This window comes from Momordica charantia (genome assembly GCF_013281855.1).
Source record: "Momordica charantia cultivar OHB3-1 chromosome 1 unlocalized genomic scaffold, Mcharantia_2.0 BLBB01000001.1, whole genome shotgun sequence".
In the NCBI taxonomy this organism is placed as follows: Eukaryota; Viridiplantae; Streptophyta; class Magnoliopsida; order Cucurbitales; family Cucurbitaceae; genus Momordica; species Momordica charantia.
Window position 1 is genome coordinate 15,405,120 of NW_028275157.1, and position 115,860 is coordinate 15,520,979.

At 34.5% G+C, this 115,860-nt stretch overlaps 16 protein-coding genes and 1 long non-coding RNA gene across 28 annotated transcripts; 11 read left to right on the forward strand and 6 right to left on the reverse strand.

The window, feature by feature from the left end:
- The first annotated feature begins 5,644 nt into the window (after nucleotides 1–5,644).
- EIN2 (NRAMP metal ion transporter family protein) lies at nucleotides 5,645–14,203 on the forward strand. 4 transcript variants are annotated; one of them, XM_022288069.2, is made up of 8 exons: nucleotides 5,645–5,786; nucleotides 6,981–7,799; nucleotides 8,330–8,416; nucleotides 8,584–8,694; nucleotides 8,777–8,989; nucleotides 9,723–9,908; nucleotides 10,035–12,695; nucleotides 13,230–14,203. In XM_022288069.2, exons 2-8 carry the CDS (start codon nucleotides 7,551–7,553, stop codon nucleotides 13,611–13,613), a joined length of 3,891 nt encoding a protein of 1,296 aa, XP_022143761.1. In that variant the 5' UTR covers nucleotides 5,645–5,786; nucleotides 6,981–7,550; the 3' UTR covers nucleotides 13,614–14,203. The 4 variants fall into 4 exon arrangements, with proteins under 4 accessions (XP_022143761.1, XP_022143758.1, XP_022143762.1 ...); XM_022288066.2 differs by lacking the exon at nucleotides 5,645–5,786 and adding an exon at nucleotides 5,833–6,250; XM_022288070.2 differs by lacking the exon at nucleotides 5,645–5,786 and adding an exon at nucleotides 5,833–6,250 and having other exon boundaries at nucleotides 9,726–9,908.
- Nucleotides 14,204–16,103: 1,900 nt separating this feature from the next.
- LOC111013593 (uncharacterized) lies at nucleotides 16,104–17,293 on the forward strand. Its single transcript, XR_002601723.2, has 3 exons — nucleotides 16,104–16,202; nucleotides 16,703–17,182; nucleotides 17,279–17,293. It is a non-coding gene; the product is annotated as an uncharacterized LOC111013593 (long non-coding RNA).
- A 3,140-nt stretch (nucleotides 17,294–20,433) lies between these two features.
- Nucleotides 20,434–23,937, forward strand: LOC111013592 (phenylalanine ammonia-lyase). The gene is made up of 2 exons (XM_022288061.2): nucleotides 20,434–20,917; nucleotides 22,048–23,937. Exons 1-2 carry the CDS (start codon nucleotides 20,550–20,552, stop codon nucleotides 23,795–23,797), a joined length of 2,118 nt encoding a protein of 705 aa, XP_022143753.1. The 5' UTR covers nucleotides 20,434–20,549; the 3' UTR covers nucleotides 23,798–23,937.
- A 2,129-nt stretch (nucleotides 23,938–26,066) lies between these two features.
- On the forward strand, nucleotides 26,067–28,599 carry LOC111013676 (phenylalanine ammonia-lyase-like). Its single transcript, XM_022288173.2, has one exon. It carries the CDS (start codon nucleotides 26,171–26,173, stop codon nucleotides 28,322–28,324), a length of 2,154 nt encoding a protein of 717 aa, XP_022143865.1. The 5' UTR covers nucleotides 26,067–26,170; the 3' UTR covers nucleotides 28,325–28,599.
- A 1,667-nt stretch (nucleotides 28,600–30,266) lies between these two features.
- LOC111013639 (phenylalanine ammonia-lyase-like) lies at nucleotides 30,267–32,693 on the forward strand. The gene has a single exon (XM_022288128.2). It carries the CDS (start codon nucleotides 30,385–30,387, stop codon nucleotides 32,527–32,529), a length of 2,145 nt encoding a protein of 714 aa, XP_022143820.1. The 5' UTR covers nucleotides 30,267–30,384; the 3' UTR covers nucleotides 32,530–32,693.
- A 2,292-nt stretch (nucleotides 32,694–34,985) lies between these two features.
- Nucleotides 34,986–37,435, forward strand: LOC111013637 (phenylalanine ammonia-lyase-like). The gene has a single exon (XM_022288126.2). It carries the CDS (start codon nucleotides 35,100–35,102, stop codon nucleotides 37,230–37,232), a length of 2,133 nt encoding a protein of 710 aa, XP_022143818.1. The 5' UTR covers nucleotides 34,986–35,099; the 3' UTR covers nucleotides 37,233–37,435.
- Nucleotides 37,436–38,854: 1,419 nt separating this feature from the next.
- Nucleotides 38,855–41,253, reverse strand: LOC111013649 (phenylalanine ammonia-lyase). The gene has a single exon (XM_022288141.2). The coding sequence runs from the start codon at nucleotides 41,150–41,152 to the stop codon at nucleotides 38,999–39,001; it is 2,154 nt and encodes a 717-aa protein (XP_022143833.1). The 5' UTR covers nucleotides 41,153–41,253; the 3' UTR covers nucleotides 38,855–38,998.
- Nucleotides 41,254–44,388: 3,135 nt separating this feature from the next.
- LOC111013660 (phenylalanine ammonia-lyase) lies at nucleotides 44,389–46,752 on the reverse strand. The gene has a single exon (XM_022288148.2). The coding sequence runs from the start codon at nucleotides 46,672–46,674 to the stop codon at nucleotides 44,557–44,559; it is 2,118 nt and encodes a 705-aa protein (XP_022143840.2). The 5' UTR covers nucleotides 46,675–46,752; the 3' UTR covers nucleotides 44,389–44,556.
- Nucleotides 46,753–48,597: 1,845 nt separating this feature from the next.
- Nucleotides 48,598–52,332, forward strand: IDH-V (isocitrate dehydrogenase V). Its single transcript, XM_022288119.2, has 7 exons — nucleotides 48,598–48,844; nucleotides 49,260–49,580; nucleotides 49,658–49,819; nucleotides 49,915–49,989; nucleotides 50,248–50,357; nucleotides 50,433–50,505; nucleotides 51,721–52,332. The coding sequence occupies exons 1-7, from the start codon at nucleotides 48,659–48,661 to the stop codon at nucleotides 51,910–51,912; spliced, it is 1,119 nt and encodes a 372-aa protein (XP_022143811.1). The 5' UTR covers nucleotides 48,598–48,658; the 3' UTR covers nucleotides 51,913–52,332.
- Nucleotides 52,333–52,913: 581 nt separating this feature from the next.
- On the forward strand, nucleotides 52,914–54,812 carry LOC111013548 (uncharacterized). The gene has a single exon (XM_088120623.1). It carries the CDS (start codon nucleotides 53,141–53,143, stop codon nucleotides 54,536–54,538), a length of 1,398 nt encoding a protein of 465 aa, XP_087976749.1. The 5' UTR covers nucleotides 52,914–53,140; the 3' UTR covers nucleotides 54,539–54,812.
- A 1,475-nt stretch (nucleotides 54,813–56,287) lies between these two features.
- LOC111013697 (uncharacterized) lies at nucleotides 56,288–57,923 on the reverse strand. The gene has a single exon (XM_088120626.1). It carries the CDS (start codon nucleotides 56,873–56,875, stop codon nucleotides 56,447–56,449), a length of 429 nt encoding a protein of 142 aa, XP_087976752.1. The 5' UTR covers nucleotides 56,876–57,923; the 3' UTR covers nucleotides 56,288–56,446.
- Nucleotides 57,924–66,182: 8,259 nt separating this feature from the next.
- TRFL8 (TRF-like 8) lies at nucleotides 66,183–75,220 on the reverse strand. 3 transcript variants are annotated; one of them, XM_022288045.2, is made up of 9 exons: nucleotides 75,037–75,220; nucleotides 73,781–73,888; nucleotides 72,372–72,528; nucleotides 71,978–72,030; nucleotides 68,798–68,870; nucleotides 67,991–68,625; nucleotides 66,837–67,061; nucleotides 66,705–66,764; nucleotides 66,183–66,548 (listed from the first exon to the last, which is right to left on the reverse strand). In XM_022288045.2, exons 2-9 carry the CDS (start codon nucleotides 73,832–73,834, stop codon nucleotides 66,357–66,359), a joined length of 1,449 nt encoding a protein of 482 aa, XP_022143737.1. In that variant the 5' UTR covers nucleotides 73,835–73,888; nucleotides 75,037–75,220; the 3' UTR covers nucleotides 66,183–66,356. The 3 variants fall into 3 exon arrangements, with proteins under 3 accessions (XP_022143737.1, XP_022143738.1, XP_022143739.1); XM_022288046.2 differs by having other exon boundaries at nucleotides 66,705–66,761; nucleotides 75,037–75,214; XM_022288047.2 differs by lacking the exons at nucleotides 71,978–72,030; nucleotides 73,781–73,888 and having other exon boundaries at nucleotides 75,037–75,219.
- Nucleotides 75,221–76,100: 880 nt separating this feature from the next.
- NAP12 (non-intrinsic ABC protein 12) lies at nucleotides 76,101–86,271 on the reverse strand. Of its 3 annotated transcripts, XM_022288083.2 has the most exons (14): nucleotides 85,561–86,270; nucleotides 85,401–85,477; nucleotides 84,252–84,533; nucleotides 83,701–83,764; nucleotides 83,464–83,610; nucleotides 83,217–83,251; nucleotides 82,339–82,412; nucleotides 80,996–81,894; nucleotides 80,194–80,490; nucleotides 79,365–79,820; nucleotides 78,382–78,530; nucleotides 77,792–78,081; nucleotides 77,468–77,601; nucleotides 76,101–76,558 (listed from the first exon to the last, which is right to left on the reverse strand). In XM_022288083.2, the coding sequence occupies exons 1-14, from the start codon at nucleotides 85,791–85,793 to the stop codon at nucleotides 76,402–76,404; spliced, it is 3,294 nt and encodes a 1,097-aa protein (XP_022143775.1). In that variant the 5' UTR covers nucleotides 85,794–86,270; the 3' UTR covers nucleotides 76,101–76,401. The 3 variants fall into 3 exon arrangements, with proteins under 3 accessions (XP_022143775.1, XP_087976422.1, XP_022143776.1); XM_088120296.1 differs by lacking the exons at nucleotides 85,401–85,477; nucleotides 85,561–86,270 and having other exon boundaries at nucleotides 84,248–84,320; XM_022288084.2 differs by lacking the exons at nucleotides 76,101–76,558; nucleotides 77,468–77,601 and having other exon boundaries at nucleotides 77,921–78,098; nucleotides 85,561–86,271.
- Nucleotides 86,272–89,343: 3,072 nt separating this feature from the next.
- On the forward strand, nucleotides 89,344–92,731 carry LOC111013608 (serine/threonine-protein kinase PCRK1). The gene is made up of 5 exons (XM_022288085.2): nucleotides 89,344–89,761; nucleotides 90,286–90,711; nucleotides 91,224–91,484; nucleotides 91,571–91,693; nucleotides 91,856–92,731. Exons 2-5 carry the CDS (start codon nucleotides 90,328–90,330, stop codon nucleotides 92,369–92,371), a joined length of 1,284 nt encoding a protein of 427 aa, XP_022143777.1. The 5' UTR covers nucleotides 89,344–89,761; nucleotides 90,286–90,327; the 3' UTR covers nucleotides 92,372–92,731.
- Nucleotides 92,732–95,948: 3,217 nt separating this feature from the next.
- Nucleotides 95,949–104,069, forward strand: LOC111013756 (OVARIAN TUMOR DOMAIN-containing deubiquitinating enzyme 12). 5 transcript variants are annotated; one of them, XM_088118839.1, is made up of 12 exons: nucleotides 95,949–96,102; nucleotides 96,507–96,926; nucleotides 97,017–97,156; nucleotides 97,732–97,805; nucleotides 97,998–98,052; nucleotides 98,141–98,215; nucleotides 98,321–98,394; nucleotides 98,491–98,539; nucleotides 99,261–99,345; nucleotides 99,904–99,960; nucleotides 100,260–100,342; nucleotides 103,948–104,069. In XM_088118839.1, exons 2-11 carry the CDS (start codon nucleotides 96,605–96,607, stop codon nucleotides 100,325–100,327), a joined length of 999 nt encoding a protein of 332 aa, XP_087974965.1. In that variant the 5' UTR covers nucleotides 95,949–96,102; nucleotides 96,507–96,604; the 3' UTR covers nucleotides 100,328–100,342; nucleotides 103,948–104,069. The 5 variants fall into 5 exon arrangements, with proteins under 5 accessions (XP_087974965.1, XP_087974968.1, XP_087974964.1 ...); XM_088118842.1 differs by lacking the exon at nucleotides 103,948–104,069 and adding an exon at nucleotides 101,113–101,309; XM_088118838.1 differs by lacking the exon at nucleotides 103,948–104,069 and adding an exon at nucleotides 100,639–100,863.
- On the reverse strand, nucleotides 101,447–102,651 carry LOC111013755 (TCP family transcription factor). Its single transcript, XM_022288278.2, has one exon. It carries the CDS (start codon nucleotides 102,227–102,229, stop codon nucleotides 101,615–101,617), a length of 615 nt encoding a protein of 204 aa, XP_022143970.1. The 5' UTR covers nucleotides 102,230–102,651; the 3' UTR covers nucleotides 101,447–101,614.
- On the forward strand, nucleotides 103,099–108,394 carry SIGF (RNApolymerase sigma-subunit F). The gene is made up of 9 exons (XM_088118834.1): nucleotides 103,099–103,429; nucleotides 103,948–104,069; nucleotides 104,499–104,623; nucleotides 104,732–104,950; nucleotides 105,047–105,293; nucleotides 105,378–105,608; nucleotides 106,535–106,675; nucleotides 106,797–106,997; nucleotides 107,812–108,394. The coding sequence occupies exons 1-9, from the start codon at nucleotides 103,336–103,338 to the stop codon at nucleotides 108,097–108,099; spliced, it is 1,668 nt and encodes a 555-aa protein (XP_087974960.1). The 5' UTR covers nucleotides 103,099–103,335; the 3' UTR covers nucleotides 108,100–108,394.
- The last annotated feature ends 7,466 nt before the right edge of the window (nucleotides 108,395–115,860 follow it).

Below are 115,860 nucleotides of genomic sequence, written 5' to 3' on the forward strand. Positions count from 1 at the left end.
TTAAACATTTATTACCTACAATAGAATAAATAGTCCAAACTATTAAAAAAAAGGGAAAAAAAAGGGAAAAAAAAAAAGAAAAGAAAAGAATAGATGGTCCATAGAGTCACATGGTTTGTCATAAAAGTCAAATTATAGAGTTAAAAAAAGTACATTGGAGATGACTAGATTGATTTACAATGATATAAAAACCGATTAATTTCACCCATCGACCTAAAAAAAAGTAAGCTAATGGATTACAATAAATTGGTATCTCAACCCTTCTCTCATGATCGTGGGCTTGAAAATTTGCACAAAATCCAACAAGTAGTAATCGATATTGAATAGATAGGAAATGACATTATAAAAGTTTGAACACATACCTTCTTGCTCTTATACCACATTAAATCATCAATAACTTAAAAATTTAAGTTAATAGGTTACGATAAATTTAATATCTCAACAACATGAATTACGTTACCACCTAGACCTTGCTATGATGCTGTTCTCAAGTTTTGAACCAAAAAGAATTATTTGAACTTAACGATAGTATCGTAGCTCACTAATATAAAATTGAGACGTTATCACAAATTTACAAGGCATGGTCATCTTACCATGTTCTTCGAGTCAATACATCTCAATTTTACCATGAATCGAGCAAAATTTAAAAGGCGTATTGAATTTGTAAAGAGAACACAAACAAAGTTCTATATTGGCTAGGCAAGAGAATGATCCAGATACTTTATCTCCATTGGCACAGGGCCTGAGGGCTATACCTAAAGTGTATCGTTGTCCTTAACAAGACGATGGACTCAAATTCTCCATATAATCGAGAGATGTAACGTGTTTTAAAAAGTGGATTCAACTGCATATGATTAAATGTATCAAAAGGATCCAAATGTTATTTTTTAAATGAAGTAAACTTCCGCAATCAATTCCAATCCAACCACATAGTTTCACATGTTACTTACCTTAACTGCTGCGCATGCAAGTAAAGTCATGGTGGAGTTCATTTTTGGGGTTTGAATATTGCAGCAGATGCGCCAAATTTCCACATTAAATATGAAGAGGAATAACACCAAATTTTCCATGGAACCCACCATTCTGTTTCCAATCCTCTCCAAACAAACCCCCCGCTATTATTTTAATTAATGATAAGAGCCAAGTTTCAGCGCCCATAAACTCACCTACTCGAATTACTTCATTTTATTTTGAACCTCTTTAATATTTCTTTTTGACTTTCTCTTCTCTGTTTGAGAAAATTATCTGCTTCTGATGTTTGACCCATTTGAAACCAAACAAAAACTAGCATTTTGGGTCATCTCCAAGTTGGTCAAGTTGGCTTCTTGACGTGGCCTGCGCTTCTTTCCTCTCTGCCTGCCAAGTGTTTGTAGAAATGCCGCAACCAAAAAAAATGCCCCTGCCCCTGCCAACTCTACGGCTATGGCCCTATTCCCAATTCCCAAGTATAATTCCTGATGCAGCTATCAGCTCGCGGCTCCATATGTAAGTCAGTATTATTATGATTATGAGTCAGGCTTCGTTTCAGAGGGGATCCCCACGGCCATGGCATCTATGTTGGTCTCTACCTCAGCCATAAATATCATCTTTTTTAAGGCCCCATTCTGTGCTTCTGTCTTCTCTTATTTGACATTACATTTTTGCTGCTACAAAGTTAAGATTTATTGGTTTTAGTTCTTGGAAGAGGGTGGGATATGTTGACTGATTCGTATAAGTTTGGAGATAGCCGTATCTATGAACCGATTTTTTTTGGGGTGAGTATATCTTGTTGACTTTAATTAATTTAGGAGCAACATTTTTTTTCTATTTTTCTTTTTTGACATAGAATCCAAGGCTTGGAGAGAAATACTCAAAAGATTCATGGAGGATTATTTTGGTAGAATGATTTTTTTTTTAATACAACATGTGGGATGAGGATCAAACTCACGATCTTTGATCGTGATTTGAGATATATGACAATTACCTTTGAGCTAGGCTCGTTTTGGTATTTTTTAAAAATGAATTGGTTATAAATTGGTTTGAAATAATATGAGATTAATGACCATGTTTTTTTCCAAGGGCGTTTGATATGGTATAACTTAGGTTACAAATTTGGTTCATGGAATTTTGGTATAGTTTAAATTTGGCCCTATAATTTTTTTTTAATTATCCAGGAAAATTTGTTTGTAATGAAATTAATGAAAGATAGATCTATATCATTGGTGAAACATTCAATAATGTTTTAGATGTTTGGTTGATTGTGATCTTATATTCTAAAATTATATTTATAATTATAAACTAATATTTTTTTACAACACTTAGGATTAGGGGTTCGAATTTACTACCTCTATGTCAATTACCACTGAACTATACTTACTTTAACATAATTATAAACTAATATTAATAGACAATATTATTCGTACATAGTATATGAAAAAAATATGAAGTATTTAAAGGTTGGAGGTCTTAGGCGATGACATTTGCTTATACCACATTACAAATGGTCTAATTTGAATAGTGTAAAGACTGTGTCAAACTAGCAAGTAATTAAGACAGCAATAACCTAAGGTGGCAATCGAAATTCTTTGTTTTCAGATTTATGGGAATATATATTTGACATATTTATGTTTTTTAAACTGTTTTTGAGATTCTATGATTTCAAATGCTAAAAATTTTACTTCACTTAAAAATTTTAAAATGCATGATTACATTCAAAAAAGATAACAAAAATGGATAAACAAAATATATTATTTTATTATAAACTCATTTCATTTTTGTTAAAATGAAAACGTGTAAAATAATATTATAAGTTATATAGTATTGTAAAATAATAATCATAATATATATATATATATATATATAAATTTAATTAATAATTCGAAACACATAAAACATGAGATACAACTATATATTTTTGTCAAGTCTTTATATGGCTAATCAAATGCATCATAAAAAATTATCCTTTATTCATCAATTATAAGCTAGATTTGATTGGTCAAGCATCACTACAAATGTAGAGTCAGATTTTTTATTGATATTATGATATATTGAGTCATCAATGATATCGTTTAATTTATATTTGATTAATAGATAAATCTTTGATTCAAATAATTATCCCTTCAATCATCACATGCTTGGTTCCCTCCATTATATGTTAAAATAATTAAACCACCAAGTTTATGAGAAGTTTCCTACCACTTAAACGACTTAAATGAAATTGTTTAAGAGTTGGTTTGTTTTTTGGGAATGCATGTACGATGATTGAAATTTCAAATGTTTGGAATTTCGTATATAAAAAAATGTTCAAAATTTTAATTAGATATCTATTATATTTGATAATCACAATTATTTTTGTTAGAAAATTTATGAAGATATCTGTAGGTAAATATTTGGATAATCATGTTAGTTTAACATGATTTATTTGTGGAAGTATTTTAAATTTATATTGGGTTCCAAAAATACCCTTCATATATGATTTGCATTTATATAATAGATTTAGTTTTATCAAAATTAATATTTTGTTTTTTATATTAATATAATATTTGTTTAAAAATAATTAATATCAAATATAAATTTTATTTTCAACTTTAATATGTTTTAAAAAAAGACAATTATAATTGGTGTTATCTTTAATGAAATTTATTTATTATATTATAACATTATATTTTTTTAAGAGGAGAAGTATCAGATGAACATTGGTCATTAAAAAAATTAGTCATAAATATTATTAATAATAATTCAATCAAAATATTAAAATAAATAAAGACATTGTATAATTTAATTAACTTTTATTTTATATGTAAATATAATATATAAATATATTTAGTTAATTATTACATCAATTTATCAAATTATAAAATCAAAAATAAAATAATTGATAAAAGTAAATATATGAAAAAATGTAAAGAGATGATGGGCATTTTAAGTTACCGGATATCTAGATATGTCTAAATATCTTCTATTATCGCAAAACAAACGTACGAATTCATATACCGTCCAATAAAAATCTTGTTTTTTCATAAAACAAACGCTACTTAGTGAATTTTAATATAATTTTCAATGATTTTAATGTTATTAATCAACTTACATTTTTGCTGACAAAAACATGAACATGATAGAGTCTATCTAGAAAGACTTTAACTTCATATTAACAATAATACATCAATGTCTTACCATGTAGAGAAAAAAAGTATATTTTACGACGAATTAAATTTTGTTTATTTATTGTCAAATGTCATAACATAACTTAAAAAAAATGAAAACGAATATTCAATTTTTGTAATTTGATAAACAAATACTTCTTGACTCAACTTGAGTCAGGCAAGATTAATTAATTAGTAAGGTCTATCTATTATACTTATTGTTTCAATAATCCACAACTTCCACTATTTTCACGTAAGAAATTATTAATATATGTTAAATTTCATCTCTTAAATGACAGGTAAATATTAAGATAATAGTGTAGTCATTCACAAATTTGTTATTTTCAAAAAAATTAACTTCGATCACTTTTATAAATAAATAATCTATCAACAACCTAAAAAAAAAAGAAACAAGTCGATAAGAACTTAGTTCAACAATAAATGACACATGTATATGACTAAGAGATCATGAGTTCGAATCCCTGACCCTCTATTATTGTGCTAAATTAAAAAAAAGTAGGAACCGTTTTAATAATTTATGTTGGAAAACATGTCAATGTCATAGTTGTAATATGTAGTTTGTGTTTTAATTTGAGAAATTGTTGTATTGTGTAGTTATTTGCAGTTAAAAAGATTTCAATGGTTGTAATATAATACTTAATAGTTTAACATATTTTTGAATTATATTTCAAAAAGTAGTCATCCATCGGAATAAATTTAAAAAACACGATAAAGTAAAAAATAATTATTGAACAAAACTATAATTTATAAGAGAGAGGTGAAGATTTGATAGATAGTGATAGAGGATAGGGAGTAGGGGAGTAGATTTTCCCTACAAAGACTAACACTAAACGAGGTGAAAATTTACTATTTAGGAAGATTTGATAGATAATAGATAGGGAGATAGAGAGTAGAGGAGTTGACTTTTTTCCATACAACGAGACGGAAAATTCTTGTTTAGGCTCCTACAGTATTAGAGTGGGAGAATCCTTATCACCTAATTGGAATGGTTTCCTGTTCTCGTCCCATCCAATATTTTATATATATATATGTATATATATATATAATTATATTGGACTAGTATTAAACATTAATTTTTTTTATTAGGTGATTTAACAACTTTTTATTTAGACATAATATTCTTCCCATAGATATAACAAGGTAAACAGGTCTTCATCTTAAAAAATAACAATGAGGGGAGAATAATTAGGCATGGGGGAGGGATAAAAGAGTAAAATAAGTAGTTAATTCTAATATACCGGGTAAATAACAAAATAAAATAATTAGGAGGGAAATCTCGAGATATAATAAAATGAGGTTATCGAGAGGGGAATTTATATTGAATTAGAAAGAAAGAATAAAATTGAAAAAAAATGGTAGAAATAATTTTAATTCTTGTGCCGACACGTCGTTTGGGTTCGAGTTGACCGTACAGTTGGGGATAATACGCATTCCTAAAGTTTGCTGAAACAAGGAAAGGTAACCATCATCCGTGAGCTGTCTTCACTTCACAAATCCAATAGCTAAAAGAAAAAAAAAAGAAAAAAAGAAAAAGGAAAAAAGGAAGAGGAAGAAAATTTCAGATAATTTGAGCTCTGAGAGATAGAAAATGGCAGTGTCGAAGCGAAAGCACTCCATCACTCTCATCAGCTATAAATGAAAAAGGTAAAATTTTTGGTTTCGTTGGAGTTTCTTTCTGCCGTGTTCTCTCTCTCTCTCTCTCTCTCGTCAAGATAGCTTGAAACAAAGCCCACCAGTAACTTTTATCTCAAAATTTCCTTTTCCATCTCTCTCTAGTCTCTCTCATCTCATCTTTTTTCCCCCAAAAAACTCAGCTCTTTCTCTCTCTATATATAAACCTATGCAATTAACTCCCTCGGCGTTTCTGAAGCATCTCTGAGATCTACTGCCCGCACTAAATACATGGATTGAATGAGATTTCCCACCAACAAAGCCCAGAAGGTGAATTACCCAAACCAAGAGAAGCAGAAGAAGAAGAGAATTTTGAAACCCTACCTTTTTCTTTCTTTCTTTTAATTAAAGTTTCAGCAGCGTTATCAATCATATGTCTCGAAATCCGTGCTAATGGAGCTTGGTTTTTACTTCTCTCTCTTCTTCCTCATCTTCAGGTGCATCGGATCCGTGGTTTCGGATTCTGATCTTTCTTTTTACTGCCCAATTTATTATTGGATACTGGGTTTTGTATGAACCAATTTGATTTGTATTTTTTGCAATTTTTTTAAATTCCTTTATAATGTTTGATGAATGCCCCTGCTGCTTCTTGAACCCCTTTTCTGCATTTTGGCCGTCTAGGGTTTGAATTGTAATGGGCCTGATATTAATTGAACTACTATGACTGCATTAGCAGCTATGGTTGTTGACTTTCTATGACAAAAAGAGGGTTAGGGGCTAGGGCATGCATATTTATTTGTAGGATTACTCATGGTAGTGAACATACTTGTAGAATTCTCCTACCTCCGTAAATCGAGCGTTTTAGAGTTTGCCAAACTGCCTTTGTTGAGAATTACTCCTTCTTATAGTTATAGATGTGGTCTTAGCAACTTTTCCAGTTTGTTCAGTCAACATCTTATCTTCATTCCAAAATATTTTACACCATGCATGATTTCGAAATTTTGTTTATTTATAACAAAGTTGAATTGTGGAGTGGGTATGGATTATGAACTTTCAGCGTTTCTTCTTGTCCTCACCCTCCCGTTTTATTTTATTATTATAATTTTGATATCCTATCATCTAATGTTTCTCCAAATGTATTGTGTAAACACTAGAAATATTTTCTTCTGCATTTCGCTTCTCCCTTCATTTTCTTCGATGCTAACGGATGTCATTTTATTGATTTAGGTCATAGTGGGCATTGGAGGAAGTGGCCTGTGTATCGGGGTCTGTTCTGTTGGTGAAACCAGAACATTCTTTCTTGATCAGGAGTCGTATATGTAACAGATCAAAGTTTTGCTTTTCTGGGTTGAGTTCTCTTATCTTTCTTCGGATGGTCACTAAATTATTTGGGTATCAATATCACTCTGGAGTGGCGTTCAAGTGGATTTTGTTGTAAGAATGCAAGGAAAATAACCACAGCTACAGTTCGAAGATTTCTATGCTATTAGGACTGCTGGAATTGATGACAAAAAGGTGCTGGAATGATATTATTGAACCAATCATGGGATGTACATGTTATATTTGCAAAATATGATGGAACGGGGGTGATTTACAATGCATGAAACTTTTTTATAATAGAAGTTGTTACTTTCTAGTAGAAGTGTGGGGAACATTGTAACCGTAGGAAACATGGACGGTTGTGATGTAAATTATTTATCTTGGTACTTATCAGGAAGTCTTTAGTTTCCTGGACTTGTTAACCAAGCTTTAATACTGCTCTGTCAGACCATATTGTGGGAAATCCCAACTTATACTATGGAATCTATGACATTGCATACGAATCATCTGTCGGGTGCTGTTCATCGGTTTATACCTTTTATTGCACCTGCGCTTCTGGTTTCAATTAGTTATGTTGACCCTGGAAAGTGGGCTGCAACTGTTGAAGGAGGTGCTCGATTTGGGTTTGATCTGTTTGTGTTGGTGCTTCTTTTCAATTTTGCTGCTATTTTGTGCCAGTATCTCTCAGCTAGCATTGGTGTGGTCACTGGAAGAGGTCTTGCCCAGGTATAAATTATTTGTCTTTGAGGCTTCTTGTATTCAAATCGGTTTCTTGTATTCAAATCAGTGGTCTGTCATATCTGAGGGATGTAGTGGTCTATCATATCTGAGGGATGTATCTCCCTTACCTTTGTGCATTTGCTACTGTTTCAGGTGTCTACGAGCAGCTCTTATCTGAAAATCAGTAGACTGATGTTGGTTTTTTTTTCCTCCCTGTGTATCAGTTCTGATATTTTATTTAATACGATAGTTTCTTCTGTTGATTTGTATTCTTGCTTCTCAGTTAAATACATGTGTGTAAGCAATGTCAATTTCTGTTACTGTCTCTGTTTTCAGTTTTGGACCTTACTGATTTGTGATGTTTGATAATGTTAGGCTGTATCCTTCACATTATTCCTCTTCCAGTTTGGTCTGTGCCTTGTGGTTGTATATGGTTGATTACTGTTATTTTTATATTACTTGGCTGCTGGCGCCAAACGTTTCTGGAGGTTTGACATTTTTTATTTCATTTTTTTTTTCTGTTGATAATACCAAAGATCTGCAGCGAGGAGTATGACAAGTGTACATGCATCTTCCTGGGAATTCAAGCAGAGGTTTCCGTGATTCTGTTGGACCTTACCATGGTAATTTTACTTTGTTTCTACTAACTTATTTGAGCCAAACCTTTGATTCAATTTTGTCATGAAACATTTCCAGCGAATCATGGTCTAATTCTATCATATTTAACTTCTTAAAAGGTTGAAAACCAATTTTGATGTAAAGCTAACATGTCATTTAAAAAACATACTAGATCCTGGGCATTTCGCATGGACTTAATCTTCTGCTTGGGTGGGACCTCTTCACTTGTGTCCTATTGACGGGTGTCGGTGCTGCCTTATTTCCCCTTTTTTCTGACCTTCTGGTAAGTGTTAAACTGTTATCACAATCATTTTTAATTCTCTCTTTGATGTAATTCATTATCTTAATGGGTTTCCATTTTCTAGGAAGATGGCAGGGCAAAGTTCCTATATATATGCATGGCAGGATGTATATTGCTCTCTTTGGTTCTTGGAGTACTCATCAGTCAACCTGAAATCCCACTTTCCATGAATCTCATGCTGACAAGGTTAAATGGAGAGAGTGCATTTACTCTTATGAGTCTTCTTGGAGCAAGTGTCATGCCTCACAATTTTTATGTGCATTCTTCTATTGTGCAGGTACTTCTCTTTTCTCCTCTAGCTATTACAAATGTTTTGATTTTCCCGGTCAAAGTGTATGTGCAAATAAGGAAAGTCAAAAGAGATGATCCAATATCTTATGATTAGGATGTCATTTAATGCAGTTCATTTATACTGGAACTTCTAGGATTGGATACTCCATGCTAGAGAATGATAAATGTGCATATAGATTTTCTCCTTGTCAAAGTCCTTGATAAATAAGTAAATATTTTTAGAAATTACGTTCTTGTCATTGTGAGATGTTCAAATATTCATATTTTAAGCCTTGGAAAGGCCAAAACTGCAAAATGTTGCTAAATTCGTAATTTCCATGTAAGTTTCTACTTGGTAAAAACCACAGGAGTTTTGAAGTAGTGTATGTGGCTTTTGTGAATAACTCGTACTTCCATCCCTCAGTTCCCAATTTTTAAGCATCTAGATGTCTTTCAAAGTTTGCCGATTTAACTTCATAATGTGTTGAATGTGAATAACTTGTACTCAACATACATCCCCGATCCCCCCAGTTCCTAGTTTCAAGCATCAAGATTTCTCTACTCTGCAAGGTAAAAGAACTTTTTATCAGTGTTATTAAACTTGTATTGTATCGTACAAGTTAAAACGAATCACAAGTCTTGTTCTGTTTCACAAGTTAACAACCTTGCTTTATATTTTAATAATATTAATTTAGATGTCCGTATTTTTTTTGTTATGATTTTCCAATATTTTCTTGCAGCAGCACCAGAGTCCGCCAAACATTTCCAAAGAAGTTTTATGTAATAATCATTTGTTTGCTATCTTCTGCACATTCAGTGGAATTTATGTGGTGAATAATGTTCTCATGAACTCAGCTGCAAATGTATTCTATAGCAGTGGCCTTGCTTTGCACACCTTCCCAGATGCATTGTCTCTAATGGAGCAGGTATTCTTTAGCCCCACTTCCCCCTCTCCCCCAATATATTTTGCTTCGATACTTGCTACGGTAGCTCAGTGTTACTTTATGTGTATTGAAATTGATCTTATTTCCCGTTCACCCCAAATTATGCAGGTATTTAGGAGCCCAGTGGTATATGTTCTCTTCTTACTTGTTCTGTTTCTATCAAATCAAATCACAGCACTCACATGGAGTCTTGGTGGTCAACTGGTCCTGACTAATTTCTTGAAATTAGATATTCCTGGTTGGCTCCATTGTGCTACAATTAGGATTGTTGCCATTATTCCAGCACTCTATTGTGTCTGGAGTTCAGGAGCTGAAGGGATGTATCAACTTCTTATATTTTCTCAGGTTATGGTAGCTCTTTTGCTTCCATCTTCTTTGATTCCCCTCTATCGTGTTGCTTCATCAAGACCAATAATGGGTGCCTTCAAAATATCGCAGCTTGTGGAGTTCATAGCACTTGTTATCTTTATTGGAATATTAGGTTTGAAAATTGTATTTGTTGTAGAGATGATATTTGGTAACAGTGATTGGGTAGTTAATTTGAGCTGGAACATGGGGAGTGGGATGTCAATCCCATATGTGGTTCTCCTTAGTACTGCTTGTTCATCATTCTGTCTGATGCTATGGTTGGCAGCTACCCCATTAAAATCTGCCACTGCTATTGCCCAATTAGATGCTCGAGTATCGAACTGGGATATGCCAGAAACTTTACCTGATTCAGCTGCAGAGAGAGAGGATATTGATTTGGGGAAAAGTTCATACACCACAGAGCCTATAGAAAGTCATTCAGACTTGTCTACTGCAGAATTTGATTTTAATTTGCCAGAAAACATTATGGAGCCTGATCCGGTGCTTGGTTCAGTTGCTCAAGGTGAGGATCGATCTAGTGGTGTAGTTCCTAGCTTCCCGAAGTTAGTTTCAGAGGAACTCATATCCACTGAGGAATTAGTCTCATCCTCAACTGTGGCTCATGATGTTCCTGATTCAACATTGGCAGACAAAAAGATCTTAAAAATTGATTCAGTGGAGCCCATTGAAAAAACTGTTGGACTGGATGCTGACTTGCGATCTGAGAAGGATGATTATGAGATCGATAATTGGGAGGCTGAAGAGTCATTGAAAGAGATTTCTGGGAGTATGCCATCATCAACATCTGAGGGTCCTGGATCTTTTAGAAGTCTTGGTGGAGAAGGTGGGAATGGTACTGGTAGTCTTTCAAGGTTAGCTGGACTCGGACGTGCTGCAAGGCGCCAACTAACTGGAATTCTTGATGACTTTTGGGGACAATTGTATGATTTATTTGGACAGGCGACTCAAGATGCAAAGATTAAGAAACTAGATTTATTGCTGGGAATTGATTCAAAACTTGTAACTTCCTCTCTGAAATTGGATGCTACTGGAAAAGACTTCCCTGGATACATATCTGTTGGAAGCAAAGCATCTGATCAAATTTCTTCAAATAATTTATATGACTCCACCAAGAGTCAGAGGGTACAAGGTTTAGAGTCATCCTACGGAGTACAAAAAGGACATCCATCATTATTGTGGCCTAACCACATGCAGTTTTGGGATGCATGTTATCCTAATTCTAGCCCTAATCCTATTGACTCTGGAGAGAGGCGCTATTCTAGTGTGCGCAGTTTGCCTTCTTCTGAGAGTTGGGATTATCAGCCTGCCACAGTCCATGGTTATCAGATTACATCTTATCTTAGTAGAATGGCCAAGGACAGAAGTTCTGATAACTTGAATAGTCAGTTGGATCCATCAGGCTTTAAATATCCGTCCTTGGGTGGTGGTGGTGCAAGCTTGAGAGACTCACTTGCATTTAAAATGGGGCAAAAGTTTCAAAGTGGCTTGGGTACTTGTCAGGCCCCTTCCCCTGGATTGCATAACTTGCCTGTATCCAGGAGTCCTGCTTCCCAATCTGACAGGCCATATTATGATCTTTCCCCCTCTGGAACTGCTGAGAATTTATTGACTGTATCTAATACAAAGAAATACCATAGCTTGCCTGATATTCATCGGGATCAGCATGTATCAGATAAGAGTTCTCAGTGGGATGGTGTGACTGGTTATGGATCATCTATTGGTAGAACAACAGCTCGTGGACTGTCGTTCTCAAATTCTGGATCAAGAATAGTTGCTCCTTCAGCATTTGATGAGCTTTCTCCATCAAAAGTGTACGGTGGTGCTTTATCACCACAAATGAATTCTCATCTGGATTCTGGATCCCTCTGGTTTAAACAGCCTTCTGAACAATTTGGCTTGGATAAAAATAGCAATCCTGAGAGTAAAGGAATTGGGAGGGTTCATTCAATTAGTCAAGAAGCCTCTTTTGTTGTGAATTCAGAGGCCAGGCTTCTCCAGTCTTTCAGAGACTGCATTGTCAAACTTTTGAAATTAGAAGGATCAGACTGGTTGTTTGGGCAAAGTGATGGTGCTGACGAGGAACTAATTGATTGTGTAGCTGCCAGAGAGAAATTTATTTGTGAAGCTGAAGCGAGGGAGATGAGTCGGGTGGTTCGCATGAAAGAATCTCCTTCATTTTCTCCTGATAATAGGAGATTGGGTTCTGGAATGAAGAATGATACAAACTTTACAAATGTTTCTATATCCTCAGTACCTCATTGTGGGGAAGGCTGTATTTGGAGATCAGATTTGATTGTAAGTTTTGGTGTATGGTGCATTCACAGAATCCTGGATCTCTCACTTATGGAAAGTCGGCCAGAACTATGGGGAAAATACACTTATGTACTCAATCGTCTTCAGGTAAATATTGACTATTTTTTCTCTGTATCAATAACATTTTACCTACTGGCAGGCAGAAAATGTCTCTTGCTGAAAAATACCACTGGTGTAGGGCTTATTTGATAAATCTTACATCTGTTGCAGTAAATGTTGACTGAAATATTTTTGGACAATATGGATTACATGAATTCTGATGGCATCACTTGTTTTATGAGTCCAACCTAGCCATCTCTGTTTAAGCATTTAAGATTATATACATGAATATGTAATACAATGTCTACTTCTCATGACGTAGTAGGTAGTAGGCTGCAAGAATTTCTTTTTGAAATATAAATTCGTTTATATACAGGCATGATTTTCTATTTTATAGTCTAAATACAACATGCAAAAACAACTCGTATTTATGCATGTAGTAGGAATTGTCATCAGAATCTCCAATTATATCGTCATGGCAGATTGCAGAAGAGTGCATTGTTCTGTTTCACTTGCTTTCTTGATTTTGTCACTTTTTTTTTCTTGGATTCTAATTTTGCCGACCCTAATGGTAACTTTCAGGGTATTATTGATCCTGCATTTTCGAAGCCCCGTATACCAATGCCGCCGTGCTTCTGCCTTCAAATTCCTCAAGCATTCCAGCAGAGGTCAAGCCCACAAATTGCAAATGGAATGTTGCCTCCTGCTGCAAAACCAGGCAAGGGAAAATGTACCACTGCCGCAATGCTTCTGGATATGGTCAAGGATGTAGAGATTGCAATCTCCTGCCGAAAGGGCCGAACTGGTACAGCAGCAGGCGATGTAGCTTTCCCAAAGGGGAAGGAGAACTTGGCGTCGGTCCTCAAGCGCTACAAGCGACGGTTATCCAATAAGCCTGTTGCCACTCACGAAGTATCATCTGTTTCACGCAAGCTTCCAGCAACATCCGTTCCTTATAGCTCATAGTATTTACCCAAACATGGTGATCAGATCACCCAGCTGTTTAATTTTGGAAAGCAGCTCATGGTCGGAACGAGATGCCCCCCATCCTGGTCTTTCGCACTTTCTCCCTTTTTCTCTCTCTGAAAACATGTATCAAAGCCCTTGCTGCGAATTTTCTTCCCACATGTTAAAATATGGATAGGATGTGACTCACCGGACTTTTAGTTGCAGCAAAACTCAAGGAAACTGGTGCAAACAAGTCACATGGAAAGTTGATTGTTATAATGGTTGCACCAGTTAGTTACTTGTGTCCAAGTAAATTGCTGGAGAGATCACAAGGTGACTTGAAAAGCTCAAAAAAATGTTAGTATATAGCAGACAGAGCTAATGTTGCTGTATATATTGTCTCTGCAAAACTTTCTGAACATTTCAAAATCTCTTTCCACATAAGGTATTCTAGTCTGGCTGTTTGTTAGATGATGGGGCTACTTTCTTCTATTGCCTGCCCGCCTTGACGGGTCATAAGACAACTAGATCCTCTCGGGTTATCGAGTGTGTTTTTGTCGATTCAGATCATCTGAATTGGTTTATATCTAGATGTTCTTCTGGGTTCATTTCTCTTTCCTTGAGATGCCTTTCTTTTGAACTGAAAAGCATATTTGAACGTTTCTAGGTGCAAAATTCTTTTGGTTTATCATAAAGTCAATGAAGTGAAAACCAAATTATGAAAACATGGCCAATTTGGGGGTTTCCCTGTTGTGGAGATATTGCTTTTAATAATGCAGGTCACCTTCTGGGGCCTAACATTACACAATACACATGGAAGGTTTCTAATTCAGTTTGCTGTTGAGAATTTTTTTTTCTGTTTTTTGGGTACTAAAGTTTTAGTTTAATGTGTGGATGAAATGATTTGTTGGAATAAAATTATCAGTATTTTGACTAATGAGGTTTCTTTTCTGCTTAAAAGTTATCATTATTTTCAGAAAATTTGAACTACTAGTTTCTTCTTTTTGTAATGTATGTGTATGTATTAAAGTAGTAAATATAATGTTTTTTCAATCAGCATTTAAGTTATTCTAATCATGAACTTGGCTGCAAATTTGGAGTAGGGTTAAAATATCTCTACTCCTTTTAACTTTTGTTTGCGGTGTGATTTTAGAAAAAAAATGATATTTAGGATGAGACAATGGTTAAATCTTGTGAAGTAGCTAATAATTTATTAAGAATAACAATGAGGGAAAGTAGTTGAATGAAAAATACATCTATTATCTTTATTATCTATCTTGAGGTCGAATGTTGGTTTTACATTACAATTTTATATTTGTCGAACCAAAAAGAAATAAAAAATAAAAAATAGAGTGAGCAGAAGTATTTCTCAATGTCCCGACTATTCACGGAATGTGAGAAGTAGTGAATAATCATCCACTTTCGGAAGAAATCGAAGAATTTCTCGAGAATCCTACAAGATCCATTCGTTCTTTTTCCTCTAAACCAGATGTAATATATTTTCTCCCATGTATTTAGTGAAATCTAACATAACAATACTTCGGTTTTTATTTTTTACTTTATGTACTTAGAGCTAAGTTAGTTTTAATTTTATAATTATATTTCATTAAATTAAATCTTCAAGTTGTATACATTATGAAATTAAAACCTTCACACAATAAATTTACAGGATTTCTCAAATATGAACCGATTAATTATTTACAAAATTCATTAATAAAAAGGTCCAAAGTTCAAACTCGATAGCAAAACATCCAAATTCAAGAAAAGAAAAGTCCAACTCAGCCACAAAACTAGCTTGGCCCGACTACAAGATCACTTATCCTCGAGTTAAACTACAAATTTGAAAAAAAAAAAGTTATATTAAATATCTGTATGGTAGCATCTCTACTTTCTTATTTCTTATTTTTCGTATTCAATTTGTTGGAGGTTGTTACCGCCCGTCAGTATTTAAGAAGACAAATCTACCTAAAATAACGGTGACTATCCTCAAGTTTCACTAGTTCGGTATATAGCTTTCGAGCCGACCTACTAAGATTTCTGCAGGTGCATAAGCAATGTTCTATTTTCGATAACACGCCGCGTTTCAAAGGCGGTTGAATGATCGTTACGCCTCATGTTTTTATTACTTTTTTAATAAAAATAACAAGAAATAAAATAATTAACAAGCATAATTTTATTTAAAAAAATAATAATAATAAAAAAAGAGAAAAGTTATCAACCACCCTAGTTGTATAGTTCATCCAAAACGTTAAATTCAATTATAAAAATTTAAAATGTAAAGTAAAAAAAAAAAAGGATTCATCTAATTCTAATCACATATTCACAAGGGTAAAATAAAAACGTCTTTTCCAGAAACTAATTCTTATTGGAAAAAAAAATAAAAAGGTCACGTCAAGACCAGCCCTTTGGACTTATATGGAGCCGTGACGTACACATAAACAAGTTTTTAATTTAATAAATAAACAAATAAAAAATATATATATATTATATATATATATATTTCTTTTTGGAAAAAGGCCACAGATCCTTTTTATTTAATCTCTCTCATCTCTCTCTCTCTCTCTCTCTTCTGGCTTTGCTTGGTTTAGGTGAAACACAGCAAAAAAGGTAACCAAAATTAAACCTTTTTTTTTCTTGAATTTCTTCTTCTTCTTCTTCTTCTTCAGTATAAATCTGTTGCTGTTTTCTGATCCTTTGATCATCTCCTTCAGCTGGCTGTTTCATAATTTTTTCCTTTTAGTTTCATATTAATATAATACATCAATTCCTTTCCAATTTTTCTTTTTTCTTTTTTTTTTTTTTTATCTTCATTCATCTCCTTCCCTACCATCAAACACACCATAAATTCATTTTCTTTAATAAAAGATATAATAAGCCAAAATCTTTTAGAAGATCTCATAATTTTTAATATCTAGATTCTACATACATCATCATACTATCACTAAAGTTTCCATCTATACAATTTTCATTTGTTAATAGTTAGTAAATACTAGTTAACAAAATCAATTCAAATAATCAATACATATAAAGTATAAACATTATAATCTTCCAAAGTTTTGAAGAATTATTTCTCACCATTTTTTAAAATAAATATTTTACTCTGGTAGGAAGGCGAAGAAAAGAGAATGGGATACGTGTTGATAATTCCTATGTGGATGCTACTGTTCGTTTTGGTCGTGGGCCTTACCGTTTACCTACTCGTAAGGGCCCGTAATCGAAGGCAAGCAGCCCAAATTCCAGTGTATTATGGGCCTCCTGCTCCCCCGGCCCCATTTCAGGCCCAAGATAAGCCCAACTGATCGCTCCAATACTCCTACTAATATGTTTTGTGTGGATCTGAACTTCTATCTTGGATTGTTACTGCTTGTGTGAAAGTAAATTATAATGAATTTGAAATGGAACTTATTTTACTAGCTATTATTTTAGCTTATTGTTGCCATAGATTCATTTTAATTATTCTTTGACAGTGAGTTAATTTTGAATTCTGTTGGATTATGTATAATGACGTGCCATGTATTCTTAAGGACAATTTAGAGTTCCTGTATGTCTTCTCGGTCCCACCAATCATTAGATCTCTCGATCTTAAGGTAGGTTCGGTCTATATAGCTGATAAAACTGGTTTGTTACGTAGCGGTTCTCAATCATTAAATACTTATATATACCATAGCGTACTCCTTATGCAGGTACGTGAAATCAGTTGCTCCACGTGATACTCAATAGGTTGGATTGTGTGATTGACTTACTTTTTAGAGTGCTCATCTATGTTTTACACCTAAAGGCTTGGCCCCGCCTTGTTTGGAGAATGAGTCTATATCTAGGCATGACTTAGTCAGTTATTCTCGCAATTCAGGTAAGATTCAGACCGTCACTTCTCTAAAAGCACGGTTCTTTCCTCCCTCCTTGGATTGGAGCTCGTCCATTCCTTGGGTGATCCCTTGCTTTCACGTTCGAGTGTTTGCTCGTCGTTTAGGTCGGTGAGTTTTCTTACTTATTCATGATTCTTGAGAATAGTAGGATTTTGATTAAAACGAATTCAATATATCTATAGAGTTTAAAATTACTTAGTAGGATGTAAAAACGTAGGAAATATCGTGAATTATCGATTGTAGTTTCTTTTATCTTTTTTTTTTAGTTCAAGAAAGGGTGTTGACGAAATTCAAAATATCAATCGAAAAGTTATTAATACCTTAATTAACTTATTATAGAGAGGTTACTAAAGTCTTACTTTTTGAACTCAATAGCATGGTGGAGATTCGAACTTCTAATATATTTTGGTCCAAAGTACGATTTAACCAATTAAGTTATTAAAAAAAAACTAATTGAATTATGCTTTTAACTTAAAATTTAATTAATTCAACTATATTTAGATTTCTATTTATATACAGTGTTAATTAAGAATAATGGTTATGTCAAGATTTTAAAATTGAAGATTATCGGTCATCATTTTTCATTTATAGATGATTGGAGCTTTAATTCAATTCATCTAACTAGATTACCATGTATAATTTAATAGATAAAAGTACTTCTTAATATATCTATTAAGATAATTAATAATTAATTAATATATATTTATTACACTTTTTTTATACTTAAATTGTAAAAATAATTAAAAACAATTAGAAACCGATAATTTTTCTCGACAACATCTCTCGGATCTAAGAATGAGATGAATACGGATGACGAGCATTAGCATGTGAGAGAACATCCTCACTCGCACCCACACCATTGTCATCTCTACTATACATAAAATTTAATTCGTGTATAATTAAAATTTTAAAATATTTTAAACATCAATTTAAATTGTTTTTAAACTTTCTTAAAATTGTTTTTAAAATCACAGGTGCTGAATTGAAATTAAACTCGAAAGTACTGGTACGATGGAAGAGAGGGAATCGTGGTTGACGTCAGTTACCAAAAAACGTGGGGCCAGGCCATGATCCTGACCCCAAATAACTTGGTAGGTGAAACGAATGGCCGAGATTCAAAAGCATTTAATTTCTTTAATTCATTTAAAACAAATAAACAAAAAATAATATTTTCCCAAACATAAGAATCGTGGATGTTGAATTGTCAATTTTGGTGCTGTCAGTGATGGCGTGGGTCCACAAAAGTCACCCACCTTTGAAATAACAAATCAAAGGCTTAGATCACCACTTCCAATTCTCATCATTTTTTAAGATATTATTATTAAATCAGACTATAAGTTTATGTAAACTAATTTAGTTGGGTTAACACATAATTTAATTTTCTAAAAGTTAAGAGTAAATAAAAATATAATCCAAATCAAACTCAAAATTCAAATGGGAGTAAATGATCATATTTATAAAATAAATAAATAAAAAATTGTGACATTTTTTAAAATGCATATTCAATTCTAATTTTATCTTTTAACATACATTACACTTCAATAGAGTTATAATAAAATGAATTTTGAAACAACATTCCCTGCAACCTAGACATGTGTTTTATGAGGTCTCTTCTTTTATTGTCTCTCAATTTTTTTTCAACCCCCCTCATTCTCTTTGTTCAATTATGGTTGTGGTCCATCTTATTAATTCCAAAAAAAAAAAAAAAATACTTGACTCATTCAATTGTAAAGAACAAATTTGTCCTGATCACCATTAAATGTTTGACAACTAAAAAAGATAAATGTCAAAAATAGATACATTTTATAAAAATTAATAAGTTGTCAATTTTTATCGGTGGTGTGGCCAAGATTTGGTCCTTACCGTTTATGGATCAATAACATATTTCTTTTTATGAGTGCAATATGGATTTCTCTATGTAGAAAGAGATTTTTTGTTTATAGAAATTAAGAAATAATTAATTATGATAATTAAAAATCTTAATTTTTTAATTTCTCCATGGAATGGATTCAGGAGTTTCACACATCTTCGAGTAACAAGTATTTTTCTTGATTCAATCGATGCTACCGCTTACCTTAACGTAGAGATGGATAGTACTGGATATGACTCTAGCTTTAGGTAGTACTCATCAGACGTAAAAGAAAATAGTAAACTTTTGGTTTGAATCGAGGGAAGTTGGTAAGAAAATAAGGATAAAAAGTGGGGGTTAAGTTCTGACAATGTGGCTAGAAGACATTGAAGACATTGGAGGGAAGGAGACAAACTTTTTCTCCCACGTTTTAAAAACCTAAAAATATTACTGCATGGCAGGTGTTTGGGTGTTAGATTTATACATTAGTAAAAGGTCATAAGAAGTATTTACAAAATGGACAATATCATATGATTATAAAGATATTTGAGAGTACGAGAATACTGTTATCCTTAACAAGTAGTATCATAGCCATGATCTATCTTCGAGTGCCGAAAAAAAAAATGATGAAGAGATTATACCCAAAACATGATATGAAGGATATCGTTGTCCGTAGGAATGCATGAATTTTGAAATAAGGAAACATTGGAATCTACGTAAGCTATCTCAAATTCACTTTTCTTTTAGAGGTAATATGAGAAAATAAAGTTATATGGATTAGATTGTGAAACGGAGGGAAAAAAAAAAAGAAAAGAAAAAGAAAAAAAAATGCATATCTCCACCAACCCACGTCCACTTGCAATCCCACTTGGAAGCCACGCTGCTTAATTCTCAGCCGTTAGATATAACATATCAATTTTGTTTAGATCTTACGGTCGAGATTAAATTTCAACTAATCTCCCTCCTGGAGTTTTTCTTCCACCAACACCATCTAGCTCACCTACCCCCGCAGACACAATTCATTTCATTTAGTTCGTTAATTAGAAAATAAAAAAATACAAAAAATAAAAAAGAAAATTCAAAAATACAAAATTTTCCCGTTCTATTTAAGTGTTCTCATCCTCCCTCCGTAACTCAGGAAATCAAAATCTGAATTAAAAAGATTTAAAGCATTTCCTCCACCAAAACCTTCTTCTCTCTGTTCGAAGAGATTTTGTTCATCTTTTACACATTAATCCGATGGCTGAGCAAAACGGGTTTTGCGTCGTGGGCCGGAGCGACCCGCTAAACTGGGTCGGAGCCGCGGAGTCGCTGAAGGGAAGTCATTTGGATGAGGTGAAGAGGATGGTGGAGGAGTACCGGCGTCCGGTCGTGAAGCTCGGAGGCGAGACGCTCACCATTTCTCAAGTTGCTGCCATCGCGGCTCGAGACTCGGAGGTCACGGTGGAGCTGTCCGAGTCGGCTAGAGCCGGTGTCAAAGCCAGTAGTGATTGGGTGATGGAGAGTATGAACAAAGGAACAGATAGCTATGGTGTTACCACCGGTTTTGGTGCTACTTCGCACCGACGAACCAAACAAGGTGGTGCCCTTCAGAAGGAACTCATACGGTTAGTTATTAATGGTACTATATTACTTAGTTATAAAAAAATTGACAATATATATTCCTAGGACTTTATGAGGTATCGTATTTTTATGATAAGTTATTATTAATAATGGTACTATATTACTTAGTTATAAAAAAATTGATGATATATATTCCTATGACTCTATGATGTACCGTATTTTTTAAGTATGTTTTACATATTATATATTTAAGTATATTTTACGTCATTTGTGTAATTGTCTCTTTTTATTAATATGGTTCTAATTTATTTAATAAATAAGTTGATCACTGAAATTTTAATTTAGACCCAATCAAAAAACAGCACACCACATAATTAAATAGGTAAGAAATTCAATTAATATTTTCTTTAGGAAGTATGTATAGAAGATATAATTATTTTTTTAATTTTATTCGGAAAACTAGTTTAAAAAAATTATTCAATCAAATAATATTTTTTACATGATTTCTTTTTCGATTAAAACATAAATTTGTTTTTAAACTAGATTTCTGAATAGGCTGTTAATATTCTAAGGATCTATGATAAATAATATACTTTTTTCACATATTAAAATAAAAATATTAATTTCAATCTCGTATTATATTTATTAGTTTCTAGAAACTCAAGCCCATTTGTTTCTAAAAGTTATGGGGGAGGTGAAGTTAAACCAGAAATATGAGAGTTAAAAAGCGGTCTATTTCATTTTTAGTTTTCTATTTTTAAAAATCATACTTGCGTACATTTTTTATATAATATTTTTTAGTTTTCTATTTTTAAAAATCATACTTGCGTCCATTTTTTATATAATATCAAGAAAATATATTTGAATTCTTCAAATTTTAAAAACTAAAACTACTCTTGAAAAATTACTTTTTTAGTTTTTTTAAAATTTGGCCTAGATTTTAAAAATGTTTATAAAAACTAAATAACAAAACAAAAGAATACACAGGTGAAAGTAATGTTTGTAAGCTTATTTTTAAAAACAGAAAACTAAAAATGAAAAAGGTTAGCAAAGTGAGGCCCGAGAAATATGGATAAATAAGTATATTAAAATTATATTATCTTATTTAATAAATTTTGAAAATTTAATCCAACTTCAGTGAAACTTTTTTCTAATTTATTTTTTTATTTTGTAGATTTTTGAATGCAGGGATATTTGGAAATGGCACCGAGTCAAGTCACACTTTGCCTCACACAGCAACAAGAGCAGCTATGTTGGTTAGAATCAATACTCTCCTTCAAGGCTACTCAGGGATTAGGTTTGAAATTTTAGAAGCCATAACCAAACTTCTCAACCACAATATTACTCCATGTTTGCCTCTCCGTGGAACAATTACGGCTTCGGGAGATCTCGTTCCTCTTTCTTACATTGCTGGATTACTCACGGGTAGACCAAATTCCAAAGCTGTCGGACCAAGTGGAGAAAGTCTTGATGCGAATGAGGCTTTCCAACAAGCTGGTATTCCTTCTGGGTTCTTCGAGTTGCAGCCTAAAGAAGGGTTGGCTCTTGTAAACGGGACTGCTGTTGGTTCTGGGTTAGCTTCTACTGTTCTTTTTGAAGCAAATATTTTGGCTGTTTTATCTGAGATTTTATCTGCTATTTTTGCTGAAGTTATGCAAGGTAAGCCTGAATTTACTGATCATTTGACCCATAAGTTAAAGCATCATCCTGGTCAAATTGAGGCGGCGGCAATCATGGAACATATTTTGGATGGAAGCTCTTACATGAAAACTGCTAAGAAGCTGCATGAAATTGATCCACTCCAAAAGCCAAAACAAGATCGTTATGCTCTTAGAACTTCACCTCAATGGCTTGGTCCATTGATTGAGGTCATTAGATTTTCTACCAAGTCCATTGAGCGAGAGATTAATTCAGTCAACGATAACCCTTTGATTGATGTTTCAAGGAATAAGGCTTTACATGGAGGTAACTTTCAAGGAACTCCAATTGGAGTCTCTATGGACAACACTCGTTTGGCCATAGCTTCGATTGGAAAGCTCATTTTCGCTCAATTTTCAGAGTTGGTCAATGACTTTTACAACAATGGTTTGCCCTCAAATCTCTCTGCAAGTAGAAACCCAAGTTTGGATTATGGATTCAAAGGTGCGGAAATTGCCATGGCTTCTTATTGCTCCGAGCTTCAATATTTGGCGAACCCAGTTACTACTCATGTCCAAAGTGCAGAACAACATAATCAAGATGTCAACTCTCTTGGTTTAATATCGTCAAGGAAAACAGCTGAGGCAATTGATATTTTGAAGCTCATGTCTTCCACATTTTTAGTTGCACTTTGCCAAGCAATTGACTTGAGGCATTTGGAAGAAAACTTGAAACACACAGTAAAAAACACAGTAAGTCAAGTGGCCAAGAAAGTCCTCACCACAGGTGCCAATGGAGCGCTTCACCCATCAAGATTTTGTGAGAAAGATTTACTCAAAGTTGTTGACAAAGAATATACCTTTGCTTACATTGATGACCCATGCAGTGTCACTTATCCACTAATGCAAAAGTTAAGACAAGTTTTGGTTGAGCATGCACTTTCAAACGGAGAAGATGAGAAGAAGCCAAACAACTCAATCTTTCAAAAGATTGGAGTTTTTGAGGAGGCATTGAAAACTATTTTGCCTAAGGAAGTAGAAAATGCAAGGGTAGCTTATGAAAATGGAAAATCTACCGTTCAAAACCAGATTAAAGAATGCAGATCATATCCATTATATAAGTTTGTGAGATCAGAATTAGGAACTGGGTTGCTCACCGGAGAGAAGGTAATATCTCCTGGAGAAGTATGTGAGAAAGTGTTCACAGCTTTATGTCAAGGAAAGATGATTGATCCAATTTTAGAATGTTTAAAGGAGTGGAACGGTGCTCCGATCCCTATTTGCTGAAGACTCAGGAACACAGGAACCGTGTGCTTTGTTATGTTTTTCGTTTTTTTATCTTCCTACTTGTAATTTATGGTTTTGGTATTTATTTTCTTTCATTTTACAAAGAAACGGTAAATGTATGACAATTTATTTCCTAAAAATTCCACCATGTTAATAATATTTTTGAAAAAATTATGTTAAACACAAATTTAAAAGATTAGAACTGTATTAGACAGAAAGTTCAACTTTTTTTTATAAATTTTTAAGCAAATGCATAATATATTAGAGATACACTAGACACAAAATAAAAATTTCATATACCTATGATATACTTTTAATAAAACTTAAGAATCTATTATGCTCGACATCTGGAATTGGTATGAAATGATTTCAAATTCCAGTATTTTAAACAATGGAAATGGTTTCGAATTTTTTTAAATCAAAATAATTATAAATCATTAAAATTAAAATTTATTGTTGGATATTCATGAGAAATGAAAATAAAGTATAACATTTTACTATTATGTCATTAATATTTAAAATTAATATAATATTTTAATATAAACTAGTAATTTCAATCCTGAAAACATAAATAATTTAATCAAATCAATCTAACAAAAGTTAAAACTTGTCAATGTCACGTTTATTTATGATGATGAAAAAAAAAGTATAGAAGAGTCACTTTATAGTTATTAGAATTGAAAAAAAAAAGCAGGAGAAATCAAAATTTGAAACTAATTTAATTGATGATGATGTCCAATAGAGTTGGAGTGATACGTATTCTTTTTCCACCAAAATAGGGTCCAAATTGGAATTTTTTGAGTTTAAACTTAAAATCCCCACAAATCCAACCGATTTAGAACGAAAAATATTTGAACGAAAAAGTGAATTTCAAATCATTTAGGATTTCAAATTCTTTTTTCTTTATTTATCCAAACACCGATTTTGAAATCCCTCGAAATTGAGGTTCAAAAGTTAATAACAAAATCGAAAAAATTTGAAAATATATAAAATATTTTTAAAATTTAAGAACCAAATAAATACAAAATTGGAAGTTTACGTGATACAACTTCTGCTCACAACAACCATCCAAAGAAAAAAGAAAAAGTTGAACCAACCTCTCCTAAGAACCTCACCAACCCCTCCCTCTCAAATCCTTTTTGGAGGCGCAGTAGATATAAATGTAATAAAATAGTAATTTACGAAATTAACAACTATTACATAATTCAAGGATATACCTGGTGATATATTACTTCTTTTTATGGTATTCTATTTCTCTTATTGAGTTTTCTTGTGTTATTTACGGATTTTAGATGAAATGCATGTATTTTGTAATCTAAATGTCTATCTTCTCTACTCAATTTAAATGTTATATTATTGATATACTTGATATTTTATAATATTTAGGGACTCAATAATACTAATATATGTGATTATGAGTACAATGATATACTTGATTTGATAGACTATTGATATATTTTATTTATATCTTAAAAATTTAAAAGGTAAAGTCAAAATAACTAAAATAAAAAAAACAGAAAATTTGATTTAAAAGATTTTCCCACATTTGCAAAACCTAAAAGCTATTGCTATATTTGCGAATATTGTAAATATTTTAGCTCATCATTATAAATTATCTCATTTATATATATTTATGCAATTATGATGTGACCCCTCATTAATTAACCTCCCTCTCTCATCTATCTACCTAGAAATAAGTATGAAAAATATTTTGGTGTTTGCTATTAAAGTAAGAGACATCTTTTCTATTATTATACTAACCTATCTTTTAATAGTAAAAACATGTTACAGTTCAATTCACATGTGTACTTCCATTAAATACATTCTCTCATGATTCGTTTAATGCTTATAAAGTACATGTTTAATTTGTCAAAACGAACATAGCTCAACGGTAATTAACATTTATCTCCAATCATGAAGTTGTGAGTTCGATCCCCACCTCCACATATTGTACTAAAAAAGAAAAAGAAAGTACATGTTTAATTTCAAAATAGCATCTTCTTTTTCTTTTTTTTTTATATGTTGATATTTCTTGAATAAATGATTTTGAAATTCATACTTGTAAACCTATATATTATAACATCATAAAGTTAGAGCCTTAGAAAATAATAGAGTTAGGTAAAAATTGATAATTTCAACATTGCTTGTAGACCACCCCATGCGTTGTACTCTTCCACGATGCTTCCTTCATTTGCCACTACAACACACAAAGTCACTACAACACTTTCTATTTAAACAACATTGCAATTCCTCTTTCTCCACAGCCTAAACCAACCAAAATCTAGAGATATCAATCTCATTTTTCCTAGAAGTAACCCTTCTTAATACTCTTTTATTTCTTTGAATTTTCTTCTCTTCTTCTCTTATTTTAACATGTCACCCATAGAGGAACATACAAAGAATGCTTTACTTGAGAGCTTCTGCACTAGTACTCATCCTGACCCCCTTAACTGGGGTGTGGCCGCTGAGTCCCTCAAGGGAAGTCATTTCGATGAGGTGAAGCGCATGATGGAGGAGTATCGGATGCCTGTCGTGAAGCTTGGAGGAGAGACTCTCACAATTTCCCAAGTGGCTGCCATTGCTACTCGGGACTCTGATGTCTTGGTGGAGCTGGCTGAGTCTACAAGAGCGGGCGTCAAAGCAAGTAGTGATTGGGTGTTGGAGAGTATAAACAAAGGGATAGATATTTACGGTATCACAACTGGATTTGGTGCCACGTCTCATAGAAGAACCAAACAAGGTGGAGCTCTCCAGAAGGAGTTGATTCGTTTCTTGAATGTTGGGATTCTTGGAAGCGGGGTTGAGTCAAACAACACTTTGCCTCTCTCTGCGACGAGGGCTACTATGTTAGTGAGAATCAACACTCTGCTTCAAGGCTACTCGGGAATTAGATTTGAGATTTTGGAAGCTATTACCAAACTATTGAACCACAACATCACTCCGTGCTTGCCTCTTCGTGGAACACTTACTGCTTCTGGAGATCTGGTTCCTCTTTCTTATATTGCTGGATTACTCACTGGTCGACCAAACTCTAAAGCCGTTGGACCAAATGGAGAAATTCTTGATGCAAAGGATGCTTTCAAACAAGTTGGTATTTCTACTGGCTTTTTTGAGTTCCAGCCCAAGGAGTGTTTTGCTCTTGTCAATAGTACCGCAGTTGGTTCTGGGTTGGCTTCTATTGTTCTCTTTGAGGCAAATATTTTAGTTGTTTTGTCTGAGATCTTGTCTGCCATTTTTGCTGACGTTATGCAAGGTAAGCCTGAATTTACTGATCATTTGACCCATAAGTTGAAGCACCATCCTGGTCAAATTGAGGCAGCAGCAATTATGGAACATATTTTAGATGGAAGCTCTTACATGAACACAGCTAAGAAACTGCATGAAATTGATCCACTCCAAAAGCCAAAGCAAGATCGTTATGCTCTTAGAACTTCACCTCAATGGCTTGGTCCATTAATTGAGGTCATTCGATTTTCTACCAAGTCCATCGAGCGAGAGATTAATTCAGTCAATGATAACCCTTTGATTGATGTTTCAAGGAACAAAGCTTTACATGGAGGTAACTTTCAAGGAACTCCAATTGGAGTCTCTATGGACAACACTCGTTTGGCCATAGCTTCGATTGGTAAGCTCATTTTCGCTCAATTTTCAGAGTTGGTCAATGACTTTTACAACAATGGTTTGCCTTCAAATCTCTCTGCGAGTAGAAACCCAAGTTTGGATTATGGATTCAAAGGTGCGGAAATTGCCATGGCTTCTTATTGCTCCGAGCTTCAATATTTGGCAAACCCAGTTACTACTCATGTCCAAAGTGCAGAACAACATAATCAAGATGTCAACTCTCTTGGTTTAATATCGTCAAGGAAAACAGCTGAGGCAATTGATATTTTGAAGCTCATGTCTTCTACATTTTTAGTTGCACTTTGCCAAGCAATTGACTTGAGGCATTTGGAAGAAAACTTGAAAAACACGGTAAAAAACACAGTAAGTCAAGTGGCCAAGAAAATCCTCGCCTCAAATGCTAATGGAGCGCTTCACTCATCAAAATCTTGTGAGAATTGTGAGAAAGATTTACTCAAAGTTGTTGACAGAGAATATACATTTGCTTACATTGATGATCCATGCAGTGCCACTTATCCGTTAATGCAAAAGTTAAGACAAGCTCTTGTGGAACATGCACTCTCAAATGGAGAAAATGAGAAGAACACAAGTAGTTCAATATTTCAAAAGATTGGAGTTTTCGAGGAGGAATTGAAAACTATTTTGCCTAAGGAAGTAGAAAACACAAGGCTAGCTTATGAAAATGGAAAATCTACGGTTCAAAACCAGATTAAAGAATGCAGATCATATCCATTATACAGGTTTGTAAGATCAGAATTAGGAATTGGGTTGCTTACAGGTGAAAAAGTAATATCTCCCGGAGAAGTATGTGAGAAAGTGTTCACAGCTTTATGCCAAGGAAAGATGATTGAACCAATTTTAGAATGTTTAAAAGAGTGGAATGGTGCTCCGATCCCCATTTGCTGAAGATTTGGAACTCTGAATTCAATTGCCGTACTCTGATATGTTTTTCGTTTTTCGTTTTCCTTATTGTAATTTCAGGTTTTGGTATTTAGTTTCTTTCATATCTTATAGTTTTCTTCCATTTCTTTTTATGTAATTTTACTTGAACGGTATGATGAGCTCATGATGAGTCGGAATGATTTCCTATGTTTTATCCTCTACATATTTAGTCTTCATTTCTAGTAAAAGTTTGTTTTCAAGAATTGAACTTCTTATAAATCAAATGTTCTTTTTTATTATTATTATTATTAATTGAGTCCAACAATGAGGTTGAAGAATTCCAAACTCCGATTTTTTGAGAGGTAAAGTAATTAAAAATTACTTTTTTCGATGATTAAAAATTTCCAAAAAAAATGTCACATCAACATTAAAATCAAATCTAAAAATCACATCAACTTTCAATTGAATTGGTTGGAAAAAAAACTAATCACAAATACCAAAATTCAGCATTTGCCGAACTTCATATATTAAATCCTAAGATTTTGAAATTTATAAAGACTTTTCTCCCAACCTCACATATTAAAAGAGTTAAATTAAAAATTTTAGTCCTAGAGTGTTTAATTGACTTTTTAAACATTTAATTTTGTATTTAATAGATCTTAAAACTTAAAAAAATATTAAGTAATTCTCAAACTCTTATTTAATTTTTTTTTAAATTCACCGATATTCACCTAAACTCCTAATAATTAAATACAAAAATAAAATATTAAAATTTTATAAACACAAAATTAAACTTTGCATCTAATAGATAATCTGAATTTTAAAAAATATAAAATAGGTTAGAGAAACATTAAACACAAAATTAAATTAAAAAACCATCCTCTACTTTTAAAATTTAAGTATATATTAGAATGAGAAAGACTTTAGTACCAAAATTTGTTTACTCCCACCAAACATTAAAAATAAATAAATAAATAACCAACCATTCAATTAATCTCACCAACCCCTCTCTCTCCACCTCAATCCTTTTTGGAGGCGCAGCTGATGGGCCTTTTGGTCATATTCACAAAATTACAAGAGTTTGAAAATTGAAAATATAATATATATTTGCTAACTAGACATCCACTTGAGTTTGAATTTCAACTCACCCCCTCACTCCATTATCTTTCTTTACCAAAAAAAAAAAAAGACATAACAAAATTAATCGATGAAGAATTCAATTATGGCATGCTTTTTTATATACATTTATAATATGACCATTTATTATAATAATTAACCTCCTCTCGTATATCTACTTTTTTTTAGAAATAAGTACTAAAATTTAGGTGATCATTGTACTGTAACCTATCTTTTAATAGTAACAACTAAATATTAGAAATATATGTTAATTATCGTTGAGACATGCTCGTTATTCGTTTTTGAATTTTAAAATAACTTATTTTTTCGTTTTTTTCTTTTCTTCAAGGAATGACACCTGATTCTATATCATTATTATAGGAATTGAAATAATAATCATTCGTATGATTCTGATTCTTGTTGTTTAGATTTTTTATTTCAAAAACATTTTGTGTTTTCAAATCAAATAAATAATTTCATCTACGATTCATTAGAACAAAAAAAAGTCCGACTAGGTGTGTAGGCTCATGTTTGTACAAAAGGAGTACATATACCTCATTGAAATGATATGAAAATCTAGATTATTAAAATATGAATAATAATCTTTTTGAAAAAACTATATTTGTACCTTTTTTTTTTGTTTAAAATTTATTATAAAATGAATGGAGTCATCAAGTTAGACCTTAGAAAATGAGTAGAGTTAGGTAAACGTTGATAATTTCAATTTCAATATTGTTTATTCCAACTACCACCTCTTGTGTTGTTGTGCTTCCACCACGCTTCCTTTCACTTGCCACACACACAAAGCCACCATTTTTGCTCAACACTTTCTATTTAAAGCCCATCTTCCTGCTCCTCTGTCTCCACAGACAAAATCCAGAGAGATCAATCCCATTTGTTCTAACACAAAGTAACCATTCTTATATTCTTTCATTTCTTTGGATCTTCTTCTCTTCTCTTCCTTTAACATGGCACCCGCAGAGCAATGTACAAAGAATGCTTCATTTGAGAGATTCTGCACCACTGCTCATCCAGACCCTCTTAACTGGGGTGTGGCTGCTGAATCCCTCAAGGGAAGTCATCTCGATGAGGTGAAGCGCATGGTAGAGGAGTATCGAAAGCCCGTCGTGAAGCTTGGAGGAGAGACGCTCACCATTTCTCAAGTGGCTGCCATTGCTACACGAGACTCTGATGTCTTGGTGGAGCTGGCTGAGTCGGCAAGAGCGGGCGTCAAAGCCAGTAGTGATTGGGTGATGGAGAGTATGAACAAAGGGACGGATAGCTACGGTGTCACTACGGGATTTGGTGCCACGTCTCATAGAAGAACCAAACAAGGTGGAGCTCTTCAAAAGGAATTGATTCGATTCTTGAATGCTGGGATTTTTGGAAGCGGGGCTGAATCTGACCACATTTTGCCTCACTCGGCAACGAGGGCTGCAATGTTGGTGAGAATCAACACTCTACTTCAAGGCTACTCGGGTATTAGATTCGAGATTTTGGAAGCCATAACCAAGCTTCTCAATAACAACATCACTCCATGCTTGCCTCTTCGTGGAACAATTACTGCTTCTGGAGATTTAGTTCCTCTTTCTTATATTGCTGGATTACTCACTGGTCGACCCAACTCTAAAGCCATGGGACCAAATGGAGAAAATCTTAATGCAAAGGAGGCTTTCAAACAAGCTGGTATTCCTACTAACTTCTTTGAGTTGCAGCCTAAGGAAGGTCTTGCTCTTGTCAATGGTACTGCTGTTGGTTCTGGATTGGCTTCCATTGTTCTCTTTGAGGCGAATATTTTGGCAGTTTTGTCAGAGATTTTGTCTGCTATTTTTGCTGAAGTTATGCAAGGTAAGCCTGAATTTACCGATCATTTGACCCATAAGTTGAAGCACCATCCTGGTCAAATTGAGGCAGCTGCAATTATGGAACACATTTTAGATGGAAGCTCTTACATGAAAACTGCCAAAAAATTGCATGAAATTGATCCTCTCCAGAAGCCTAAACAAGATCGTTATGCTCTTAGAACTTCTCCTCAATGGCTTGGTCCATTGATTGAAGTTATTCGATTTTCAACAAAGTCTATTGAGCGGGAGATCAATTCAGTCAACGACAATCCTTTAATTGATGTTTCAAGAAACAAGGCTTTGCATGGAGGCAACTTCCAAGGAACTCCAATTGGAGTATCAATGGACAATACTCGTTTGGCTATAGCTTCAATTGGAAAGCTCATTTTCGCTCAATTCTCTGAGCTAGTTAATGACTTCTACAACAATGGTTTGCCATCAAATCTTTCTGCAAGTAGAAATCCAAGTTTGGATTATGGATTTAAAGGTGCTGAGATTGCCATGGCTTCCTATTGCTCTGAACTTCAATATCTAGCAAATCCTGTGACTAGTCATGTCCAAAGTGCTGAGCAACATAATCAAGATGTTAACTCTCTTGGTTTAATTTCGTCGAGGAAAACATCTGAAGCCATTGACATTTTGAAGCTCATGTCTTCCACATTTTTGGTTGCACTTTGTCAAGCAATTGACTTGAGGCATTTGGAAGAAAACTTGAAGAATGTAGTGAAGACCACTGTAAGTCAAGTGGCCAAGAAAGTCCTCACCACAGGTGTTAATGGTGCGCTTCACCCATCCAGATTTTGTGTGAAAGATTTATTGAAAGTGGTTGACAGAGAATATACCTTCGCTTACATTGATGACCCATGTAGTGCCACTTACCCATTGATGCAAAAATTGAGACAAGTACTTGTTGAACATGCTTTAGAAAATGGTGAAGATGAAAAGAACACAAGCACCTCAATCTTTCAAAAGATTGAAGCTTTTGAGGAGGAACTCAAAGCAATCTTGCCCAAGGAAGTAGAAAATGCAAGATTGTCCTATGAAAATGGAACCTCAATGGTTCAAAACCAAATTGAAGAATGCAGATCTTATCCATTATACAAGTTTGTGAGGGAAGAGTTGGGAACTGGATTGCTGACCGGAGAGAAAGTGATATCTCCCGGAGAAGAGTGTGAAAAAGTGTTCACAGCTCTTTGCCAAGGAAAAATGATCGACCCAATTTTCGAATGTTTAAAGGAGTGGAACGGTGCTCCAATTCCAATCTGCTAATTATGTTGATGCTGAACCAGAGGATCCAACATTCAACCTGTTGAAACTTAGGAACAGGCACTTTTTATATGTTTGTCTTTTTTCCCCTCTTTTTAATCAAGTATATGTCACTGTGTAATATTTGATTATTTACCCTAATGAATATTCAACATAAATTTCTTAAATTTTTGGTTCTGTAAAAAAAAAAAAAAGAGTGACATGAATTCATTTTTGTGCTTTTGTTAGTTATTTGATGCATAATATCTCTTTTGACAAACGCCTTCATGCATAAATTTGACATATGTTTCAGAGTATATATATATATATATATATAATTTTTTTTGTGAGATTAAGCTATTGTTAGTTATAAAAAAAGTATAATTTTGTAGATGACATTAATCGATACTACAATTCCAAACTTAGACCCAGTTGCAACTGATAATTTTTATGTACAATTTTTTAAAAAAATTAAAATTTGCTTGTTTAAACCTCTCATTTTCTTAAGAAAAATATGGATTATTACCGATGATGTTACTATATATGATCCTAATCACAACTAAAAAATTGACAGTTCCTTATTTTTTTAAAAAAAAATTCCTATTTTGTATTTTCCTTTCTTAATTATCAAATATTGGTTAGAATCATTTATGTCCTCCGCTCTCCCAATTTGGATATGAGAGGAATAAACTGATGATTTTGTATTATTAATAAAACTGTAACCCTTTTTCCATTATTTCCAGTAAATTCATAAACTTGACAACTTTTTTAACAAAACTAATATAATATTTGTTACATATGCTTCAATTTACGCATATATTTAATTATGGATCTAAATATAACTTAATTAACAAAGTACCTATTATCCTTTTTTTTAGAGGATTATATGGTTCAATTTCTCATTCTCAATATGTAATATTGTCAAAAAAAAAAAAAAAAAAAAAACAGCCCTCAAAGCTAAATACCTAATTTGCCCTAAGAAAAAATAGGTAGGGAAATTACATCCTACCATTTGTGAAATCTCCTCCTTAAGTAAGGTTGACTTGTCAACAAAAAGCTGCCCAATTGCCTTAGACACATCTTTTGCACCTTCCTTCCTTGTGATATGTAGTTTCCTCTGCCTTTCAACCAAGCGTTGACCATCACTCTTTTGCTCCTAACTACCCATTTCCTTGGGACCTTTTTTTTCCCCCTTTTAACTAACATTTGCACAACAAAAATATATAATTCCTCATCTGGTTATAATTTAGTCAAAGTAATAGTTAATTACTGTGTGTTCATTTTATAAATCACAAAATTTGTGTTAATAATGAGTAAATAAATATTAAGTACATCAATAATAAAAAAAATAAAAAAAAACACTTACATATGTGATGATGTTTTCCCTTTTACTTATGAAAGCAAGGTCATTTTAATATTTGTGTTTGGTAATTGGAATGACTAACAGAGCAACGGGTTTGGTGAAGAGTTACTAATATAAAGTTTGGTGAGAATAAAAATAATGTTATATTATTTAAATTAGCGTCATGATTTTGGAATACTAATCTTGTTAGGTACAGGTCACCGGCCAGAAAAATTTACGTATTACGCCTAAGTAAGAAAAATTGAAGAATTTTCATATATAAAAAATAAATGTCATTTACATATTTAAAAGGAAAAATCTCAATGTCTAAGATTTTTATTCGGTTAAAATACTATTTTGGTCCATATACTTTCAACCTTTATTTTAGTCTATGTACTTTTAAAATGTTAGTTTTGGTCTATACACCTTTAAAAAGTAAACATTTTGGTCTTATTTTTGAAAAATTTTAGCACAAATTCTATCCATAATGAAAATTCTTTGATATAAAGTCATGGTTGCATTTCAAGAAAAATAATGAGTATACTGTCGTGTCATGTTGGAATTGTGATAGAAAAATAAGATTAGAAATAAAATTAAGGGACCAAAATGGTCACTTTTTAAGTGTACAGTGACTAAAACTAACAATATAGGAACTAGAATGAATCGAAGTTAAAAGCACATCAACTCAAATAAATACTTTGAAAGTACGAGATCGAAATAGTATTTTAACCTACAAATTTTTATAATTACCAATACGACCAACATAACTTATATGGATAAAAAGCACATATCTTATCATGATATTCGACTCTTACATTTGTTGAACAAATTAAGATTTTTTTTTTAATATTTAATCTCATGATATTAAGAGTGAAGTAGTAAATGAAAAAAAAAAAAAGAATGGAGTCTACAATCACCCAAATTTGACTAAGGGAAAGTAATAATAAGAAATATGTTATGGAGTTTCTGCGCACCAACCACCATTTGATGGTGGTGTTTCCTTTCCCATTACTCGCCCACCAGCGCGCGCCAATGACCAGATTGAATATGGCGTTTTGCTGCCACTATTTCTTATTCTTCACCAACCCCACCAATCCCCTCTTCATCTCTCTATTTAACCCCATTCCTCTTTCTCATCTCCACAAGCTCAACCATCTGATCTCAAATTTCTTCACTCTCCAATTCATTTCATTATCCCAACTAATTCCTTATTCTTTCTTCTTCTTTGCAACCTTTCATCATTCTTTCGACAATGGCCGCCCTCCAGAAGATTGATTCGGTTGAGAGCTTGTGCCACAGCCGTAGTGATCCACTCAACTGGGGTTTAGCGGCAGAGTCTCTCAAGGGAAGTCATCTTGATGAGGTGAAGCGTATGGTGGAGGAGTATCGGAGGCCCGTGGTGAAGCTTGGAGGGGAGACGCTCACTATTTCCCAAGTGGCTGCCATTGCTACTCGGGACTCTAATGTCTTAGTGGAGCTGGCCGAGTCCGCGAGAGCGCGGGTCAAAGCTAGTAGTGATTGGGTGATGGAGAGTATGAACAAAGGGACGGATAGTTATGGTGTTACTACTGGATTTGGTGCGACATCCCATAGGAGAACTAAACAAGGTGGAGCTCTCCAGAAGGAGCTTATTCGATTCTTGAATGCTGGGATCTTTGGAAGTGGGGCTGAGTCGAGCCATACTTTGCCTCACTCGGCGACGAGGGCGGCAATGTTGGTGAGAATTAATACTCTCCTTCAAGGCTACTCGGGTATTAGATTTGAGATTTTGGAAGCCATAACCAAGCTTCTCAATAACAATATCACTCCATGCTTGCCACTTCGAGGAACGATTACTGCTTCTGGAGATCTTGTTCCTCTTTCTTACATCGCAGGATTGCTCACTGGCCGACCAAACTCCAAAGCAATTGGACCAAATGGAGAAAGTCTTGATGCAAAGGAGGCTTTCAAACAAGCTGGTATTCCTACTAGCTTCTTTGAATTGCAACCTAAGGAAGGTCTCGCTCTTGTCAATGGTACTGCGGTTGGTTCTGGATTGGCTTCTATTGTTCTCTTTGAGGCAAATATTTTAGCTGTTTTGTCAGAAATTTTGTCTGCCATTTTTGCTGAGGTTATGCAAGGTAAGCCTGAATTTACTGATCACTTGACCCATAAGTTGAAGCACCATCCTGGACAAATTGAGGCTGCTGCAATTATGGAACACATTTTAGATGGAAGCTCTTACATGAAAGCTGCCAAGAAATTGCATGAAATTGATCCTCTCCAGAAGCCAAAACAAGATCGTTATGCTCTTAGAACTTCTCCTCAATGGCTTGGTCCATTGATTGAAGTTATTCGGTTCTCAACGAAGTCTATTGAGCGAGAGATTAATTCGGTCAATGACAACCCTTTGATTGATGTTTCAAGGAACAAGGCTTTGCATGGAGGAAACTTCCAAGGAACTCCAATTGGAGTTTCCATGGATAATACTCGTTTGGCTATCGCTTCAATTGGAAAGCTTATATTTGCTCAATTTTCAGAACTTGTCAACGATTTCTACAACAATGGCTTACCTTCAAATCTCTCGGCAAGTAGAAACCCAAGTTTGGATTATGGATTCAAAGGTGCTGAAATCGCCATGGCTTCTTATTGCTCTGAGCTTCAATATCTTGCAAACCCAGTAACTAGTCATGTCCAAAGTGCTGAACAACATAATCAAGATGTCAACTCTCTTGGTTTAATCTCATCGAGGAAAACAGCTGAGGCGATTGACATTTTGAAGCTCATGTCTTCCACATTTTTGGTTGCTCTTTGCCAAGCAATTGACTTGAGGCACTTGGAAGAGAACTTGAAGAACACAGTAAAAAATACAGTGAGCCAAGTGGCAAAAAAGATCCTCACCACGACCTCTAATGGTGCACTCCATCCTTCAAGATTTTGCGAGAAAGATTTACTTAAAGTAGTTGACAGGGAATACACTTTTGCTTATATTGATGACCCATGCAGTGCTACTTACCCATTGATGCAAAAACTGAGACAAGTTCTTGTCGAGCATGCTTTAAGTAATGGCGAAGATGAAAAAGATGCAATCACTTCAATCTTTCAAAAGATTGGAGCTTTTGAAGAGGAATTGAAGGCCATTTTGCCCAAGGAAGTGGAACGTGTGAGGTTGTCGTATGAAAATGGAGATGCAACAATTGAGAATCAGATTAAAGAATGCAGATCTTATCCATTATACAGGTTCGTGAGAGAAGAGCTGGGAACTAAATTGCTAACTGGGGAGAAGGTTATATCTCCCGGAGAAGAGTGCGAAAAGGTTTTTGCGGTATTGTGTCAAGGAAAGATGATTGATCCAATTTTGGAATGCTTGAAGGAGTGGAACGGTGCCCCAATTCCCATCTGTTGATGGCTACAGGTCCAAGTGGGAATTGAATCAATCAAACATGAGGTCCAACATAAAAATTAAAAACTAATGTTGTATTTGTTAATGTCAACTTTTCTTCATTTCATTTTGTATCAATCAAAAGCAAGTAAAAAGAATTACTTGAAAATTTTCAATTAAATGTATTTTGACCCAATTTATAAATTAGTGAAAAAAAATTACCATGACGTTTGATTCTATATAAAAAATAACTTTAAGAAACTGAAACAAATTAAATCAAGCAGCCAATTTCAACAGAATTATTAACAGAAACAAAAATTCAACAACCAATCTCGCCCAACATACCGACGTCAAACTCAAAATATTTTCTTTCTTGTGGTTTGTTGGTAAGTTTTTTCTTTTTTTCTTTTTTTTTAAAAAATTTATTATTATCTTTTTTATTTTATAATTTATTATTTTAAAAATTTTAATTCTCCCTCATATTTTAACATTTTTCAATTTTGTCTTTCAAGACCAGTGAATCTTAAAATCGACTAATAGTAGACCTGCATTACATATATAATACTCGATGAATTCACGTAAATTTTCTGGAACTTGCAAATCATAATTATTTTAAAAGGTTTTCCATGTTTGGGTTTAGGAAAAAAAATTGAAATCACAACTAATCTGAAATCATCTTTTTGGTCCAAAATTCTCCGGTCCTAAATAGGTTGGATTTGGTAGGATTTGAAATTAATACGTATCTAATTTTAAATTTGCCCAATTTTATAGGAATTTCACATCACTCTACCTTACACTTGCGAGAGTAACTTCTTTTACAAAAATAGCTATTCAAGCATATTACTACGGTTGGTTTTCTCTTTTGCTTCTCTTCTACCGACATATGTTTTTGTGTTGTCTTACTATAGTTTTAGTCAAAAATAATAATAATAATTTTTTGGAATCGGTCATTTGATACATTTAAAATTCTTTTGGATCATTTTTGTGAAAGCAATTTTGTAACTATCTTTGTTTTTATTTTCTTTTTTAAATTTTTATTAATTGAAGTCTTGTTCTGTAATTCTTGATTCTCTTCGGTTTTCGTTGTTGTGTTTTAGTATGACATTGGTTTGCTTTAATTCCATCAGAAGATTTTTGTTTTTTTTTTTCTTTTAATTTTAAGGAGGTAGGAGGTTGTGGAACGACAATAAGAAAATAAAGAAAAGAAATGAGAAAAATGACAAAGGAAGGTTGGTTTGGGGTTTAAGTTATTTGTAGTTATAATAAGTATATAGATTATTTTGGTTTAAATTTGAAATAATTCTATTTAAGTTTCTTTTACCAAAAAGTAGAAAAATGAATTGAAGGGAGACATTTAAAAAAGTATTTGGATGGGCTGCAGCAATTCATGGTCATAGGTGAGGGCTTCAAAGAAGTAGTTGCATTGTAAAACTTGACCATGTAAGTAAAAAATAATAGTACATGTATTCATTCGATAACTTGATAACAGTTTGAATACTTAAAGCTACGTATTAAATATTCAAAAACTTAATTTAATTGTTTTTTATTTTTCTTGAGAAAAGATCATAAGTTTGTTAAGTTGATTCAGACTTCAGTCATTTGATCTAATCTCAATATTATGTACAATCGAACTAAAAAAACCAATATGGTAGAATTTGTGACAGAATGTTATTTATTAATTCATCATTTTGGTAAAATGAAATTAAGATAGGAAAAGGAATGAAAAATAGCCAAAGTACATATTCAGCCCTTAAGTTGAAACTTATAATCCACCTTGGTGAACCGTAGGACTAGCAAATAGGAATTGGAGCACCATCCCACTCTTTCAAGCATTCTAAGATAGAGTCGACCATTTTTCCTTGACATAAGGCTGTAAATACCTTCTCGCACTCTTCTCCAGGAGATGTCACCTTTTCTCCAGTTAGTAATCTTGTTCCCAATTCTTCTCTCACAAATTTGTATAGTGGATAGGATCTGCATTCCTTAATCTGGTTTTCAATCTTAGAGTCTCCATACTCATACGCCAACCTTGCATTTTCGACTTCCTTTGGTAATATTGTCTTTAGTTCCTCCTCAAAAGCAGCAATCTTTTGGAAGATTGAAGTGTTTGTGTTCTTTTCGTCATTACCATTTGCAAGTGCATGCTCAACAAGAACTTGCCTCAACTTCTGCATCAATGGGTAAGTAGCACTGCATGGATCATCGATGTAAGCAAATGTGTATTCTCTGTCAACAACTTTAAGTAGATCTTTCTCACAAAATCTTGATGGGTGAAGTGTGCCATTAGAGGATGTAGTCAACACTTTTTTGGCTACTTGGCTTACGGTACTTTTGACAGTGTCTTTCAAGTTTTCTTCCAAATGCCTTAAGTCGATTGCTTGACAAAGAGCAACCAAAAACGTGGAAGACATGAGTTTCAGAATATCAATGGCTTCAGCTGTTTTCCTTGAAGAAATTAGACCAAGAGAGTTAACATCTTGGTTATGTTGCTCAGCACTCTGGACATGACTTGTCACTGGATTTGCAAGATATTGAAGCTCAGAGCAATATGAAGCCATGGCAATTTCAGTACCTTTAAACCCATAATCCAAGCTTGGGTTTCTACTTGCAGAAAGATTAGAAGGCAAACCGTTGTTGTAGAAATCATTGACAAGTTCTGAGAATTGGGCAAACATGAGCTTTCCAATTGAAGCAATAGCCAAGCGAGTGTTGTCCATAGAAACTCCAATGGGTGTACCTTGGAAGTTGCCTCCATGCAACGCTTTGTTTCTTGAAACATCAATCAAAGGGTTGTCGTTGACTGAATTAATCTCTCGTTCGATAGACTTTGTGGAGAATCGAATCACTTCAATCAAGGGACCAAGCCATTGGGGTGAAGTTCTAAGAGCATAACGGTCTTGCTTGGGCTTTTGAAGAGGATCAATTTCATGCAATTTCTTGGCTGCTTTCATGTAAGAACTTCCATCCAAAATGTGTTCCATGATGGCAGCTGCTTCAATCTGACCAGGGTGATGCTTCAATTTATGAGTCAAATGATCGGTGAACTCAGGCTTTCCTTGCATCACCTCAGCAAAAATGGCAGAAAGAACTTCTGACAAAACAGCCAAAATATTTGCCTCAAAGAGAACAATAGAAGCCAACCCAGAACCAACAGCAGTACCATTAACAAGAGCGAGACCTTCTTTTGGCTGCAACTCAAAGAAACCCGAAGGAATACCAGCTTGTCTAAAAGCAGCCTCTGCATCAAGGGTTTCACCATTGGGACCAATAGCCTTTGAGTTGTGACGACCTGTAAGTAGTCCAGCTATATATGACAAAGGAACTAGATCTCCAGAAGCAGTAATTGTTCCTCGGAGTGGTAAGCATGGGGTGATGTTGTGATTGAGAAGTTTGGTTATAGCTTCCAAAATCTCAAATCTAATGCCCGAGTAGCCTTGAAGTAGAGTATTAATCCTTACTAACATGGCGGCCCTCGTTGCCGTGTGAGGCAAAGTATGACTCGACTCAGCCCCACTTCCAAAGATCCCAGCATTCAAAAATCGAATCAGCTCCTTCTGAAGAGCTCCACCTTGCTTAGTTCTCCGGTGAGACGTGGCACCAAATCCAGTAGTAACACCATAACTATCCGTCCCTTTACTCATACTCTCCATCACCCAATCGCTACTTGCTTTAACACTGGCTCTCGCCGACTCGGCCAACTCCACCATGACATCAGAATCTCGACTGGCAATAGCAGCCACTTGGGAAATGGTGAGGGTCTCTCCTCCCAGCTTCACCACAGGCCTCCGGTATTCCTCTACCATGCGCTTCACCTCATCGAGATGACTTCCCTTGAGGGACTCAGCCGCCACGCCCCAATTGAGCGGGTCATCACAATGGCTCATGCATAAGCTCTCTACTGAACCATTCTGGTGAGTAAGTTGCTGAAATTGAACAGGTGCCATTGTTAGGAGGCAGAGAAATAAATGCAGAGTTAATAAGAGGGAAAGTTGAACTGAGAATCTGTGTTAGGTACTATATTAGATTTGGATTGATTTCTGTTGCTTGGTTGTGGAGAGAGATGGAATTAGTTGTTTAAATAGAGAGCTTTTTGAGTTAGGTAGAGGAAGGAAGAGGAGACGAAGGAGAGACGCGTGAAAATGGTCCAAATAACAATTGGCCTAAATTGTCAATGGTCAGACAATATGGGCCCGGCTGGCATGGTGCAAGACTTTGGTTGTTACGTGTGAATTTCTTGATTTCACTTCTGAAGTGGGAAAAAATAAAGGTTTTAATTTATCCGTTTGGTTGGATAAATTAACTACTCATGATGGTCGGAGTAAAATCTTAGACTTCATTTCTTTCAAGAAAAATAATGGTTGTTTCGTTGATCATCAGATTCAGTTTCTTATTTTCCTGACGTATTTTTAGATTTTGAATTTGAAGCTTTCAGATACAAAATTACATTATAAAAATTTTGATAAATATATTATCTCATGTTATATTTTAAGGACTCCACATTGAACACGTCCGGGTGTTGACGCAGTGGCAAAATGTTTGGGTATTGAACATCCAAGATTCAGGTTCGAGCCCTCCTATATCTAATAGTTAAAAAAAAACGATTCCACGTTGAAAAAAAAACGTGAATGGAGATTGAGATTTATGACAAAGTAATAAAAAAAAGACTAAAAAAATTATTTAAATTAACAAATAATCATTTCACCATTTTTAAATCAATTAAAAATAAATTAATATTATGTCTATATTAGTAAAATTTTGTTGATATTTTTTTATATTTGGTCTACTATTTTGATAATATTATGGAAATGTTGATTTACCCGTCATGTCGACGTCAAATCTATGGATGGATACATGGACATGTCGATATGTCCACGAATATAAAATCAGGCCACACCCTCTCAATTAATTTTTTTTTCTTTTGGGAATATATTACAAACACAACAACTTCTCAAAAAAATGAAAAAATAAAAATATCTTAAACACTAAATTATACTCATATTAGCAAGTAGCAATCAACAATATTACATACCCAGTCCACAGCACACAAGATTTAAAGTTGATAGTGCATAACTTAATTAATAAAAATTTTAAATAGATACCCATTTATTTAATTTATATGCTTTAAAGTAACAAAATTTAAAAAAAAAAATCTTATTTTTGTAAATTCGTCGATTCAATTAGAAGACTAAAGTCAAAATGGGAGGGCCTCCTTTTGTTGAGGGAGTTTGGTGAGAGTCAAATTTGCTGCATTTAGTGTGTTAGTTAATTGTGAAGAATGACTGCAAGCGCCATCTTTGAACACACCGATAATTAATTAGCTTAATTAATTCAACCCATTAATTACACACATTTTAAGTAATTAGTGGATCATGACTTTAATTAAACAATATATAATAATTAAATATGAGAGAAAGAGAGAGATGGGGTTGGTGAACCTAATTGCATGTTAATAATATTATAATGATGATTAGTTTTATTATTACTAAATGGTTATTTTTTTCATATGGTGGGAACATTTATTATATAATATAGTACTCTCCCATCTACTCACTCGCGAGGACCTTTTCACTGCAAGTGGAACAAATATTTTGTTATATTATATATAATGCTTTGTTCATGTGTTTTTCTTAATTATTATTAATTTTTGTTGTTCTTGTTGACGACTATAGTCTAATATAGATTAGGAGTAGGGATGAAGATTATGGATTTATGGGTAATGATAATTTTTTTAATCATTTGATGCCCATTGGGAGAGCAAATTTAAGTTTTGAGTTAAAGTACGCGACATCATATAATTATAATAATTAAAAAATTAGTTTGTTGAATCTTAATATAAGTGGTAAGAATGAGATTGGTTAAGGTAGGAATTTGGTTTCGGAGATTGGAGTCGATATAATTCTGATCCGATGAACACCTACATACAAAGAAAACAGTATATTGATTGTATGGTGCTAATTAAGCCCAGACTCTTCGATGCTTGAGTTAATAAAGAGTTTTGTTGAGAGAAACGAAAAGTCGGGTTATGAAATCATACCTTGTGCTTAGGTATCTCCTCTTATTTATAGAGGAAGTCTCCTTAGGTTGATTCGGGGTATGATCGGCTCAAATCTGATCTGATTGGATGGTCTAACTTGAGTAGTTTGACCTAAGTATCTCGATCCATGTCATTTGTCTAACTTCAATTTATTCGAACTTGGTAGGATAATTTTACCCTAACAAGATTGTAGTTTTCTTTTTCAAACATCAAACTTAGAAGAAAAAATAAAATAAAACCATGTGTTAATTCAGTGATTGACCATACCTTTGACATCTCGATTTTGTGCGAATTTATGATTAGTTTATGGATTTTTTTTTTTATAGTTTGTGAAACAGTGAAATAAGAAAGTTTTATGAATAATTGTGTCTAAGTTTGGATATTTTTTCTATAAATTCCTGAAGAAATGAATTTTGCCCAGCTATTTTTCAAAAATTATTTCTACTTTATATCATTATATATGTATATGGTTTCCAGCTCAATAGTTTGACCATTGAAATTTGATTCATTGAGTTGATTTTTCGTTAAGATTTGGTTGAATATATGAAGATGTCAAATAGTAGAATATGATCTAATAATAGCCAATTTTTTTAACTTAGCTAAATTTTGGGAATTTTTTTAATAAAATTTAGTTAGCAAAAAAAAAAAAGTTTAGATGTTAGCAAAAAAAATAAAATGTTAAGCGTTAATAAATAAGTTATAGTAATGTTGCAAATTCACCCATTAAAAGTTATAAAATTCTCCTTTGCAAAAAAAAAAAAATTATAAAATTCAACCATTTTTCAATTTTGAAATGGTAAACACATCCAATTTTGACATAAAGTACCAAAATAGAACGTAACTTAAATTAAAGAATAAATTGTCAAAGCGAGCATAACTCAAGATTAATTGATATATATCTCCAACAACAAGTTGTACTTGTTCTATAAAATTAAAGAGAAAATTTTTTTTTCCTAAAACATTTTAATTTACGTATTTTCTTTTTTTATTTTACAGTAAAAATCTTTTACCTCCTTCATTCACTTCGATTTTCTATATATTGGCCGAAAGATTAACCTGTATCAGAGTGTGATCAAAATAACCCAAATGGAAGCCATAAATAAAACAGATTAAACCCACATAAAAAATTGAAGAGACTTGTGCAAATTAAGAATAAATTGTTCATATAATGTTATTAAATTGTATTTCTTCCATAAAACAGAAGAGAGACTGATATAAAAAATAATAATTTAAAAATACAAATCAGAAACATAAAAAAAGGCCTTTTTTTTTTTATTACGAGGGCAGGTGCATCCCTTTGACAAGTCGAAGAACCTAGCATATGGGAATGGGAGCACCGTTCCACTCTTTCAAACACTCTAAGATAGAATCGGTCATCTTTCCTTGGCATAAAGTTGTGAATATCTTTTCACACTCTTCTCCCGGAGATATTACTTTTTCACCTGTTAGCAAACTTGTTCCCAACTCTTCCCTCACAAATCTATATAATGGATAAGATCTGCATTCCTCAATTTGGTTCTTAATTTTTGCATTTCCACTCTCAAATGCCAACCTTGCATTTTCAACTTCCTTTGATAAAATTGCCTTAAGTTCCTCTTCAAAAGCACTAATCTTTTGGAAGATTGAAGTGTTTGTGTTCTTTTCGTCATCGCCATTTGTGAGTGCATGCTCAACAAGAACTTGCCTTAGCTTTTGCATCAATGGATACGTAGCACTACATGCATCATCAACATAAGCAAAAGTGTACTCCCTATCGACAACCTTCAATAAGTCTTTTTCGCAAAATCTTGATGGGTGAAGTGTGCCATTAGAGGATGTGGTCAACACTTTCTTGGCTACTTGACTTACACTACTTTTTACGGTGCTCTTCAAGTTTTCCTCCAAATGCCTCAAGTCGATTGCTTGGCAAAGTGCAACCAAAAATGTAGACGACATGAGTTTCAAAATATCAATGGCTTCAGCTGTTTTTCTTGAAGAAATTAAACCAAGAGAGTTAACATCTTGGTTGTGTTGCTCAGCACTTTGAACATGGTTTGTCACTGGATTTGCAAGATATTGAAGCTCAGAGCAATACGAAGCCATGGCAATTTCAGCACCTTTAAACCCATAATCCAAGCTTGGATTTCTACTCGCAGAAAGATTAGAAGGCAAACCATTGTTGTAGAAATCATTGACGAGTTCTGAAAATTGGGCAAACATGAGCTTTCCAATTGACGCAATAGCCAAACGAGTGTTGTCCATGGAAACTCCAATTGGTGTTCCTTGAAAGTTGCCTCCATGTAATGCCTTGTTTCTTGAAACATCAATCAAAGGGTTATCATTAACCGAATTGATCTCTCGCTCGATTGACTTTGTGGAAAATCGAATGACTTCAATCAAAGGACCCAACCATTGGGGTGAAGTTCTAAGAGCGTAACGATCTTGCTTGGGCTTTTGGAGAGGATCAATTTCATGCAATTTCTTAGCTGCTTTCATATAAGAACTCCCATCCAAAATGTGCTCCATGATTGCAGCTGCTTCAATTTGACCAGGGTGATGTTTAAGCTTATGGGTCAAATGATCGGTGAATTCAGGCTTTCCTTGCATTACCTCAGCAAAAATAGCTGAAAGAATTTCTGACAAAACAGCTAAAATATTTGCCTCAAAGAGAACGATGGAAGCCAATCCAGAACCAACAGCAGTACCATTGACAAGAGCAAGACCTTCCTTGGGTTGCAACTCAAAGAAGTCAGAAGAAATACCAGCTTGTTTGAATGCTTCCTTCGCATCAAGAGTTTCACCATTAGATCCAATAGCCTTGGAATTTGGCCTCCCAGTGAGTAATCCAGCGATGTATGACAAAGGGACCAAATCTCCAGAAGCAGTGATTGTCCCTCTAAGAGGCAAACAGGGAGTGACATTGTGGTTGAGAAGACTAGCAATGGCTTCTAAGATCTCAAATCGAATGCCAGAGTAACCTTGAAGGAGAGTATTTATTCTGACTAACATCGCCGCTCGACTTGCTGAGTGAGGTAGAGTATGACTCGACTCAGCCCCACTTCCAAAAATCCCAGCATTCAAGAATCGAATCAACTCCTTCTGAAGAGCTCCACCTTGTTTGGTTCGTCTATGAGACGTGGCACCAAACCCAGTAGTGACACCATAACTATCCGTCCCTTTATTCATACTCTCCATCACCCAATCACTACTGGCCTTGACACCTGCTCTCGCTGACTCGGCCAGCTCCACCACGACGTCAGAATCACGGGTGGCAATGGCTGCCACTTGGGAAATGGTAAGCGTCTCGCCCCCAAGCTTCACCACTGGGCTCCGGTACTCTTCCACCATACGCTTAACCTCATCAAGATGACTTCCCTTGAGAGACTCAGCCGCCATCCCCCAGTTGAGTGGGTCGTGAATGGAGCTCTTGCAGATGGTCTCAACTTGGGCCATTTTAGAGAAACAAAGACAAGAACCCAAAGAGGAAGAAGAAGAAGAAAAGAGATTTATGGAGTTAGAATCTGTGGAGATCTCTGTGCTGTATGAGAAAGAAAGACGATCCTTAAATAGAAATCTGATCATCACCATTACTGTGATTGGCGAGGAAGGTTGGTGGAAACTGGAAAGCAGAACAAAGGAGAAACTAAACGGTAGTTAGGTGTGGCCCTGTGGAGAGTGTGTGGAATTGATTTTCAAAAGGTCAAAGTTGATGACTTGACAAATTTACATTTTTTTTTATACCCAAACCTCTACCTAACACACGTGTGTTCAATAAGTTGAGTTCCAATTATTTATCCGGATTTTTCTGATACAATATATATGAAATTTGAATTTGAACTCGTGACTTTTTAATTGAAGATAAATACTTTAATCTGTTGAGTCAGATTTAAATTATCATCATTTATTTGGAGTTTAACCAACATTACTTACCTAATTTTACAACGTCAAAATCAAAACTATTATAATTAGCAACGGAAATTTTAATTTTCTTGGATGGTGGTCGGAAAAAAGGAGGGAGTTATTTTATAACAAAAACTATTATATTCAGTCAAATATGGAGTTGAATGCTAATACTATAGAGAATGCTCAAATGTATCCCACACCTACTTAACTAATTCTAATAATAAATTTCTTTTAATTATAATAATATATGGTAATCTAAAACAAATTACAAAGTCTAGATTTTTTTTTAATTAAAAAACTATGTAAAGTCAAGATTATTATTATTATTATTGATTAATTAATGTTGAGGTTAATTTTGATTTATATATTGCTCTCATCACCTTCACTTTCTCAAAGGCTTTAGAAAAGACCTACAAAGGTAAACTGTAAAGACTTTGGTCAACCTTTCATTGTGCTTCATGTGAATTATCATACCTACCCAATATTCTATATTCTATTCACATGGCAGAATTGTATTTTTTTTTTTTTTTTTTTTTGCTTTTCTTTGATTAGGTTTGTTATTTCTTTCTTTCTTTCTTTCTAATTCTAAGAAAAAGGCCTTTAAAATTTTTAGTAAAATGAGGCACAATTTCTAACATATATGTGGTTACTGATAAAAGTACGTGCTATTTTAATTAAAGGACTAAGAAATTGTTTAACATAATTCAGATAAATTTGTGAAGCTAAGTTTGTATCAGAAGTAATTAGAATCTCATTGTTTAACATAATTTAGATAAATTTGTGAAACTAAGTTTGGATCATAAATAATTAGAATTTCATTATAAACGAGAGAGAAATAGATCCTATTGATATTAATGACATTTACATATGGTTTTAGAATTATAAAAAATTAAAAACATGAAATTATATATGTATTTTTTTTAGTTCTCAACAATTGCATAGTGGAAATGTCAAAAAAAACAAAAAACAAAAAAAACAGTTGCACAGTATTGATGAAACATTGACTTTAAAATAGTAATAGGTATCTTATCGACTTGCTTGGATGATCTATTAGTAAAATAAGAAATAATAAATAATTATTAAATGTATTTTAATTTTTATTTCTAACAAAAAAAAAAGAAGTCAAGGCTAGCATAATTTAGCGATCATGGACATATATCTCTAACCAAGAGGTTATGAGTTCGATCCCCACGCTTCCTGTACTGTACTAACAAAATAATAACAACAAAAGAAAAAGGAAGAAAACAATTTTGTTCTTTTTTATTTTTGGAGAAAATTAAAAACTTTAAACAGGCCTAAAAATTTTTACAGATCTTGAGAGAGGGCAATTATCGCGATGGCATCTCGTTCAAAAAAACGCTCAATTGAATTGGGCCAATAGTTGAGCCCAATAGCCCATCACACAAGCCCACAATAATCCCAAGAATCTTCAGCTTTTATGTTCATGTGTCTTAAAAACTCTGTTATTCAACAAAAACATTTTTGGTTATAATATATTCTCTGTGATTTTTTCTTCATTTGTTTGTCGTCAATCATGGCTTCGCAGCTCCTCAGACGCGCCCTCGGAAGCCGCTCGGGTCAGATCTTCTCCCTTTCATCTGACCTTAGCTCCTCCGCTCCCGTCCCCTTGAGGGCTTTCTCTTCCGCCGCTTCTCCGATCCGAGCTACTCTCTTCCCCGGCGATGGTATTGGTCCCGAAATTGCCGAGTCCGTCAAACAGGTATTGCTTTTTCTCCATGATCGCAATTCTGTTTCAGTACGATAATTTTCCCGTTTTCTGTACCTAGTGGCAACTTCTCTGGTAATTGCTCCAGAAAAATTGATCTGAATTTGTTATTTTAATGTTTAAAGGTATGTGGGGTATTTTTCGAGTTCTCTTTTATGAGAATTTTCTTATTTGGTTCATGTCTTTGGGTTTATGTTTCTGTTATTAGATGGTGATTCAAGAGAACTACTGTCTTTTTTTTGTAGTGTCAAATCCACTTTAGAATTGCAACTCATTTTTAATACAGAAAAGAAGTAAATTTCATGCGTCTTGTGTGATAAATATACCAAGTGAGATACTTCTTGTTTGATTTACTAAGTGATGTTCATGGTATTGTGTAATTGATAAATTTCATTCTTAACCTATACAGGTATTCAATACTGCTGAAGTGCCTATCGAATGGGAAGAGCACTACGTCAGTGACCAAATAGATCCTCGAACTCAAAGTTTTCTCACATGGGAAAGCTTAGAATCAGTGAGACGTAATCGTGTGGGCTTGAAAGGACCCATGGCCACACCAATTGGAAAAGGCCATCGTTCTTTGAACCTTACCTTAAGGAAGGAACTTAATCTGTATGCTAATGTAAGGCCTTGTTACAGCCTGCCTGGTTATAAAACTCGATATGATAATGTAAATCTTATCACTATCCGTGAGAACACAGAAGGGGAGTACAGTGGACTTGAACATCAAGTAAGTATCTATAATTTCTATTGGATTGTGGAGAGCAATCTCAACGTGGTTCATGTGTACAAATTATTGCGTTCTAGGTGGTGAGAGGTGTGGTTGAAAGTCTTAAGATCATTACCCGTCAAGCAAGTTTAAGGGTGGCAGAATATGCTTTTCACTATGCCAAGACTCATGGAAGAGAAAGAGTCTCCGCGATACACAAAGCCAACATTATGCAGAAAACTGATGGTCTTTTTCTTAAGGTGTGACTAAATTTCAAAATTATTTACTATCCCCTCATCCTCACTTTTCATCCAGGTGTTCTCATCTGAAATTTTCTTTGTGTCTTCACTTTCAGTGTTGCCGTGAAGTTGCAGAGAAGTATCCTGAGATAAAGTACGAGGAAGTTGTCATTGATAACTGCTGTATGATGGTATGGATTAATTTCTTTTCAAGAATCACAGAACCCATAAAAAGTTTAATTCTGCATTGGAGGTGACGTGGAGGTCTGAGAGGGTCAATCTAGAATATCTAGTAGATTCTTGAGAAAGTATTTCTGATCATTACTTGATTTGATTATGAAATTTGGGATCATCAATGGGTTTCTGTAGAACGGCAGCGAAATTTGACTTTTGTTATTCAAGTGCAAGTAAGGTGGAACTGGTCTTCATTATGTATTGCCTTTGTGCAGCTTGTGAAGAATCCATCTCTCTTTGATGTATTGGTGATGCCTAATCTTTATGGTGACATTATCAGTGATCTCTGTGCTGGGCTGATTGGAGGATTGGGCTTAACGCCAAGGTATTTACGCCTCATTTTCATTTCTATTGGTAAGCTTAAATATTATCTGACATCCAAAAAAATAATATTATGCAGCTGTAATATTGGTGAGGGAGGTATTGCTCTTGCTGAGGCTGTGCATGGTTCAGCACCAGATATTGCTGGAAAGGTCAGGCTTCATAACTTTAAGATCATTGACTGCACCTTCATTTATTTCTTTTGTTTAATCATATATCCCTCTTGAATGCCTCATTGTTCTGTATGTTGCTTGTATTTATTGCCGGGGCTTTTATCAGCTTGCTGTGTTTTTTCACTAAGCAACTCATGGTTGGTCCTAAACTATCTCTAGCTGAACTTTAACTACCATCATAGGGTTTCGTGGTGTCAATTTAGTTCTTGCACTAATAATTTATTTCAAATTCCTCCTTTCGATCAATAATCTTGACAATTGTTAACATGTCAACCTTGGACCTCTGTTTTGTGACTAATAGGGGCATTTATGGCATGGAAATGCTTGATATTCCTGGGAATAAAATTGATGAGAATGAAATTTATGAAATTAAATGCTCGAGAGAGATAGACATGTTTAAATATAGCATTCTTAAGATAGAAAATCTGCACTATTGGATCAATGTATTTGATCTGTAGAATATGTTAATCATAAGTTGTACATTTTCAAACATAAAAATAAATTTGTGTCTGCAAGTTAGTATTATCAGTAGTAAATGATATTAAAATTGTATTCAATTATTTAAATTAAAATTAGAAGCTAAAAGATTAAGTTTTAAAAAATGACCTTGGTTGTGGGATCACATGGAAGTTAAATAGTAACAATCACACCCTTCTTTTCATAGAAAGCACTATTTTTTATGCAGAAATACAGGAATAAACATTGTAATATAGAAAGTGTATGTAGAGAGAAAGAATGGTGAGACTGTAGAGATAAATAGGAAAAAGTTTGTAGAAAAAATGAAGTGCAGAGAGAGGGAGTAGCAAGAGGAAATGTTATATGTTTCTGCGAAGAATCTCTTTTTAGGGAAAAGGGCTAAGATTTCTCACACCGTTTTTGAGAAAAATAGGAACTAAAAAAATATATTATCAAACAAATATGTGAAACAGAAAGAATAGAACATTTTCAAACAACACTTTTGAAGCCTTTTCTCCTTTTTTTTTTTTTTGGTCAAAAACATGAGTCCAATTGACTCAAATCCAAATAGGGCTTCGTACCACACATTCTTGCAGAAGGGCATACAGTAAAATGTAATTGCTTAGGTAGAATATATATCTTTTGCAAACACGCGGTGAAGAGTCGAAGTAGTAAATGCCCCTTCCTATTTGAAAGTGAATTTTCATGTATCTGTATGCTCTGGTTAAACTTGCACAGAATTTGGCAAATCCAACTGCATTGCTTTTGAGTTCTGTCACAATGCTTCGCCATTTGGAGCTCCATGACAAAGCTGATCGGATTCAAGATGCTATTCTCAAGACCATTGCGGAAGGGAAGTACCGAACAGCTGATCTCGGCGGTTCATCATCAACTACCGTGTTCACGAACGCAATTTGCGACCATCTTTGAGGAATGTTTTACATTATTTGCACTGTGGTCTTACAAGTTGTTTATAGGGAACCTTTATGGAGGATTCCTTCATATGTTTTTCGTGGTTTCTCTGAAGAGTAATAAGTTCAGATCATATTGATGACTCTGAAGTAGCTTATCCCAAGGTGCTACTCTTTTAACCATTGATCCTTTCCTGGCCATCCAAAGAAAAACTGTTATGGCCCTATTCATGTACAATGTCAGATGATTGAGATCTGTTAAAATTTGTTTCTACGAAAACCTGCGGTTTTTTCCCTTTTCATTCCAAATTTTTGGGTCAATTCTAGTCTCTGTCAATGTAGTTTGTAAAAGACTCAAAAAGAATAATCTTCTTGTCCTTCCGATCCAGTAAATTATTATTCACGCTGTGCCACAATTGTACGGCATGCAATTAATTTATGATGTTTCTTTATCTGCAGAACTAGATTTGATAGTGCACAGTTTTGTGTAATATCTGCCAGTTATATTTTCATCGTTTTCAAAATCATTTTATTTTCTATCATCGTGTTTGACAAATTAAAAAATTAATTTTAAAAAAGTTTAAAATCAGATTTTCAAGGTAATGGTGATTTCAAAAAAATCAATTATATTTAAATCTTTTTTTTTCTTTTCAAAATTACTCATTCTATTATCACTTCCAAATACAATTTTAAGCTCAATGTGAACCAAATTCTAAAAATAATGTAATTTTCGGCACGAACCCCATAGGAATTATAAAAGAAACTTCACGAAACCACTTATTGCAAATCAAAAATAAAATAAAATCATATCAGCTTAACAAATATTAGTATAAGTTGATGGATAAGATGCAAATTATCTTGTCCAAGGTAGGCAGAAGATGGAGAGGTGAAAATTATGTCAAAGTTTTATTACAGATAGTGAACTAACAAAATCTCTCCTATTTTCAGGCTGCTAAGTTTGGATGTGTCTAAGCAAAGTGTGAAGCTGCGAATTTATAATTTATAATTTATGTGCTTATATTTTGTCAAAAATATATAGAGAGAGAGAAAAAAGATTATGAAACTTGGAGTCCTAGCGCGTGATTGACAACCTCTTTAGATAGCGCGTGGACGAAAGAATGAAGTCTGCCTTGACTTGTGAAGGAGCGAAATGTTTAAGGAATCATTAGTGTGTGTTTCTCCGCCCCATACCCCAACGCGCCACCGCAAGTCTCGCCACAAAGAGAAGAGGAATCCCGGAATCCGCCATGACTGATCACCTTCCGCGCCTTCGCCGGCTCCGTTCGACCGCCCAAATCTTCAGAGAAGCCGCCTCCTCCTTCAATTCCAATCTCTTCACCTTCCTCCTCCTCTCTCTTCTCCTTCTCTCCTTCCGCCTCGTCCTTGAGAATGGTACCCATCTCGTTACCTCCATCATCGACCACGACCCCTCTCTCAACGCTCTCCTCTCTCGCCTTGATCCTCCTGATAGCCGCAGCCCTGCCGGATCTTCCCAAGACTCCTCCACGTCCACTCGCCGCCGCCGCCGCCGCCCGTTTCTCCACCTTACGCGCGTCGGAACGCTGGACGAGGACTTCTTCTCGGGCGATGGTGATGAGGATCGCAGCCTCTTCGGGGCCAACAAGAATTTTTCCCCCAATCGCAGTTTCGTGATGTTCAACGATTTTGACTCGGTGTTAGGGTTTTCGGATTCCGTAGTCGATAGCGGGGTAAGTGTTTCGGAGGTCGTTCGCCCTGGAGTTGCATTCAGACTCAGAGCTGAAATTGCGTCTTTGGCAGTTGATAACGACAGTGCTGAAGATCAAGAAGAAGAATACAGAGATGGTAACGGTCAACCGGATGTGGATAGAGTGGTGGATTTACAATTCGTTGTGAAAGGATTGGAGCTTGATCATCGGGAAACGGCAGCACTGTTCTTTCTGGTGAGTTTCTTGTCTGCGGCGTATGGATGGGTTATTTTTAGCTTTACTGTTACATATTCATTGGTTTTAGGCATGGTATTTATTTCAGTTGTTAATGACCTAACCGGGAGGTTTAGCTCACTGGTTGGTACAATCTGGAATGGATCCATACTGGGGCTTAAGCGGCTTTCCGGGTATATTATCATGAGATGGGCAGTGAGGGATGCCATAACTCAGCTTCTTGGATTGTGGTATTTTGGTGAAATCGAAAGCAAGTACTCATTTTTCAAGCTATTTGTGAGGTTGAAGTTGATGCCATTTTCAGTTATGTTCCCTTGGATTCAAGGTTTTGAGAAGGAGATATCTGGATTTCTATTTACATGGTTCTTTATGGACACACTTCTAGCTTTCGTATTTGCTGTTGATGCCTGGGTAGTCATTGCCGATTCAAGGCGAAGTGGAAGACAAATAGTGAAGGAAGGTTGTTATTTGTTATCGATTATGTTGAATCAGGCTGTCCAAGTAAAATGTTTGGAAGCTATATTTTGTGGCTCTCTTTTTAGGGGGATTCTAGCTAAGGTTTTGGGAAAATATGTTGCCATGGTTTTTCAGTCGGTTGTGGAGGTATACTTTATGGTTGCTTGGTTGATATTCTACTTTTCAGCTAGATGTAGAGATGCCCACTTACAGGGAAAGAGATTTGGTCAGAGAGAACTTGAGGGCTTGACTGATGGACTCAGGTAGTATTAGGTAACTATACTATACCGAGTTCCAACTGCAGGCTCCAATTATAACAAATTAGGCTTGATTTCTTTTTTTGCACCTATTTGTAGCTCTTTCTGATGCCCTCTGGTTGAGTCTGTAGTCTCCAGAAAAAAGTGTTGTATCTACTTTACACAAGGCAAGATATATTATTGTATATTTGCAGAGAAATCCTTTCTTATGTTTGTAGGTTGTGTTTATGAATTTGTAAGTTATCTGTTATATTGGAATTCGGAAAGAAAAGAAATTGAGATGATTTGGGTTTCTTTCGCCCGTCGAAAATTTCATGCATTCTCATTGTACGGAGTCTATCTGTTGTACTTCTAAAGTTTATGATGGTAGATCGAAACGGCTAAATATTGTAGTGGACTACTGATTGTCTGAAATTCTGCGATCTCAGTTTGTAAGCTGTAATTGGGCATATGTTCATTTCCCACTAACACAAATTTATGGAAAATATATATGAAGCCTTAAAATTGGAGTGTTTTTAGCTTGACTTGGAGCCATGGTTTTATCCACAGGTGAGAAAAAGGTTAAGCCTCACAGTTAAGTCAGTCGAGAGCATGAATCTTTTCTTTCATTTGTGAGAACAGGACAACAAAATATTTAGATTTACCATGTATTTATTATTTACATATACGAGACAGCCAACGGAAAGTTTTCATAGACTTCTTTTAAACTCGAGCTGACCATTATGTTTACTTGTTTCGGTTTGGCATATGTAATGTAATGTTAATTACTTGGCTAAATTTGGGTACGTATTTAAGGCTCAATAAAAATGATATCTCAATCAACTATGTATCAGAAGCTTTTGAAGCATAACTGTATAAGAAAGATCATTAGGCCTTCGGCTCAATGGAAGAGGCTGCTGTGAAGCCCCAGAAAACCTTGAGATTTAATATTTTCATAGTATCAGTTCAACTGAATCTGAATCTGAAGCTCTTGCAAAGAAATTGAAGATCTTTACCCACTACCCAGGACCAAAGTCTCTTCTGAAATTGTATTGTGGGGTAGTAAAGAGGATGTAGTTTGGTCCCATCAAGGTTGATCCAGAGGCCCATATGCATGTATACATTATTTCTGATAGGAAATTCAGAAGTTGAGATAACTGGACTTAAGATAGCCGAACCATATGCATGTATATATTATTTGATCATGTCTGGTATGACAAGTATGTAACTTTAAGTAGCTTTTTATATGAATAAGAATATGATGTAGAAAATTTTTATTTGGTGTGGCAAGCACTAGCAATGAAATGTCATTTGAACTTGCATATCCATAATTGAGTCCATAGCTCTAAGAGCTTGCCTAGTGAAAATATGGACAAATTATTAGTCTTGGAGGGAGAGTGAATGGTGTTTTGCCCCCTTTCTTCCTGTGATCAGAGATGATGATTGGCGGTCATAAGAATCAGATCTGGATATAATGCAGATAGCTTTCAAGTTTTAATGATGTTGTTAAACAGAATTGGCAGGAATTTTTATTATTACTACTTCAAAAAAGTGAAAGGTGATGTTGCTGAAAGTGAAAGGTGTGAGAGAAGCATGAACAGATGCGGGAATAGAATGGTTCCATTTGATGGCCGAGTTGCACCTCAAGTGGAAAATTTCCCAAGTAATCTGGTTTAATTTGTTGCAGCGGATGAGTATTTTGATAACTGAGTTTTTGTTGCACTTTCAGCAACTTGTTGCTAAGAGCACCATTTTCCTTTAGTAGCATTAGGTCCCCAAGTGGTAAGAAATTCACAAACATTTACTCAAGTTACATTAGTATACAACAAATTGTGGCTAAATACATATCAGCATTCTCAAAGAGAATTTAGATCTCCAGAATGAATTAAATTTGACAGCAACCTATCTTCAAAGACAGAGGGATTTGTCGGTTATCAGCTCAGCTAGCACGGTGGACAACACTAAGGAAAAGGCTCTCATCACAAGGAATGCAGAGTTTTGAGTTTGCAGTGAAGTCAAACTCATCTTGTGCTTGATCCAGCAATGCCTTGAACAGAGGGTGATTGAGAAGGCTGATCTTGATTACAAACCTTCTGTTATTCTCACCTACATAGACAACCAAGTGACCTTTCGGGACGTCACTCGGAATGAAGCAATCCTCATGCAAGGGAGACCACAAAACCCATTGGCAACAGTGCTCGCAGGCTGTACAAGGTACAACTTTGCTTCCTATCTTCCTCCATTTGTTTACACATGCTCTTATAAACCTGCCCTTCATATTTTCAGTATGTAGCTTAGCTATCAATGAACGTGAGAGAGAGAGAGAGGGTATGGTATTGAGTAGGCACTGAAGGGTATATATATACATATACACGTAAGAGTGGATGGATGGAGAAGACCATTAAATGGTTGACATGATAGATATAGCTAAGAAGTGGGCTGAGTTTCTGTATGGCATTTTCTCTTTAACAGTGCATTATATATATTATAGTAGCTGCACTTTGCCGTGCTGTACCAGTTTACTTTACTATATTATTGCATCTCTAAATTATACGAATTGTACGAACATTCATGGCATAGTTTTGAAATGAGATTTTATATTCATATATGGAAAAATATTAATCTTTTTTCCATATGAGGGAAGAGAGAGATGGATCTGCTATATGAAAGCTCTTTCTTCTTTTACTGAAATGTAGGGAGTGTTGGTTGACTGATCTTGTTTTTCTAAAGTTTTTGAAGTTAAATCTGTAATAATGGCCCCCACACGATTGAGTGGACAAGAGATAAGATTTGCAAGAGGGGATGGAGATAACTTTCTTGGGTATAGTGGCGATCCCACTTATTTCTATGACTTTTAAGCTTGGATATTGTAGAATATCACTTTGTTCACACTCACAGAGGAGGTGCTTTCAACTCTTCTGAGCTCTAGTGAATGTAATAATGGTCTCTGGATAGTTTTATCAAGACTAATGATTTATTTTCTCATGGAAGATGAATTCTCAGTAATTTGATAGAGACCATTTTGTGAGAACTCTTTGGTCAGTGTTATTGGTCCTTTTCTCTTTTTAATGACAGTGATATTGGGGGCCCCACGTCTCACTAATATAACCCTATATGCTTCGGATGACATCAAGAGTATTCATCTTTTAAGCTTTTCACCAAAAAGACTTGAATATAAAACTTAAGAGAATTTTATCACACATATTCTAAGCCCTTACCACCAAGTTGCGGCCCTTTTATTTATATTCTCAAGATCGGTAGAGTTTAATCTTATGGGATTGTCATGAATGGGTTCAAATTATGATGGCCACCTATTTAGCATTTAAAATATTAAGTTTTCTTGACAACTAAAAGTAGTAGAGAATACTCTAAAATATTCTTACACATAAGTCAAGATGAACTTAGCTTAGCGGTAATTAGCATCTTTTTCTAACCAAAAGATCATAAGTTTTAATGCGAGAGACAACTATGCCTGCCGTTATTCTCGGCTTTGTTAAGAAAGAAAGCGGCCCCACCCTACTTGTTGTACTAAAGAAAAAATACTTGCACAGAAAAATGAACCAGACAAGCCCCTAGGGAACTATACTAGTAAATAGCCTCCATTTCTATTCTTTTGCTGAATTATTTCAATGCATGAGTCAAAATCAGCATAAAGTAAAGTATATCTCATTGCTTGTCTTATTCATCTTGATTCTAAGCCATATTTACATTGTTGCTCTTATCTTTATACATTTGGATTGATTTGAGCGCACCATGTGAGACGTGTTTAATTCATCAGAGCCTCTAGACTTTAGATTTTTGTATTATGAAGAGTGTGATTTGGGGTACTATAGCCGTACAGATGTGTGAAATTTGAAAGAGTACCTTATGGCATGCTTAGCTTATAGTTAATTATTATATGCAGAGACAGCAGCAGCATTGCCATACATTTTTCTTTCTTTCTTCTGCTGCAGATGGTTTTGGGATAAGTTTTTTCTGCAGCATCACATCTGGGCGCAGGAGATGGGCCACTCCTCTCTCAAACCAAAACATAACTCTTTTATTTCATTTTTCAAACAGCTTTCTTCCTAAAACTTCAATAATTTTATATGCTTCTGAAGCCTGGATTTGGTTCCTCTCTGCCGTTATCAGTTCCTCGTATGTGGACGGTTTTATCTTCTTCTAGTCTCTTTGTATATAAAGAAAGAAAGCTGAAAATATTCTCCTTCCAAAGAAAATGATATAGTCTCCTGTTTCATAATAATTCTGTATTTCGACTCTAATAATGATTTAATCTTCTTACTTTTTGAGATGTGAAGCTTCAGCTCCCATTTGACACTAAAACTCTTATGAGAAGCAATCTATATGGAGAAGAACCTCTTAGCAACAAAAAAGCAAGAGGAAAGCCATAAAAGATGAAACATCTTGAGGGATAATGAGCCTTTATTTTCTTCTCTTTTTGGTAAAAATGTGTTTGGATTACACATATTTTTAAATAGTGGCCATTATGATGATCATCTATAGTGAAAAGATAGGTGGGCATGGAGCAATAATTTCATAATGATTCCAACCAAATCCTATGTGCTCCCATTTACAAGATTCTTCCCTAAAAGCAAATGTATTGCAATGTTTTGAATAATATTCAAACCCACTCTTTTACATCTTTCAAACATAGAAATTCTGTGCAAATTAATGTAAATTCACAATAGAATTTTGGAATAGTATTTCCATATAGATGTGATACAATAATATATACTTTTTTTGGTCAATTTTCATGGATTTTTATATGAAAATTTATCGGTTGGGCGTTGGTTCGGTTCATTTAATTTTTGTAGTGTAATAAAAACGCCAGCACATTGATTCATCCCCCAAAGACAATGAAATCTATACACTTGATGGTTTGGTTTGGTCTGGTCTTCTCCAAAACAAAACCTCCTCTCTCTTGGACACATCCTTTTTCTCACACTGACTTGCAAATGGTCTACATGCAAACGTATAATACTTTCGATTGTAGTTATCTTCTAATACACTCGATTCGATGCATGTTCAAAATCTGTTTGATCTTCATATTTCCATAACGATATGACACTGTCTCCTCTTGTTCTAAGACTGCATAATTAATTTGTTGTGGTTTTGCAAACAACGTTTCGAACAAAGTTATGCAAACTTAGAGCTAGAGGGGACAATATTAATGCAGCTGGGAGACAATGTGATGAATAGAGATAGTTGTCACTGATGAAGAACTCTCGGCTGCATTAAATAAAACCATATGATCACATTCTAATAATCTGATATGTACTGATGTGTGCATTATCAAAAGCTTTTGAAGCAAAACATGAAGTTTTGTTTTGAAGTGGGAAAAAACCCTTCCCCACATATTCACAAAGAGATAGCAATAATGATGGCAGTGAGGGATGAAGCACATGAAATAGGGCCACTTCACAAAATTATCCCATAGCACAGAGAGAGAGAGAGATAGAGCTGGTTGGCATGCAACACTTTGAAAAGAAAGAGGGAGACCCTTGGACCCAGTTCCTTATCTCCACCTTAATAACATTTTGTCCATTTTATATTGCTCATAAAGTAGCACTCTGCAGATTCGTGACCAGCTGAACATGCAACAACAATACTTGTTAACAGACGCTTAAATTAATACCTCTCGGGTGCCCCTAAGTATAGGGAGCAAAGTTTCGACTGAGGTTAATACCTCACCAACAGGTTTCTTAGCTTTAAAAAATATGTTAGACGATAACATTTTATTTCAAAGTAGAACAATATGTTGGGATAGGGATCCGAACCCATGTCCTTTTAGTCGGAGATAAGAATCTTAATCCGTTAAACTATGCTCAAGTTTACAAACATGTAGACTTCATCGAAACCACTATAAATTGAAAGTTTAGAAAGACTCATATTTTTTAAAGTTCATGAGTCTTATTAGACACAATTGTAACCTTGAAAGTTAAGGGATAATACTTGTAATTTAAGAGTAAAAAATCGGTCTTTCCAATTAATTCCAACTCATGTTTTTCTTTTTAATCAAAATCCATCAAACTTATAACATTTCCTTTCCGTTGTTATTATCGAGTAAAGTGAACAGGAAATCATCCGCGAGATTTTCAAATCGAATTAGAGTAAATAGATTTTTTAAAGTCTATATAGACATAAAATTTCCGACAAAAAAAGAAAGAAAAGAGGGAAATTGCTTTACCGAGTTTACGAGATGAAAATGAGCAACAACAATCATCAACAAATTAAAGTTGAGACTTTTAAGACATGATGGAATTAAACACAAGAAGAGAAGCAATGATATGAAATTGGAAAATAGAGAGAGGCAAATGATTTGCAGAATGCACGTGCAATGGTCAGTTGTAACAAGCTGTACTTGTTAAGCCAACAACATGCCCTGCCAGTGCCATGGCAGATTGCAGAAGCTGGCATTATTATATATATATTTTTTTTTCTTTTTATATATTTTATTTATTTGTTTGTTTTTGAAATATAATTTGATTTATATTAATTTTGAGGGCCTTTCTTCAACTACTTCTGCCCCATATCTTCCCATTAATAACTTCCCATGCTTCCCTCTTGGAAGCATATGTTGTTGGCCTCCTAATTTCATTTTTTCATCTTCTTCTTCCTCTTTCTCTCCCATCTCCACTTCTTTTCACCCTCTTTTTCTATGCTTCTTTTGATATATTTGGTAAGACAATTGAGATACGAGAGAATCCAAAAGAGAGATTGGAGAGATACGATCATATTTCTCTAGGTAGAGACGATCGAATATTCTTTTCCGAAGTCCTATTAGAAAAGGTTGAACTACAGTAACGTTTGATCGATTCAAACTTTTGTCTATTGTGTTCAGATTCCCGTACCTCTGTTAGTACTTTTATAAAATAAAATAAACAGAGTTTTTTTTCTTCACCACTTTTGAATAGTTTAAACCGTCGTTTTTTGTGAATGATTATATTTTATTTTTCCTTTTGCTCTAGAATACAATGAGGAAGAATTTTGGAACAATGAACAAATACAAAGGTTTGAATAATGCAGTATCCCATACCGTATCTTTACAAATAAAATGGTATGTACATGTATACACATGATGATAGAGAGATATCCTTCTATGATCATATATAGAAAGGGATGCTTTGAACCCTACCAACTTGATATTTTGACTTATATAACGAACATGCATGAACCATTTCACGATGTATGTGTCCACATATTCTAAAATCTCGATAGTTGGCTCTTGGTTGTTCCAGCATTGATAAAGACATTGTTGAAATCGACATAGAAACTTTAAGTCTCATGCTAATCATCTTTGTTTAAAAAAAAAACAAAAAAAGAAAAATTTTGAAGGATTAAATCATGACATTATTAATTAAAGTCTCATAATAATAATGTCTCACCAAGTAACTTGGACATCTAAAAATTAATAATAATCGAAAAAATGATATTTCTTGTGAATCTGAATATAACTCAATTAATCTATTACCATAAAAAAAATGTATTAAAATCATATTATAATGTAATAGGATTTGAGAGTACTTTTTAGTTCATGATCCAGAAGATTCAAAACTTAATACACTAATAAGTTGGATAATTCGAATATTTTAATATTTCTTCTCTAAAAAAATGGAAAGACTTCTAACCTTTTTTTTTTTTTAATTACTCTTGGTTTAGCCTCAATTTCCATTTATATTTCATTAAATCACTTTTATCGCACGTTTCGTTTTGTCCATAAAAAAACTAAATATATATCTTTTTAGTTTTTAAAATGTATAAGTCCAATCAATCAATAATCTATACACACGCGTTCCTTTATAATATAAAAAAACAATACCCTTAAAGAAATGCAAATGTCAATTCTCATGGTGGAAGCCCATGCGATAATGTCTCCCCTATGGAGATTAAGCTTCCTCCAAAACCAGATAAAAATATCTACATTTAACTTCTAAAAATATTGTGAAAACATCGATAAGATGTTTTTACGAAAATTTTATAAAAATAAAAAATTTATAAAAAATATTTAAATTAAAATTAGTTTTGAAATAAATTAAAAATTATTTATACTTTTTTTTATATTTTTTCTTTTTTACAATAGTATGGAAATATCCATTTACTTCTCATGTGGAGAGAAATTTAATACCATGTCCAGAACCTAAATTTATAACAAAAGGATTTTCTTAACGAATACCTATATTTATAGAATAATTTCTTTTAATTGAAAATAAGTTTACAATTTGATATTATATAAAATAAATTTTTTTTAAAAAAAAAGGATTTTCTTTATTGAAGAAAATAGTATAGTGTGATTTTCTTTTTTCAAAAATAGGAAATTAAGAGTAGTTACCGAGAACATGTTTGGTTTTTATTGTTATGGACAAAAAGATCACGAATTGATAACAAGAAAGTAACCTCAGTAATTTTAACTTTCTAAATCACAAAGTAGTGTAATTTTTAGGGAAAGCAAACTCTTTACGAGCCAACTTGAACTTAGCTAAATTCAAATCTTACTCGCACTAATATTGTATTTAAGAAAAAATAATATTAAAAGACAGAAATTTTCTTTTCGGATTTTTAATTGAGATAATATCTTCCAGAGTGTTGTGTAAATTTTGTGTATGAGCCAGACTTTGGTCCAGGCTCTATTTTGATGGATAAATGTGGGCCTAGTTAGTTAGGTGTTGACTTACCAACACTGGATAGCCCCATGTACTGCAACCCACATCTATCCGCAATTGGCCCTTTTTTATTGGGATATGTTCATACCTATAATATACCCTATGATACCAAATTATGAAATTTTAATTGAGCTGAAAATATCATATCCTAAAACCAAAAATGGTGGCATATTGATGACAATTTCCATGTCGCAGTTACATAAATCACATATCTTGCCATTCTAGAAAATGGTTTATTTGTCTCTCAATTTGCCAACAAAGCACATTAAAGTATCATATACATTTCAATTGCAAAGTAAAATGTGATTTTACAAATTGAGTTATGATTTCATAAAAATGAAAAAAAGAAAGATAGCACAAATCATTTTTGAAGTATACTGATTGTTATGAATCCAATTGAACTCTCGAAGTTCATCAAATGATGCAATTAAATTCAACCGTTACGTCTAATTGCAAATGCAAATTCGTCAAACGCCCCCTCCTAATAGATGCGAGGATTCCTAGCTGACTTCTGTAACCATATAGTGAGAGTGAGGGTTGGGAAAAATCGGTCCCAACACAATTAAAATCAAATTGAGTGCCACTAACTTAAATGGTCAAAAACCTTTTTGGTATCCCTCATTCTAAACAAACAAACAAACTTCAAAAAAGGCTATACAGCTAGAGAGCAGCAAAGGGTCAACCAGACAAGGAATTGAAATATCCAATTCATAGCAAATCCAAGATGGGAATCTCTGGAAAAGACAATTTCAGAGCAATTGGAATCATGTCAAGAAAAGACTATGGAATTGAAACGTGTTAACATTGTTGAGGTGTAAATTTCAAAAGTCAGTTATTTGAAGGTTCCACAACATGGGGATAAAAAGTCCAACTTTCATTAAGAAGAATGATAAAAATAAAAAATAAAAATAAAAACCAACCTAACAAAAAAAAGTAAAGTAGAACACATACTGATAAACTCTTTCGTAACCAAGGCCCACAATGCCAAATAACTGTGGAAGTTACTACTGCAAAACCATTTTCATTTAAAAAATGTAACAATTCCAAGTATATATATATATATATATATATAGTCTAGAGGCTTGAGAAATTAAAATCGAAAAACTATACAATTGAAAATATACGCCCAGATCCCCCTATGGGAAAGGGGCCTGAAAATTTTTGGTTTTGTTTTGTATCACTCACTAAGATCCTGCTAAAAGTCTCTTATGAAGCACTTCTGCCAACATTTCCCTCAAAAAAGCACTTTAATTGAACAGTTTTCTGTTTTGTCTAATCCGATTCTGCTTTCGCTTTCTAAAACTGCAGTAAGTGCATGGACAAATGCGTAAATAAATGGTCGCTTCAGCAATCAAGTTTATGTGAGATTGGCTGCAGAACATTGTGAGAAACTATTGTTTTTAACTTATAAACTGACATCACTTGGCAACTCAGACAGGAAACATTATGCCTAATTGAACTTTCGGTCTTTGTAATCATTTCCATTACGAAGGTGGAACTTCCCTATTGAGGCTGCTAAATTGGACCAAGAACTCCATTTTGACCATCATAATTAGAAAATTAAATAACGAGCATTGGTCTTACGAGACAAACATATTTTATATCTTGTCTAATCTTCTGGTTGAGACTCCATAATTAATTTTCAACACAAACTTTCAATTGTAAAACCACTAGGGTATTTTTTAAGCATCAAATCTAAGATTTAGGCTATTGTTCTATAAATGCAGAAACCTTATTTCGGATATATCCAAGCGTCAAAACTTAAAACCCTAGAATGAAGGTCCTGGTGCTAATATTGTCAATGATGTATTGAGCTACACTCGCTCGGCGACATCAAGAAGGATTCCTTTGGGTGGACATTATGGACAAGGGAACCAACATTCCATCAAGCAAGCACAAACAGCGGAAGAAAATAACAGCAGAAAGAGCAATTTCAAGCCCCCAGTGAGTGGCATTAGCAACCATCACTCATTGCCTAGAGAGTACTTCAGTGGAAAGGGTGGGGCTTCGCAAGGAAATAACAGCAACAATGACAATGATGGAAGTGGGTAACTGATGGGAATCCAAAAGACCAATTATAAAGAAATTCGATATAGCATATCAGAAAGATCCTAGTTCCGTTTGTCCTAGCTTTTGATGTTCTATGTTCCAAGGAGTAGGCAGGCGATGAGGGGGTAATAGAAAGAGCGCTGTAATGCTGTAATTATACCTTCTGTCTCGAATATCCAAAGGACTAAATAATGGTCTGATAGAACCTCCAAATATATTGAAGGATAAAAGATAAACGAACTACAATACCTACCAAGTATTAGAGGTACTTGGACCCTCCCCTCTTGAGATATCACTCAAGCCTTAAGCATACTCACTAATTGGATACCTTCCTTCTTACCTCCTCACTATATTTATAATACTATCTCTAACAACTTCCCTATCTAATTACTAAGGTACCTTCAATACCCTAATAATATCCCTAATTACCCCTAAGGTCATTCCTATCATGGTCATCCCTTATAGTGTATACATGGGTCTATGTGTGCATGTATTTCCGAGAGAGATGACTACTAATAAGATATTAATGCCAAATGATATGCAATCTAAAACTAAATCTCGATAAGAAATTACCTTGAGAAAAGAATAAATATGTTGATTGAGACGAGAGAAAATCTATCGTTGCAAAAGAATACTAGTAGGCGTCAATTTGCAAAAGATTGAATCGTAAACTTACCTCTCCCATGAGTAATAATTAGTAGAGGCAAACACCAGCAAGCATGAAGATATTCGCTCAAGCATTCCTTTCTCAAGGTGCATGTTGGTTTCTCCTCCATCCGAGTGACTGGATATAACGCCAATATGGCTTCCTTTCCTAACTGCACCAGAATCCGAGAACCTCTATAGCTTAGCTTCTCTCAAGAATTAACAATTGGTATTAGGAAATGTATGACCCAAAATATGATTTATATCAAAAGTGCAGCTTAAGGAAAGACAAGGGAAGGGAAGAGATGATATCAGAAGACCTCAGTTAATATAGCTCCGTGGATTTTGTAATGGAAGATTTTCTTCCCAGTTTCAAGTGCATCATGGTTACAAAACGGATCAAAACAAAAACTCAAACTTTTTTTACAACTAATTGTAAGTCTTTTTCAGACTTCCACTTTACTGGAAAGGCATTTCTACTGCTCCAAAAGTAGATCAGTCATACTTCTTCCGCCCCCAATTGAATGACAAAGAGTTACTTTCAATAAGATGCATGGGAGATGTAGTTGCTTTGACTGATTTTGGACTGCGCTCCTTTGGATATGGATAAATATTGGCCAGTTCATAGACACGTTGGAGCAGGGACTTGGGCAGTGGACGCGAGGCATGTGATTGCTTCCGTTCGATCTGTACATTGAAACAAAATCATTACCAAAAATTAGTTATGGAATATAAATTCTCACACATAATGACAAGATTTATTGGAACAAGGAAAAAAACTAAATCATGAAAAATAATCCGCAATTCACAAGAGAGGTGGAGCATAAAAGTTATAAGGCTTACCCCTGTTCTGTTCTGTATGTTAACACAGCTAGCTCTCAGAAGATTTCGCCATTTGTCCTGCTGGGTGAACAAGATAATTAAAATTCAATGGACAGATATAATAGTTAATGAGGATAGTGCATAGATAAATACCCTGAGATCTATAGGCGTGCGATAAGGAGAAGTTGCAAATAGGTGCTTCTTTATATGAGTCCAGCGGCCAGTTCCATATTCAGCAATTCCATCAACTAATCTCATTACTTCAGTAAGGGTCCACATCTTCTGATGCTTCCGCCTATCATGCTTTTTACATCTTTTAGCAGATGAATAAACAATTTTACATTCAGTTGCAGAAGATTCCTCTTCTGATAGAAATCCCTGTAATGTAGAATGAGAGAACTTATAATTCTGAACTAGAGCAGAATTGGTTGCTGTGTATTTGGGGTATCAAGCACATACATACAAATGAAAGAAAGAAATACAAACAAAGAATTGGGAGGGGAAGAAAACAACTGAATTATTACAGAAAAAAATAAGGATGGAGCGGAAGGGAGGGAATCGTAGAAGTCCAAAAAGTAAAAACTGCACATCTGAATAATGTATTTCACCAATCAAAGTGAATCGGGGGGTCTGCAATGCCCCAGATATAAACAAAATAGTCAAAGCCTCATAAATAACCACAAGTCCCAAAAGCTTCAACTCCTACGATGAAATGGCTAATCATTTATTTCTCAACACACCCCCACATTCGAGGTCAGACTATTTATGAATAGATTGAAACTGATACATCCCTAACTTTTGAACTTCAAATCTCCTACTCTAATATCATGTTAATTACAACAAAATACTAATCCCAAGGATGAATATTATCATCTGAATTATTTCTTAAAAGGAACCAATCAAAGATATGCAGACATATAGAACAATTTGATGAATTTACTATTCAAAAAGAAAACAATATGATGGATGTAGAACTTATGCAATATATGGAGATGAGTGAAGCTGTACAGAACTTTGCAAGAAACAGCAGCAAAAGTGTCAACACAACACTTTTCCATATGCAAACCCCTCACACATGTAGATAGACAAAATTTTTAGCTCTTTCTTTCCGAAAAGATATAAAAAGCGTCATGCATAGCTCCATTAAAGTGGTTTCAGCCTTGAATCAATCTAGAAAGACTTACTTACCGCCAGATGAACCATTAAAGAAAGAAACACATCAATAAATAATGCAAATAAGACAAATAAATCTCAATGATATTTATACTGGCAGGATGAACAGATATCAAGAGAGAGAACTCTCGTACTGAAACTGGTACATGCTTCTTTGGAAGTCTTCTTTGGGATCGAGACTGCACTGGAATAGAAGTACCACAATGTGATTCCCCTCCAGGCGTCAACATTTGTACCTTATGTCTAATATGATTAGATTCTTCAATAGACGTGACTTTCACGTATTTATCTTTTGTTGGAGGCTTTCTCTTTCCCTTGTGACTTTCAGACTTCGAATCTGCAAATTCTTCAATGTATCTTCGAGTAGGCTTACGCAACCTCCTATCCCTTGAACAAATGGCAAGCTTGCTTGCCTCAATATTACCCTTTACATTTTCATCGGATAAACCACCATTTTCTAGACACCTTTCATTAGTATCAAACTTATGGATATTTATATTATCAAGTATCGTACTGCAGATGCTGCCGTCAAGTGGTGTTTCACACCTACCTTTGGTCCTCAGACCAGCGCACAACTCGTGAGTTAAACCCCTGTCAACAGGTGTTGTATTATTGGATTCAGCCTCTCTGACCATTGCTGCTGATAATTCTGATATTTCAAAAGCTTCAGTATCATTCCTGCTTGATCCCTGAGACTTACTCTCTGAACTTAAGTTTCCCAATTGTAATCCCCTATTTCGTCTGAAAGAATTTTCAGCGACTTCTGTATCTGTGCTTTAAGAATAAATAGTTAAAGATAAAGAAAAAAAAAAAGGATAAAGAAAAAAAAAAGAGGGGGAAACATAGGCTTGAGACTACTGACTACATATGAAATTTCTTAACTAATAACAACACAAGACCAGCAAAACACTATATATATATGATGAGAAGATAAACATCACATGTGTTTGGTAGATTGTTTGTTGCATGGAATTCCTCTACTTCATTGTCATCAGCCAGAAGTTGATCAAGATCCTACAAAATTCCATTTCACCTCAATCAATTAAAAAAAGAAAGCTGAATCTGATTCTGAATTATGAAACATTCAAGTTTTGTTCGTTTTTTGCTTTTCTTTTCCTTCCTAGATGAGAAACCAAAAGGGTTCATTAAGGAGGTACAAAAAAGGGGTGATAAAACACCCATGGAACCAGGGGTTTTACATAAAAGGATCCCAATTGGCATAGATCAAACAAATGTCATACTAACAAAAAGCCTTGGACAAAGAACACCACAAAAAGTAAAGAATCTAACTAAATTCTGAAAAAAATCCAAGGGAATGTGGGAATTCTGGAAATTTTTCTTATTCCTCCTCTCAAACCAGTGTCTCCAAATAAGAGTTTTAACGGCATTAATCCAAGTTTAGCCTTTCCCCTCAATGGATGTCCACAAAAGAGTTGAGCTGAACCACAGACATCTTGGAGCTCATTATAAAACACTAGGAAATACCAAAAAGGCATGTAGGGGAGTGATTTTCGCATAGCCCCGTCATGTTTACCATTGTCAAAATCATGTTTAGCAAAGGTGTTAAAATGATTTTGGGAAAATCAAAACTACCTATTTGTAGTAGATTGGTCGGTGATTTTGTGAAAATTGATTAACTGGAGATCATATTGGAAAATGAATATAAAGAATACCCTTTTATTTCACCCCATTTCTACCCTAATTCTGGGAAACGTTAAATTCTCCTAAAATTGTCCCCCTCTCTAACTTTCTCATAAAATGTTTTGCCCTATATGTTATTTCTATTTGAAATTTTGGTTCCTCTCTCTTTCTTACTTTTTCCTCTCCAAAAGTTCTCTCACACTTGAAATTTTATATTCTCTCTCTCAAATTTTTTCCTTTTCTCCAACCCTGCTTTCTCCACAAAATTTTTCTCTTAATTTTTTCTCACTCTAAAACTTGTGCCTATCTCTCAACTTTTTTTTTTCACTCTTTCTAACTTCTTTTCTCTCTAATTTGTCCCTCTTTCTAACCTTTTTTTTCTCTCCAAAATTTGTCCCTCTTTAAAAATAACCTTTTTGTGCCTCCAAGTTATTGGTTCCCTTCCACAAAAAATCTTGATTTTCTTCTTCAAGCTAGCAGCCACTTTGAACAAGATTTTAAACACAAAAAGAATGATGATACTGGAGAAAACAATATTAGCGAGGGTTAGTCTACCCCCTTCTAAAAGTACCATACTCCTACACTTTTGCAGCTTATAAAAGATTCTTTATTCCACTAGGCCCGCCCCAGACCTGCTGGGTTGGGTGGCCGGGTTAGCACCCCTCATCTTGTTCTCCCTACGCAGGTAACACCCTACTCCTCGTATAAAAATATGCCCAAGCAAACCAGAATCCAATTTCCTTGGGAACCCGCATAACTGAGCTTACTCCTCAACACTAAACATCAACATTAGTGGTTGCAATGATAGATTGAGAAATTTACTTGGTGACCAGAGACTAGTTCAAAGAGGGAGACCACCTTTAAGATGATTAATGTGATATGAATCCAATCCTTTCCAGTAATTAGGCCTCTAGAACACCATTTAGTAATCAAGTCCAAATTGCTTGAAATTCTGCCACAGGTGCATGGGATCACCTTTTATAAAGCCTCTAGAGGCTCTAAACAGATCTCTAGGCTTCCCATCAATGAAAATGCGACCATGAACCAGAGAAATCTATTTGGGGGTCAAAACCTTTCTTTGTAAGAGCTCGCAAAATAAAATCACAATGAACCATATCATAACCTTTTGCAAAGTAGATATTCACAGAATCCAATCCACCCTTTTTCTTCCTCCGTAATCATCTACACTTTCATTGGCCAAAATAATGGCTAATTTATTAGAAGCAATGGTGCATTGAAGGAGCTCTCTCTTTCAACCTGGCAGCAAGAACCATGGAGATAATTTTGTAGAGGATAACAACAAAACTGATGGGTAGACGGAGGCTCTCAACTTCTTGGGGAGTTGACCTAGGTCTCAAAGGCACGTTAATGCACAAATCAAGAATACCATTTTCAAGGAAGTCCCAAAACACCTTAAGAAGATAACCAATGATGTTCCAACGCCTTTTTTAAAAGCCCAGAAGAAGGCTAGGGCTTCACAAGAACCACCACTACCTTCTTTTTTTTTTTTTTTAGCAGTTTACAAAAGCCAACACCATCAGTAGCCACTTTGATCTTGTCAACGGTAAAAGGTCTTCCAGAAAGCAGCCTGTCTTCCACTGAGATAGATCTGCAATCAAAATCATCAAAAGAGCAAAGAGGAGAAACTCATTTGGGATTTAAAGAAATCAGTGATTTAAGCTTCAATATCCTCTTCACTGATAAGACTGCAGACATCCTTACTCTCAATTTCAATATCAATCACCATCTCCTACTAGCTTTAACAAGTAGATGAAAAGAACCAGAGCTTTCATCTCCTTGAAGTAACCACTTAAATTCATGTTGTCAAGCAAAGAAGACAAACTATTTTAGGTAGGATTCATAGGCAAAATAACTTGCCCATAGGGTTGAAGAAGAGAGAAATTAGTCTAAGGGTATCTTTTCCAGGCAACATACTCCTTATTCACACTAAGACACTGCCTCCTTATTCACACTAAGAAACAACTATTTAGCACACCACCATCTATATTTCCCCTACTTTGAACCTCAAAGGTTGAACGTTACCTTACCATATCTAGTTAACTAGGAGGACTCGCAGATCCTTGAAAGAGGAAAGCATCCTCGTTTTCAAAGGAGGAAAGCTTTTTTTATTATTCAAGTAGAAAGTATGGGCCCATCTCCTGTATTTTTAAGTAGACTCACCTTTCTTGATAGGAAAGAGATTGGTTTAACATGTCTGGAACTTTGTCCTTTGTTGAGCAATAATTGGGTTTAAAGAGTACTAGTGGGAAGAGGAAGTTAGATCTGAGGCATCCCGTTGGGATTAGAAATGGGCTTTTGAATGATTAAAAACCAAAAATAAATGGTCCAAACACATCATTATCCCTTCTTAATAGCAAATTAGCAACACAACGTAATGCAATACATCTCTTTGCATTAAAGGACATGATTAAATGATCAGTTGGCATGACATGAAAATATCATTAAAGATAGAAGCATACTTCAAATTTAAGTTCATGTTCGCCTGCCTGCTTGCTATTAGAATCCAATCCACCTTATAGATAATAAAAGAAATTAACCAGTATTAGATCACTTACTGATGTAGATAAAATTCTTGTAAAATAAAATTGAAGGGTCTAAGCAGTATGTGTTGAACTTGATAGTCAATATCACCTTTTTGGATTTCTCCACCATACAAGGAAAAGGTTTCCAACATATATTCACATCACACCAATTTAGATCCTATTTATACATTTAAACTTATCGGGAAAATAGGATAAGACAACAGTTTACCAACAAATGTTAAAAGCCAGAGAAAATTGATGGAGGAAGCCCAAGGAATAGAGTGCAAATTAGCACCACTAAAAGCATCAGGAAGGGATCATAAGAAATCACCACGATTTGTTTGTATCCCATAGTCAAAGTCACAGGAGAAATCTTGAGCTCTCAAGCAATCTCCTAAAACATGGTTGCTTTTGGGCTCCACAAGTAAATGCTCAACCTCATTTGGTTCATTTAATGGTGCAGGAAGAAAAGATCCATCCACCTTTACCTATGAAGAAAAAATAGAAAATTGGCACAAGTCAGAAAGATAATATCCAGGAAGAAGAATCAGGTTTCAATTATGATCATGCAGAGAAGCATCACCCCAATATTAAAAAATGAAAGGTAAAGAGCAATTTAGAGAGGAGATGTGGGCTAAAAGAACCACTACTCTGATAGGAATCAAAAATTGAAAAGAAAGCTAACAGAAAATAGTACGCAAAAAAAGAAGGAAAATAGTTTTCCAAACACTCTGAGAGCCCAGACTCTCTCTCTCTTTTTTTTTTTTTTTTGATAAGAAACAAACATCATATATTCAACCACAAAAACAAAGAAACAGCCTAAAGGCAGAGGGTCGAAGGAACCCTCCCCAAAGAACTAAACAATCACAGCTTTCCAATCACGTATAATCATTTGAAGACTATTGTTACAAAAAACCTTCTTATGGATTGTAGCTCATCAAGAAGTCGTATGTTGTATATTCACACAAAAAAAAAATCTACCAAGGACTTCTTATCTTCGAAAGGTCTATTGTTTCTTTCTTTCCAAAGGAACCAAATCAAGGCTCTCCCTGCACAATTCCAGAGAGTGAACACTTCACCCTTTAAGGGCTACTCCCCCAAATCCTTTTGAGATAAAATCACCTATCTTTTTAGGAGGACAAAAATCACCTATCTTTCTATGAGGACAAAAGGACACACACAACAGGGATGCAATATGAGACCAAGCAGTAAATGCGAACGGACAATGAATAAAGAGATGATCCACCGACTTGAAATATAAATGAAAATCAATACAGAATAGTATTGATATTAAGAAGAAAAATTACAAGTTTTTCAAGCACTTCAATCACTCTCCTACAAACTATTTCCAGAAATCTCAAACGTCTAACTTTCTCTATTTATGACCACCTCCCACTAACCCAACTCCTTGCTAAATATTCTATGGCATATTAAATGAAAAATTAATAGAATTGATATTGGGGAAAATTTTTGAGGACCTACAAAGGTGCCGATACAATCGTGTTATCAAAGTTTTGATGTTTACACAATATTAACGTACAGATACAATGGCACCATACATTATATTTGTCCTCTATCATTCAAAAAAACTCAAACGATGTAGACTCAAATCATGGAGAAGCATTTACGTGTATCAATGTTGGAAGGATGAGGCAAGCAATATAAGATATGCATTCGAGGTATTTAATGAATAACATTTTAAAGGTAAAAGCAATTTTCTGATAATGAAAAATTTCTCACCCAGTGAGATTTCATATTTGTGAACTTCTGGCAGAAATGCACTTCTTGATCCATAATTAGGTATACTTTTAAGCTCAATCCTACGTTTCCTGATATGAATTAGTAGCTCTAGCACAACAAGAGAAGGAGAAAAGCCATATTAACATTATTATTGTTGTGAACGAGCATAAACTACAAGGATAAAACACTTCATTGAAATCTTCTACTTTCTTGTCTGAATTTTTCATGACAAGATACCTTCATAAATTTTAAGTTGAATAAAAAGGCACTTCAAGTTGGTTTCTTTCAGAATCATGTATCAAAATGTCGATTCGAAGAAGTTTCTCATCTTTTGGATCAAAATTTCAGGTATGCCATTTAGAGATGTATACGTGCACAACAAAATCACTAGTTACTATTCATAACAAATAAAATGAACAACAATTTACACAACTACCAGTCCCACCACATGAGTAGAGCTATGATCTTCCTAAGTTCTTTTAGGTAACTACTGGACCTACTCCTCCACTTAAATGCCCATGCTTTCACAATTACTACACAAAATATGTTGACCCACAACATGCAATTTTACCTATTTAGTAATTGAATTCAAAAAGGCTGACATTCTCGAGAATTTAAAATGTACCAACTTGTTATACTAAATCCAATGAGGTCAGCAACTACAAAATGGAGTAACATAATTAAATAAATAAATAAATAACTCTACTTTTTTATAGTCAGTAAGTATTACTTTCATCCGCTAAATATTATAATATACTTATATCCTAATTTCTCCATTAGTTGCGTAACCTTCAAATAGTCACGCAATTCAACAGAATATCACAACAGGAAGTAAAGATTGACCAAATTTCACAGAAGATACACAAAGAAGATTCCCGAAAAACAATTGAATGCAGAAAGGAAAACGATAAAGTTCAGAGTTCTGAAGCAAGGACAATGAAAAATATAGAGTGTGGAAGTAAAAACGGAATGACGGGCAGCAGGCGAAATGCAAAAAGATAACCAGCACGGTCAATATAACGCACTAGAGAGGGGAAACAGAACGAAAAGGAAGGAAGTACGATCCTCAGTTTCCTTCCTCACCACGGTAACCAAAAAAATAGTAAACTAAAAGTTGATTCCCAAGAACCCCACCCCGTGCCATCAAGTCCACTGACTCAAAACCATCAATCAGTGAGCTCGAAGAATCTAAAGCAGACAGTACCAGCCACAGAAACAGAAACAAATTCGAAATTCGCAGCAGAGAAGGGGAGTACCAGCGAGGAAGCTGAAGATCCGAGCTTAGCTTGGAGAGAAGATGGATAAACCAGTGAGCGGCGTCAGAGGTCCGAAACCGGACAGTAGAAATAAAAGCGCCAAATTAAGCGACGACAATTCGGAAGGGAAGTGAATTTATGCGGCGTTTTTTTTGCTCGACGGAATCCAAGACGTTTTCTGCTCTCTTTTCTATTCTTCAACTTAATGTGCGTCTGAATTCCGCGGCGAGTACAGGTGGATTTCGTTAGCGCTTGTACTGATTGACTTTGTCCGTGGCGTTACTCTTTTGACGGCGTTGGGACATTTCGCGGCTTAACTGATAACTGATAAGGTTGCCGCGTCGTTTCCATTCCGTTCGGCATTCCGTTTTTCTTTTTTTTACGGATAAAAATATGTGGATAAATGCATCAGAAAATAACAACTTCAACTTAACTTAATCCATATATTTCCAATCAAATAATTTTACGTTCGAACTTCCACTTTCACACGTTTTACTTCAATAAAATCATACATATATATATATGATACATTGAATGTTAAAAAATCTCACCACATTATAGATTTAAATGTAACATTTAGAGGAACCACCTCCATAAAAGAATATATAATAAAAAATTATATATTTATATATTCCTTTTTTTTTTTAGAAATTCGAATTTTTTACTTATAAAAATATTACCGATACCTTTAACTAGTTAATAAAAATATTACCGATATTAATAACTATTAAACTACAAGGCATGTCATTCGCATAAAACTCTTGTAACTATGATATATAGGGGTGAAGTCTACATAAAAGCTTCAAACCTAGCCTCCTTTCCAACATAAATTCCAACTTGGTTAACTTTCACAATCATCATTGGATTTCTTGTCAAATAATATAGTGAATTACTTTTTTTTCCCGATAATTGAGAGTCGGAGCTTTGTTGCCCTATATCGGGACATTCGAATGCCCCTACCCCATTCAGAAGTCATAAAGGATTTTTGTATTAAACTCATCAGAAGAGACCACTAAGTCAGTATGACCAAGAGACCCCAAATTCTTATCAATTGAACTTTGGACTACCACTCCGAGCCAAATGCAATACATTATTTTGATGACAAAAATTCATTACACTGTCCAAACAAGGTAATAATTCTGTATATTTCATGTCACAGTTGGGTGCTGTATCAAGGAATGGACATTAAGCTACAAGAAGTCAGCCCAGTAAAAGCTATGTTCAAGATCATTTGAATCTAACCTGTACAAATCTACTTATACTTTTGGCCTTCAGTTCCTACAGCTAAGAAATTCATGGACGCCATGCCATGGCAGGGGCAATACATTTACAAAGGAAACTAAGCAATGAAAGAACTAGCTAAACTCACTTCTTTCGGAAGGTGACCATCAGAAAGTAAGCAACTACACGGCTGATTATGCCAAACAAAATGAGCATCTCTAAACAAAGTTGCCAGTCATGAAGATCATAGCCATTTTCCATCAGTGAAGTACACCGAGTTATCAGCCATACACCAGAATACCTGCCAGGACAACATTGGATTTGGAACTTAGATAATCACAACACGTTTTTCAATTCAAAGTACAACAGTATTATTAAGATCAGACTTCAGAGTGGCTTTATTTTAACAAGATATCTAAATTATGGTTCCATCAGTAATTAAAGCGCATTTAGGCTTTAAAAGTTCCATTATGAATCAACTCAAAAGTATAAACACACAATTGAATTAGGGTGTATTTGGGAGTGACGATAGAAGGAGTAATTTTTGAAAAAAAATATTCAAGTATAATTGAATTTCCAAAATCACCGTCCAAGTGATACCTTAAAAATCAATTTAAAGTGACTCTAAGATTTCTTAAAATCAATTTTCTAATTTACCAAACATGATCAAAAGTGATTTTGAAAGTGGAAAGCCAAAATCACTCTCCAACACACTCTTACTATTTTCTCTGATTCCTGAACCCAATATTTAATATATAAAGCTGTTTTCTGTCTATGGCTATATCAATCAGTATGCCTTGAGATTGAAATTATCATTTCCTTGATTCATCTTGCAAGACTCATCAGGCAGAGGCTTGAATTTCCCAGTTATTGATTTGCCGTTTAGAAGTAAAAACATATATGCCGACTAAAATTCTTTTAAGTCCCTAGATATCTGAACCAACTGGTGATTATAGTGCCAAATTTCAAGAACAATTATTTATAGTCACACCAATTATTTTCAACATGTATAGTGTATCTATGATCTAGTCACGATAACTTCAGAGAAATATTAATCGTGCATACATCTTGAATATTTCTAACTAGTTTTTTTTTCTCTCTTTAATATAATTAAATGCAAGCTGAAGATGATAAATACACTGAATTATAAGTAACATACAAAATAGACTTCAATATTCTGGATAGAACGTGAAGGAAGAGGACAAATTACCTTTCTGCATTTGCGAGGACAAAACCTTCGAGTGCCCACTTAGGGTAGCAAAGGCTTCCTAAATATTTGACTACTGGACTATTTTTATCTTGATTTGCAATGAGGGTCATAACTACAGGAAGAAGCACTGACCACTGCAAGAAGAGAGGAAGTAAGATATAGGTAAAGGGGATCAATTTTTTGTCCACAATATCAATTAGACCATATAATGAACACCATATATAAGAAATCCCAAAAAGACGCCTATTGCTTGACAAAAAGTAATAATGTTGCAAACGTAATTTGCATGTGAAGAGTTTAGAATTGTAAATTTCTAGTATGTACCAATTGAGCAGGAGCAGGTTGAAAGTAGATGGCAAGTGCATAGGCCATGCCAGTCACACAGTACACTAGACAAACTAAAACAACATAGTTATCTGTAAAAGATGATCTTGGGTTATTGAAGAAATAAAACATAGACAGATAAACCAGCGGCTTGACGATTGTATTGAAAAGGTCAAGTGTGTCTTTTGCAAGAAAATGCGCCAGACTGCTAATCCCTGATGCACTCTCTCTCCAATACTGTAACTTGTCAAGGGAAAATGATCTCAGTGCTGAAATCTTGCATAGGAGGGCTGCAAAAAGAGTAGGGCTGCAAATAAGCAAAGAGCATATGACATAAGACATATAGTGGGATGAACTTCTAACTGACAGTAATCAAGCATATACTAGGCAGTGTCTCAATTGTTTTACGGGGAAGTTTATACTTGTCATGGCATATAATTAAGTGATTGAAACTAGTTTTGATTCCAAAAAAAAAAAGCTCCAGGACTATTACTCATGCAAAACACCATTTTCATTGGCTCTGAAATAAAGAGAAACAGTAAATTTAAAGGCCTTATTATAAACAATTTATTTCCCAACTGGCAACTCACAAATAGCAATGACGGTGAATGTATAGCCAAGGGAACCAAATGTTTCATCGTTCACTTTAGTAAGAGTTCCTAAGCAGGCTCCAGCAAGTAATAACATCAAGTAATCAGCTAATTGTAGTCTAGCTTCTCGCAGTCGCTGCTTGCTCACCCTGGCAAAGCAAGAATAATCATGAACAAAGCAATTATTAAAAAAAAAATATATATATATATATACACACACATACATATAAAAACTGAGGGAAAAAAAAAACTAAAAGAGAACCTAAAACCAAAAACCAAACAACGAAACCTTCAATGCCAACTTTCAACCTTCAATAAGCGAGACCCACAGCGAAGTTACATGCATAACATTGCTGTACACTTCCATATTTGTCTATGTTTCACAATATGAGAGCAAATCTGTACAACTTTGACCTATCTATGTACCATTGACAGGCAAGTGACTCTCTGCTACGGTTTCCTTGTTTGAATAACGAAGTCCTGGCTAAATTTTTCAATATTCAATGTCTTGAATCGTATTTAATTTTTATCTACAAGAATGTCTTATCCTCTTATTAAATTGTAATATAACTTATAATTCATCATGAATGTTTGTTCCCTACCAAAATATAAAAAAAAAATGTAACATGAATAAATAAATAAATAAATCATAGGCTAAATATACAAAAAAAAAATGGCTGCTAATCTTTTAGGTAATCTTTTAAACTTTTAACTTTACCCTATATTAAAAATTCTCAGGTTCTGCATGAAGTTTGTCAACGAAAGGTTATATATCATTAAATTATTGTTTATTAACATATTTGGACATACTGACATATCACTTAGATGACATTTATGTATGTATATGCATAGAGTGTATTGAGAAAGGAGCACTTATTATTGTACTCCTTTAAGGATGTGAAATTCTAACACTTATAATCATATTGAACTTGCTTGCTGATGCATATAAAGTACAATGATGTAATAATTTCAACAATCCTTACCTTCCCAAGAAATACCTAAACTGTCGTGCTATCCCAGGAGTTCTTCGGTTAGATAGATCCTTAGAACTTAAGAAGTTCTGTTCTAAATGATCGTGCTGCATTTCAACATTGAGCTTCACGTCCTGCCATGAGTCTCCTGCTTCATCACTAGGATTTCCTCCATGTGTTGAGCCGCTCGCAGACGCATCAAAGTCACACAATTTCAGCATGTCAGGAGGTACTGGATACCCATTATGAAGCATCCAACGGACGGGAAGTTGTTCACGAGTCACACCCGTTGGCTTCTCCAGACCCTCAAGAATGTCAATGAAATGGTCAGGAGGATTAACACGATCTGGCACCGTGATCCCTATACCAGCGAAGTACTCTTCAACTTTCTTAACAGATCCATGATATGCAGTAAGCCCACCCTTGGCGAGAAGTATCAAATCGTCAAACATCTTAAACAACGAATAGCTGTCTCCACAAAAATGAAAATGAGTTTATTTATGATTGTAGAACCAAATAACGGAAAGTGAAAGTAATACCAAATTAACAGGAGTTGATAAGGGCGAGAGAGAGATGAAGGTCTCCTTATGGCAAAAAAATTAAGAAAGGCCCATTAGGAGGGAGAGGAATTATCTATGATTTCAAGGTTTTTATGCCAAAAAAAAAATCTTAAAAGTCAAGTAAAAAGTAATTGACGGTGCAGAGAAGAATTAAGTTCAGATATCGTTTAAGAAGCATTGAACAAGTATCATGAGAAGTGGCATTCTAAAATTCCACATAGGGTAAGTTGGGGGCAGGCTATATTTTTCTAATTATTTAGAATCCATTTAGCCATACATACCTAGGTTGGTGAACTACCATACAGATGTTCACACCTTCAAGGGCTTCCCGCCGAAGTGACCGAAGAAGTAATTGAGAAGAGGCACTGTCGAGACCAGAGGTGGGCTCATCCAGGATCAATAAGGAAGGTTCCATGACCATTTCAATCCCAACATTAACTCGTTTCCTTTGACCTCCAGAGATTCCTCTTTTCTCCACAGTTCCAACAAGTGAATCTCTCACTGCTTGCAGTCCCAAGGACTCAATGACTCTTTCCACCACAAGAACTTTATCAGGTTTTGGCATGTCAGCAGACAGTCTACAGAGTAGAAGAATCCATCATTGCGAAAAAAGCAATATTTAACCAAAACATTCAAACCTTTTGCTTTAACAGATCCAAGCCACCGGTGTAATTATTTTAATATAAAAATTTTTAGAAGATAAAAGACATCACAATATTATCTGATTCAACCAGAACAAATAGGCATATACCAAATAAGCTATCAAATTTTCAAATATACTAAAGAAAACATGAAACAATAGGAATTTCGGGCTAATTAGAGAATTTTACAGATAGAGAGCATGCAATCACATGCAAACGTAGGGATTAGTTTTGGTCTTCAAATGGTGATAAAACTTATAAACGGAAATCCAAAAAATAAATAATATGTAAGTTCAACATAGGATAATTAGTATCCAAGCAAGAGCGAGTCCTGAAAACTGGAGTGCACACAGGTCACCATTCGGCTATAGTGCAGTGTAAGAATATGAGTTGATACTTCAGTCAAGAATGGTAGAGTTCTGAATAAAGAAAATGTACATACCTGCACCTAGCACTAAATCGGAGATTCTCCTCAACTGTCAAATTTCCATGCACTATATCATCTTGTGGTACAAAACCAATAATTTTTTTATATGAATAGATGGACTCAGATTTTCCATTGATAAGAATTAAACCAGTCATGGTGCAACCAGTTGCCTTTCCTGCCAAAGCTGAAAGAAATGTTGTTTTCCCTGCCCCTGATGGACCCATGACTGCCGTAACCCGACCTGGCATAATCTTCCCTGTGACACACCTCATTAGATACTTGTGTTTCCCCTTCAATGTCAGACAAAGATCTTTGAAAGCTACTTCAATCACAGGCCTAGTCTTAATTTCAGTATCAGTGGCCATTGAAATCACTCCTGAGAAAGTCAAGTTTTTGTTTTGCTGTTGCATTGCTTTCTCTTTCTCTAGCTGACCATAAGCATACTTAAAAATTTGACTGTGGGTATGCATTTGTTTGGCTTTTGGTGCATGCTTTTTGATATTTTTATCTCCAATCTGCAAGTTAAATCCTTCATGGCTATTTGGATTGTTGTCAATGGACTGCATCATTTTTGTAAGGTTATTGTCCTTTTTCTTTCCTTTTGAAGAACCAGACTGTTGCTCTGGTGCACCTGAAGAGCCGGGATGCACAGGTGGTAATTGACCCAAACCTTTCGACTGATCGGACTGTTTCGATGATTTTTTACGAGAAAACGTCCGTGACAATTGTTCTTGCAATCCTGTGGCATGCTTCTTGGCAATATCTTTTGCAGATTTCCACCTTTCACGAGCTTGTGCTGTTTCTCGAGCATGTCTTGCAGCAGCTTCTCTTCGTTTAGCCAGCCTTCTTTCCCGTGTAGTAAGAACTTGATCAGAACAATTATAAATGATCAGCAGCACAGTACTTAGTGCAACCTACAATGATGTGAACAATATTAAAATACATGGTTAAAGACAAAGAAAAAGCAATTCAATGATCAATAGTAAATCATAATAAAAATTGTTTCTATTAAATAAGCCAAACATGAAGAATAAGAGGTACTGACATTGCATTAAATGGTTTCACAAATGTATACGTTAGTTATTCAGTTTATGCCAAGAACAGTTCCAACCTATAACTACGCAAAAAATTCTGCAAACAGAATGATCATGAATGAAAATAGTCATTGAACATGATTGCAAAAGGTTATTGGAGTGCAATGTGAAGAACTTGTGTAGTTCTAATCTCCGAAGTAAATTAATATGACAACCAGAATCACAGATTTGGATGATATCTACTCTGCCAAAACACATTGTATCTAATCAAGATTTGATTTTCAGCTTTCATCCCAAAGCATAGACAGAAGAAAAGTTACTTACAATGAGAATAATCCCATAGGCATGTATATTTTGGTTGGCAGTGTTTGGATTGCAGGTTGCCAACTTGAAGCATGCTGCAAAACCATTACTAAATATAATTCATTGTAATCGAGTGAAATGTTAAATTCCTTGTATGCTTACAATGTGCTTTAGAATTTCTCAAATAAAATACTATAAAATTTTTGAAGAAGAATGAGTTTAAAGAGAAGTCAGATAATCGTCATATTCTGTCAACAGGGGTTAGATAGGCATTCCTTTCTCCCCTTCTTATTCATCGTGGTGGCCAATGTCCTTGGCACACTCATACAAAGAAATAAGGGAGGCATCTTAAAGAGTTTTGAGCAGATGGTTGATCTCAGTCATCTCCAATTCATAAAAGATATTGTTCTAGTATACTCAAATTGTTGAATGCCACTTTCCAAATAGGCCCTTTTTCAGCCTAGTCTTATCTTTCTCTACTTCCCTTCACTCTCCCGAGGCTTTGATTGGTGTTGTATACAATTTAGAATAGGGAAGGGTTTGAGGCCCCTTCACTTTGGAAGAGAAGTAAGACCCTCAAAAACTGAGTAAGTCCTTTGTATTCTTCTCTTTCACTCAAATCAGCACATTGCCATAAATTTCCGTTTCAACTTATTCTGCCTATCAACTACATCTCTTTACTTCAACAATTCTGTTTCTCCCGTGTCATACATTATATTTTAAAAGGCTTATCCTGCAACTTCCATTACAAAGAAATAGAATCCAAAATAAATGATATGCAAGTAGATCAAACCAAATGGCCCCACATACTTCCACAGAATTATCTTACTATTAAAATCATTTCAAATTTCAAACTGATACAAGATGGCACATGACAAAAATTAAATCTCGGGACTTACGTTGTTGAAAAGTAGAACCCATCCTGCAGTAATGCCTAACATAGAAGTAGGAACATAGATTAGAACAATGACACAATGAGAAAGACAGCAAATATCACGTACTAATGTAAACTAGAGTCAAAAGTAATTGAATATCACATACTAATCTGAACTAAATTAAGCTGTTGTCTGCTTCAATTAAGACCCTTGTACATATCAAGATAAGAAACATGACTAACAGTGTGAGTTTACAGATGAGGATTAATACCCACTACTGCAAGAAACTCTGCTAGTGGTAGTAGGGCAGTATGATCCTGGCGAACAAAAAATTTCACTGCTGCTTCCAACATCAGCCCATAAATCTGCTCCTCCGCAGGTATGATTAGGTTTTCCAGGAGGCATTTGGTAACTATATCTACAGATCATATCACAATGTTGAAAGGCGTACAATATAGAATTCAGTAGTTTGAGCAGAGAATCACTTTGACAAGGGATATGAACTTACGGGTCACATATTCCAGTTGTCTTATTCAGCTTCGCAACAGGACAATAAGATCCTAATGGGCAAGCTTCATTTATTTTTTGGAGAAGAAAAAAAGTGGATGTGTTAGGTGGAGGTTCAAATATTTCATTCACGATTTTTGCACCAGCTACGTGAATCAAATTATAACATAACCCACAGTGAATCATCAGAAATGTAGGCAAAGAGCTTGAAAGTCAAATAACAACTAACAAAAAACTAACTGTCAACAAAATATTTAGTCCAGACGGACCAGACCAATGTATATCAAGGTACCTTCCTGATTAGGGAAAAATACAATGAAAGATCATTTTTAGCTTGAAGTCTCTTGTCTTTTATATAGATTTTTAATGAAATTTTCATTCTTGAAAGCATAAATTATATACCTTATGTTTCTAGTTATTTGATTCACAAATAATAATGAGGTTCTGAAAAACTGTGAAGAAAGTAGTCGTCTATTAAACAGGTGTGATTTCATCAGGTACAGAACAAGAAGGGCTGAAAAATAATAAGAGGTAATTTAATCACATACTTACGTATCATGCATGTAAGCCCCTGGGGACAAAAGAAACCCTCACAACAAGGTTGACAGTCTTCAGTTCTAGAAGGAAGATTAGTAGCTTTGAGGTCAACCTTCTTATTTTCGCCAAGACTGCAACTCCAACCTGGTTCACATCCAGAAACCCATGAAGTTAAATTGCAGTTCGAGTTAGGTTTTATGTAAGTGTACACAGTCCCTAAATCTGGCCCCCTCGTAGTGAAACTCTTGAAGAATAATCTAAGCTCAGCTGCATTACATAGTCGTTGGGTAAGATCTCCTGTTGAGGAATTAATATGTGCCATTAGGAGCGGAGGAAAAGTTGTAAGCAGGAAAATGCTTATGAGGAATGCAAATATAAAAGAAAGATGGTACAAGTGAATTCAATCAATTCAACCAATCAGCCCTTTTCAGTTTAGATCAATTTGTTAACAATAACATCCCCCGCTTGTTGCAACCTGAGCAACTAAAACAGATTAATATGTCATATACCTTCTCGTGCAATTAACAATTACAGGACTTAATTCTCAATTTAGAGTTCATATATAGTTCATACTTCAGTGGGTTGCCCACTAAGAGTAGAGAGGTGGGGAAGCGCTAGAGAGAGCATCATCCCCCAAAACGATTCAACGGATACCACTTTTGGTCTCTCGTCTCTAACAATTGATGTCTACTCTAGTTGTTATGCTTGCCTCTGTTGAAATTCTTTAACACATTGTTTGAAATGGACCATCAAGTTAAAATCTTCTCCTTGAGGGTTGAATGCACCCCCGTACTCCCATATGTAGTAATTCCTAAACTATTTTTTCCCTTTGTAATGAGAATCATCCTAATAAATAAAAACACTATTTCTATTGAAGAGGAACAACAGATCAATAAAGACGCATGAGCTACATCAGGATAGATACACCTCTTTTTTTGTTATCCTAAGTTTTAGGACCTGATGGGTTACCCTCAACCAACTAAGATATCTGTGTGCAGTTTCTCTCATCCTCAAGACTAAAATGCCGTAAGATGACACATTTGAGGATTAAAAAACTTGAAATAGTATTTAGCCTGTAACCTTCTTATACAACAAGAAAAAGAAAAAGTTTATTTTTCCTTCACGTTATTTAAGAAAAAATCAACTGAACTTAGAATGTCGTACCATTTGTCTTCTTAATACACGAAGTCAAGAACCGCGTGTTGCTCTGATAATTGAATGCCCCATTCCAATCGGAGTTCCTGGTAAAAAAACAGTGGACTGTCGAGTTAAGAACTTGAATGCAGCAACACTAAGTAACAAACTAGATCGGATGATTACGCACAAATCCTTTACACAGAACGCCCAATTCGTCCCAATGTCATTGCTCATAATGCGTGTCATATTTGTGAGAATACCATTAACTTTCTGTGTGATAGAAGGAAGCAAGGCCGGATCACCGGTCTGATGGTACTCATCTTCATCCGCGCAAAGAATGGTCGGAAATAGACTTAGAACAATGACTAGAATCAACAACATATGAGATAGACAGCATCCGGTTATCCTTTTTACACGCATTTCCTATAGCTTGAAGTTTCCCAAGATAAATTCGCATAAATAGCTAAAGTAATGAGGATTCAAAACCATGGGAACATATCCCACACACCCTCTAGTTTTCCATCGCAATCAGCAACGAAAACCCAAGAGGGGATTCTGAGTAAAATGCATAGTCGGATTACAACGATAAAACTGGCGATTACGCAGCAATAAGAACAGAATTCACAGTCGTTCACCTGTGGGGCAAAGGGAAAAAACAGAGAATTAAGTTGAAGGGTATCTGAAATTGCAATTGGGGTTGTCGAAGAAGCAGCTTCCAAACAGGAATGGAGGTCGAGAAAACGGTAAGACACGCGGAAATTGGGTCAAAGGAGGCCATAGAAGTTCCAAAGGAAGTCCTGATTTGGGGAGGAAGAAATGGCGGGGAGGAATGGGTGGCTAAATTGATGGGAGAAAACAAAACTACGCGAGGATTTCAATATTGAAGATCAAAATACAAACTAATGATTTTGTTGGTGCATATGGCGCGAGACGAGCAACCGCCACTCGGACCACTGTAACGTTAACCACCAACCAATGGAGCGGTCCGGTTCGACCACTCGGGTCGGGTGAGCCCGCCTCTATACTCTTTTAAGGCTTATTTTACATTTTTTTTATTTGTGATTTTACATGTGTGTAAATTTCGTATTTATAATTATAATTTTACATTCTTTAATGCTATAACTTATACCTTACCAGCATGAAGCACGTGAAACTTTAAAGTTTGATTTTAAAGTAAAAAATATAAAAGTTAATTGAAAAATTTTAGAAATTAAAACATAACTTAATTTTATATAAGTTTCCCTTTAAAGTAAAAAAATATAAGAGTAAAGATATTGGTTTCAACATCTTATTATTATTATATGAATATTTTTTATATTCATTTTATATAGCTACATAATATTGATTTAAACATTTTTTTATTCGTTTATTATATGAATATTTTCTATATTTATATAGCTACATAATATTGATTTAAACATCTTTTTATTAATTTACTTATTGTGTCTTTTAATATTCCTTGTTATTTATTTTTTTACTTTCATATGAATATTTTTTTATTGGAATTTAAATCAACACATACGATGTCGTGTGAATGTTGAACTACACTTTATATTTTATCACGATTTTCTACAACAATATTTTATCGTAATTAATTAATTTATTCATTTATCGTCTAAAAATATCACAATATATTATTCACTTATGAAATTTTTATTGTAAATAAAGGATAATTTACTATTCAACTACTCTGAAATTTAATTTAAATATTTTATTCAAATTAATAATTGATTTATATAATACAATATAATATTTATTACAATTTATTTCTATAATTGGGAAAGTTACTTAAGTTATATATGTGTGTATATATATATACTTTTTTTCCTATTTTTACCTCTATCTGCCTAATATTGTAGCTCAAAAATAAAATTAAGTTGATAGTCCAATTACAAGTATTTTGTATTTTTAAACCTAAAGCATAAATTCAAGAAACTCATTTTTCTCTCCTTTCCCTTCACGTGTGTATCGTCTTTCACTATACGTCGTCTTCTTCTATCCAGTACCACTACTGTCTCAATAGTTTTTTCCTTATTGCTCGCCACGATCGTTCCTCTTGGAATCTAAAGCAACCACAACTTGCGATTCGAGTACAACTGTTATGTCATCTGTCTTCCCTGTAACGACTTCTACTATGCCCTTTGGTTAAGTATGGTGAGAACGAAAATCTCACTTTTTTTTTTCTTTTTCAAGTTTTTGAGTGTTCTACCCTTTGCATTTTGTATTTACCTCGCCCACTATGTGTGTGTGTGTGTGTATATATATATATCCCTCGAAAATATGAAAATATGAAGAAGATAAAAGAGTTTTTAGAGTTTAAATGGATTAAAGATAATATTAACACATCAAGTAATGTATTGATGATCTTCTAATTGTAGTATTGATTCACAGTATATAGCAAAATTGAAAAAAAGAAGGGAGAGGCAAATTTAGGGAGAGAAGAGAGAAATTGAAAGAGCGAGAAATTGTATTTAAATTACACAATTGCCATAAAAAAAACAGTGACAAGAGTTATAATAAGAGGGCAAAGATGAAACACACAGTTTTTCCTACTAGTAACTTTTATATATACAATAGACTATAGATGTTTATACTTGTCCAATTCAGCATAGCTCACTATGTCGAAACAACAATAATAATATTATATTCATTCTCAATATGACAATGTAGAGAATTATGAGTAATATTAAATATAATTAAAATTTTTATTGTAAAACTATCGAACCTAATTTAATTGATTAAGGGATATGTTTTCGCAACTTAAACCTAGTTTAATAGTTCAACTCTATTTTCAACTAAAATAGTCGTAAGTTATATATATATATATATATATATGTATATATTCAACCAAAAATAGAGGTGAAATCTCCACTTTCATTGTGTTCAACAATTGTCAACCAAAAATAGAGGTGAAATCCCCACATTCATATGTGTTGAAGAATTGTCAACAAAAGAAATGGAGGTGAAATCTTCACTTTCATGTGTTGATCAATTGTCATGAAAGAACTTAAAAGTTTTTTCTTATTGTATTTCACATATCATCCATACACATTTCTACCCGCCTAACCTAACAAGCAAAATAACAAAAAACAAATATCACTTAATGTTATATAATGTTTAAATTCATGCAAACTCACGAATATCAATTCATTGTCACCTAAATAAAAAAAGGTTAGTCACGTGTTAAATATAACAAATTGATTCTAAAAAATTGACAAATTCATAAATATCAAATAAAATATTTTAAAATTGGATAAAGTGTGTATCATCCATTGAAATGTAGAAGGATTGAATCTTCCCCTACAAATCTTTTTTAATTCATAAGTATTGCATTAAAATTTGAGTCCAAGTTACAAAGATACCTTCAAATGACATAAAATCTCATATTTAATTCATTTAAATTTCATCATAAAGGTAAAATGAAAAATTTGTAATGATTTTTTTTATAACAAATGTGTAGTTTGGAGAATTTGAACTCAAGAAAATGAATCATGTGGTCTTTTAAAACATGAATAAAATCATGTCGTAGTACGAGTTGAAAAGATAAAATAAGAATAAAAAGATAGAGGACTAAAATAAATTTTTTTTGTACTAAAATAAACTTGTTTTAGTATAACAAAAATGAGTTTTTTTAAATGACAAAATGATTTTACTCCCGTCAAAATCATTGTCAAATATATCCAAATTCGCAATTGAACATTTCTTATGTCTCTCGATATTTGTATGCGACGTAATATTCTCGCAAAAAAAAAAAAAAAAAATCACTTCTTGGTCAAGGCCAGTGATTCAGTCAGCAGATCCTGAGCTATAAAACACCAAAATTACTGCTGAAGATTGAATCCATGTTCATATCACTCCGAAAATGGGAGAAAATTTTGCGTTTCGGGGTCGGCGAAGCAGTTGCCTGGCTCCTTCCGCGGCTATAATTCAGCTTCTTGAGGACCCCAGCCACAGCCATGGCGGGCCCCAAGAATTGGTGTCGTTAGCCAGAGATTTCATTCCAAGAACCTCACCCTTGACTTCGCCCACTGCTTCCCAACTTCCCCATTTCGATTTTCTCCTCTCCCATCTCTTTACAGCTCCCCTATTTGGTCCTCCCCTTCAATTTTCACAGCCCTTCTTCACTTCTTTATCAACATTTGTCCATCTTCTAACCATATTTCATAACGTACAACTTGATTGCCCGTTCGTTAATCTTGGTCATTAGCTGATCTGACCGATTGACTTTCAGCTGCCGTGTGAAGACTCTCAAAGGATTGCTGGGTCGTCTCCAATCCCTCCACAGCTTTCTACGTTATTTGGGCATTTTTCTTTCTACCTGGGTTTCTTCCATAATTCCCAAAATCTTCGGATTCATGGTTCCTGAAGTCTTATGGAGAGCGTAAAAGGTTAACACATTATCTGATATTTTCTTCTTTGAGCTCTTTCCTTTTTGCTTTTCTTGGATTGAAATTACAATTTGGGATTCTGTTCTCTTTTTTAGTATCTTCACATTTTATTCTGTTTGGACGCGTTTGATGGGCCAATTTGAATAGTTACTGTAGAACTAGGGAGAGTATTGTTGTCTATATTGATCATCCCTAGGTTCATGTACTGGTTTATCATTTGGATTGACATGGAGAAAAGAAACTAGAAGCAGGAACTGGGACTCTGTAGACTCCATTTTTCTTCTTTAATGGGAGAATTATAGACAACTCTTCCATTCGGATGGTGATTAAGTTTGCGGTTGTTTTGGTGCTTAAAGCATTGTCGAGGTTGGAAGTGAAGGCTTGGCCTCGAGGGCTTGCCACTTTTTTAAATTCCCTTAATTGGCTCAATGAACTTTCAACCTTTTTTCCTTTTTTATTGTAGTTGATTTTCCTGTTTCTTATGGCGAGCTGACATCAATGTCCATGTTTTCTACTGCGTTCAGATCTGTAGCCGAAGAGTCAATGTTTTGGTCATTTTGGGAGGCATGAGATTTTTTTGCTCATTTTGTAATGGTGACGAGAGGGATGAACCAACAAACACAAAATCAACACCAGTTATGTCCACCAATTCCATAAGCACTGAGGTTGAAGTTGGGAGATCTGGTTCTGACATTAATTCGCAAAATGTTTCAAACAGTAGCTCAGAATCCTCGAGGAGAAATTACATACTCAGCATGTCTGAAAGAGCTAGCAACCTCAGAGTTTTCACTGTGTCTGATCTCAGATCCGCTACTAAAAATTTCAGCCGAACTTTTTTGGTCGGAGAAGGTGGGTTTGGATGCGTTTATAAAGGGTTAATCAAGAGTGCAGAGGATCCATCGACAAAAATTGAAGTTGCTGTCAAACAGCTCAGTAAAAGGGGATTACAGGCAAGCTTTCTATCTTGTGATATTCACTAGAAAGCTATTTAGTCTCTGATGAAAGTTTTAGGCCAACATTTTTCTCTTCATTAGTTTCATTTTGAAAATATATTTCTGAGTCAGGTCCATTACCAATGAGTTGTTTTTGTACTTTCATGGAGGATGTCGTATATATTTCTGTCCCCATCTGTATGTCTTATAAGTACAGTTCACACGTCACAATTGTCGATACTAAGTGCATCAATTTATGGCTCTCATATGTTGCCTCTGCGAAAGTATGTTCTGAACCCAAATGTTATATAGTAAACAACTCCATGCTATTTTTGAACTTATTACAGCAAATATGCTACTGAATTGTGACACTATTATTTTCACCACCACGATTTTTCGTTTTTCTTATTAAGTTTTTCTTCAGTATATGTTTATGCAATCATCGATTATCTTGCTTCTTTTGGGTGATAATCAGAAATCATTCAAGGATTGGTAATTTGCATATTGAGGGTCTGCCTTCTTGTTGGCAGGGTCACAAGGAATGGGTGACAGAAGTGAATTTTCTTGGAGTTGTTGAACATCCAAACCTTGTTAAATTGGTTGGATACTGTGCCGAGGATGACGAAAGAGGAATACAGCGTCTACTGGTTTACGAATTTTTGCCTCATGGAAGTGTGGAGGACCACTTATCAAATCGAGCAGAGACGCCTCTTTCATGGGCCATGAGATTGAGAATAGCCCAGGATGCTGCTCGTGGACTAACGTACCTACATGAAGAATTGGATGTTCAGGTACTTTGCTGATATTTCTTCCCTGTGCACTCAGCTTTTCCTCGGATTTCTGTACGTGTATTTTTATTCACTCAAGAACTTTGCAGATAATCTTCCGGGATTTCAAATCTTCGAACATCCTTCTGGATGAGCAATGGAATGCAAAGCTGTCAGACTTTGGACTCGCGAGGTTAGGACCCCCAGAAGGGTTTACTCATGTCTCGACAGCGGTATGATCGATCAGTACCACCTGCTCAAGTCTTAACACATTTTAGAAATTTTAAGATACAAAAGTACTAATTCCAAACGACAAGAAACAAGATGCTGTGGTTTTGTTTATAAATTTGTATGTTTTCTTGGCACTCAATAAATATGAGTACAATGTCCATTAGGTTGTTGGAACGATGGGATATGCAGCTCCTGAATATGTCCAGACTGGACGTCTCACATCCAAGACCGATGTGTGGAGTTACGGGGTCTTCCTTTATGAACTTATAACTGGTAGGCACCCCATAGACCGAAACCGTCCCAAGAGTGAGCAGAAGCTTTTAGAGTGGGTAAAGCCATACCTAACAGACATAAAGAAGTTCCAGCTGATACTGGATCCAAGGCTGAAGGGTAAATCACACCTCAGATCTGCATATAAGTTGTCGAATGTAGCAAACCGCTGCCTCGTTCGAAATCCAAAGAATCGTCCGAAGATGAGTGAGATTTTGGAAATGGTCAGCCAGATTGCAGAGGCGTGGACAGAAACGGGGAACTCTCAAACACCCTTGGAAAGTTTTACATCGTCGAGAACGCCCAAGGCTGCGGAATCATGGAATGATGGTAAAACCATGGATTCTCAACATAGAGAAAACAGTTGGTTTTCGTGTTTACGTGCGACGAAGCTTGTGAGGACATGCTGATTGAAGTAACGGTAAACAAGCTCGGCCAATCGATTTCGGGTGCCAGGTAACTCAGATGATACATGAAATGGATGTTAATCCCATAGCATATGCTTCTCTGTTGTGCAAATAAATGTAGCTAAAAGCAGCTGCTTTTCCATGCACTAAATCCATTAAAAAAATCTGTGTTTTTTTTTTCTTCTTGTTTTAACAAGTTACTAAGTCTGTTAGCAGTGAAGGGGTTGTATTTTATGGTTTTAGGCTTTTAGCCCAAGATAGTCAGCCTGCTTTTTCAAGGCATATGAGATTCAAAGGCTGACTCATCGTAAACAATCATATTCATATAACATTTCAATATACAATTTTTACAATATTTGAGAATTGGATCTTTCCGACTGACATGAATTCAACTTTCATGTACAAATTGATTATTCATTAGACTCAATAATCATCGTAGAATGGTCTAGTGCTAATTGGAACCACAAGATTTAAAATCATATCAGTTTTTTTTTGCAATCGAATATAATAGGTTCAGACAATTGTACTGAGATTAATTGAGAGGTCTGGAAATTGGTCAAGACACTTGGGGATATTTTAAAAAAATAATTAAAGAAAGAAAGAGGCTTGGACTATGGTTCATAATATTGTTATTTCCATTTTTATTTCCAATTTGTGAGAAACGTCAGAATTACAGTGGTTTTCATTTTTGTTCCTCTTTTGGACTCCTAAATTATACATAGAATATGATAGTTAAGAATCACAATCTATTTACTTTGAAATAATAATAACAATGTTTAAAACTAGCCAAAGTGAACATAGCTCCACAGTAATTTGTATATATCTCCCCGACGTTAAAAACTATTTTGGTCTCAATAGAAATCAAAGTTATGTCTTTTGTTTGAATATTTTTTATGCCTTGAATTTTGAGGAGCTATGGTTTTTATAAAATGGATGGAGTAACAGTCCAATACTCTTCAACATAAGTCGATTTGGACCTCCAAACAAATAGGGTTTATCTTTTTCTTTTTTCACATTTTTCATCAACAAAATGTGGGTACACAATTTTCATTGTTCACACAACACACGCAGGTGGGTGGATTTCTAATAGTTAGTATATGAAGAAAAAAATAAAATAAAAAGGAAAAAATCACAGGCATAGATGATATTAATTTAATTTAATGATGTATCTATTAGATTTAGAAATGAATCGAGAAAATATTCCAACTACACCTACATCCTCCTTCTCTTTACTTGTCTATTTTACTCATCTATAAATAGAGTAAAAAATATAGTTTAATTAGAGGGTATATCTCCAGACATCATGTATTAGTATTTTTCATGATCTATATTATTATAGAATACGTAGACCCATTCAGGATTTTCAGTCCTCTGCTCTACCAACTGAGCTATCTCGATCATTTTCGACACATTATCCTTATTTTTATAGATGATGTGGGTCTATGTCATCGAGCATAATTCAAAATTAAAAAAAGATTAGAAGTTCAAATCCATATTTTTATATTTATTTATATTTTTGTTCTTAATTCACTTTCTTATTGAGGTACCATCCCTCACTTAAATGAAATTGATAGATTTTTGACACCTCATTTTTGTTATCTATCAACATCAATTAATGAAGAGAGAGAAGGTCAATGAGACTTTGCTTGTTCTAGTTGTACAAGTATTTTTGCTTATTCTTACAAGCACACCCTATTGGAGAAAAAACTCCCAACACAAAAATGACTTGTGCCTTATATTGATTTCTGAAACAAAAAGGGAAGCAAAATGGCATAATCCCACATGCTAACTTATTTTTCACATTAAGATTGTCTTCTCCTAAGATTCTAATTTGAAGATTCAATTAACACCCATTGACCAACCATATAATATATAATGGTAAAAGTATGTCTGAGCAGCAAATTAGGAAACTTCGTTAATCTATGTTAGATTCTACCAAAGTTAGTAAATTTGTCTGAATTCGATGGTGTCAAAACGAACATAATTTAGTGGTAATTTGCATATGCTTCAAAAAAAAAAGGTTGTGAATTGAGAGTGGGGATTTCAACTCATAATTCCTTACTAGAAACATATGTCAATTAACACTTAGCTAATTTCACTTAACTTAAATAAATTTGTATAATTACCTTTTGAAAATATAGTTTTGATCAAAATTAATTTACTTTGGATTAATTGGGTATATAAGGTTGTCAAAAATTAAAATCAAATTATTCTTTTATGGATCACAAGTCACTAACCATCGCAATAAATAATCATTTAAAATGTCAGTTTGACTTTTAAAATAAGTTCTAATAATGGCAAAACTTTCACGAATAAATTGCTTCGTCATTGCCACGTCATAGTACCAAAACAATGGACTATGATGTAATTTAATGGCTAAATTTCAATGGACCTCTAATTCAAAATTTAACAAAATATCCAATGAACCTTGGTGCATGCCACACGTGCCAAAGCTAATCTCATTTTCATAGGTCACACGTGTGCAGCGTTGAAACAAATTCAAGCCCGTTTTATTGACTTTGTGGGGAGATTTAATCTATTTATTTGATGCAATACACAAATCTAATAATAATAAAATTTTAGTTGTTTTTCTTTTTCAAATATAAAGTCTTAGTTGTTTATTCATTGTAACACCGAGGCGTGTTAAAACAAAAACCAAATGATTAACAATCATTTAATCATGATTCATAATCATCATCTTCCCGCAATATAAACAAAATACCATGGTAGTAATCCATAACCTAAATATGCATACTACGTTCGAATTTAATGTCATCTAAAGAAAAAAATACAAAATTTTCTATTAATTATCTATTTTAAATAAATGTTGGTGTATGTTGTTGGGTAATATATGATCTTAACTTCTAAAAATATTAAAAATTAATATTGTCATAAAATAAAGTTGATGACATAATGTCACCATATATTATTGATAAAATGTAAGAAAGCCTATATTTTATCACTACTAGATACTACCGATAGTTTGTGAACTATCTCCAAGCCTTTGTCAAATTCAACTTGAGATCTCTTCTCTCGGTTTCTATTGTGCTTGAGTTGTGGCTATATTTTTCTATTTTTTAGTACTTGTACTTGTCTTTTGATAGGTAATACACGTGTTATTAATAAAATGAGTTCATTATCGATCACAAGTCACAAATTTATATGTAATAAGAAGACTTCAACAATATATTTGTAGTACAAGTCTTTCGTATTATTGCACATCATAATAGATCTAATTAGAATTGTTACCTATAACAATCAATGATCGTGATTTATTTTTAATGCAACACAATACATGTATAACTAATTCAAATAAAATATTAACCAACACAAATATAGTGATAACTGGTATATATTCTTTATCTCAAAATTGGAAGTTCAATCATTCATATATTGAAATTGTTGTACTAAAAAAAATTCAAATAAAATATTGAGAAAAAGAAAAAAAAGAGAAAAACTTAATAGGAGCAAAAATGTAATAAGTAAAAGAAATAGGCATAATTTGGGAGGAAAATGGTCTTTTCACAACGCATAAACCGCGCAGTAACTGTATATAAAGGTCACGAAATGCGCCTTTTTTACAAAATTTGTCGTTGTCATCTATTGCTTCCGTATGCTTCTTTAAATGTGCAGTCCTCTGCCTCTGAGACTTCCTTTCTTCCTCACACATTTCTTCGACAGGAAGCTTCACCCTTCAACCTCGTTGATCGCTCTCAGTTTCGATTGAACTTCAGGTGAGTGTTTCTGATTATTCTTAATGTCATTTTTTCTCTCTCTCATGTGAAACCGATTCGTTGATCCAATCTTCCGTTGACGAATGCTTTCGATTCTTTCATCGTTCTTATGTGTTTTGTCTTCACGTTTTTGCAGTTGCCTTCGTGTACTTGCTGTTGTTTATATGTTCTGTTGTTATTTCTTTGATTTAATTTAATCTTCTCTTGAAGCCTTGGATTCGTTTGCATGGTTTTTTCGATCGGCATCTGTAGATGTAAGTGTGTAATCACTTTATAAACCTTAGATGTATAGGAAGGTGTAGTTTGAAGGAAGTTTCGAACATCAACGAGTACTTTATGCGCTATTGATTATTGATCTTGTTTTCGTGCTTGTAATCATCGGCAGTTCGTTCTTTCTCTTGTAGATAAGAGCTTTCGGGGTAGGTATTTCTGCAAACTTGCCAAACAACCACTTCTCTGGGGGAGAAACTACCCCCTCCTTGAATAGTTGTGTTATGAGAAGATGGTCATGAACGATTATGATTCCGATGTCATTAGGTGGGGTCTTGGTTTTTTCAATGGGGATTCATCGTATAGTACCGAATACTTCTCTGACATGGCACAACATGATGTGAATTTTTATGAGCATTATTATGGGAACCATTGCAATAACGAGGTTAACAATGTGGAGAACGATGAGATTATTGCGCACACTCTTCAGGAGGAGTTTTCCCGATTAGAAATTGCAGAGGCCTCAGGCTATTCAAATGTAGAAGAAGAGCATTCCCGAGCATCTAATTTTGCACTTGATTGGAACAATCCCTCCTCAAGAAACTATGGTTCAGGTTCTCACTAATACGAGCCACTTTCTTCTTTCTCCGTATATGTGTGATATTGATCCTTACACGCGCCTATAAAATTTTAATAATCTGCAGAGAGTGATTCTGTTGAAGATGAAGTTGAAACTGGGGAGCTTTCTAGTTCATGTTCTAGTCCAGGTCATGACGAAAATTCCTATCCTTATGGGAATGGTGATCAAGTAGATTGGAGATTGGATCAAATGATTACGGCACCTGTGAGATTTTCTATAATTACATCTGTTTCTCCTATAGATTTATTGTGGAGATAATATTCAACCTTCTATGCTGGTAAATTTGTGCACGACATTTTATGAAGCATGCTTTTTCGCAGGGAATTCTTACTGCTGACATCTTGGAATTATCTATATCTTATTAGAATTAGGAATTGTTTTTCTCATGATAGGGAAATATTTTGTAATGATGTGCGTAGATTCTTTTTTTTTTTTTTGACAGCTGGAGGATTTTGAACTATCCTTGCATCATCCATGCATATGTTTTGTCAGTTTGGCACGGCCACTAGAATTTTAGGGTTTTACATTCTGTAGTTGATTTCTCTTGGAACCATTGACCTAGTCATGCCCGCCACAATCTATTCTCAACATGCTAATTTTTTGTTCTCACTGTTTATTTATTTGTTTGAAGAAACAAAGAATCTTTAGTAGCTATATGGTTTCAGAGGCTAATAACTAGTTCTTTCCAATTTATGTGCTTTATATACATATGTGGGACCCATGATTGTTCGTCTGGCTACTACAAAGTTGCCTTAAAAATTTTCTTGTGATTTGTGCAGCATGTTCCAAGAATTAATGGTGAGATTCCTTCGATTGATGAAGTAACTTCAGATCACCAAAGGTTGCTGGATAGGTAATATCTCAAAAGCTCTCTGTTGTCTGATGTGGTTGAATTTGTAGTCTATTGTTTATAGCCAGCTTGTGTTCGAGTTTCTTTAACTTTTTTTCAGCTTGCTATTTGATGGTCTTTTAGAATATGATTGTTGTTTGACATTGAATTTTGGGTTTTAATTGTCATGACCGTCCTCTGTCTTCTCAATCTTAGGTTGAAAGTATATGATTTTGTCGAACGAAAGGTTAAAGGAGATGGTAATTGTCAGGTCAGTTGTTTCTCAGGCATGTGATTCTGGTCACAATTGAACAGTTTGGATTGAACATGACATACTCATATTAGTTTCCAATTCTCAGTTCCGTGCTTTGTCAGATCAACTATTTGGAACATCTAAACGCCACAGGTTGGTGAGACAAAGTGTTGTGAATCAGGTTTGTCATTGTTGCTTATAGCTTTATGCTTGTAGTTATTCTTCAGGTATACTGGATTATAACCTATTTATCATGGATTTCTCTCTCCCCTTTTTTTTCCACCAGCTCAAGTCGCATCGGGAGATTTATGAGGGATATGTTCCCATGGGATATGATGATTATTTGGAAAAGATGATCATGTATCACTTGAACTTCTATTTATTTCATTCTTTTCAGCCCCATACTCTAGTTCTGTTTGGATAATTCTTGTTACACTTCATTTGAAATGTTTCTAGGAGCGGCGAGTGGGGTGATCACGTGACACTACAGGCAGCTGCCGATTGGGTATGGTCATTGCAAGAAATTGTCTCCGGCTTCTAAGTGTTTTCTTTAGATAGTGTTGAAAGTTTAAAATGTGATTGTTGTTCTTTCATGAAGTTTATCCAAATCAACCATCATGGTGTGACCTAGTGATCAATAAGGGCCAATATAAATAGCAAAGGGCTTAGAGAGAATGAGTTCGAATCATGGTAGCCACCTATCTAGATTTACTTTGGCAACCAAATGTAGTAGGGTCAAACGGTCCCGTGAGATTAGTCGAAATGTGCGCAAGCTGGCCCTGACACTCACGGGTATTAAAAAAAAAAGAACGTTACCCAAATCTTTAAATAATTTTCTACTATGTTAATCTTTAGAATGACTAAAAAAAAGGAAGTAAACTCGTGTAAGAGATTTGAAAGTTGTAGGTTCGACCATTTTTGCGTATTTTTACCTATCTGGATTATACTTTTTACTGTGTTAGATGTTCCATTGTGTCAATGGGCGTCGGAACAATGTCTACCTGTGCTGCCATTTACTTGAATGAAGTTGCTAGATTGATATGAAATTTAAAAAAAAAATCCATATCCTAATTATATCAAATAATAACCTTGATAACTCCTTCCCCGATCACCAATCCCCTGACTATGTTCCTCCCCCACGTCCTCCTCCCTCTTTTCTGCTTTATTGTCTTTAGAAATTTGTCATTTATGAATCTAAATGTGTCAATGACTGTTTTATGTTGCAGTATGGCGTTAAAATATTTGTTATGACTTCTTTCAAGGAAAACTGTTGTATAGAGATTCTCCCTAGTTTCCAGAAGAAAAAACAAGGTAAATTCTTAACTCAATACTTTTGTATCAACTTGAGTAACTTTTCTGGTTCCTTTACCTGGTTATGGGCCTGTAATTGACCCAATATTTTGCTGTTTTACTTGGAAAATGGCCATATTTAGTGCATTGCAACTTTTTTTTTTTTTTTCTAAAATTGCTTTTAACCTCTCACCAGCAGCACTTTACTTTCTCATTTTTTTCTCCTATTAATTGAGTAAATTTAACTGGAAGAACTAAGAAGATGGTCTGCGAAAGTTTATTCAACTGTGCTGTTCTTTCCCGTCCGCAGAATTCATGCCCTGTTTTCCATTTCTTTTTTGTCTCATTTGTTGTATCCGGGGTGCTGTCAGACCATTATATCTTTCCAACAAAACAAAACCCATCTCTTTCGTACAAAGGAGGCAATTCCAATATTCACCTTATTGACTTCCCTCATTTTGTAATCCACCATTCTTTATTATTTTTTTTTATTAATCAATAGAACGTTGAACCAATAATACATGTATGTAATTTCGTTTCCAGAGAGCTTCACTTTTTACTCCTTTGTGCAATATGCAGTAATTTTTCTAAGCTTTTGGGCAGAGGTGCATTACAACTCAATCTATCCTCAAGGAGGTAACTATTTTACTCTTCTATCCCTGGTGAACTTGAAGCTGTCTTATATCATAACTTACAAATTCTCACTCACGTTTTTTAGTCAGAAAAGTAACATATAGAAGGTTCATTTTTTTTTTTATCTGCACTAAGATCCGAACAATTCGCTTGATTGAGCATGAATATTGATTCTGTAGTTTTAACTCTCCAATTTTAATGGTCCAGTCTTCACTTTTGATGTCTTTGACGTTTTGTGCTTGGGAACACTAGCTGCTAACTATTTATGTCAAAACTCCATATTCATTTAGATGTTTCCTCAGTTGCAGATGAGCAATCAAACGATTCTAGAAAGAGGAGGAAATGGTGGATTTTCGGGAATAAGCATTAAGACTCCAGACAACAGGTGCAATAAGTCTTAACCTCTCCTGCATCTTCCCTTTGAGACTCGTGGTCTTATTTAAATTCTGAGAAGACTTCTCGTGCCCCCCTTTATTTTTATTTTTATTTTTTCTCTTTTTTATCAATAACCCCATCTGCAATTTATTGCACGAGTTAAAATTTGGGGGAGGACTCGGGAGAATTCATATTGACTTCAATGACTAGACTCGAATTTTTCAATTTGTTACCAGATAAACTCGCTCTGTACTGCTCTGGATCATACTTACAATATTACATTAAGTAAATGAATAAAATTTGCAGGATTCTAGCACCGGATTGACCTCTTGCTTCATGCTTCGTGTGAAATGAATGCAATAAACATGGATTTTAGTTCATGCGCAGCCGTTTAGAAGTTCTATAGAATGTAAAATTCTTGCATCTTATTTCCATGCATTTCTACGGAAAAACTATTTGTAATGACCACATTTTGTCTGCCATTTCAACAACCTACCTTTAGATCTGTTCTTGAAAAAGCATTTTATAGTCTCTCGTGTTGGCCATTCTGAATGATTTCTCCATTTCTACAAATCTTTAAGCTTTCCTGCTCTTCTAAAGAAATGCAAATTTTGCCTATTCTGCAACAATCAGAATACCCTGTGTTCCACCATCTCCTAGATATTGTCTTCCATTTTCTTTTGTTCATACTGAGAATTAAAAGTGCAGAATGGGTCATTTTGATTTTTCATTTGAGCTCCAATACTTTCTTCACTAGCATAGTTCTGTTTCTCTTTGTAGACCAAAGCCAACAGAGGATTGGAACAGGGGAGGCATTCCCCAAATACAGATGATATTTTGACAGAAAATATTTGAGTATTTGAAACCTCTCCTCATCCTGATCTGAAAGATTCTTTCTTTTGTAGACTTTTAATTATTTAAGTTGACAAAAGAAATAGTCAAAATATTTAATTTCCAATACTAGGAATGTTTGAGAACTGTCCCCATTTCATGCCCCCACTGAAAATGAAAATATAATGCTTTGATGCTAAGAAGAAGACCATATCGGCAATGGTGGGTCCATTCAATCAGTTTAGCCAGAGAAGATCTTTTAAATTAAAAAAAAAAAATCGAATTTCCATAGCAGTAGAAAATTATACTGTTTCTTCTTCCTTTATAAATTCCAGCCAAAACCACAACCAGAGCGAGAGGAAGGAGAAAGGAGAAGAGCTGATTAAAGGGTAAATTTCATACTGCAATTTAAACTGCTATCTGTGTCTATTTGATTGATCATCTCAGTTTACTATTGGTCTCTGAAGACCTCCTCTTCCTGCCTCTCCTCTGCCTCGTCCGCCGTCGACGGCTGCAATAGCAGCGCCGTAAACGGCATGTGGCGGTAATCATTGCCGGCGGCAGCGTACTCCATCCCGAGCGGCTGGCATAAATCCAGGCGGCAGCTCGGCGGCGGTTGGGGCATCACGAACATCCCCTGCCCACCGCCCACCGGCACCGGCTGAACCCTACAAGAAACAGACGGAGCGGACGACGCGATAGCCTGGGAGGCGGTGGAGATCGGAGCAGCCGGAACAGTGCCGGTACCAGTGGCGGCAATGATCGAGGGCTCGGCCTGACGGAGAAGCCACTCTATGGTCTCTCCGTCGGAACGATGGCCAAGCTCGCGCGTCAACTGAAAGATGCGGGCGGCGCACAGAGCCGGCATCCGGACGCGCCGCCCTCTGCCGTTGACCTTCGTGTGGCGGTCCCTCGAGGATGACGACAGAGCAGTGGCGGAGGTGGATTTGCGAGGGAGTACGAGTTGCGCCGTCGTGTTGGCCCGTGCCGAGTCGGCGGCGGCGGGCTGAGAAGAATGGGGATCGGAGGGAGAAGGAAATTTGTGGAGAACGATCTCCGATCCCATAGTTTTTATACTGTGATTTTTGATTTTGAGAAGAGGAAGAAAATTAGGGTTTTAGGGTTTGAGAGTGGAGGTGGTGATGGTGAATGAGAAGAAGAGAGGGAAGCGATGAGAATAAAAACACTCCCTCTCGGCTCTCCCACTGCACGGAGTCGGAGAGTGGATGCATGGTTCAGTTCTCATGTGGGGTCCACTTAATGTTTGGGCCCTACTGTGCTTCCAACGAGTGGGCCCGGTTCGTTGATCCCATTTTCTTTTTAATATAAATATATATATTTATTTATTTCAAGAATAAGCTCAAATTCCTCCTCTGGAATTCTATCTTTGTAAATTCTTTTTAAATGTTTTTGTCATCACTCAAAATTGACGACTTACTCTTTGAGTTTAAGAAAAATATCAGCGTTAAGTTAAGTTGTAAAGTTTGGAGAGATTTAATTAAATCATAATAGCTTTTAAAGTTGGTAATGTGTTTAGTTCAAACTTCATTTCAAATTATCAATTTGGGCATAGGTCGACTAATTCGTGAGATCGAATGTCCAACCCTCATATGATGTATTAGTGAAAAAAAAAAGCTTAATTTCAAATTGGTTCTTATACTTTTAAAGATTTGAACTTATGACTCTTAAAATCAGTTGAATTATACTCGGAACGATGAAAAGCAACATGAAAAGGAAGGTTTATTTGGGAGAGTTTGGAATTCCAGAAGGAAAAATTTATATGGGCCTGGATGTGAAAACTGGCAGTTGAAAAGGGCCTAATATCATTCCGTCAACTAACCCAACAAGTAAAGAATCCATTCCTCAATCTCAATGATTTCTCATTTTCTTGGAACGAAAAGAGAGAAATCTGAAGCAGAGACAGTATATAACAGAAACCTGATCCATTTGAAAGAATCCAGTCTCCATTTTGAGGTGTGAATTACTCTGTGAAACCACTGAACGAACCTCTCTTTCTTCTTTATCCATAAACCCACCCATCACATTTCTCTCTAAATTTCTCTGAAGAAATCCCCAGAAAAATGAGAACCCAGATGTTTTCAGAGCCTCAACAGTGAGATAATTCCCAGTCTACAGTTCTAAGACACCTCCTCCATGTGAGAGAGATTACGTATGGAGGCTGGACTCAACTTGCTCTCTATTTCCAGATGCCACCCGAGAAGTTTCCTTCATCCTTCTTCTTCTTCCTCATCCTCCTCTTCTTCAGGTAGTATTCGCAGCTTCATATTTTGCTCATTTCTGTGCTTTGTGTGGGATTTTCTTGTTGCATTTAGCTCAAATTTGAAACTGGGAGCGTTTCCTTTAAAACATTTGGAGTTGGGTTTGCCTTCATTTGCATTTTGTAACGCTTAAAATGGCAATTTCTTGTTCAATTTGTGTAAACATTATTTGATTGATTTTTCTGAGTCGAGTGGTGCCCCCAGTAGCAATTTGGAGAAAGCGTTATGTGGGATTTTAGAATCAGTTTGTCAGAAATGAGGCCTCATTGTGCTTGGCTTCCTAGAAGCTGCTTTTAACCGTTTTTAACTTTTTTGAGTATGCAACCAAACACCATGAAATATTTGAGATATATTTCTGATTCACTAAAAGCTTGGAAAGTCATACCGAACTCTATGCTCATCTCTTTTGTCATTTAGTTTTTCTAAATGATCTTTTTACACATACATACATGTGTATAGAAATGCCACATCTATTCAGGTACATGTATGTTTTGAAATCTTGCAGTTTATATGCTTCATGACCAAGCGACTCCGGCTCGATACTTTTCAACCTCATTTATTCCACAAGAGCAGCACCATGAGTGTAGACCTCAATCACAAATACTTAAGGATGATAAAACATCCCAGGTTAGAATTCTCTTTACTTCTGCATTTAAATTAGATCATTGTATTATAATCTCCCAAAAACACAGTATTGTATATAAAACTATACTAGTGTTTTGTGGCTTTCTACTTATATACAATTTTCTCTCTGTGTATCGACAATGGTAGAGAATTGTTGCATGTTTTTTTTAGGATATATACTCTTTTATTGGTCTGAGAGTGCTGTTGCGATCTCTGTTAAAATGTGTAATGTCTTAAGTTCACTGAGCATTCTCTGACCAACAGTCCCTGTGTCTGTACCGATGTGCGGATCATGTTTTGCCAGTTTCCACTTTTACACACATGCTCTGTCTCTCTCTCTCAAACACACACACACAAAAGTATGCATATTTAAGTATTTATATGTATCTTCGGGAATTCTAATTTATGGTTCATTTGATGCCCTTTGTGAAGATGACTCTAGATAGGAGGCTGATCGAGAGGAGTGTTTCAATTGATGAAGGGAGCCGAATTGGGCACGATCATCTAGTCTGGGAACTAAAGCATCAGGCGGCTGAGTGGCCTGGTTTATTATCCTCGTAAGATCAACTAAACTTCCTTCTCCTGACCACTTTTATCAATATATAGATGGAAATTCGCATCGATAATGTATCCTTTGATATTGAGTAAACACAATTATTTTGCAGATGGCCATCCTTACAAATGGGGGAATATAAGATCTCGTCAGTGGAAAAGCAACCTAATAACACCAGTAGGAGGGAGATTCTTGTTGAAGATGAACCAGAGGACGTCATTGCTCTTGCCAAGAAAGCTTTGTCAGCCTCAAAACAAGCAGCATCATTAGTCGAAGAGTCTGAATTAGTTGGAACTAACATTGATTCTTCTTCTTCTTCTTCTTCTGAGGAGTAAGTTATATTTTTGTAATCTTATGTGAAATTCATGATAACCACATTTGGTATAATAGTTTTATAATCTTTCTCATATTGGGATTCATTGGATAGTTCTCTAAGGAAGGAGGGTATAGCTGTAAAGTCAACAAGGCTGCAAGATAGACGATCTAAGAGAAGAAGGGTGCCAAAACATGTAACAACAATTCACGAGACTTATAATTTGAGGGGAAAAGATACACGGCGAAAAACAAATGAAAATTTTGATCCTAACGATCCTCTACGATTGTTTTTATGGGGTCCTGAAACAAAGAAGCTTCTAACAGTTCAAGAAGAGTCTGAGTTGATTGTCCAAATCCAGGTACACATGTGAAGGCTATCTGTTTTTCGTTTTTTGTATGTCTTCTATTCATTAGGATTGATATTCATGCTTTACTTTAAACAGGATTTAATGATATTAGAGAACGTGAAAGCTAGACTTCAATCTCAGTTTGGGCGTGAACCAACTTTGGTCGAGTGGGCTGAAGCCATTGGGATTACTTGCCAACACTTACAGTCACAGCTTCACTGCTTTCGGGTCAGTCGTGAAAAGCTGATTAATGCAAATTTGCGAATGGTAGTTCACATCGCCAAAAAATATCAGGGCCGTGGTCTTAGCCTTCACGACTTATTGCAGGTTATGCCCTAACTATGAGGGGTGCATCTATGGTGCAAAGCCCTTACTCTCTCCCTTTCCATTTGGTAGACGAGTTCAATTGTCAAAATTTGTAGGCGGGCATGCTGAGCAGAGTGCTAGACATGTATTTCTCGAACCTTCTGCTCGAGGCACTGTGCTTAAAGTTGAAGATTTTATTGTTTGTTTGTTTGTTCTAAAATCTCTCTTTTTTCATACATTTGTCTGTCTATCTATCTTATTCTTAAGTATATACCTTTGCATAATTGTTCCCCCTATTTTAAATGATATACCCAAATTATATCTTGAAAACAAATATAAGATTTGAAAAATTAGGAATTGAATACGGTGATCTACATGATACATGGTCTAAATTATAATCATGAACCTTTTATGTGGAGCTTCATTCATGTGGGATGTAACCCAAACTTGAGTTTCATGCACATTTTCACTACTAGTTCTGTTGTACACACACATCCTCCTCTACATTATCACACACAGCACTCTCAACAATCTTGCTGGTAGAACTATTCCTTCTCATGTATAGCCGAGGGCATTATGTGAAGTCCTGCTCTGCACATGAATTATACAAATGACTCAAAATTAAATGATTTGAATTGAGGGACTGATTCAAGGTTCAAGATTTTATTAGAGTATTATTTTGGAAATATTGGGAATGTTATTAGGATTTTAATAGTGGCATAATTGTAATAGGAGATAGCCTTCTATAAAGGCTGTTAATGTTGTAATTTTCCTTTGATATTACAATATAATTTTGGTGTTGTTTTCTCATAATCAGGATCCTAATAAATTCTTATTAAATATTTTTGTTTACTATTTGGAACGGATTCCCCTACCTAATATGCTGAGAAATGAGAATATGCTACTAATATTTCATGTTTCATATCTGATATCTGATATTGTCTTAGGAAGGAAGCTTGGGACTTATGAAGAGTGTCGAAAAATTCAAACCACAAGCTGGTTGCCGCTTTGCCACGTATGCTTATTGGTGGATAAGGCAATCAATCAGGAAGGCCATATTCGAACACTCTAGAACTATTCGTTTACCGGTAATGACAAATTTTTAGTCTTTATGTTTATTCTTGAAGAAATATGAAATTTCACTATTCAGTCAATATATATTTTTTTAGATGGAAACTGAGTATAGCGAAATCACATTAATATTTGCAGGAGAATGTATATGGCCTCCTGGGCAAGGTAACAGAGGCAAAGAATTTTTTTGTCCGAGAAGGGAATTATAAACCATCTAAAGAAGAATTAGCTGCACATGTTGGAATCACAGTTGAGAGATTGGATAAGTTGCTTTTTATGTCCAGAATTCCGCGTTCTTTGCAGCAACCCGTATGGGCTGACCAAGATACCACTTTTCAGGTAGCTTTCACTTCTCTCCCGGATGAAGTTAGAAATTTTTGTAAGGAGCGACAATTTTACATTTTAACTTTTCTATATAATTTTTTCAATTTTTAAAATTTAGGGGCAAGAAAATGTTAAAAATCAGGAAAGAAGGGGGGCGCGCTAGCGCACCCTTGCTCTAGTAAACCTTTCCAGCCAAGCCCCTTCATTATTATTAGGTTGAATCTCATTTAGATATATTTTTTTTAATTTAAGACAAACTTGCCCTCTGTTTCCTTCCATCCTTCTTGTCTCCACTCTTGCTTCTCTTGACATTTAACCAATAAAGTAGGACATAAAATTGAACAAAGACAGGGTATATGACTATTAAATACATACTCTTGCAAATCTAGTTCTACTTTGTTGGAAATTTGGCTCAGAGGAAAGCCACATTTATTGCACCATGCAGATTTTCTAATAATAGTTGAGATGCCAATGACTTTCACTTAATAGGAAAGCTGTTTTAAATGTGAAAGAGGAAAATTATGTCAGGACTAAAGACCAAAGTGACATGTTTCCCCATGTTTGGAGATCCATTTGGTTTTTAGTTCTATCATTTGTCTGTTGTCCAAAAGTTTCTATTAGTTTGTCACTGGATAATGATTATGAGTTGTTGATGTCATTTGAAGATATATTATGGAACTAGTTGCTACAATTTAATAATGAAACCACAGATAGATCATAGGTACATAGAATTGTTTTGTCGGTCGTTTAATGTATAATATATTCATCCAAACATCCTGCTAACAAGCTACCTACCATAATCTGAGAATGACTCTAAATCAAATTACAGGAAATAACTGCAGATTCTGAAGTCGACACCCCAGATGTCAGTGTGGAAAGGGAGCTGATGAGAAGGCACATTCGGAATCTCCTTAGCATTCTCAGTCCAAAAGAGAGGCGGATAATTAGACTACGATATGGCATCGAAGATGGTAAAGAAAAGACACTGTTGGAAATTGGCAACATGTTTGGTTTGTCCAAGGAGAGGGTGCGGCAGCTTGAAAACCGAGCTTTGTACAAGCTCAAACGATGCTGCAACAGCCAAGGACTTGGTGCATACGCTGATTTACTGACTTGAAATCACATGGTCAATACAATTTGCTGTAAATGCATCAGCTGGTTTGAACATTTCATCTTCCAAACGACAATATCAGAAGCTGTGGGGTTTGAAAATTTTGAAGAAGCTATTCTATCTGTCAAGAATTATTCAGGATACAAATCAGTCACAAACAGCCTTTTCAATACTTTTCAAGTCAACAGCTATGTATATCAGTATATGAAGGTCTTTTATATTCTTTCTTTAGGTGCAGCATCTTCAAGATGTTGAGCAATTGATACTGATAATAAAATGCTGACATCTCCATTGTATCTAATTTAAATCCATTTCAGAGATGAAATTCAATGAAAGTAGAGAGAAACAACTTTTTTTTTTCCAACAACAGTACAGTACCGACCAGGAAATCCTCCTCGAATGGGGTTCTGATTTGGAGCGAGTATGAAGAAACTAACAATACTTCTTTATCTTGACAATTGAGGAGAATGATAATTGCAAAAGAAACACAAGGTTTATGGAATGCAAATCAATCTTGTTCTTCCTCCCTCTTGCTGTGGCTCACTTTGAACTTTGAACTTTGAAGAATGAAGGTGGTAGCAGAGAAATTAGTGGGAACTGGAAAGTGTTGGTTAAAAGAGAGAGATTTTATAAATATCATAAATAAAAGAGGGATGGAATAAAAATTCTAGTGTCATAATAAATAATAAAATCTTTTAATGGAAAACTAAGTTGGGAGAAATGATTGTGTGGATAGTGAAAGATGGAGACCCATCATTCAAAAAGGCTTTCCTAAGACCAACAAGACCAACTCATGCTGGCTTAGCACATGGCAGGTCCCATTTTTACAGAATCTCCAACTTTCCTGCTTGCCTTAATATATTTTATATAATAATAATAATTAATTATTATTATTATTTTTTTTAATAGTTGAGAGTCGGAGCTTTGCTTCCTTATCAATAGGGCACTCATAAGTCATGCCCATCCAAAATCTAGACCCAAAAGATATAAAAGAATTTTGGTATGGAGCTCAAAGGTTTCGAACTTGAGATTTCTAAATCTATTAATATATATATATATTATATTATATTATATTATATTATATGTTTCACCCTCAACTTCAGCTTCACCTACTTCATCCCATTTTCTTCATTATTATAATGGTAAAGTATTGAATTTTGAAAATTACTCATTAGTTTTTAATAATATTCTTATAATTTACTTTCTGGGTCCCTTCCTTTGCCTTTTATTGGTAATGTATCATTTAAGGTACATGAATTTGAAATTCCCTCTATTATACATTGAATGTCATTAATATAGGGATTTTTTACCACTGTCATAAGGGGATTTTTTTTAAGTACATACTTGTGAAAGGATTTGATCTCATGATTCTTTGGTTAGAAAATATATGTCAATTATCGCAAGAAGACTTCTTGTTTAAATTCTATTGTCGGAATAAATCAAATCATAACCTCACGAGAATAGAAACAAATAATTGTATGGTTGGGTTAGTTTGATAGTAACCTTTAAATAATCTTCGTGATAATTAATGGATTGAATTCTCCCTCACACATCATTGAAAATAAAAACAATAACATAGCAAAAGAAAATTACCACTTGGAAAAATGGGGTGAAAGGAAAGAAAAATGTGTGGCAGAACATTGGCCCATTCTTTGTTTCATGTGCTGCTCTCTCTGTTACCTATTCTTGCTCGTAAATGGTGGGATCCATTTCCCCAACAGTAATTTACACACACACAAAAAAGATCCATCTTTTTTCTTCTTCTTCTTCTTCTTGTTTCTCTCTCTCTCTCTCTCTCTCTCTCTCTCTCTCTCTCTCTCACAAGAATAAATCTGGGGTGGGTTTGGATTTTGAACCCAAACCAAATAAAACCCAGAATTGGGAAAACAGAAAAAACACCATAAAAAGAAACAATTTTCACCCAACCCAATTGGTAGAATTTTGTTTTGTTTTGAGTTTGAATATGAAAGAAAGAAAGAAGAAGAAGAAGAAGAAGAAGAAGAAGAAGAAGAAGAAGAAGAAGAAGAAGAAGAAGAAGAAGAAGAAGAAGAAGAAGAAGAAGAAGAAGAAGAAGAAGAAGAAGAAGAAGAAGAAGAAGAAGAAGAAGAGAAGAAGAATGGAAGATGGAGTGAAGAAGGAAAAAAGTGGGAAGAAGAACAATTCGTCAAATCAAAGTGGTAATTTTGAATGTGATCCATGTAGTTGCAAATCCTTTGGCCAAAAATGCAGCAATTTGGTGAAGAAGCAGCGGGCCAAATTCTACATTCTCCGCCGCTGTGTCGCCATGCTCGTCTGCTCCCATGACCGTGGCGATCCTTAGACCACTTTCCACACGCGCCGCCGCAGCCGCCACCGCCGCCGCCGCCGCCGCTGAATCTGCATCAATGGCTGATTGGTTTTTCTTCTCTCTCTCTCTCTCTCTCTCTCTCTCTCTCTCTCTCTCTCTATCTCTCTCTAATTTTGTTCATAGGTAATTCCAAGTACAAAGGAACAGTACGTTTTGATTTTGCTTAATTTCTTGAGAACAATTTACTCATTAATAATGTAACAAGTTGAAAAACTCTCTCTTTTTAATGGTTTTTTTTTTTTTAATTTTCTTTTCTAATTTTCAAATCTCTCTCTATATATATGTATATAATATTTTCTTACCCTTTAAAGGGAATTCCCTGTTTTCTTTTCTTTTTTTTCTGTATTTGATTTTCATTAACTTTGTTGAGTTGGTGAAAGATGAGTTTATTTTGTTGTAGTTAAGAATAAGACACATTTTTTGGGTGGCATTCTGATTTTTTTTTCAAGGAATTGATCTTCAATGGGAGAGGAAATAATGGAAATTTTGATATGATTTTTGCTTCCAATTATGTCTATTTAAGGTTTTTGTTTTGTCAATTAAAATGTATTGAAGAGAATCTGAAATTGTTATGTGCTTTGTATTCTTGTTTTTTCCAGCTCCATTGAGACTTGAGAGTGAGATATCGGGGTTAATTAGTTCAAATTCTTCGATATAATGTCTAATTTTCATTAGAATTTCAAATTCTTCGAGGGCAATCCTTCAAGAGTTCAAATTCCTCAACATGTAGTGTAAAGAGAAAAAAAACAATTAATTCAAATTTCTCGAGATGTAGTATACCGAGAGAAAAATGTCAATTTAATTTAATTTTTTCGATGTCTAGTTTCTTTTCTTGCCGCAAAATTCTCAACATAGTGTGAAGAGAGATGTCAATTCAATTTAAATTCTTCATTTTAGTAGTTCAAATTCCTCCACGTGTAATTAATTTTCTTCTTGCTAAATGATATAATTACACATATAATTAATTTCGTTCTTGTTTTTTAGATCTAAGTGTGTATTTTTTAACCTTCAGCTTCAAATTTTAAAGAGCGTCTTCCACGTCACATCTACAAACTCACAATAATTTGTCAAAGTACCATTAATTCTAATCATTTAGACAAGATTAATAAGAGATCAAAAGGAATAAAAGTACTTCCCAATGTAAAATTTAACTATTTAATGCCCCAACAAAAAAAGAGAATAATCTAAACAATATCCAATTTCATTATCATTATCCCACTTCAATAATCATACACATAAAGTTCTAAAAAGATTGCATTTAATAACTATAACATGCTTCAACCTCTGCTAACACAACCCATTAAATCCAATTAATTAAAACAAAAGTTAGTTATAAATTTAAATTATATCCCACATGATTTGTCAATTCAGACAATCTAATCACTAGGAGCCTCTTGCTAAGGAAACATCAGACAAGAACAAGCATCCATTGTATTTTTTATTTGTATTATTATTTTTCTTTTGTGTCCTTTCCTTTCTTAATATAAAACCTTGTCTTGTCAAAGCCCATATAATATATATTTCTTTTTTCTATTTTGAATGAGAAAAGAATAATTTGAACCATAGAGAAATTAAAAGAGGGCCCTAATAAATAGGCTTGCTTTTTTTTCAAGATGAAATGCCAATTTGAAAATTAGGATTTGCTTTTTTTTTCCTAAGTCGATCGTAAACCATTCACTAATGTATCTTTAAACGGGATAACAGGATCATACAAATCTTAAATTTTGAGCATAGAGAGATCCGTTGTTTTTATTTCGGTAAAATATTTTGTGCATGTCTTGTGAAATTTAATTAGATATATTGATTTTTGTCACACCATCATATCTAATAAGAAAGAATCTTCTATCTTTATTGTCTTTTTCTTTTAAAAATTTGCTGTATCATAAATAAAAAAAAGAGAGAAAATAATAAATAATAAAGGTCTCAAATAGCAAATTTAAATGTAAAACTTTGAAAAGATCTAACAAGCATTTAGAGAACTGTCACATCAAGAAGAAATTTAAAATTATAAGTTGTACTATAATTAAAATAAATAAATAAAATTATAAGTTCAAATCAAAATTTAAATTTTGGCTCAATTAATGACCGTTAATTTAATTCATGAATAAACACTAAAAACTCCGCCATACAAAATTCAAAATTCCCTGACTACTCAAACTTAAAAATATGACATATTATTAAATGAGAATCTAAATTTCCACCTAAAAATAAAACGATTTTTCGATACATAATTTATTAATTAATTCCAAAATCTCATCTTATCGAACCATATTTTCAACTTTGTTTGTTTTAATCATTTTACTTTCAAAACGTAAATTAATTTAGTCTATTTATTTTTATCTTTTTCAATAATAATTTTAACATATGACACTTCACTAAATATCTTGAAATATAAAAAATCATAAATTTTGTTTAATAATATATATTTTTTGTTTAGATATATATCAAATACCGCTAAACTATGTTCACTTTTTTTACTGTCAAATGATTTTTTATTTAGAATAAAATTTGTATTAATATTTTGTAAACAGGACGAAATTGATCACTCTTGAAAAATACAAAGATCAAAACAGACGTTTTGAAAGTACACCGACTAAAATAAAAAGAAAAAAATGTTGAAACCATAGAGATCAAAAAATTTACCAAAATTAAAAGTATGTAAATATATAAATAGAGAAAATGAAAAATGGTAGAGGAGAGAGAGAAAGTGAGCCGACAGGTAGAATCGTTGAGAAGAGAGAGAGAGAGAGTAGGGCATCTGCAAAAACTCTTTTCTTCTTTTGTGATCTCATCTCTCACACACCCCTCGTGCGGCCCTCCCCCCCCCCCCCCCCCCCCCCCCCCCCCCCCCCTCTCTCTCTCTCTCTCTTCCTTATTTTGACGTCTAATAATGCATGCCCCCCTCTTTTTTTTTTCTCCTTTCATGGCCCTCCATTTTCTTATTAATTACGTGGAGGATAGAGAATGAACGGATCGGCAGGTCATTATTGTCTTAGAAGCTTGTTTCTCCAGAAGAACGATCGGCAACACTTTGTCAAATATTGGAGATTTAGGATATTGAAAGTCTGTCTAATTAGATCGTGCGCATCCGACAAGCTGATGTTTGGTCCTACATGCCCAACTGTAGGTCAGATTTTCTGTTAGATACTTAAATTTGTAAATAAATTGTCTCACTCTGCAGTCAGGTGTCACATTCTAGTGGTCGGATCACAACAAGTCGGAAGAAATAGGAGTGGCCTTCTCGAAGATTGGGGGTTGTTTCAGCTTGGTCTCAATTCTAAAGTCAAACTTCAAAACTGACTTGAGCGTCTGAGTGTTTATACTCTGGTGCAAATCCTTTCTTATCAAACAGTTTTCCAGCTCGCTCTGGTTTATTCAGTTCCACCAATCAGCCTACAGGTCGACCTTGACCGATATTTGTTGCACTAACGGTGATAGTTTACTTGAGATTAAGAGGTCGAGTTCGTCTATAATTGACATTGCGTGAGTTTATTTATGGTCATTATCAATCTGAGCATAATTGAAATGAATTGGTTAAAGACATTAATTAACAACATAAGGTTAAAATTCTTTTATATTCTAAAAGAATTATGAATTGGTTATTAGGGTAAAATTTTGTCCCATTTTTGTCTGAGTTGGGACTGTCAATTTTTTCCAAAAGAAAATGATAGTACACCTGAGCCATGTATATGAACTATTTCTCTTTTACACAAAATTATATAACTAAAGTTATTTTAATTTTAAACCCAAAAGAGAGATGGTGGGCCCACTTTTACTATGCATATGAACTATGTTAAACATAACAACCTAATTCAATAGCAAATTAAATTGGTTTCCTTAAGTAAATAATTAAATATGCAATATTTCAATGTTTATAAATATAATAATGTAACCCTGCATTTTATTTCTAGTTTGAAATTTAAATTTTCACTATTTGGACATAAAATCTTAAAATTGTTTTAAAAAATAAATCTGTCACCAGAATTTATTTTATTCGATCTTTCTGAATTGTATACCAAACAAAGTTGTTAGAAATTTACTATAAATTTTTCAAAAGCATAAAGACCAAACTAGTACAAGTGCTAAACTCATCATATATATTTAATAGTATAGACTACAAAACAAAGTATTTGTCAGTAAAAATGTAGGAACATCTGAGAGATAAGATTTTAGGGTACAAAAACAAAAAATCAAAATCAAAATTTAAGAATCAAATAAGAACTAGAAAAAAAAAAGTGGACGTAAAGGCTTCGAACTCACCTCTCGAATTCAAATTTGATCTCCTACCCTACTTCACAAGCAGCAGCTAATTCAGTATTCTATTTAAGGTAGAATTGACCTACAAATTATTATCGTGAGGATTGAGCTCGCAAAAGAGATTCTCCTCTTTTTGTTAGAAACCTTTTTATCGGACATAAATATCTTAACTCGTTAGACTATTTTTTGATTGACCGAAAATGTGACGGGATAGGAAGTGGCTCAGTGACCCATGACCATATATATCATAATGACAGAGAATTGACATATGACATGATTTGATGTGCATTTGAATTTCTTACCATTATGGTACCATCTTAATGAAATAACTTCTTTTCTTCACTGCCAACTAACCATGTCCCCTTCCCTCTCTACTTCCTACCACTCATTTTTTTTCTTTGCTTTTTTTAATTCTTGTGGAATTAGAATACTTTTAACTTTGTTTTAATGGGTACCTCTACTTTTGGTTTTGACGTTCATGTTAAATTATGATAGAAAGAAATGAGATTAAAAATGAAAATAAATGGACAAAAATAATTATTTTTTAAAAGTACAAAGACTAAAATGGACGTTTCGGAAGTTGAAAATATAGTGTCTAAAATAAACAAAAATCAAAAGTACATGAACGAAGGGGACTAAAATAGGAGCGGAAGATTTGAAAGTTTCAGGCTTAGAACTTACAGAGCACTTTTCTCTGGTTTTTAGGGGTAAAATTGGGAGAAATAATGAAATGAAAGTGGAGGGAATAGCAAAGAAGATTAACTCAAAAAAAAATTTGAAAAGAGAGAATATTTGGCTAATGGGTTTTGTGTGTTTAGACATAAAGTGGGTGTTAGTCTAATCAAAATAGCACAAAATTCATCAATTTGAAGGGACAAGAATCTCAAAACTCCCACATTTGAGAACTCGGTTCCATTGACACGCCAATCATTGAGTTGACTCGTTCCCCAACTCACAAACAACTCCTAATGAATCCCAAACATCCCACATTTAACCTTAACTTCCCAATCTTCTTGCTCCCAACCATGGGTGACAGAATCTTTCAATTATTTCCATTACGACCCCTCCAGTTTTATTTGTTTCCAAACTTTTCTCTCTTCTCTTTTCTTTCCAGTCCCTACACTTGTCACTCTCACTCTAATTCAACCCCTATGCCAAAGGAA

Excerpts from the sequence above, each read along its gene's own strand:
- EIN2 (XM_022288069.2), top strand. The coding sequence starts at position 7,551 with ATGGAATCTATGACATTGCATACGAATCATCTGTCGGGTGCTGTTCAT. Across the intron at positions 7,800-8,329 it reads CTGGAAGAGGTCTTGCCCAG|ATCTGCAGCGAGGAGTATGA; the intron begins GTATAAATTATT and ends ATAATACCAAAG. Across the intron at positions 12,696-13,229 it reads ATGTACTCAATCGTCTTCAG|GGTATTATTGATCCTGCATT; the intron begins GTAAATATTGAC and ends GGTAACTTTCAG.
- LOC111013592 (XM_022288061.2), top strand. The coding sequence starts at position 20,550 with ATGGCTGAGCAAAACGGGTTTTGCGTCGTGGGCCGGAGCGACCCGCTA. Across the intron at positions 20,918-22,047 it reads CTTCAGAAGGAACTCATACG|ATTTTTGAATGCAGGGATAT; the intron begins GTTAGTTATTAA and ends TTTATTTTGTAG.
- LOC111013676 (XM_022288173.2), top strand. The coding sequence starts at position 26,171 with ATGTCACCCATAGAGGAACATACAAAGAATGCTTTACTTGAGAGCTTC.
- LOC111013639 (XM_022288128.2), top strand. The coding sequence starts at position 30,385 with ATGGCACCCGCAGAGCAATGTACAAAGAATGCTTCATTTGAGAGATTC.
- LOC111013637 (XM_022288126.2), top strand. The coding sequence starts at position 35,100 with ATGGCCGCCCTCCAGAAGATTGATTCGGTTGAGAGCTTGTGCCACAGC.
- LOC111013649 (XM_022288141.2), bottom strand. The coding sequence starts at position 41,152 with ATGGCACCTGTTCAATTTCAGCAACTTACTCACCAGAATGGTTCAGTA.
- LOC111013660 (XM_022288148.2), bottom strand. The coding sequence starts at position 46,674 with ATGGCCCAAGTTGAGACCATCTGCAAGAGCTCCATTCACGACCCACTC.
- IDH-V (XM_022288119.2), top strand. The coding sequence starts at position 48,659 with ATGGCTTCGCAGCTCCTCAGACGCGCCCTCGGAAGCCGCTCGGGTCAG. Across the intron at positions 49,820-49,914 it reads CTGATGGTCTTTTTCTTAAG|TGTTGCCGTGAAGTTGCAGA; the intron begins GTGTGACTAAAT and ends CTTCACTTTCAG. Across the intron at positions 49,990-50,247 it reads TTGATAACTGCTGTATGATG|CTTGTGAAGAATCCATCTCT; the intron begins GTATGGATTAAT and ends GCCTTTGTGCAG.
- LOC111013548 (XM_088120623.1), top strand. The coding sequence starts at position 53,141 with ATGACTGATCACCTTCCGCGCCTTCGCCGGCTCCGTTCGACCGCCCAA.
- LOC111013697 (XM_088120626.1), bottom strand. The coding sequence starts at position 56,875 with ATGTATATATATACCCTTCAGTGCCTACTCAATACCATACCCTCTCTC.
- TRFL8 (XM_022288045.2), bottom strand. The coding sequence starts at position 73,834 with ATGGATCAAGAAGTGCATTTCTGCCAGAAGTTCACAAATATGAAATCT. Across the intron at positions 68,626-68,797 it reads AAACAATCTACCAAACACAT|ATACAGAAGTCGCTGAAAAT; the intron begins GTGATGTTTATC and ends CTTAAAGCACAG. Across the intron at positions 66,549-66,704 it reads ACATACAGAACAGAACAGGG|ATCGAACGGAAGCAATCACA; the intron begins GTAAGCCTTATA and ends TTCAATGTACAG.
- NAP12 (XM_022288083.2), bottom strand. The coding sequence starts at position 85,793 with ATGCGTGTAAAAAGGATAACCGGATGCTGTCTATCTCATATGTTGTTG. Across the intron at positions 83,252-83,463 it reads AGAGTTTCTTGCAGTAGTGG|GCATTACTGCAGGATGGGTT; the intron begins GTATTAATCCTC and ends CTTCTATGTTAG. Across the intron at positions 78,082-78,381 it reads ATTCACCGTCATTGCTATTT|CCCTCCTATGCAAGATTTCA; the intron begins GTGAGTTGCCAG and ends CTCTTTTTGCAG.
- LOC111013608 (XM_022288085.2), top strand. The coding sequence starts at position 90,328 with ATGAGATTTTTTTGCTCATTTTGTAATGGTGACGAGAGGGATGAACCA. Across the intron at positions 90,712-91,223 it reads TCAGTAAAAGGGGATTACAG|GGTCACAAGGAATGGGTGAC; the intron begins GCAAGCTTTCTA and ends TCTTGTTGGCAG. Across the intron at positions 91,485-91,570 it reads ATGAAGAATTGGATGTTCAG|ATAATCTTCCGGGATTTCAA; the intron begins GTACTTTGCTGA and ends AGAACTTTGCAG.
- LOC111013756 (XM_088118839.1), top strand. The coding sequence starts at position 96,605 with ATGGTCATGAACGATTATGATTCCGATGTCATTAGGTGGGGTCTTGGT. Across the intron at positions 97,157-97,731 it reads ATCAAATGATTACGGCACCT|CATGTTCCAAGAATTAATGG; the intron begins GTGAGATTTTCT and ends TGATTTGTGCAG. Across the intron at positions 98,395-98,490 it reads TATTTGGAAAAGATGATCAT|GAGCGGCGAGTGGGGTGATC; the intron begins GTATCACTTGAA and ends AAATGTTTCTAG.
- LOC111013755 (XM_022288278.2), bottom strand. The coding sequence starts at position 102,229 with ATGGGATCGGAGATCGTTCTCCACAAATTTCCTTCTCCCTCCGATCCC.
- SIGF (XM_088118834.1), top strand. The coding sequence starts at position 103,336 with ATGGAGGCTGGACTCAACTTGCTCTCTATTTCCAGATGCCACCCGAGA. Across the intron at positions 104,070-104,498 it reads AGGATGATAAAACATCCCAG|ATGACTCTAGATAGGAGGCT; the intron begins GTTAGAATTCTC and ends CCCTTTGTGAAG. Across the intron at positions 105,294-105,377 it reads AGTTGATTGTCCAAATCCAG|GATTTAATGATATTAGAGAA; the intron begins GTACACATGTGA and ends TACTTTAAACAG.